Source organism: Coenobita brevimanus, chromosome 104 (genome assembly GCF_032717465.1).
Source record: "Coenobita brevimanus isolate Jiangsu-jjx chromosome 104, ASM3271746v2, whole genome shotgun sequence".
Lineage (NCBI taxonomy): Eukaryota > Metazoa > Arthropoda > Malacostraca > Decapoda > Coenobitidae > Coenobita > Coenobita brevimanus.
Window position 1 is genome coordinate 45,937,428 of NC_137057.1, and position 144,179 is coordinate 46,081,606.

The 144,179-nt window shown below is 42.2% G+C and overlaps 2 protein-coding genes across 2 annotated transcripts in view; both read left to right on the forward strand.

The window, feature by feature from the left end:
* The first annotated feature begins 6,098 nt into the window (after positions 1-6,098).
* Positions 6,099-113,543, forward strand: LOC145416099 (cholesterol transporter ABCA5-like). The gene is made up of 39 exons (XM_080285190.1): positions 6,099-6,145; positions 6,341-6,462; positions 7,380-7,523; positions 8,929-8,991; positions 17,414-17,551; positions 22,384-22,565; positions 25,763-25,930; positions 28,667-28,770; positions 31,546-31,650; positions 33,030-33,159; positions 38,427-38,656; positions 41,124-41,310; positions 45,323-45,469; positions 49,967-50,117; positions 53,139-53,215; positions 56,413-56,584; positions 59,642-59,783; positions 60,940-61,054; positions 63,331-63,427; positions 67,774-67,916; positions 71,176-71,315; positions 73,063-73,294; positions 73,650-73,852; positions 80,306-80,487; positions 83,178-83,361; positions 84,497-84,512; positions 88,303-88,388; positions 89,282-89,447; positions 91,176-91,784; positions 95,438-95,575; positions 96,626-96,835; positions 99,541-99,701; positions 101,258-101,370; positions 103,355-103,449; positions 107,413-107,504; positions 110,230-110,319; positions 112,540-112,694; positions 113,335-113,456; positions 113,512-113,543. The coding sequence occupies exons 1-39, from the start codon at positions 6,099-6,101 to the stop codon at positions 113,530-113,532; spliced, it is 5,679 nt and encodes a 1,892-aa protein (XP_080141316.1). The 3' UTR covers positions 113,533-113,543.
* A 19,354-nt stretch (positions 113,544-132,897) lies between these two features.
* Positions 132,898-144,179, forward strand: part of Ufd4 (ubiquitin fusion-degradation 4-like) — a 309,902-nt gene continuing 298,620 nt past the window's right edge. Inside the window, exon 1 of the mRNA XM_080285051.1 lies at positions 132,898-132,979. The gene's annotated coding sequence lies outside the window, so the exon portion shown is untranslated. The remainder of the gene's footprint in view (positions 132,980-144,179) is intronic.

Sequence of the window (144,179 nt, forward strand, 5' to 3'; positions counted from 1 at the left end):
AACATCCATATCAGCAGTTACTTCAACAAACAAGGGATGATGCTATGGCACACCTATTGTCTGACTTGGCACGTATCTCTGACTAGGGTAAAAATAATAGTGTTGTTTTTAATGCATCAAAAACTCAGTTTTTTTACACCTGTCAACCCGACACAGTCTTCCACAGGAGTACCCACTAATGTTCAATAATATTCACCTCAGTCCTGCATTATCCTTGAACTTGCGTGGGGTTTCATTCACTCGGGACTTATCTTGGAAATATCATAGTGCATCTCTTGCAAAATATGCTTCCAAGAGGTTAGCTGTGCTAAGCTGACTCTGTACCTTCTTTACCCTTGCACAATTATTGACTTTATACACGGGTTTTATTCGCCCCTGTTTAGAGTACAACTCTCATGTGTGGGGAGGCTCCCCACATACAGCACTTCTCAGTAGGGTGGAGTCAAAGGCTTTTCGTCTCATTAACTCTCCTCCTCTTACTGGCTCCCTTCAACCTCTGTCTCTTCGCCACACTGTTGCATCTTTATCTCTTTTCTATTGCCATTTCAATGGTCACTGCTCCTCTGAACTGTCTGTTTGCATCCCTCCACCCCTTCGATGGGTCCGTAGCACCCGTCTAACAACAAACTCTCATCCCTTTTCTGTCCAACTCTCTAATGCAAGAGTTAACTGTTACTCCCAGTCCTTCATTAATGCAACAGACCAACTCTGGAACTGTCTCCCTCTGTCTGTATTTCCTACTTCCTATGATCTCCAGTTTTTCAAACAGTGTGTCCAGGCATCTCAAAATGAATGAATCTTGAATATGGCTCTCTTTTGTATTGTTTTTGTTTTTTCTTGGAAGGAATGGTTTGCCAGCTCCTGGCCTTTGGTTCCTTCTTTCTTGCATAAAAAAAAAAAAATCATTTGGCCATACAGTCATACTACAACATACAGCTATAGTAGGTCTAAATGGCTTTTTTTCTTAATAAATGCACAATTTATGGCTCCTGATGATGCTGGTCACCCAGAGACTGATGTGGCATGTGGAGGAGCGCACGTGTATGTGTGTGTGTGTGTGTTTCTGAAGGGAAGCCATGCTGGTCAGTTTTTCCTATGCATCCATTCTCTTGCTGAACATAACGTTTGACCAACTCAGGATGGTCGCTAAAACCGAAATTCATTAAAAGAGGGTTTACTATATGGACAAACATAGGGTACACAGCGTTATGTGTTGTCTCAAGACTTCTCACATCAGTACCGTATACAGTAAACTACTTTTTCCTATACTATTTCTTCAGGAAATTAGTAATAATGGAGATATTCTAGTTAGACGATATGAGGTTTGGTTAGATGATGTTACATCAGCGATTTGAAAAGTAAAGCTTCCTAGTTGGGACAGATGTGGTTAGGTCTATCAGTCTTTTTATTGCCAGACAATTAAGTCGAGTAAGGGGTGGTCACAAACAAATTGCCTCTATGTCGCCCAGTCCAATGCCGTTGCACTGCCTTGCCTCTCTACTCCATCCCTCCTTTCATCCTAGGCCTCCCTCTCCCTCTCCCCTCTCTCCACCTCACTCGCATACACTCTCCTCGTTAGTCTCTCGCTCTCCATCCTCTCCATGTGGCCAGACCACCTCGGTGTATTTCTCCTAATGCTTTACATCACATCCACACCACAATGTTCCTTCACTTCCTCATATGTCAGTCTGTCTCTCCACATAGGCTAACTTCACGTCCCTCTCAGATAACTCATTTCCGCTACTCTCATGCTTGACTTGTGTCCTTCCAAGCTTCACTTCCATACGTTAAGGTTGGTATCACAATACTGTCATGCAGCGACTTTATTACTGCCATGCTCATTTCCTTGTTCCTTATCACTGCTTTCAAGGAAAAACAGCCTTTCTTTCCTGTTGTGCCCTTTCAAGCACTTCACGCTCTAAACTTCCATCCTTACTCATTACACTCCCGAGTACTTAAATGCACTCACATTTACCATTTCCTCCTCATCCAGCCTCACAGTACATTCAGTGACATCATTTCTCTCGAAGACCATAACTTTTCTCTTCCCTACATTTACCTTTAGATTCACTTTCTTACACACTCTCCGAAACTCATTCACCAAGCCTTGCAGTTCCCCTTTGACTTCTTCTAACAATACAGTACTGGTATCATCTGCAAACAACAGTACAGGGAGTTTCCAAACACTGCCCTCTCTCATTAAGGTCACTTCAACATCCACTGCCCCACCTTGTACCCCTTTTATAACCCCATCCACATACAGATTGAACAACCATGGGGACATGCCATATCTTTGTTTCAATCCAACCATCATCTTGAAAAATTCACTCAGTTCACTATCCACGTGCACTGCAGCCTTAGCCCGCTCATATATACGGTACTCTTCATGGCATTCAGCAACTTCCCATTTACTCCATATATTCTTCATACTTTCCACAATCCTTGTCTATCCGCCCTATCTTGTGCTTTCTCCAGATCCATGAAGGCTGCATACAACTTCTTTCCCTTCTCTAGAAACTTTTCCACCAAAGACCTAAGAATGAATATCTGATCTACACAACCTCTTCCCTTCTTGAAACTCCCTGTTCTTCTCCAATGAATTCCTCTGTTATTTCCCTAACTCTGTCAATAAGTATCCTGCCATATACTTTTCATGTTATGCTGCACTAAGAAGACAAATGCCCCTATGATTACCACCTTTCTGTTTCCTCCATTCCTTTGTACAGAGGAATAATTATTCTGACTTTCAATTCCCCTTCCTCCCAGGCAAACCTGCATCTATTCCACATCCATTCTGCTACCATCTCTCCCCTGTGCTTTTGCATTTCACCACACATTCCATCAATTCCTGGGACTTTCCTCATTTTGACTTTCATTATTACTTCCACTGCTTCCATCCAGCTGATTTCTTCCTCTCTTCTCACCTCCCTCCTTCTCCCAGCCATTTCCCAGCCACTTGTACAGACATTACTTCATTCTCTGTGTTCAACAATTCCCTAAACTGTTGTCTTCATCTGCTCACTTTTTCTCCCTTCTCCACTATCAGTCTACCATTTTTGTCTTTGACTTCCTTACCAACTACTCTATCACCCTGTCTAACTCTCGTTGTAAGAGCTGAACTGAAACTTAACAAATCAATCACTGGTCTGGCTGGGATTTGAACTCAGGCCCTCATGCTTCATATGCATGCACGTTACCACTGACCCAGAGAGAGGATCCTCGCTCTGCCACTATGCAGTTTGGGCTTTTATACACCCATTACATCACTCTTTTCTCCCCATGTGATTAATTTGGTCAGTCTCAAACACAGGTGGTAGCGTAGCATTGGAGGCCACCAGTGGGGCGCTGTGGACCACACCGGACAGCTCACCCCCGGGATGTAAGGCTGTCAACAACATCATTGCCCTCAAGGCCCTCGCCCCACATCGCACCGCTGCCAGCCAATGTAATGCCGAACTGAAACTTAACAAATTAATCACTGGTCTGGCCAGGATTTAAACTCAGGCCCTCATGCTTCATACGTGCGCACGTTACCACTGACCCAATGAGAGGATACCCACTTTGCCTCTAAGCAACGCGGGCTTTTATACACCCCATTACATCATTACAGTACCTCTTTCCAGAACATTTTCTTACATTCCCTTCACTTTACACTCAAATTCCCTCCAAATTCCTCATCCACTGTTTTCTTACTCTCTCTTACTTCTTTTCACCTCTGTCTTCCTCTCAACATAAAACTCTCTCTCCCTTCTCTCAGCTTCCTCCATGCCCCTGTTTCTCATCCACTCACTACAGTAATCTCTCAGTTATCTGGATGTCCATTAACCGGACCATCCATTATCCGGATGCTGTGATCTGGTGGTGCAAAACCATTATTTTTTTATTTTTTAATGCTAGGAAGAAGGAACCAAAGACCACGAGCCCACAATAACTGTTCCATCCAAGAGAAAAACAAACTATAAGAGAGAGCCAAATTCAAGATCCAAACATTTTAAGATACCTGCAGACACTGCATTTGAAAGACTGGAGATCATAGCTAGCAGGAAATACAGAGGCAGACAGTTCCAGAGCTGATGTGTTGCATTAGTGAAGGACTGGGAGTAATGGTTAACTCTTGCATTAGAGAGTTGGACAGAAAAGGGATGAGAGTTTGCTGCTAGACAGGTGCTACGTGCCTGTTGTAGAGGTAGAGGAATGCAAGCAGACAGTTCAGTGGAGCAGTGATCATTGAAGTAGCGATAGAAAAAGAGATAAAGATTCAACAGTGCAGCAAAGAGACAGAGGTTGAAGGGAGCCGGTAAGAGGAGGAGAGTTAATGAGACGAAAAGCCTTTAACTCCATTTTCCATTTTATCTGGACAAAAGGCATGCATCTGGGTGGAAATTATGACCGCGTAAACATTTTTGCCCAGTTTGGCCATTTTTCTTTTCACGTTTTGTTTAGAACGTGGTGATTGCTTGCATGTGGTTGATGGGTCTGATTCACCATAATTATTGCTTGGCTGTGGTTCATAAGTCCGCATAACCAGATAGAGTAGTGTAAAACACCAGGAATAAGTGTTTACGATATACTGTAGTGGCCTTTTACAGTGGCTTTCAAAGTTAGGGTATGTTCAAAGGGTGGGACAGGGGAGAAGTCCACTATCCTTACATGCCTTTTTCTCTATTATGTTGGATAATCGAGGGATTACTATATATGCTTTCTTCTTTCGTGCCACAGCTTGTCTCACCTCTCCATTCCACCATGCTATTCCTTGCACCCCTTTTCATCCTCTCTTCACCCCACACACCACCTCACATACTGCACAAATTTCTTCTGTGAATAACTTGCACACACCTTCCACATCTCCTTTCCACATCTCTCATGTGCTCCAGATCATATTTACCCAATCACTTCTCCATTTCTTTCTTATATTCTGCTTTTTTTCCATCCTCTTGCAACTTTTCTGCCCTCCTTGTATGGACTACTTCCTCCTGCCCTTCCCTTCTCTTACTCCTCCATTTCATTTGAGCCTTTCACCACCACCATGTGGTGGTCAGAAAGTCCACTTTACCTCTGTATGCTCTTGCATCCAGTACCGTACATGCCTTCTCATTCTATCATCCACACATAAATAATCAGTCATTGCCTTCCATTCATTCATCTCACCACCCAGCCATCCCATCACTCACCACATATACTTGTGGATCATTTTGTGTCCAAGGAGGGTATTGGCTACAGTATCACCAAACTTATCCCTGCACAAATTAAAATTTTTGTTCTTGTTTTTTAATGCATATCATATGAGCTTTTATTTTCCAGTGGAAATGCTTCTTTTCCCTGCATTTACCCCCAAAACTCTGCATTCCCAGAGTTTCCCATTGTTGACGGGAGGTTTTGTCATACTAAGAGACTCTGACCATAATTGAGTAGGGTTGTGCTGCCGGCCTGGCTTGGGATCGGAAGCAGCTCAGACTTCCGTCTTGACAGGCATGAGTTTTGCTGAGAAGGGACAAAGAGAGGTATGTCAGGGAAATTGGTGGGGAGATGGAAGGCCATTTTCTTACTAATGACCTCCAACCTGCTTACTGAGCCCTGAAGAAGCTCCTCTCCATACATGTCTCTCAGGCCTACTCACTTTGGAAGCAGACGGATGGCTCATGTCTGGGGCAGGTGAATACAGGGCTTGTTACTTTGGGCAGCTGTAAGCTATATGGCTGAGCCTCCAAGTGGAGAGCTTCCATTGGCTGGTGTACACCCTTTGACTGCTCCCTCACCAGTTGATGGTACCATGCCTTCTCTAGAGGAAATCAAGAAGACAGTGGATATGTTGAAAAGTGGTAGAGCAGTTGGTGTTTATGGCATCCCAGCAGAACAGATTGAAGCTGGGGGTGAAGCCATGATCAAGGCATTACATGCAGCCGGAGAAGCCACTTGGTGGAAATAGAGTGGTGGAAAACTGGAATAGTCTCCCGGAAAGTAATCAGAGTAGAAAACATTGAAAGTTTGAATGTGAGTTAGATAAAGTTTGGAAAAATAAAAAACGAAAGTAGCTACAATTTTAAAGAAGTAATTCATGTGAGCCTCAACCACCCAGTCAAGTATTAGTAGTACCGATTATGAACCGGGTACTACAGGCTGAAAAGCCCCATCCCGGTATTCTTCTGTGAGTGTTTGAGTCTGGTACCATATAGTATCATTACTCCTGACTGGACAAAGAGTTTAGTCACCCCTATCTGGAAAGGGAAAGGAGACCAGCGTGACTAGTAACTCCCATGGTAATACAGTGCTCACTGTACCAGGCAAGGTTCTTGCTCACATTCTCTTGATGTGTATCCGGAGTCACTGGCTAAAATCTCAGAGACCTGAGCAGTTCAGAGTCACTGGCTAAAATCTCAAAGACCTGTGCAGGTCAGAATGCTACAGTTGACCGTATCCTAGCTCTTCAAGTTCTCGTGGAATGCCGCCTCGAGTATCAACAAGGTCTGCCTACAGCCTTTGTGGATCTATAGGTGTTTAACTCAGTAAATTGAGAGGAAGCCTGTTTCTGTCATCGCAGTATGCAGTCCAACACAATATTCAGCTCTACTGGCTCAGCTCTATTAAAGCAATATCCACTGAAATATTGCAATATCCAACGCCAAAACAGGACGTAATCGGCGATTCTGTGCAATGTCCAATGTTGAGGTGTATCAGCTGGCTTGTAAACTGTACTGTAGCTAGTCAGCGCTGTATTACTAAACTGTATCGGTATTTTATTGTATTTTATGCATAATTTTCATCTTTTATTCATGGGAAAGCTTTTAGGATAGAGGGTTGAGATGGATAGTAATGCAGTATCCAGCTGAATGCTGCCTTTTTTTTGACATAGGGCTTGGCTGAATTATGCTGGACACTTGAGAGTTTATTGTGCTATGAGAATTCCTTTGACTCCGTAGGATCCCCGCAAGAATAATCTAACTGATTGCCAGCCTGTGTTCAAGCGCTGAGAGTGCTGTCAAGTGTGGGGAGATACATCCAACATTTTCCCAGTACAGTGAGTCCTCAAAATACGAAAGGGATAGGGACCCAAAAAAACTTTCGTAATCCGAAATTTCATATATCGGAACAATTTTCCCCTTTGAAATATACATATAAAGGGGGGATGCATTCCAGGACCCCATTGGACCCCCCTACTTAAACTTTACCCCTCCTATTTAGCAGTATGCAATACACGTATACAGTACTATACTATTGTACAGACATAAAAAAATAAAACATACAACTAATTACTGCAGTATTAGTACACTGTACAGTTAAATATAGACCTGTGCTGTGGCTGGAGATTTGTGTCATTGATATGGTGCTAAGTCACATGGTGGGACCCTATTGCTCCTCTGGTATTTCCCTGATTGGTGCAGGTGTTTCTGAAGCTGTTGATGGTCCAATTTCCTCTCCAGAGTCAGAGTATGGTGCTGTTTCTTCCTGGCAGCTGGTTCCCTGGATGCTGGAGATTATCCAGGGCACTTGGGAGGCATGGCGAAAATACAAAACAAAGAAGAACAGTGAAAAACTGCATAACATACAGCGAAGCTGAGAGGAGAGGAAGGACGTGACTCGACTGAGAAGCGCACAAAAATGTGTTTACCAGAGAGGGGTTAGTTCATTTTCTCGCTGCAAGCGAGCGCGGCGCTGTGCAGCGCACCCATTTTGAATTTTTTGTATTTCCTCGTTTCACTTTTCGTACCATCGAGACATTCTTTTGTATTGTGGATTTTGTCCTACATTCATTGCTTTCGTATCATCGGAAATTCGTACATCGAGTTTTCGTATTTTGAGGACTCACTGTACTGTACTGGAATAAGACAGGGATGTGTCCTTGCTTCAACGCTTTTTAACACATGCATGATTGGGTACTTTGCTGGGCTGTGAGTAGAAGTCATTGTGGAGTATCATTTGGCAATGTCAGGATTAACGGTACTGACTTTAACTTTGTTGATGTTGCAGTTATCCTTATGGAGTTGCTGGAGATACCATTGAGTGCCCTCTAGGAATTTCATGAGAATGCAGATCCGTTGGGATTAAAGGTCTCTTGGGGCCAAGACAAAGGTCCAGCCATTTGGTGGCTTGTTGGGTGAAGTAATTCAGTCTTTCCAAACATGTGGTGAGAATGTGGAAGGCTTGGAAAAATTCACTTATTTTGGCAGTGTGGTAAGTAACAACAGTAGGGCAGATTACAAGATTTTTTGTCACATTGGTCTGGCCAGTGGGATTATGCATTCACTCAGCCTGGGTATTTTGCATTGACATTATTTGTGTAGAACGATAACAGTAGCATCTTCGAGGCAGTGGTGCTCCTTGTCTTATTCTGTGAGACATGGACATTAAACAGTGACTTAAAGCAGTGAATTGACTCCTTTGGTACTAAGTGCCTTCCAAGGATCGTGGGATATAGCTGGTACTACTGGCTACCTAACCTGTGACTATTTCATGAGACCGAGTCAAGGTGGCCTGTTACCCACTTAATTCATCAGTGCCAATTCCAGTTATAAGGGCACATGGCCTTTTATGCTGAGGCTGACCCTGCCCCGAGGGTGATCTCTGAGAGAGTTAACCTGGTGTTGGGAAGACCAAAGGGAAGGTCACGGAACGCATGGCAGGAGTAGGTTGATCATTTATTTCGAGAGATACCCAGAGAGGGAAGTGATTGCCTGGAGGGTTGCACAAAGACACCTCTGGGGTTTGAGTCGTAGGGTGAGAGAGGCTGTGTGCCCCATGACGTTTATCCCCCCATGATGATGATGATGATAAGGAAAGAGAAGCAGGGAAATGAGGCATTTCCACAAGAAATGAAGGTCAAAATCAAAATTATAATGATAACAAGAAAAATCTTGCTTCATCCAGAAAACTCATGTTTCCCCAAAAGTAAAAATTTACCCATAGACCTGTGTAATTCATCCCTGTCCCCAGCTAAATCTCAAGAATACTCTTTGGGGGCAGCAGCATTGGGTGTGATGTCCATGGGCTGGCAATGTAAAGATACACCATTATGGGCAACATGTAAAAAATTACCTTCTTTTCCACAAGGGTGAAAAAAATGTGAAAATTTTACATTGGCTATGTCTTTCCTGGGAAAAAAAAAAAAAAAAAAAAATACAATGGGAGGCACTATAATGAGTTCAAGAAAATTAATTATCTTCAGTGTCACCTGACCCATAACACGCGTGATGACAGTAGGTGATAACAAGCAGATAAAAGATTGCCGAACATGGTACGGTGCTATTAAAGACATGATTGTCTCTCTATTCACTGAAATGATTGGTGCTGTCATCTGTGCATAAGCGTTTACATATAGCCTAGATGGCATATGTTAGAACAAAATGAAGGAGAGCTGCCAGTCACAGATTTTGAAAAGTGTGTAATAAGGATGAATTTTTCTTAAATTGTAATTCATTAATGACACAGATTCTGCGGAAATAAGTACTGTATGTACTATAATACCAAGAATAGAACCGATAAGTGTTGCTGATACCAGAATGAGGACCACTGACTTTTGTTTTTGTGTTAAAGTTAGGTCTTGTTTGGACTGATTTTGATTTGAATGAAAAACAATGAGATCTGAAATTAACATTATCTAAGCTGCCTACACATTTTGACAACTTTTTTAACCTATTACATTGATAATCGTGTTATTGTTTGCAGAGGAAAATATGTATTGTTTTTATAAGTGGTAGCTTTTCTTAGATTTTCACTATGGTAATCCATACAGCAGAAGATGTCACTTCTAGCTTAAGTCATGCTGTTTTCTGGTTATCAATTTAGGAGAGATTTTACAAACTGCAAGGATTCACATAACCATCATTAACCCCTTCACAGTGAAATCTAGGAGAGCATCCAGTTGGTTAATTGATTGTTCTTATACTGTATAAGGTTCCACTGTGCATGCATGCGGCCTCCCATTTCAGTCCCTTATCTCTGATATCATACTATGACCTCTTTCCTTTTTTTTTTTTTTTTTTTTTTTTTTTTTTTTTTTTTGTCACAACTCTGCCCAAAATTTTCACACCTTTACAGTTTTGTATTTTTTCCCGGTAAAAATACTGTACTAGGTTATAATAGCTGCAAAATGTGTAATGGGAAGTTGTTAATTATACAGCTTCCTCAGTTGTGCATGCACACCAATCCTGACCTAACAGAACCCTACAAGCAACATTCAGTCCTAACCATGGTATCATGTTATTTTTTCCGTAGAATTTTATCATCATCATCATCAGTCATCATTACCATCATCATCATCATTGCTTTGCTCCCTCCTGGGGTCGTGACAGAAACAGCTCCAGGCTACAGTATCACACATCTTACTCTCAAACACTCCTCGTCCTCTTCGTATCCTCTGCAGAATTTGGTTGTCATTAATGAAGTACTCTGTGTTGAAACAGTCTTGTCATTGCCTAAACCTAGTACTGCACATGTTACTGGGAGTTTTCTTCGTTTTTTTTTTTTTTTTTTTGGGGGGGGGGTGATTTTATTCAGGTTAGGAGACTTTTCCAAGTGGAGAGGTGTGATACAACCTTCATTAACCTCATTGGTACATTAACATCTCTTTACAGTGTATCTTACAATTTCCAGACAACTTTTGAATAACTTAAGACGGATCTCATGAATTGAACCCCTTAATGAAGGCCTTATTAGACCCCTCGAGTCCGGAAAGTCTCTCGTGAACTGTGTGAAATTGTCTGAAGGTAGCAAGAATAAAATAAGAAAATGTCATTGGATCGAACGTGCACTACTAGATATCCCCGCTAAGCTGAATAAAATCATGTGGATTGATTATAACGACAAATATACCAGTAATAAAAGATTATGTCATTAAGCTGTCTGTCAGTCTATTGCCAGACACCTTATTCCCATATGGGGTTGCCACAACAAAATTGCCTTCATGTTGCTTCATCTTTTGTCATATGTCTGCCCTCCTTTGAATCCACAGTCCCCCTACTCATGTATCTCTCCATTCCTTCCCTCTGTTTCATCAAACGGAAGGGATTAATAGGGAAAAGAATCATGCGTTTTGTGGTTATTGGTAGTGCTCTGGTGATAATGATGTGAACAGCAGTCACATGGTTTGCTGATAAGATATGATTGTGTTGGAGAGGAAGGCTTAATCAAAAGGGTGTAAACACGGCCACCCCTATCAAGTTTCATTATGGCACCGACGGGAACAGAGCTCGGTGAGTTGTGTCATCTATACAGTAGTAGTAGTACAGTATTAGTAGTAGTAGTACCATAATAGTAGTGGTGGTGGTGGTAATAGTAGGCTAGTATCAGTAGTTGCCATATGGTGGTGGTGGTAATATTAATGGTAGTAGTAGTAGTAGTTATTGGAGGCCCAAGATCATCAGAACGTGAACCCAGTAGACTTAAGAAATAAGCTGCCCTTCTGCAGTCCACTGTTCTCCTTTCAGGGGATAGGGAAGTACAGTACTGTAGTTGAGGGACATTTGTATATCCAAGCAGTTGAGCTGCCTGGTAATATCCTTGCCACCACATATAGGCATCCCTTACCAGCACCTTTCATCTACAGCATATTACATTGAGACATAATAGTTGTCCGTATTCTTGTTTACCTGGGAGACTTCATACTATGTCTTCCATATGAGGTTTGCAGTATTTTGCCTGTTAACAACACCATCACTATATGTCCTCCCTTATAGTATTTATCCCTTTCTAAAACTGACTTGGCATCAGTAACACCCTATAAAAGGAATGTTAAGGTGTAAATAATTTATTTTGAATATTACACCTTTACCTTATGTTCTCCTTTATGTTATGAATATACTGTACTGTAATTTTAAAATCTACAGAGTTAGAATCAGTAATATAAAAGAGAATATCAATGTGTTATGAGAAAAATAAATTGCTTAGAAAGAGGTGTTGCAAAAGCTGAAAAGGTAATTAGAATTCAACCCTGTATCTATGTTTGTTCCAAAATACCAAAACTAGTAAATCAGGTTTATAGGTAACAATGAAACTTTAATGGACACTTTTCCTCTGTAATTTTCTGTAGATGTAATAGCAGAGATAAAGGTGGGGTCAATAAATAATGAGAGCTGTGTGTATTAGCAAACATTTATTTCTTTTAGTATGAGAGAAATCTTGACACAGGAGACCATGTTATAAGTTTCTCTCTCTCTCTCTCTCTCTCTGAATTCCACAGAAATTTATACCAAATTGTCCATGAAAGTTGTGTTGTTATCCATAAAGCTGATGTACCAGTTTGCCATTAAGAGTGGCCTGTTGTGAAGGGTTATAAAATCATGGTATGGTTGTTGAAATCGTTGCCTGTTCTCGTATGTACGGTAATTGGTCGGCTTCTTTGCCCAGTCATACAAAGTTTCTTAACTTTCCCAGTCCCCCAGGAGGAAGTTGATGGATTACAGAAGGACAGCTTCAGCCTGCAGTTGACTGGGGTTCTTGGGTTACATTTCAGGTGAACTTGAAACTTCAACAAACAGTCATACAGAAAATTATGGAAACGCATCATTTCCTGTAGAATTATACACTTTTCTGGGTTTTGTTTCATAAAAGGTAAACTGGTTGTATTATCAAAGTAATGGCTTTAAGTAGTTGTGACAATGAATGATTGTGACATTAATTCTTATCTCATCACTTTACAGATTAAAAAAAAAAAATGTTTGATATTCAAAAGCAAACTCAGTGGTACGGTACTTACCCTTGTGAAAGCAACATGCCTTGGCCTTACCCTTGGTGTCATTCAGTCTTAACATTTGTACTGTACACTTTGACTTTAATTCCTTATTTTTTTTTAAAGTTATAAAAATGCATTTTAATGTAGAGAAGGCTCAAGGATTACTACAAAGTGTTCCATTTTTAAAAAGTTTTTTTTTTTATGGTGTTTTTATGTTGATTTGGTTATGTTGGAAAAGATCAGGAAAAGTACCTGGAGATGTTTGGGCATAGGGAGAAAATGGAGAATGGAAGATTGACCAGGAGAGTGGACGTTAGGGATATGGAAGTGGGCAGAGGAGATGGAGACTGAGGATGAGATGGAGAGATGGGGTGGAGAGGTATGAGGGAGGAGGATGTGAGCTGGAGAGAGGGGAGCTTGATTGTAGAAAGCAAGTTGACATGCAGGTGGTATGTTTATGGCCACCCCTTCCAGGATTTAAGCATCAGTCAATAGGTGTATAAATGAATTTTGTGTATTGTGCCCTTAACCTACGGAGGAGGCCTTACTGTTGTGCAGAAAGGTTATTTTATTTTAAAGTAGCATCAAGTCCAAAAAGTCTTTCGTAAGTTGAATGAAATCGTCTGAAGATAGCAAGCATAAAATAAAGGAGTCACTGCAATGAAGAAATTAATTGTGTAATGTGTTGTGCTAAGAGTTCCCTTGTATATTTCTGCCTTATTATTACTGTATAACTAAAAGCACTTAAACTGTGTATCATCTTTCTCAACAGTTTGGACCCAAGTGACATCCTTGTTAGCTTGTTGCTGCTGCCAAGTGATTTTTTTTCAACTTATGAAAGGCATCTTATACTAAAAGCGTTTGTCAATGCATTATATAACCTTTTCAGTCCAGAAAGTCTGTCCCAAGCTTAGTAGGCTATATTTTGGATACAGCAAAAATAAAATGGAAGAATCACCCCCAGATTTAAAGGGTTATGTCATGCACAGTCATAAAAACAACTGCTGGTATCTTCCCATTTCATTCTGAAGATAATTGATGTGAGAAATGCAATGAAAACTGGATCTTCAGAAGTGTGTGTTTCAGATGGTTCAGTTTTTCAGCAATGTATTCACCACACTTTAGGGAGATACTTGTGTGTTTGTGAGCACTGCATAACCCTGGGTGTCACATGTACTACAATCGTCAGCACAAATTCGCTGCAATGCTGCTTGTGTGAGTTGGGTCGATTTGTCTGGCAACAGTGTGTGGGAACTAGTTGCCACATAGGCTTTTATACGCTTTAAAGGCGTGTTTGTAGGAATTAGTACTATAAATCGCCCAAAATATAATATTCTTTAGATCTAATTTCCAGAAAAATGTGCAAAAGACTACAGAAGAATGTCGTGGAATTATGAAACGTCTGCTCTTTTCCCCGTATCCATCCCATGTCCCTCCCCACCCTTCCTATCACCTCACTTCCCTGCCCCTGCTGTCCTTCACTTCCATTCTCCTCTCTCCGTACCCTGTCTACCTTATTTTATTCACGGCGCTTACCTACGTAATGAACCGCACTCTTCTCTATTTCATTTCTATTCCTGTAACGTTTTTGCTCCACTACATATGTGAGATCCTTGCCATGCTACAGTCTTTTTCTTCCACACTCTACTCCAAACATGATGCAGCAATTGGAAACATTATTGGTTCTGATACTGCTTCATGATTCAGTGAACAACATGAAAAGAATGGGAACATTTTCCCTGAAAAGACAGAGAGACAAGGAGGACGAATGGGCACTAATGTTTGTTTAATTCCTCCTACTGAAATAATAGCCACCGACTGCCAAGCTCTCTCTCTCAAAAAAAAAAATTAATTTAAAAAAAAAAAAAAGTAAGCAATACATCACAAGAACGAGACCTCAAACGTTTCTGTATTTAGCGGCTGTTGGGAGTGACAGGGGTGGAGAAAAGAATGACATCTGGAATAAAAGGAGTGGGAAGGAGACGGGGAGGGTAAGAATGGGACTCGAACAGAAAGGAATATTGATAATCAGCCTTGGATACAGTTAGTTTTATTAAAGTATTGCGAGCAATTGAGAACAGGACGGGCTGGGTTTAGTAAACAGTCAGGAGAATTGTGATGCACCAGTCAGGTTAGTGCCGTGGATAAATGAATGAAGGTAGAGAGGGTGGGGAGAGGAGAAGGTGGAGAGACATGAACGTTGGTGGGGGGTAGGAGGGAGAGGGATTGAGGGGGGAGGACATCAGGAGGAGTAAGGGGGGGAGAGAGGAAGGGAGCTTAGATACTGTTATAAAGAGAAATGTCAGAATATTACGCTCATACGTCGTTCCATAACATTTTTCTGTCAGCTCTTGCACTTTTGTATACTAAATACGGTATACAGAATATTGTACTCTAGGCAGTCTCTAGTACCACTTCTTAAAAGCTCATCTTTAAAGTGTATAAAAGTCTATGTCGCAACTAGTCCCCTTACACTGTTGCCAGATAAAAGGACTCACATCACACGAGTAGACTTGCAGCGAATTTATGCTGACGACTGTACAGTACCTTGTGTCAGTGTTATCCTTGTTGACCTGTGAAAATTTGGTGAAATACAGTAATTTCAGTAAACCTTTGATCTATCTGTCTATCTATTGCCGGACGCCTTAATCCCATAAGAGGTGGCCACAAACAAATCGCCTCCATGTTGCTGTCCCCCGCCATTTCACTGCCCTGCTCCCAGCTCACACCTCCCTCTCATACACCTCATCCTTGGCCTCTCCCTCCCTTTCCTCCCCCTCCACCTCACTCATATACACTGTGGACAAATTGAAGGGAAACCTGTGTTAATCCTTTAAATCCAGCGTCATTCAGTAAACCTTTAACCCGTTAACTGCTCATGGCAGTGTTTTGGAGGTGTCCGTGGTGCGCAGACATAGGGGTAAAAATTAAATTTCCCAAAGGCCAAATTGTGTCTTAGGAATTGAGAGAACACATGCCAGAGTATATAGAAATGAAATATTAGCTCAATATTTACCTTGGTAAAGCCATGGATGAACATCGAAGTGTCTGATTCCCTATTGGAATGTATGGTTTTCATTTTCTTTTTCGGTTTCAGTCTCGGTTTTGGTTTTGAAGGCTCAAACATGCTTGCATGGGTCGGCCTTGGTCACCATGGCACTATATTCGAAATTCACCTGCGCAGCCAAGGCTGTATTGAGCAGTCACACTCGGAACAGCCCAAGCTGTATACTGTAGAGCAGTTAACGGGTTAATATAACGAGTAATTGACGGGAATTCTGTGTTAGTCTGTTAAATCCAGCGATGTAAGTCTTTGATATGGCAGACTAATTGAGGGGAAATCTCTGTTAACTCTTTAAATCTGATTACATAAGCCTTTGATATAGCAGACATATTGAAAGGAAGTCTCTGTATCCCTGTAATGGTACAGTAAACTTTTGATTTAGCAGACTAATTGAGGGGAAATTTCTGTTAACCTTTTAAGTCCTGTGACATATGGTAAACCTTTGATATAATGACTTAGAGTAAACTTTTGAGATACCAGACATATTGAAGGGAAATCTCTGTTAACTCTTTAAATCTGGTGACATACAGCAAACCTCTGGTATGGTGGACTAATTGAGGAAAAAAGCTGATGTTATATCCAATAATTTGCAGTATCCAGGGGGAAAAGGGGGGCTATAATGAACCCAGGTTACTTGGATTATCCAATAGTAGGACCAGTGTTAACATTACTATATTTCAATATGTTATTTTGAATACAGTAGTAAACCCTTCATAAGTCGAACTATATGGGGTTCTAGGGTACCGGTAGTTTGACTTACCAAATTTTTCAACTAACAGGAAATACTGTAATTGCAAGAAATATATACTGTATATATAAACTTGAGCACATGCTAAGCTGAAAGAGGTCAGGGATCTTTGTCAGGTTAGGATAAACAAACCATAGCATTACCAGTATGTATATGAATGGTATCTTAACCCAATGTAGCGTGTGTATGTGATGTGGTAATTGGTGCTGTAGGGTTTGAAGGGGATGATATTCACTTGTATCTCCCCCCCCTCCCCATACTTCACACAACTGTTATCTGTTAGTGAGTGGTCTTAGGTGTCACTTATATCTGTCTGTCTCATTAGTACCCAGTTGACCCTGGTGGGCTAGAGTGTACACTACTTTCACTGAACTTGGCCTAGTTTGTGATCACTGTACTGTAGTCTCTTTGTTTTCACCCGAGGGAACTGGGCCACACCCTCACAAGTTGGATACTGAGTGTAAGTTTTGGTTGCATGAAATTTTTAGAGCCTTAGTTATAATGTAAGAATGAGCCTCCTTGGTTGATAGAGTTGGTATATTTTTGCCTGACAGAATAGTACCAAGCACAAAACTTTGATGCTAACTCATAGTTGCTGGAAATCTGATGAGCCATAGTTATGAGGTAGAAACGAGTCTCCTGGGTGAATATAGCCTTTTTGTTTTCACATGATGGAACGGGACCACTCCAGCAACTTGAACACTAAGCTGTGGTTGCATGAACTTCGGTGTACCTTGGTTTTGAAGTAGGAATTAGTCTCCCTGGTAACTAGTGAAAGCATCCTTCCAGTCTGACTACATGTGGCCATCAACTGAGCTGAAAGTGGTTAGGGATGTTTTCCAGGTTAGAGTAAATGTGCTATAACACACACTCATGAAGTTCTTTTTGACATCTATGTGTAACTGGTAACATCCAGTACCTTATGAATGTGAACCAGGTGCCTTGTGTGATGAAGTTGCCATTCTTCTGGATATCACCATCCTCCTGCTGGGGGAAGTTAAGGGATGTTTGTTGTTATTGTTATTGTTGTTTAACCCTGGTCTGTCATGCCAAGGAGCAGACCTGTTGACCACAGGTAAGCAAGTGCTTCTGTGGGGCTGTCCTACAATTACAGTACAGTATGTACACCGTGTAGGAATCCAGCACCTCCTTGTGATACACACCACCTTGCCACGGGCAGACCTGGGTCCTTCCCATAGCAAGTTGGAGGGAAGTATGGGGAGGTTGGCTCCTGGCTGGACATTGTAGCTGTTCCACTCAGGTTGCTCATCACCACCATGTGTAGGCTATATGTTTTGTACCGTATAACCATGCTGTGGAAGAACCTGGCTGTATTGATGCCACCATGTGAAGGCTTCCCTCTCCATAACCAGCACCATTATGACATGTAGGAACCGGAGACAAGTCTATCATAGTTGAAAATATTTATTGCCCTAAATTATGGTGATGCATTTTTTAAGTCATTCCAATGCTGCCTATAAACCTGATTTGTCACTTTGCTCTAATTCATAGTACCAGTTGTGTGTAAAACATTGTTATACAGTAAGTCCTTGTTATATGTCACCCAGTTTATGTTCTTTTTTGCTGTTAATTCCCCAGTACATATTGGAATTGTTGTATTATCAAAGTTTCATTGATAGACCACCTGCAAAGCTGATTTCCAGTCCCCACTACCCAGTTTTAAGCACCAAATGTGTGGAGAATGTTGCAGTATTTTGGAACACAAACAATATCAGACAGTGTCTGTATTTTTAAACACATCCTTAATTAAATGATGAAGCCTGGCATTATTATTATTATTATTAGTTGTAGTAGTAGTAGTACTAATAGTAGTAGCAGTAATAATAGCAGTAATAGTAGCCCCATGTTCATCTGAAGCATGAGCCTGGTGGACTGCAGAATGAAGTTGCCCTTCTATAGAAAACCACCATCCTTTAGGGGAATAGGGGGGGATTGAGGGATGTTTGTATGGTCAGGCAGCAAATCCACCCAGTCGTATCAGTGCAACCATGTGAAAGGGTCCCTCAGTGGAGCATGTAAGTACAGTATCCCGATCAGTAGCAGAGAAAGTATGTTTGGTGAGTGTGAAAAGTCTTAAGTGATACCAGTGACATTGGATCACTTACAGATATTGTATATCCCTGTATGAGAACTATGGAGTACAGTATTGTATAGGATACGAAACAGTATTGTGCTGTTACGTAAGGCACCTTTACATGGAGTAGGAGATTAGCAAGTCATAAAGAGTGCTTAGATGGTGTGGATATTGCGGAGGGTGACTATGACGTCTAGTGAGAAAGCTTGTTGTTGTCGTTGTTGTTGGTGGTGGTGGTATAGGCTCATCTAATTGTAAACCCAATGGACTTAAGGATTCTGCCAGCTTCAACCAAGCACTCCTTCAGATCTCTTGTTGAGGCTATATTGAAGGATTGTTGTGCTGTGAGTTCTGTGAGGTGGTCAAGGGTGTTATGGTGTGAGGGACTACATTACACTGAGGGCAGAGTGTGATATTGTTAGTGAGGTACACGAGGTGAGTGTGTTGTGGTGTCTAATAACTCCTCCTTCATTTTCCAAAAAGTAGATTGTAGCCTTCAGGGAAAGGGTAACTTCAGCCTGCATTCTACTGGGTTATGTCCAGACAAGCCAGGGGTCACAACAGCATCAGCATGAAATCCTTTTGCCATTAGAAATCTTTTCTGGGCTGAATGAAATTGTCTGGAGGTAGCAGAAATAAAATTGAATTGATGGGGTTAATTCGTCTGTGAAATGGCTTGAATATTGCTGATGATTATGATTGGTCATAGAATTTGACCTCAGGGATAATGGACTGAACAGTAAGGCTGCTAGAGATCGAGCAGCATGGAGAGCTGCCATTAGGTGACCAGGGCTGAGGCATGCAGGCATGTTGTAGCCTTTAAAAATGAATGAACAAATGAAACATGAATGAGATAAAATGCAATATTGGGCTGAAGGGATCTTTGTATGCAACATGTGTTAGGAGTGTAATGCTATATGGTAGTGAGACCTGGGCAGTATGGTAAAGGAAGAGGATATTCGCAGGCTCAAATGTACAGAAATGACAATTACAGTATTAGGTGGATGTGTAGTGCATCCCTGAGTGCAAGGCCTGGGGCGCGTGTTAGGTTTACTATGGAAGAGTTGAGAGGTAGGATGGGACTGGAGTGTATTGGTGTTGTGATGAGGAGAGGTAGAGTGAGGTGGTTTGGGCATGTGGAGAGGATGGAGGATGATAACTGGGTGCAGAGTGAGAAGTGTTAACGTTAGGGGGAAGGTTGTGAGAGGTAGGCTGAAAAAGACCTGGGATGAGGTCAGTGAGTGTGACCTCAAGGATACAGGACTGAATAGGGAGGCTGCTAGAGATCGAGCAGCATGGAGAGGCACCATTAGGTGACCAAGGCCGACACATGCAAGCATTTTGGAGCCTTCAAAAACAAAACGAAACAAATAATAGCACTGTATAAAATAGATTGAGTGGTGACGATGATTAGGCTAGTATTAAGAATGAATTGAATTTAAAGGGTTAAAAATAGTTTGAAATACTCAAAATAAAGGATGATAATTATAAAAGTGATGATGACAGATCATAACAAGATGAATAGAATTAAAGTTTCCAACATTCCAAAGAGAATGCAGGATTATTTTAAAGAAAAAAAATACACACACTCAAGGCCCTCCTGAAAAGTTAATAATTCTACAGATTTATGTTGCCCATTTTCACATATTGAAAAGGGTAGACAGAACCACATAAAACCCTATAAAAGTCCTATATACAAAGTGTGAGAAATATCTTTTTTAGTTTTCCCAAGGAACAAGTGTATAAAGTTCAAAGTAAACTGATGAAGGAATTGCACTGTATTTGACAGGTGTTTTGACTCTGAAGGAAAGAAACTGAGCAGATACAATAGCTGTGGTCCCTATCACTTGGTGGAGACCATAGAAATACATCATTGGACTGAAAGGGTTAATAAAGTCTGCAGCAGATTAGGAATGATGATAAAAATAGTGATGATGGTGGTAGTAGTAGTAGTAGGTAGTAATAGTGGTGGTGGTGGTGATATGGTGGTAGTAATAGTAGTAGTTGTAGTAGCAGCAGCAGCAGTAGTAGTAATAGTATGGTAGTAGTAGTAGTTGGTATTGGTGGTGTCATTGTTGATCAACCTCAGGCAGTAGTAGTAAAGGACAGATCTATCTATCTATCTATCTGTAGCCCGACGCCCTAATCCCGCAAAGGGTGGCCACAGACAAAACGCCTCCAAGTCACTCTGTCACCCACCATTTGACTCCCCTCCCCCCAACTCACCCCCCCCTCCCTCATATACCTCTCAACTCCATCCCTCCACCTCATCCTCAGTCTACCTCTCCCTCTCCCTCCCTCCACCTCACCTACATACACCCTCTTAGTCAGTCTTTCATTCTCCATTCTCTCCACATGTCCAAACCACCTCAGTGTATTTCTCCTAATCTTTTCAACCACATCCACATCTACCCCACAACATTCCTTCACGTCTTCATTCGTCAACCTGTCCCTCCACGTCACTCCACATGCTCCTCTCAAGTAACTCATTTCCACTGCTCTCACTCTTGACTTGTTCCCCTTTTGCAAGGTCCACGCCTCGCTTCCATACGTCAGGGTAGGGATCACAATACCATCATGCAGTGACTTCTTAACTTCCATACTCAGGACAGATATTTTTGAATTATTTTCAGTATTGTGGTGCAAAAAATTATGATGATAATGATAATGGTGATGACATTAATAATGACTGGGTTGAGTGGCAATGTCAAAGCCCAGTACAGAATGGGAAGCCAAGCCCAAGGAGCTACAGAACAAGGATGAAAATGAGGAGGAGGAGGAGGATGTTGATGCTGGTGATGATGATGTTTGGTTTCCTTGGCAGTGATGGAGCATGGTAGAGAAGTACAGCATGGGACCCATAGAACAATGCTTATCTCAACACATCACTTGGCCATTGTAAATTAAGTACAAATTATGGATAGTGGTAATAAAAATGATAATGATGAAATTGATGATGGTCTCCACCAAGTGATAGGGACCACAGCTATTGTATCTGCTCAGTTTCTTTCCTCCAGAGTCAAAACACCTGTCAAATACAGTGCAATTCCTTCATTAGTATACTTTGAACTTTATACACTTGTTCCTTGGGAAAACTAAAAAAGATATTTCTCACATTCTGTATTTAGGACTTTTATAGGGTTTTATGTAGTCAAAGGTCTACCCCTATCAATAGGTGAAAATGGGCAACATAAATCTGTAGAATTTACTAACTTTTCGGGAGGTCCTTCAGTGTTTTGTTTTTTTTTCCCTTTAAAATAATCATGCATTCCCTTTGGAATGTTGGAAAACTTTAATTACATTGACTCAATTGGATACGTTTAGGTGAAGCTACAGAACGTGGTGAATGTTTTTGGCGTATCCGATAGAGCCAGGATTCCGGGGGCTTGAATGGTGAGTGAATGGAAGTGTGGCCCATTGGATTGGGCAAATTTGGGCTGTCTGGACATTGCTACTCCTCATCCTGCCCTTGGGTGGGAAAGGAGGTCCAGATGATGATGATGATGATAGAGGTGATAATGTTTGGTTTCAGTGGCAAAGTCAAAGCCTGGTACGAGAAGCCCAGTATAAGGGGCAGAGATGGGTGTCTTTCCTAACTCTTCACTTGGCTAGTGTGGATTGAGCATAGATTATATATGATGATAAAATTGACAACAGTGATGTTGATGATGTTTGGTTTCAGTGGCAGGGAAGGAGCTGCTATGAGCCATGCATGGGGGGCAGAATATGGTGCCTTCCCTAGTCCATTGTGTTAAGTATATATTATGCATAACGATGATAAAAAAGATGATGATAATATTGTCTGGTTTCAGTGGCAATGACGGAACCGGATACGAGGAGCCCAGCATGGGGGGCGGGGAATGGAGCCACCCCCAACTCAACCCTCGGACAGTACAAGGGCCACCAAGGAAAGGGCAGTGTGCTCGACCAGTATAAGGCACTTGTTATACGCAACCTAATTATGAAGAAGAGGGATAAACGCAGAACTGTGACTGTGAGTGTCTGTATTTGTATGTCTCTCTGTTTATCCATGTTTCAAGAGCGTATCTACAAATAGCTGTATGCAGGGTACATTTTTATCTGCTTGTCTCTCTGTGTGTCTGTCTGTCTGTTTATCTGTTTGTGTGTCTGTCTGTCTATATATCTGTCAGCATCTTTGATCAGTAGAAGGTTCTTGTCATCCACATCTTAATTATCAAGGAGAGGGACAAGCACAGGACTTGACAGCAAGAATATGTCTGTCTGTCATTTTATTGGTTTTTCTGTCTATCTGTCTGTCTGTTTATAGCCAGATGCCTTTGGTATGTACAGTACGGTATTCTTATTGACTGTAGGGATTTTGTAATGATATACTCAGCAGTTTATTTTGTTCATTACACCAGAATAAATCTCATGTTATTGATGTAAATGATATCAGTAGTAAAAAGATACTCTGTACAGTTAATTAACATTCAAGGGAATTTTGAGGGTTAAAATGCAAAATAAATTATTTAGAAAGAAGTGTTCTGAAGTCTTCTGTGTCCTATTTGGCCCATAATACCAGAGAGGGTGGCCTCAAACAAATTCCCTCCATGTTGCCATGTCCTTTGCCATCAGGCAATCCTACTTTCATCCCACACTGCCTTCACTCATACACCTTTCCACTCATCTATCACCCTGTCCCCCTCCATCTCATCTCTTCCTGTCCTGCTTCACCTCATGTCTTCCCCTGTTTACCACTTCTTCCTGTCCCCCTCCATGTCATCTTCCCCTGTTTACCACCTTTCCCTGTTCCGCTTCACTTCATCTCTCTCCCTGTCGCACTTCGTATACAGTACACTATCCTAGTCAGTCTCTCACTCTCCTTTGTCTCCACCTAGTCATGCTATGTCTTGGTGGTTTTAACACTTTCCACCACATCCTCATCAACACAACACTTCCAGAATTCTTCATTTGTCAGGCTGTCACTTCTAATCACCATTTGTTTGCTCCCATATACTGTAATTAATTTCTGCTCCTGTAGCAGTGCCTGTATGAGTCATTTAATATTGAAGGTATGAAGATACCAAAAGTACTTCTATCTTTGTGCAGCACTTATCACCCAGTTAACCATACACATTCCCTCAAGATGTCCACACCACCTCAACCTGTCCGTATGCTCTACTTTGTGTTTTTAGGTTTTTTGTGTATGGGTCCTACTCACCTCCATGTCTATTGTACGTTTTTTCATCCTACCATGGCCCAGATTTACATCCCTTCATGTTGTATCATTTATATAGGCTTCAACCTGCTTGCATCAACCCCGGCCACCCAATGGCGGCTGTCCACTTTGCTTGATCTCCGGAAGCCTTCCTGTTCAGTCCCTTATCTGTAAGGCCACACTCTGTAACCTTGTCCCAGGTCTTTTTCAGTCTGCCTCTTGCAATCCTGCCCCCCACATTCACACTTCTCACCTTCTGCACCCAATCGTCATCCTCCATCCTCTCAAGAGCCAAAACCATATCAGTCTACCCTTCCTCTTCACAACACCAGTACATTCCACTTCCATCCTTCCTCTCAACTGCTCATTTTCAATCCTATCCCCTCCAGGCTTCACATTCAAGGACACACTACACATCCACATAATCCTTGTCAATTCTGTACGTTTGAGCCCATGAACATCCTCTTCCTTTACTGCCTGGGTCTCACTGCCATATATCATTACACTTGTCCTAACACATGCTACATCCAGAGATCCGTTAGCATGGAAGGAGAGCCCTCTCAGTGTTAGGAGAGGCAATTTTTCCCTGAACTTCCTCCACCAAGTCCATACTCAAGCCACAGAGCAAGTTCCAGCCCCACCTCCTGCATATGACATGTCTCCTCCACACACACAAGAGACTCTCCAGCAAGATCAGTCTAATATGTCTGACACTTTCTACATGCTGTCTTCAACTCGCTGCACAAATGACATCAACATTATTTCGTGGTAAACCTCTGATACCACTGCATCTCTTATGCACCCACTTATCACAAACACTGCCCAAATTGGAACTACTTCCCACACCCTTGTAACAAACAGCACATGGCCGCTCTCCCTCATCTTTGACAATACTGCCCCCAGCCCTAGATATTATCACCTTTGTTTTATCCATGTTTACTCTCAAACCTTTGTGCCCCATTCTGTCTCTCCATTTCCTAAATCTTTCCCCCACATCCCCCTCATTCTCTGCAATGGGTGGTGGAAGCAGGTTATTTCATGTAGCTTATTGGCAGAAAGGACAATATGGCTCAACGTCATTTTAATAGCACTGCTTCGTGACTAGCATTGTATTCGAGTGTTAATCTACTGTTGCAGCTCAGCAGTCAAGATGGAGAGATGGCAGTGTTAGACCAAGTCAGAGTTAAATAAGTACTATATCAGTATAGTAGGAGTAGGCAAGATGATGATGATAGTAGTTTTATATTTTTACAATAATATTTGTATTTATTGATAATGACAGCACAGTATTTACTCTTTTACTAGCTCAAGACCATCCCATGTGCAGTTTGGGGCAGTAATTCACCTAATATTTCACTTCTACTTACTTTCCCCTGCCGGCTAATATTCCTAGACTGAGTGACGTTTGATATGTTTCTGTGCCCTTAGATGATTCTCTTTGGTATTCATCAGCGAGGACAGTAATGGACATGCCCAAAGTGTGCAGTGGGTGCCAATTTTTGTCCCAGACTGTACCATTGTAGACATGTGTAGGACTAAAATACTATTATTAATGATGAATTTTTTTTTGCAGTTTTTAGTAATGTCTACTTCATAAATTTTGGTAACATCCTGCAACCAACTTTTCATATTACTGTACTTTATTTATGGCAGTGTTTCAGGGAAAGGGATAGAGTGATGAAGATGCCTACGTCATGGAAACGTTTAAGCAATAGGGGTTGGGCACGGCTGTTAAAAATGATGATGATGATTATGTTTCAGCTACTGTATTGAGTTAGGACAATATTGAATAATAGTGGTAATGTTTCAGGAGTGTTGCAGATTTAGTGTTAGGACTAATGAATGATGGTGATGATGATGATGATGATGTTTCAGGAATAGGGTTAGGTTTATTGAGATAATGATGATAACGTTACAGTATTTCAGTATTATGGTGATGATGGTGATGATGCTGTGGCATTGTTTTAGTAATAGAGTTAGGATGAAGATGTTGATATGATGTTATTTTTCAGGAATTTGTAATGCCAGTGTACTTCATAGTGATCCTGGCTCTGATTCGTCTGGGAGTCAGGGACACAAAATATGATGCTGTGGTGGATCCACACGGGCAAGCACAACTCCTCCCAAGCCTCGTCCTTCTCAATGCCACAACACTACACGTTGCACCAGATTCACAGCAGGTACAGTCCTGACTCTCGTACAGTTGTATGTATAATAGGTGGCACGGGAGACTTCTTTTTTTTTAGTTTTTAATTTTGCTTACAGTATGACCTCTTTTTACTTTCTTGTCCGTTGAGAGGAAGGATGGGACTGGAGCGTATTGGTGTTGTGATGAGGAGGGGTAGACTGAGATGGCTTGGGCATGCTGGAAGGATGGAGGATGACAGTTAGGTGTGGAAGGTGAGAAGTGTGAACGTCAAGGGTAGGGTTGCGAGAGGCAGACCTAAAAAGACTCGGGGCCAGGTCATTGAGTGTGTCCTCAGGGATAAGGGACTGAATAGAGAGGCTGCCAGAGATTGAGCAGCATGGAGAGCCACCATTAAGTGACCAGGGTTGACATGTGTAAGCATGTTGGTGTCTTGATAAATGACATGATACGATACAATACCGAGGCGAACCATTCAAGCCCCCAGAATCCTTGCTTTATCAGTTACGCCAAAAACATTCACCATGTTCTGTAGCTTCACATAATCATATCCGATAGAGTCAATCTGGACGCTGCCATGTTAAATAGGAGTGCCAAACCCCTGATCATGTACTTCTCCTCACAACATTCATCCAGCCAGCTCGATCTCCTGTCATTGAGGCTAGGTAGTATTAAAACTCAATATTCAGTCTTTTTGTAATTTGATGTAGATGCCCATGTGTCTATAGCCAGATACCATAATCCTGTAAGGGGTGGCCATTTGTCTCTGAGTTAGTCGCTGTACGGGGAGGGGCACTAACCCTTCACCAACCCACTTGTTGACACGTTGAGAATGGATGTACAGTAATTGTAAAAACAGGCATAAAAAGAGGCAGGATGCATCGAATATTTACTAAATTGTATAAATAGGCATAATAATAGGCAACAAATAATGACAAATTATTGCACAGTAAGGAATGGAATTGGCAGAAAGATCTCCAGTCATTTCTGTCCATACTTAGTAGTACCTGTCTTTCCACAGCATGCCACCCTCCCTCATATACCCTCTCATCTTATCTTTCTAGCTTCTCCTCAGAGTTATAGGAGGCTGAGAGTGTTAATACTGTCGTCATTAATCCTACTGTGGTCAGGACAACTCTTTCATTCTGTTCCAACTAATACAGATTATGTTACTGAATCGTAGGTGCATGTGAATATTATTATAACTACCATTAACCCTCTCATGAACAGGACAACTCTTGTATTCCATTTAAGCTGAAGCCAGGTAATTTTTTTCAGATGAGAGTGAATCATAGAAGCCTGAGCATTAAGTTGCTTATGAAGAGTATAGTGTACTGTATGTAAGTCACAGGAGCCAGAATTTAGTTGCCTATAAATATTGCATACTGTATAGCTTTTTTTGTTAAAGTTGCTCATGATTCATTATAAAGTTGTTTAGAAGCCAGAAATAAATGTTTGTTGTGCTTTTCACTCTTCAGTAATCAACCAGAGGCAGATCTTATTTTAAAGTTGGTTCTCTTCAAGTAACATTTTGCCTGCACTCTTCCTAAACATCAAGTGAGGACTTACATACCAGCAGTAACCTCTTTTCATCTTTGTTGATAACCAAATGTAGTCAGACTGGTGGGTACATTTGACTAGTAACCAGGGAGACTTATTCCTGTGTCATAACCAAGGCCTATCAAATTTCATTTAGCCACAACTTGGTATTCAAATTCTGAGAGTAATCCAGTTCAGTCAGATGAAAGTCAGTTGACTATCCTGGAGTGGTGATGGGATAAATAAGCTGTGTATTTTACCCACCAGTTTGCAAAGTCCCTCAGAGGTGAATATAATTGTCTGTTTGCACTCATCCATCCATCATTCAAACTTTTATTGACCCTCCAAAAGTGTATGGACCCAGGACTAAGCTACACAGTCCAGACATTCAAGGAAAGAGTTATCAGTCAGCTACCCCTGAGTGTCATTATGTGAACAATAGACTCAGCATTCCCTTGGATTTAAACCCTTTGGGCTACAAGAATGCCTTACCCCAGTAGACTACCATGTGTATGTTAGTCAGTTTTATTCTTTACTCTGGCATGGCCTAAAATTAGTGTCTTTCCATCTTCAGTACCAAATTTTAATAGTAGAGTAACAATACAGTGTGGTGCTACTTACAAAGAAGTGCCGTGGAAAGGTTGTAGAGCCATAGCATTATCATTCCTGCCAGTAAGCTACATCAGGTTGAAATTCTGGTCCAATTTGAGGTAAAAGAATTATACAGTAAACTCTCAGTTATCCATCATCACAATGTTTGGCCCAATGCAATATCCGGTGCTGCTGGCTCAGCTCTATTAAAGCAATATCCAGTGAAATTATGTAGTATCTGGCGCCAAAATGGGATGTAACCGGTGGTTCTTTGCAATATCCGACGTTGGGGTGTATCAACCACTTGTAAACAGTAGCCAACCGGCACTATATTACTGTATTTTATCATTACTGTATTGTATCTTATGCTTAATTTTCATCTTTTACTCATGGGAAAGTTTTTAGGATAGAGGTTCGAGATGGATAGTAACTCAGTATCTGGTTTGATGCTGAATATTGAGCCATTGAGCCGATGGGTGATACTATACAATATCCATCAGTTTGCTTTAACCGGCATAGGGCTTGGCTGAATTATCCTGGATAAGTGAGAGTTTACTGTAATAGCAAGTATAAAATAAATTATCCTAGGATTGAAGACTTTTGCATTTGTTATAGGCCTAAGTCTCTGTGCTATTTACAGAGTAAGAAGATAATGGAATCTGTTCAGCAAATGGCAGACGTTGTTGACATTGAGCTTGACATGAACTACTACCCTACTGAAGAGAATATTACCAGTGCCTTCAAGTGAGTGTTGCAGTTATTTGTGGTCATCAGTAGGTCTGTCTGTCTGCTACTCCGTGTGCTGTCTCTCTCCATCTCTCTCTCTCTGTATCAGTCTATTTGTCTATCTCGATCAGACTGTCTGTCTATCTACTGTATGTATAAGCAGACATTTTAATTCCAGGGGGGTTGACCTTGTGCCTATCATCACATCACCCAGTCCTCTCTCATTAGGCTACCTTCTGGTGTTCCCTGCTACTCCATTCTCACCTATATACCTGTCCACCTCATCTTCGTTCTCCTTCCTTTCTTTACCTCTATATCGCTTATATTCACTCTCCTATTCAGTCTTTCTTTCTCAGTTCACCCCATATTTATTGTCATCATTGTGTTATAAATCATCATTAGCTCCTGTCATCATATATCACCATTTAATGCAGTGTCATTTAATATTGGACATTATCATCACGTACTGTTATCAGTAGGCCCCATCAAGTAATTATCTGTGTCCTTGATTTCTTTTTTCTTTTTATATGTACCCTAGATATTTATTCAGCTTCATAGACTCTGAACTGGTGAGGTTAGATATAGCCTTCCTTTACTCCTTCAGTACGAGAGGTCTACACAGTACTGACTCAAATTATCTGGAGGTGGCAAGCATTAGCCTAGTCAATAAAACTTTTCTGGACCAAAGAGGTTAATACCTTGAAAACCATCTCTGTGTTGCTAAGTGGGTCCGGTTCAAAGTGGATTTGAAAATTTTATAACACTCCTCACGTAGCTATTTATTCTCTGCATTACACATTAATATGTCCCTGTGTGTCATTAACTAAAACTGTTGGTATTAAATTGCCGTAAATAACTTGCAGGAGAATATGAAGGCTTAATATAAAATATGTATTATTATGGAAAAGAGGCCACAAAGCTTATCATATTTTTGCTGTGAACCCAGGCTCATCTGAAATGTGAACCCAGTGGATTGCATGTGTAAGTTACCCTTCTCTTGCACCCCACCCCCCTCCTTTTTAGGGGATAGAGAAGTGGTTCATTCAGTTTATCAGTGCTGTCACATGAAGGCAGTCCTCTCCAGCACCAAAGCGTAGTACTGTATACCACCCACAATATGGTCTACTACAGGAGGTTCTTGTTGTAACTCATGGGTCTGTTAGAAAATATCCCAGCTTTATATCCCAGGTACTGTAACTAAGGAAAACTGGCAAAACAGCTTTATGGGTAATAATGGAATTTTAATATTTAGCTTTACAGTAGCTAATGCGGACTAAATGGGCAGAAAAAAAAATTATCATGATTGTGTCAAGAAAATCACAAATTCTCCTTTACTGGCACTGTAACTGAGGAATACCAGCAAATATGGAACCTTGGTCAGTCATTTTCCTAGATAATGTGGAATTAATGACACACACACACACACACACACACACACACACACACACACACACACACACACACCTATGTATCTTGGAGTAAAGGGATTAATAGCAAAAAATAAAATAAATAGACATAGGGTGGTTATGGCCATGTATGTGGGGGCTCACACCCAGGTAAATGTTTATGGAGATTTGAGTGATGAGTTTTTTGTGAATGTTGGTGTGCATCAGGGGTTAGTCTTGAGCCCCTTGTTTATCATGGTACTTGAAGCCCCCTCACGTGACTTCAGAAATGGATTCCCATGGGAGATGTTGTATGCTGATGCTTTGTTGATGATTGCAGAGAATGAAAGGGAGGTGGAGGAAAGATTTAGGAAGTGGAGAGATGGTATGAGACACAAGGGCTTAAGAGTAAATGCAGATAAAACAAAGGTGATGGTATCTAGGGCTGGGGGGTGGTACTGAGAAAGAAGAGGGAGAGTGACCATGTGTAATTTGCCACAAGGGCGTGGGAAGCAATTCCATCTTGTGCAATGTTTGTGATAAGTTTGTGCAAAAGAGATGTAGTGGTACTAGAGGTAGACTGCAAGATAATGCTGTTTTCATGTGTCCAATGTGTCAGGAAGAGCATGTGGAGATTGTTAGGCATGAAACGATTGAACTTGCTGGTGAGTGTCTTGAGTGTGTGGAAGAGTTTTGTTATTTGGGAGACGTTATGTGGTTGAGGCGGGGCTGGAGGTAGCTCTGTGGCCAGAGTGAGGAGTGGTTGGAAGAAGTTCAGGGACCTGTTGCCTCTCTTGACATTGAGAGGGCTCTCCCTCTGTGCTAAGGGATCTTTGTATGCAGTATGTGTTAGGAGTGTAATGCTGTATGGTAGTGAGACATGGGCAGTGAAGGAAGAGGATAGTTGCAGGCTCAGATGTACAGAAATGACAGTAATTAGGTGGATCACGAGGCCTGGGGAGGCTAGGTTTATGATGGAAGAGTTGAGGTAGGATGGGACTGGAGTGTAATGGTGTTATGATGAGGAGAGGTAATGTGAGGTAGTTTGGGCACATGGAGAGGATGGGGGATGATAATTGGGTGCAGAAAGTGAGAAGTGTTTATGTTGGGGTTAGGGTTGTGAGAGGTAGACCGAAAAAGACCTGGGATGAGGTCATTGAGCTTGACCTCAGGGTTAAGGGACTGAATAGGGAGGCTGCTAGTGATTGAGCAGCATGGAGAGCCGCCATTAGGTGGCCAAAGTTGATGCATGCAAGCATGTTGGAGTCTTCAAAAATGGAACGAAGTGAATAAAAGGACTTTATATATTAGAATAACAGGGTAATGGCAAAAACTAAATAAATCAACAAATGGGTAGGTAAACATATAAATATGACCCATCATTTATCATTTCATGCTCTGCCAACAGCAACAGCATGAAGGTAGCAGTTGTGTTTGGGGACGCACCAGACGGCAAGACGTATACATTGAGATTCAACCCTCTCACCACACCACTGCCTCCACCTACAACATTGTGAGTTTTTCTTTTAACTGATGGATTTCCCCTGTCAGACAGGTGTATGTTGTTATAGATGAACAGGCAAACAACTGCCCCTGCAGGATTGTCCCATGCAGTAAACCAGTGTTCCCTTGTGGCTGACAGCTCTTCACCTTAGTGAGAAATAGGGAATTGTGTGGAGTTTTGGTTCCTGGATAGATGCCACACTTGTGTCTCTCCACCCAGGTAACAGGACACCATAACAGGCCTCACATTACCCCATAAATTAGTTACTGTATATAGTTACCACCAAGCAGTGTCAATGGTTTTGTGAGTTATAGAAAACCATTAGGCTTGTCACTCAGTGTAGAGTCACGTGAATTGGAAGAAAGGGTAATAAAAAGTGACAGGAAGGAAAGGGAGAAAAGGAAAAGAGGAGGGCAGACAAAGAAGTAGAATGGGAACAGGAGGGAAGAATTAGGCATCACTAAATCAGGTGAGTGGAAGATAGTCACCACCACCTACTACCAGGCAGGTATTAAAAAAAAAATACTGAGTAAGTGCCGAGCTCATAAAACCACCAAGCTTTGGGGGCTAAGTGAATGAACTGTAGAAGAGGATTATTGGGAAGTTTGTGCTTACCCTGTTTGTTGAGTAACCCTAATCTGTCTGATTGAATATACCTATCAACCACAGGCAAACAAGCACCCCTGCAGAGGCATCCCATGCAGTGAACCAATGTTCCCATGCAGTAGACAGCGCCTCACCATGGCGAGGCCCAGGAAAGAGTACAGAAGTCTGATTCCGTGATGAACACTGCATTTGTATCTCTTCACCCAGTTCACAGGGACATCATAGTAGGCTCCACACCACCCCATTGTAAATGGTTTCCTAGGTTACAGGAAGCCATTAAGCTTGTCAGTACAAAGCCGCCTGAAGTAGGAAAAGAATAATAAAAATTGACTGGAAAGACAGGTGAAGTAGGGAGAGGGGATGGCAGACACAGAAAAAAGTATGATGAAGGTGAAGAAAGAAGCAGGCAACACTACTGTACATCAAATGAGTGAATGATGATTGCCACATTTGTATGTATGGCACCCTGCCTTTTACAATGTAGGTGTGTGAGAAAAGAAATGGGTAAAGCAAGTGTTTTAAGTGTTTATTAATGCTAAACCTAACCTTACCTTATCATAAATTACCTTATTGTACCTGTGGTGTACTAACTCATCTTAACCTGAGTTGAACGGGACATTTGTGTATAATAGAGTACTTTATATTACTTGGTAATACTAACTCTAATCAAATCTGACATATCCTTTCATATCCTATCCTATCCTTATCTGATCAGACCTCACCTAACCCAGTGCAGCCCATAGTTCAACCTGACATTCATGTACTTTATTTTCCCTTACTAGAAAGAGCGGTGGTGCAGAATGTCGAGCACATGCTGGCAGTACACTACAAGGCGCCGGCTGCACCCCAAATGGCTACTATTTTTCTGGCTTCTCTGCACTCCAAACACTCATTGATACAGCTATTATAAAGGTGAGCTACTCCCCTAATTACAAGAGGAGCTACTCTTTTTTTCTCTCTCTCTTTAACTTGTTCTATAATTGCCATCTCTCCATCTTGAATGCTGAATTGTAACATTAGAGTAACACTAAAACATGTCGCAAATCATGAAGTGCTGTGGAATGTTCTCTTTTTCCTTTTAACTTGTTCCAAAGTTCCCATCTCTTCATCCTGAATACTGAGTTGTAACAGTAGATTAACACTAGAATATGTTGCTATGCATGAGGAAGTGGTGTTGAAAGGATGTAGACCCAGAGTATTATCTTTTCTTGAATGCTGAGTTGTAACAAAAGAGCAGCACTAGAATATGATACCAGTGACAGAGAAGTGCTATGGGATGGATGTAAACCCATTGTATTATCTTTTTCTTGCACTGAGGCACATCAAATAATCTGCAGAAGATGGTAGTATGAGCCAAGGTAAGGTGATAGAACTGTACAGCAAGTCTTCATTATGAGCAGCTTTGTTTAACCCCTTCAATCCAGTGGTGGGTGCTTGTGAGGGTTGCCTTCATGCAGTGGCACCAATATGACCGGGTGATGAAACTGCCTGGTTATACCAACTTTAAACTCTCGCCCTTTCTGCTGCAAGGTGGTGGACTGCCGGAAAAAGACACTGTTGCCCAGCAGTCTACAGGGTTTACATTCAGATAAGGCTGGAAGTACAACAACATCCAGTTAATATTTTTTCATTTTAATAAGGCTATCACTGGGAGATTTTATTGGACTATAAATGGGCCTCTTGTAATGTTGAGATTAACAAAGGTTGTATTTGATCCCTCCAGCACAGAAGGTCTGTCCAAGGCTTAATAAAGTTATATCACTTAATTTCATTTATGAAGGATCCAACATGATTGCATGTGTTGGCCTTGGTCATCTAATGGTGGCTGTACATGCTGCTTGGTCTCTGGCAGCCTTCCAATTCAGTCCTCCCCGAGGTCACACTCAGTGCCCTCGTCCCAAGTCTTTTTTGGTCTGCCTCTCACAACCCTACCCCTAACTTTAAAACTTCTCACGTTTTATACCTAATTTTTATCCCCCATCCTCTCCACATGCCCAAACCATCTCAATGTATGTCTCCTCATCACACCATGACAGTGCAGATGGCAATAATAAAATAAACAATATGTCACCGTTGTAGATGGGCTAATACTTTTATTTTGTAGTTTTATTTATTTATTTATTTTTTTTTTTAACAATGCATTCACAGTAAACTAAAAAAAAATATGTACTGTATATTGCCAATTAACCCCTTCAGTATGATAATATTTATTCTTGCCATCTGTTCTGGGAAGGGATGCCTTCATGCACTGGCACTGGTGTAGCCAAACGAGTGTGCTGGCCAGATATACAAATGTCCCTCAACTCTCCCAGACACCATAAGGAGGATGGTGGGCTGCAGGAGAGGTTCAGCTTCAGTCTGCAGTCCACCGAATTCACATTTCAAATGAGCCTGGGGTTGCAACCAATTCATACTTGCTGCCTCCAGATGACTCTGAGGATGCATTTCTTCATGTACCCCAGCTGAGCACAGGGAAGAACATGTTGCTCCTACCATCAGATTTGCTGTAGAAAATTTGATACTTGTACTTGGGAATAAAGAGTCATATATAGTAATTAAAAGCGAGTGCAAAAGTGTTGACGAACACTATGCTATTTACAATTTGGAGACGACCTTTGACAGAGTCCTTAGGGAGGTGGTGAGGTGGGCAATGAGAAAGCTTGAAAACGAGGAGTGTCTGGTTTGAGTGGTTATGGCTATGTATGTAGGTGCTCACACTCAGGTGAGAGTGAATGGAGATTTGAGTGACGAGTTTCCATGAATGTTGATGTGCATCAGGGGTCAATCTTGAGCCCTTTATCGTTTGTCATGGTGCCTGAAACTCTTTCATGTGACTTCAAAAATGGACTCCCATGGGAGATGTATGCTGATGACTTGGTGTTCATTGCAGAGAATAAAGTGAGGCAGAGGAAAAAATTAGGACGTGGTGAGATGCGTTGATGCACAAGGGTTTGAGAACAAATGAGTATAAAACAAAAGTGATTGTCTCTGAAGCTGGTGACAACAGTGTCAAAGTGGAGGGAGTGTGGCCAAATGCAGTTTGCCCCAAGGATGTGGGAATTAACTCCATCGTTTGCACTGTTTTAAGTGGATGCATAAGAGGCAGACTGCAAAATAATGCTGATTTTGTGTGTGCTGTGTCAGGAAGAGCATGTAAAGATTGTTAGATGTGAAAGCATTGATCCTTCTGGAGAGTCTCTTGAGTGTGTGGAGGAGTATTTTGTCTTGGGGGATGTGTTCTGTGCTGGAGGTGGAGCTAGCTCAGTGGCTAAGGTGAGGAGTGGTTGGAGGAAGTTTGAGGAGCTGTTGCCCCTCCTAACAATGGGAAGGCTCTCCCTCTGTGCAAAGGTATGTGGCTTTTTTTTTTTTTTTTTTTTTTTCCCCAAGAAAGAAGGAACCAAAGGCCAGGAGCCCACAAACCCAGATTCTGTTAGGAGTGTAATGCTGTATGGTCATGAGACCTGGGCAGTAAAGGAAGAGGATATTCATTGGCTGAAATGTACAAAAATGACAGTGATTAGATGGATGTGTGCTGCCTCCATGAATGTGAGGCCTGGGGGGGTTAGGATTATGATTGAAGGGTTGAGAGGGAGGCTGGGACTGGAATGTATTGGTGTTATGTTCCAAAAGGGGTAGATTGAGGTGGTTTAGGCATTTTGAAAGGATGGAGGAGGACAGTTGGGTGTGGATGGAGAGAAGTGTAAACATCAGGGGTAGGGTTGTGAGAGGCAGACCGAAAAAGGCGTGGGATGAGGTCATAGACTGAGCTCAGGGATAAGGAACTGAATAGGGAGGCTGTCAGAGATTGAGCAGCATGGAGAGTTGCCGTTGGGTGACTGAGACTGACATATGCAAGCATTTTGGAGCCTGTATAAATGATATGATGCCATATGAATGATACAAATTTTTGAAGCATGTAATGATAATAGAACATGTCTGACCATTCTGTATTGTGTAGGGAAAAGGGCCTAATTTTTAAAATTGGAAGTGCAAAAATGTGGACAAACACCAAAATATTAATGATAATTTTTGAAGCACATGGTGATGATGGAAAATGTTTGATTTCTGTGTATTGATGTGTAGGGAAAAGGGCTGTACTGTATTATTAAAACTGTCGGTATGAAAGTGTGAGCAAGCCTGAAAATTTATTTGGTAATATTTGAAGCATGTGTTGATGATACACTGTGTCCAGCCATTATCACTGCTGACTACACTCTTGTGATGTGGAATGCATTCTGATCACAGCCAACTGTAATTTGTGTTCCATAAGTGACTGTCAAAAAGTAGACTCTTAGTTACAAATTCTCTCTCTTCGTTTTAGTAATACAGATGAAAGCTTGGACTTATAATGGAAACAGGTGCTGGAGAGGGATGGCTTCATGTGGTGCTACCAGCATATATGGGTGGCTTCTGTGCCTAGTTATACATAGGCCCTTCAACTCCCTGCATCCCCTGAACGGTGAATGGTGAACTACTAGAGAAGGGCAGTTTCAACCAACATTCCACGTAGGTTATGTCCTGATGAGGCTTGGGCCAGAACAACAGTTCAGTGACATTTTTTTCATCGTGGTCAGCTTACTGTAATACCAGTTAATTTTATTAAATTTGGGTAGGACCTCTGGTAGTGAAGAAATTAAAGAAAAATATATACTATCCCTCCAGTGCAAAAGTCACTCCGAAGCTGAATCAGAAGTGAAATGTTTCTCCTGTCAGTGTAACTGCATAGGGAAAGATACAATGCTTCTGCCATTAGTCCTCGTGCAAAACATACCTAAAGATGATTTCCAGACTGATAAAGGATTGGTGCTGCATAATATTGTGCCGTTACACAGTCAGTCAAAAATGTATTTTGCAAGAGGGATCTGATGATATCGTACAGAATCATTATACAGTAGCTCATGATGTTTCAGAGTGATTAATTTATCATCATCACAATATGCTTATGATAACAGCACTTACTATTAAAAATCAAGCAAGCAAGATATTTATTGATTCATTAATCTTCATTCTTCATCTAATCCTTTGTTGCTCCATGAGGAGTGTAGGAGCTTGGGGCTAGGCAAGTTGGTCCTGACATTTAACCCATACCATGCTGGGGGTAAAAAAAAAAACTGTGCCAGCCAATTTTGGATTTTTTTTCTTTATAAATGGGCTTAATACATCAATGTAAGATCCCTGGCACTAATAAACATAGTCGCTAAAGCCAGAGAGTTTGTTGAATCGTGTCAGATTGATGCCACTCTACCTCTGAAATCTTCGAGGTTACTGAGAGAGCAGAGTGTTTGTGAGCTTGTGAACCGATTTTGAATTTTATTTGTAGACAAATGGGCTTAATACATCAACAAAAGATCCCTGACACTAATAAAAGTAATCACCAAAGCCAGAAAGTAGGTTGAATCGAGTCAGGTACTCCACCTATGAAATCTTCAAGGCTACAGACAGAGCAGAGTGGCTCTGAGCCTGTGAAGACTCACTTGCCTTCCACTCTCCTAAATCAGTGTTGTAAGCATAGCAGAGAAATGTCTGAAGTTAGGGAGATACGATATTACGTTCCATTTTACTCTGGTTGCTTGCAGTGACTTCCCAATGCAGCAGGATGTAGATCTACGTCACCGGCGTTTTTGAAAGGGACGTAGATCTATGTCGCTGGCATGGTATGGGTTAAGATGAGGGTGACCAGCCTCACCCATCCTTGAGTGGCATTACGTTAGCAATAAACCCCAACCACCTCTTGGATGTACAGTAAGCCTGCCCAGGCTCAATTGGATTGGAGTGCCATAATTACCCATTAAACCACCAGATGCCATAATTTGGTTAGATGGTTACCACCCAATATAGTAAATTGTTCCCTGGTGTACAGGAAACCATTTGGCATGTCACTCAGTGTAGTCACCCATAGACAGAAGGAAGAGGAAAGAATGAAGAAAAGACAGAAGAAGAAGGACGACAGGAAAGGACAGTCACTCAAGAGCAGCACTATATCAAGCGAGTGAATGGTGAGCACCCCCACCTACCACTTAAATCAAGTTTATTAACATGGGATAAATTCACATGAGATTTTGCATTAACCATCATCTGAGGCATCAGATTGTTTCATGCAAAGTTTGCACTAGTACTTCTTTTTATCATCTGTACACATAAGATATTATTTTTTTTACATCTTTCTTCCTTTATTGCAGCTAAGCACAGGGAAGGACACATTGCTTCCTCCTTCAGTCCTCTTACAAAACATGCCCAGAGATGAATTCCAGTCAGATGGAGGCATGGTCCTGCGTAACATTGTGCCGCTGTACATGGTGTTCGCGTGGGCACAGTTCATCGTGTATATGTTGATGCTGGTGGTGGAGGAGAAGGAGAAGAAGATCAAGGAGAGTATGAAGATGATGGGACTCAGAGACACTGTGTATTGGTAAGGAGCAGAGGGTTTATCATCATCAGCAGCAGCAGCAGCATTATTATTGTCTTTAAGATGTCCCTTTCTGTAAATATTATACTTTGTCCATCATCATCAGCAGCAGTAGCAGCATTATTATTGTCTTCAAGATGTCCCTTTCTGTAAATAATAGACTTTACCCATCATCATCATTCATCATCATCATCATCATCATCGTCATCATCATTGCTACCACCTGTTGCATATCCCTTGTGTTCGTTCATTTACATAAAAAGACTGCAACGTGCATGCGTTGGCCATGATTATCTAGTGACGGCTGTCCATGCTGCTCAGTTTCTGGCAGCTTCTTTGTTCAGTCCCTTGTCCTTGAGGTAACACTCTGTGACTTATTCCAAGTTCCCCATTCCCCCCCGCCCCACCCACCCACCCACCCACATCTCACATCTCTACCCTCAACATTCAAATTGTTCTTTGAAAAATATAGTTTATCATCATTGCCGTCATCATCATATTTCCCATAGTTTATCATAATTTTCCTTGTTCATGACAGTTCTTTCAAATTGTATTACATTATCCTGCAGTAGTGGTTAAGATGTCATAGAACAGTTACAGTTTCATAGAGTTTTTTCCTCCTCAACTCATTTTTGCATATTGCAGCATTTTATCCTTTTTCATATTCACAGCAAATTACACAGCAGTTGGTTATTAAAGTTTCATTGTTCTATAAAGCTGATCTGCCTGTCTCCCCCAGTTTAAAGTCACAGCTGTACATATGGAACAAGCTTCAATATTTTGGAACACTTCCCTGTCCTATAATTAGAACTGCCATAGCAAGTGATAATATTAAAAGATGTTTTAATATTAAGTTGCTGATAAATTAAGACTTATGTTTTGCTAAAAGTTGTTCAGTATATTGTAAAGTTGTTTTAAATTAGATTTTTTTTTGGGGGGGAAGGGGGCCTGTAACCCCTTGTTGATGAATTAACAACATGTTTCACTTCAGGTTGTTCCAGTTAAAGTAGCATTTTGTCTGTACACATCATAAAGATTTATTGAGAACAGCCGGTTTGTATATAGGTGATCCATAAATTTCTGGGTATCTATAGCCAGATACTATAATCTTCAGAGGGGTGGCCACAAACATATTGCCTCCATGTCACCCTGCCCCCTGCCATCAGGCTGCCCTCCCTCCAACTTGCACTCCCTCATACAACTCCACTCCATCCCTCAATCTTATTCTTGATCTACCACTTCCCCTCTTCCCCTTATCTCACATACACACTCCCAGTCAATATCTCTCTGTGCTGTCCACCATCTCGTTTTTTTTTTTTTCCGCCCCACTCTGGGCATAGGCTTCACAGCCTGTTATCAAGGCCCAGTAACCCTTCTACATGCCATTCACCTCTTCATGTCCCCACTTCGGCACTAACACCCACCGTCCATATTGAATACACGCTAGAGCTGTCTCATACAGGACTGGTGTAGTGGTGTTAGCGGGGGTATTTTTACATGTCGGCTGGTCTTCTGGTAGATCAGTAAAGTCTGATTTAGTGATATTCAAATCATTAAACTCTGCCCCAGTGGGGATTTGAACCTGGGTCCGGTAGGACTGCAGGCCACCTCTCTACTGATTGAGCCACTGCCTCCCCTGGTGCTTCCCAACCCTCCTGTTTTGTGTGTTGTAAGGACAGCCTAGTCTGCTGGTGGGAAGAGCACAGATTTTCAGCAGGTTCTTGAAATTACTAATCAGCCATGCAACCACTTGACATAAAGGACCAGAACAATAAAGAATGAAGAGGGTTATGAGAAGTAGAAAATGATGTAGGGTAGACACTGGTAATACTGACTGAGCTGGCCCTGCTATTAATGAGAGTTGAGATGTGTAATATATGGACTACCCTGTATTAATGCCAGCTTTTTATCTTTCTTGGTCCCCTGTCTTGGTTCACCTTGAATGGTACGTGTGTATCAGTACTGGAATTTTCACATAAAGTTGCACCTTGCCTTCACTTACCCTAGAGTTTTATTGAGAACAGTCCATCTGTATATATTTGTGGTAACTTTGTCTTCAGGCTGTCAAAGTTCCTTGTGCATGGCGTCTGTGTGTAAGTGTTGCTCTTAATCTGTATCATCTTGACCCTGCTTCCACACTAGAATTTAAATGAAAACAACCTGTTCTGTATATCAATGCCAGTATTATCTCCCTCGTCAGGTTGTCTTGGTGTACGGAGTGTGGTGCCTGTGTCAGTGTTGGCACTAATTTGTATTATCATATCCGTGCATTGCCCTTGAGTTTCAGTGGTAACTCTGTCTCAGTCTTCAGGATCTCATGGTGCACTCTGTTTGGTGCCTGTGGGAAGTAGAAAATGATGCAGGTTTGACACTAGTAATACTGCCTGAGCCATCCTCACAAAACACTAGAATTGAGATGCCTACTATTTGGACTATGCTCTGTTAATACCAACTTTTTCTCCATCTCCAGGCTGTCTTGGTTTACTGTGTATGGTGCTTATGTGTTGGTGTTGGCGCTGATCTGCATAATCCTGCTGCCCCTTGCGGGAGTCTTTCGCCAGGCCAACGTATTCCTTCTCTTCATCCTCTTCATCCTGTATGGCTGCTCGTCTATCATGTTTTCCTTCATGCTCACACCATTCTTCAATAAAGCAAAGGTAAGAGGATTGTTTATGATAAAAAGATGAGTTTTGGGTGAGAGTAGAAGCATGTATGGACAAGTTTGAGAGGAGCGAGAGAGTGCTGTTGATTGGAGACATGAATGGCAAAGTCGGGAATGTACGAGTGGATGGAGTGGTTGGTCAGTGGGGTGTGCCAGCGGAAGTAGATGGGAATGGTAGTGCTTTGGTGGACATCTGTGCTGGTAAGGGGTTGGCAATAGCCAACACCTACTTTCGTCATAAGATGATCCACCGGTATACATGGAGAGTAATGAGGAGGATGGATGGTGAACTTGTTGAACGAAAGGCAATGATAGACTATGTGTGTGTGGATGAGCGAATGAGAAGACAAGTGTTGGATGCAAGGGTGTGGAGAGGGTGGGGGGAATGGAGTCTCGGACCATCACTTAGTGATGGCCAAGGTGAGCTGCAAAGAAAGTGGTTGAGGAGGCGTAGGTGAAGACAGGAGGAAGCAGCTCCTGTGAGAAGAGTGGAGAAATTGCAAGATAGTGAGAAGAGGACAGAGTATAAGAGCATAGTGGAAGAAAGATTGGGAAGGTATGAGCTAGAGCAGATGGAAGGGGTGGAAGACGTATGTAAGATATTCACGGAAGAGATAAGCGCAGCGTGTGAGGCGGTTTTGTGGAGTGAGGAGGAGATGCAAGGGTGTGCAAGGGACAGCATGGTGGAATGATGAGGTGAAACGAGCTGTGGAACAAAAGAAGAAGGCATATGGTGAATGGTTGGCGAGTAGAGGTAGGGGAGAAGATGAGAGAGAGAGAAGAGAGAGGTATATGTGAGCAGGAGAAGGGAGGTTAAGAGACTGGTGAAGGAGAGTAAGAAGAAAGTGGATGAAGAGTTTGGGAGGAATCTGAGTGTGAAATGGAGGGAGAGTAAGAAATTGTTTTGGAAGGAGGTAAAGAAAGTAAGGCAGTGTGAAAGGGGAAATAGTAGGGGAGTGAAAGATAGGAATAACAGATTGTTGGTGGAGAAGAGAGAGAAATTGAGGAGATGGAAGGAGCACTTTGAGGATGTGTTGAATGTAGAGAGTGAGAGCAGTGTGAGTATAAGTGGTTGGGGAATGGCTGGGAGAAGAAGAGATGAGAGGAGGGAGGAAGAGATCAGTAGGTCGGAAGTAGTGGAAGCAATGAAGAAGATTAAGCTGGGAAAGGCCCCAGGAATTGATGGAGTGTGTGGTGAAATGCTTAGGTATGGGGGTGAGATTGTTGTGGAGTGGATATGGAAGTTGTGTAGATTGGCTTGGGAAGAGGGAAGGGTTCCAGAGGACTGGAAATCAGGTATAATTGTTCCTCTGTACAAAGGAAAAGGGGAGAGAGAAGTATGTGGTAACCATAGGGGTATTTGCCTTCTTAGTGTGACTGGTAAAATATATGGTAGAATACTCATTGATAGGGTTAGGCATATGACAGAGGAGCTAGTTGGAGAAGAACAAGGGGGATTTAGGAAGGGAAAAGGGTGTGTAGATCAGATATTTGTTCTAAGATGTTTAGTGGAGAAGTATCTAGAGAAGGGAAGGAAAGTGTACGCTGCCTTCATGGACTTGGAGAAAGCTTATGACAGAATAGATAGGAAAGGTATGTGGAAGGTACTAAGAATATATGGAGTGGAGGGGAAATTGTTGAGTGCTGTGAAGAGTATGTACGAAGGAGCTAGGGCTACGGTGCGAGTGGATGGTGAGCTGAGTGAGTTCTTTGATCTCAATGTGGGACTGAAACAGGGGTGTGTAATGTCTCCATGGCTGTTTAATATATATATGGATGGGGTCGTAAAGGAGGTACAAGAAAGGGCAGTGGATGTGGGGGTGGCCCTAATGAATGAGGGTGAGATTTGGAAGCTTCCGGTGTTGCTGTTTGCTGATGATACAGTATTGTTGAGTGAAGATGAATGGGAGTTGCAAGGTTTGGTGAATGAATTTGGGACAGTGTGTAGGAGGAGGAAGCTGAAAGTTAATGTAAACAAAAGTAAAGTTATGGTGTTTGAGAGGAATGAAGTCACAGAGTGTGCAGTGAGGTTGGATGGTGAGGATATGGAGAATGTGAGTGCATTCAAGTACTTGGGTAGTGTGATGAGTAAGGATGGAACTTTGGGGGATGAAGTACGTGAAAGGGTACAGCAGGGAAGGAAGGTTGTTGGCACACTGAAAGCAGTGATGAGAAATAGGGAGGTGAGTATGGAAGTTAAGAAGTCACTGCATGATGGTATTGTGATCCCTACCCTGACGTATGGAAGCGAGGCGTGGACCTTGCAAGAGGGGAACAAGTCAAGAGTGAGAGCAGTGGAAATGAGTTACTTGAGAGGAGCATGTGGAATGACATGGAGGGACAGGTTGACGAATGAAGAAGTGAAGGAACGTTGTGGGGTAGATGTGGATGTGGTTGAAAAGATTAGGAGAAATACACTGAGGTGGTTTGGACATGTGGAGAGGATGGAGAATGAAAGACTGACTAAGAGGGTGTATGTAGGTGAGGTGGAGGGAGGGAGAGGGAGGGGTAGACCGAGGATGAGGTGGAGGGATGGAGTTGAGAGGTATATGAGGGAGGGGGGGGTGAGTTGGGGGAAGGGGAGTCAAATGGTGGGTGACAGAGTGACTTGGAGGCGTTTTGTCTGCGGCCACCCTTTGCGGGATTAGGGCGTCGGGCTATAGATAGATAGATAGATTATTGTACTTAACTCATTATAAGTCTGTACATGTCTTCTTCATTAAATTCTTGCCATCTCCTGATAATTTTACTTTTGTAGTGGCCCTATGCTCATATGGATGTGAACTTGGTAGACTGCAGGCTGAAGCTGCCTTTATGCAAACCACCATCCTCCTTTTAGGGGATAGGGAGGCAGCTGAGGGACATTCATCTAACTGGACATTGGGGCTGCTTAGTTATATCAGTGCCACCAAGTGAAGGCATCCATCTCCAGCATCCATCATTTTATTGGGCTGAGGTTAGACTATGAACTGGAGGGATTAGATCTAGCAACTTTTATTATTAAAGCCATTCCAAAGCTGAATAAAATTGTTTGGAAGTAGCAAAAATAAGCAAAAATTAATGTTACTGTACTTGGATTCAAGGGGTTAAGAGTAAGAATGGTGAATAAGGAAGAGGAATGGCTGGCAGAGTGAGAGGTATATGAGCACAAGGGAGCCTGGAGGCAAACCTGTCTTGACCTTCCCCTCTTGAATGGGTTCATAGGAGAGAGCAAGGCATCAGAGACAGTGATAATATGATGATTATGTATTTGAAATAGTGGAAGGCTGAATTAGACTGATGAAGGTGATGATTGTCAGTGTTGTGGATATAAAAATGTTAGAAGGTAATATAGCAGACGTTGATGTTGTGTTTGAAATAGGTTTAAGCTGTATCAGAATGATGATGATAACTGTTTTCATTGATGCTGTCCCTTGCCAAATTACAAAAAGATTTGATCAAAGAGCATGAAATTTACTTGTTAAGATCCAGAAAAGCAGAATCAGTTATGATCAAAATATGGTGAAGAACATTGTTAATATCTCACAGATTCACTAATTTTTCATGTTTTATATTGAAATATTTCTGGGAATGCACCTTTTTTTTTTTTTTTTTTTTTTTTTTTTTTTTTATACCTCCCAAAATTTTACTGTGGAGAATGCCATTCACCTCATTATGGACTTCATGGTTGCAGTACTTGTATCAGGATGACATTGCTGTGCACATTTACAGCTTCACCACACAGCCAAGGCAGCTGGGACTCATTTTGGTACACTGGGGATTCAGATTTTTAGGATGCTACCACTCCCAGGAAATCATATTTTGCAAACCCTGCCAAAAACTTTGGGTGATGATGATGATGATGATGATGATGATGATGATGATGATCTTAATACCAGATAGGAAATATTAGAGAATGTTAAAATGACCACAGTAGTTATTTTTATGTGAAGAATTGGGAAACATGGTTAAGATGATGATGATGACAACCACCGTACCCTATACTTCTGTCACCCTTAATTGGACAGGTTGCAGGTGTGGCAGGTAATCTGATCCAGGTGGCGCTGAGTCTGCTGTTCTACCTTCAAGTGTACCTGGGCACAGACTTGGATGCTGGGGTGTTCTGGGCATTGGCACTGCTTTCACCGTGTGCCTTCTCCATGGCTATTGATAAGGTATGTTGATGAAAAACTGTAATAAGACAACAAAACTGGTAAGAACAGAAAAAAATAAAAAATGCTTGGAGAAGACACTAACACTGCATTCACACTTTAACCTTGACTCCTGTCCTTCACTCATAACTGATCCACACCAAAACTGAGTCACTTCTTCCCTGACCCAAACTCATTGTATGTGTGAAGCTTGATTCACATTGGATTATGTATTAGTAGATGATCCATGACAACGAGTGGAAATGCTGGGTGGGAGAGACACACAGGTTAGAGCATGAATTCATTATTTTCGCTAGTATTTGGGGTTTCACAATACTCATCCTCAGAGAGTCTGAACAAGAAGTGATACATCTGAGACATTTATACCCCTGGAAATTGCCTCCCCCTTTCTTGTGTCACAGCCTGTAGGAAAATTCTGTCATCCTACCCCATCCCTGATTGCGACATTAGTGCTGTCCTTGCTGTATACTGTACCTGCATAGGCTGAAAAGTCCCTCCCTATGGTTGGCTACATTTTTTACATGTGAGCTGCTTCCAAAATTTTTCTCATCTGTTTATTCAGATCTTTCTCAGTGACTGCAGCTTCTTCCCATTTGGACCAAAGATTATGCTGATCTGTGTGTAACACTAGGGAATTACTGTAGATGTTTGGTGACACTTTATGTCTGCTTTGTGTTGTGCTATCCTTGTATCCATTCCTCGTCCTGTTTCCCCCATGTTTGTTTTAGAATAGCCAGTGCATGATGTGCTGACTACAGCATTGTTCTCATTTTTACTTCCTTTTTCTTTTATGTTGACTATTTCTCCTACTTTACATTCTGAGGATGCTGTGATCATAAGGCCTGCAGCAGGTTAGCTCTGGAACTATCTCTTTGTGTTTGTCTTTCCTATTGCCAATGATCCCCGGTCTTGCAAATGCAGCGTGTCCAGGCATCTCGAAATGAATGGATCTTGAATTTGGCTTTGTGTTATCTTGTTTTTGTGTTTTTCTTGGAGGGAACAATCTGCAAGCTCGTGGCTTTTGGTTCCTTCTTCCATGCATTAAAAAATAAATAAAAAGTACATGTTTATAGCTGAAGCTTTGGTTGAGTTGGAGACAGATACATATCTTGTACTGTCATCATATGTTTGAACATTGGCTTTATCTCTTTTCCTTTTAATTATATCAGTTGCTTTTTCTTTTACTTTTATCAGATGCCTACCAAATAGCATAGCTTCATTAAGGCATCTGTAATATATCTGATCTCATCTTCTATAAACTCATTACTGCAAAAATCTTAGGAAAATTTCTATAACAACTCCAGACTTAGTCCTTTCGTTGTGTGCAGAGATAGTGGATAAAGCCATCTTTGTTAGTTCGTACCATACTTTACACAAAGTATTTAGCTCCCTCAACTGTTCTCCATATTATCGTTCAGTACAGTAAGATTCCACCAATAACATCTAATTGGTGCCAGAAAAATGCTGTTATTAGTGAAAACTTTATTTGTATGACATTAAAATACATGCATAAAAGGTTTATTGGTGCTGCCACCCCAGGACTTTACCCATTTTTCCCATTTGAAGCCCTCCTATCACTACTGTTTTAGCTGAAATAATAAGATTAGTTAATAAATCATCATGGGTAATATAAAAGCCACACTTCATGTGGCTTTGTGTTTTGTTTTTGAGTTCTTTTTTGGCAGTCACTTTAGAATTTCCCGGGCATTTTGGAGGTTGGTCATTCCTTCCACCCCCAGCCCCAGTCCCCACAGGTACAGTGGAGGCCATTATCGACCATCAGCCCTTGCAACCACTGGTTATAGAGGTGAAAATATCACATGCGGCACTGCTCAGTACGGCTGTACTCCACCAACCGCGTTAAATTTGTGATGCTCAATTGACTCTGTGTGAACGTTTGAGCAAGTTTGAGCGAGAAGGAGCAACTACATAATCAAGATGGCGGCCAACAAATGCTATCCAAAATACACCTAGACGTCTCCTGCGAAATACCCATTATTTGAGTGAATCCAAATGTTTTTATAGAAACTGAGTATCTGTTCTAACTTACTGCTATTGTTGAAGTCATCATTGGTGAGATCTTACTGTATCTAAAAGTGGGAGTTTTTTCTCCTTCTCTTCTGTTGTGAAGTCTGACCAGATCTACACTGCCTCTTCTCTTCCCAAATTCCTAGTTGATGTTGATAAAATAGACATTTTCATTTCATCATAGAAGAGTAAATACTCTAATTTATCATATCTTCATACCATCTTGTGGTGGGAAAAGAGGTCATGGTGGTGGTGGTGGCAGTGGCAGTGATATGAGGTGTCCCATGGAACAAGGGCATATTATGTGGATTTGGCCAAGACCCCACCCTCAGAAAATCAGTGCGCATGCACCCCTGCTCCTTCATCATCTTCCCTGTTAGCTGGGAGTTCTTGAGAAGTACACATTGTCATTCCTTTGGGGTTATTAACTTTTTTTTTTTATACTGCCATCATGGAGAACTGAAATACATTCTCCTTCTCCTCTGAGAAAGCCCTCACATGCAAGAAAATGCACTTGTCATCCATCAAAATGGAAGTGAAGTGTAGTGAAAGAGAAGAGAAATTGGGGTGATGAGTATGTTATTAGTGTAATGAAATGTGGTAGGTGGGGGCACTCACCATCCACTCACTCAATGTAGTGCTGCTCTTGGGTGTCTGTCCTGTCCTCTCCTCCATCCTTCTTTCCTTCCATCTTCTTCTATCTTTCTTTCCTTCCTTCATTCTTTCCTCGTCTTTCTGCTTATGGGTGACTTTAAACTCCCTCTTCTGTCTTTCATTCCTTCATTCTTTCCTCTTTCTTCTGCCTATGGGTGACTCTACACTGAGTGACAAGCCAAATGGTTTCCTGTACACCAGGAAACTATTTACTACGCTGGGTTGTAACCATATAACCAAATATTGGCGCCTGGTGGTTTAGTGGGTAATTATTGTGCTCCAATCGGATTGAGCTGGTGAAGGTTTATATCCAAGGGGTGGTTGGGGTTTATGGCTCACGTAATGCCTCTCAGGGATGAGTGAGGTTGGTCACTCTCATCTTAAATGTCAGGACCAACTGCCTAGCCCCGGGCACCTACGCTCCTCATGGGGCAACGTAGGATTGGATGATGGATGGATGGATAGTAAGGATGGAAGTTTGGAGGATGAAGTGCTTGAAAGGGTACAACAAGGAAGAAAGGGTGCTGGTTCCTTGAAGGCAGTGATAAGAAACAGGGAAGTGAGCATGGAAGTGAAAAAGTTATTACATAACAGTATTGTGATACCAACTCTAACGTACGGAAGTGAAGCTTGGACGTTGTTGGAGGGACACAATTCAAGAGTGAGAGCAGTGGAAATGAGTTATTTGAGATGAGCCTGTGGAGTCACATGGAGAGAAGACTGACAGATGAGGATGTGAAGGAGCTTTGTGGTGTGGATGTGGATGTGATAGGAAGCATTAGGAGAAATACATTGAGGTGGTTTGGCCATGGAGAGGATGGAGGGTGAGGGACTGATGAGGAGAGTGTATGTGAGTGAGGTGGAGGGGGAGAGAGGGAGGGGAAGGCCAGGGATGAGAGGGAGGGATGGAGTGGAGAGGTATATGAGAGAGGGGTGTGTGAATTGGGAGCTGGGCAGTGAAATGGCAGGGAACAGAGTGACGTGGAGGCGATTTGTTTGTGGCCACCCTGTATAAGGGATTAAGGTGTCTGGCAGTAGACAGATAGATAGATAGAGTATGTTAGTGTTCATGGCCTGTGATTATGACATCTCATCCTTTAAATTTGTTAAATTCATTCCCTTTATTCAATATAATAACAACGGTAGTGGTGCGTCATGTTTCGGTTTTGGGGAGGTGGAAGAAATATTGATATTTTCTATGAGTGCTGGGTATGTTGGATAGACAACCACTATTAATGACTGTTTTCAATATTTTGACATCCAAACCGATTAAATTTAAACAGGTATTTGCTTCATAGCACTTCCCATCATTTAACCCCAATATACAGTAATGTTATTCAGCATGATATGTTTTACATTAACCTTTAATAAATTGAAAGTCTACAAAATTGCTGAATTTTTTGTGGGTGTACAAATAAATTCACACAGTCATTGCAGAGTTATTAACGGTCACTTTATAAATGCATTTATATCAAAACTATGTTTTGATTTATACCCTCTTGCTCCATGGGATGCCTCATATGTTTTGCTGTTATCAGACAGTCATGTTTAATTATTCAGACATTGAGTTGACATATTCTTAACAGTAGTATGATACTGCTGCTGCCACAGCTTCTGACGCTGAAACCATATTTGCCTTCATATTTAAGGAATAAATATTGCTATATATTATCTGCTCTTCAACATGCAAGCACTTATGTTTGACTGTTCTGACATTGAGTTGACATACTTTCGAGTGATGATGATGATGATGCATTGGTATGTCTTCATATTAAAAGGAGAAATGTTTCAATATTTAATCTACTTTTCAACTTTCAGACCATCATGTTTGACTACTCGGACGTTGGCTTGTCCTACTCTCGGCTGTGGGATGGCCCGGGTCTGCCTTTTGCTGGGAGTCTGATCATGATCTCAATTGACATCGTTATTTACCTTTTCTTGGCCTACTACTTGGACAATGTTGTTCCAAGTAAGTGACGCACCCATATGTTGTGTTCTGCCTTGCCATTTATCTGTCTGTCTGGCTGAGTATCAATCTATCATCCTATCTTATCTCTGCTTGATGCTCTCTCTTGTGATTTCAGAACTTCGTTTCCATGGGAGTTGTTCTGTGCTGATGACTTGGTGTTGATTGCAGAGAATGAGAAGATGGCAGAGAAAAGATTTAGGAAGTGGAGAGATAGAATGGGGTACAAGGGGTTGAGCCTAAATATGAATAAAATAAGTGATATCTAAGGCTGGTGGTAGTACCGTCAAAGCAGAAGGAATGTGGCCATGTGCTGTTTGCCACAAGGGTATGGGAAATAACTCATCTTGTGCAGTGTTAGTGATAAGTGGGTGCATAATAGATGTAGTGGTATTAGAAGTAGGTTGTGCAAAAATGCTGATTTTTTTGTGTGTGGTGTGTTGGAGAGAGCATGTAGAGATTGACAGGCTTAAAAGAATTGATCTTGCTGAAGAGTCTTTTGAGTGTGGAGGAGTTTTTTCATTTGAGAGACTTGTTATGTGCTGGAGGTGGGACTGGAGCTAGCTCTGATTCTAGGGTTTGGAGTGGTTGGAAGAACCTCAGGGAGCTGTTGCCCATTCAGACATTAAAGGGGCACTGCTTCCATGCTAAGAGGCCCTTGTATACAGCATGTAATAGGAGTGTAATGCTGTTTGATAGTGAAGCTTGGACAATAAAGGAAGAGGATATTCATAGGCTGAAACATACAGAGGTGATGATGATTATATAGATGTGTAATGCACCCCTCAGAGAGAGGATTGAGGGAGCTAGGATTACAATTGATGAGAGGAAGGATGGGACTTGAATGTATTAAGTTTTGTGATGAGGAGGAGGGGGGGATTGAGATGGTTTGACCAGGTGGAAAAGATGGAGGATGACAAGTGGGTGTGAAGGGTGGGATGTGAATGTTGAGGGTAGGGTTGTGAGAGGCAGACCAAAAAAAAAAAAAAAAAAAAAAACTAGGACGAGGTCATTGAGTGTGACCTTGGGGATAAGGGACTGAATAGAGAGACTGCCAGAGATAGTGTGGAGAGCTGCTATTAGGTGACCAAGACCGATGCATGCAGGCATGTTAGAGCCTTTATAAACGAATGATGAATGACAAGACTTCTGTGTCAGCCTATTCCTGGTTTACTACCTGGCCACTGTTGTTCCAAGTAACTCGCCCACCTCTGTGTTGTGTTCTTACATCCTCTTGTTGTTGTTGTTGTTGTGGCCCCAGATTCATTTGAATGTGAACCAGGTTTATTGCAGGCTGAAATTGCCCTTACAGTCCAGCATCCTCCTTTCAGAGGATAAGGAGGGAGTTGAGGGATATTTGTATAACTGGGGGGCTGTAACACCTGGTTGTATCCGTACCACCTTGTGAAGGCGTCCCTCTGCGACACTGTTCTCTTACCTTGCTCAGTCTAACTAACTGTCATCTAATCCTTTGTTGTGTTATCAGGAACATAGGCACCTGGGGCTAGGCTACTCATTCCAGGCATTTAAGGCAAGAGTGATCAGTCACCTTTCCCTAAGCAGTACCAATATTACATGAACAGTAAACCTCACCCATCCCACTGATGTAAGCCCGTATGGACCACATTCAGTTGGAGTGCCATAACACACTAGATTGCCAGATGTTCATTTGGTTATGTGGTTACAACTTGATGTAGTAAATTGTGTCAGGACATGCAAGAAGCCTTTTATAATAATTAGGTGGATTTGTGGCCCATTTCACTAGGCTTAATTGACACTGGATTTTTTCATGCTTCCCTTTTTGCATTTCCTAACTTAATTCATTTATTAGTGAGACAGAGAGATCGGGTGATACATATAATTGTGATGATGATGATGGTGATGTGATTGGTTTGTTTTTACCTGATGGAACTGAACCCCACCCACCCCTTGAATGTTTTATGTGAAATTGGATGAGCCTTAGTTATGGGATAGGAATGAGTTGTCTTGGTTATTGTACCCTTTTTACCCTAACTTGGCCCAGCGTTTTGTCCTTTTGCAGAATCTTTCACATAACTGAGTGGCAGAAAAATTAATGGCGTGCATATGTATCCTTTTCATGTCAGTTTTTTCTGACTATCACCATATTTTATTGTTAGTCTGTTCTTACAAGTCAGCATAGGATGGAGAGATGATAATTTTTAACCCAAGTTAGCTTAACAATAGCATAGTCAAATCATCTTTTCAGTCTGACCACACTTGGCCATCAACAAAGTGAAATGAGTTAGGGATCTAGTGATACAAAATTATACATTATTTGAGTTCATTTAACTATGGAGAAATTGTCATCTTATTTGGGCTGTTAGTTTAGCATCCAGTCCTTATAAAACATCAGCTGTATCATGGCCAGTCTCCCTTAAGTATAAGCATGGGGTCATCTGATTTTATTTTGATTTATTTATGTATATATCTGTATCTTGCTAGTGCCATAATCCCATAAGGAATGACCACAAATAAATTGTCTTCATGTCACACTGTTCTTTGTCATTTAGTTACCCTCCCTCCTGCTCACATCCCTCTCTTGTATGTCTCTCCACTCCATCCCTCCAGCTCATCCTTGGTGTCCTCTTCTACCTCATTCACATACATGCTCCTATACTGTACTTTTGTTACTCTAACTTGGCCCAGATTTTCATCCTTTTGCACCTTATTTCATGTAGCTCAGTGGCAGAAAAAGACAATACTGTGGCCTCTGTATCCTTTCCTTAACACTTTTTCATGTCCAGCACTATATTTTCGTGTATTGTTACAGTTCAGAACTTAGGATGGAGAGATGGCAATTTTGTGCCAAGTTAGCGTAAAAACAGTGTAGTCAGTCTCATTCTCCATCCTCTGCACATGACCAGACCACCTTAACACTTTCAATCACATCCTTGTCAGTACCACAGTGCTCCTTTATGTCTTCATTTGTCTGTCTGTCTTTACCTGCATTTCCACATGTGCCTCTCAAGTAACTCCTTTTGATTTGTACTCTTCTCTTTTCAGGTGAATATGGTACAAAGCAAAAACCTTGGTTCTTATTCCAGAAATCGTTTTGGATGGGGAAAGATAGCAGTTTCCAGGTATAAGTCCTTTGGTTCTGTTAAGTCTTGTTCTTATCTTAGTTTTACGGTAAAACTTGTGTCATTGTTAATCCATTCAGTTTTGTGATGCATTTTTCTAATATACAATTTACCAACCAGGCAGTTCTTTTTAGATAAGTTTAGAACCAGGACATTGAAGGGGTTAATGTAAGCTATGTTTGATCTCACAGGTTTGAACAGTCTCTTCTGAGGTGAATAAAATCATGTGGGACTTTCAAGAACAACAGGGAAAAAATGCCCTTGGATTAACCCGCCCCATCCCAACGTTTTCTGGGCAGTGGTACGCCCCAGTCCCGTCATTTTGGACCTTTTTTTTTATTTTTTTTTTTTTTTTTTGCTCAAACATCCGCTTTTGGTGAGAAACATTGAAAATTCATAGAGAAATCGCTTGCCTGAGATTTAAAATACTCGATTCAGGTACGAGTACCTCCTTACCTGACTGGGTTTTCTAATAGGCTGGCACCAAAGAAAACGAGTTCTGTGGGAGGGTAACTATTTTATCCACTCATAAACATTATTTATTTATTTACTTGGTATGAATTTATATGTAATACAAGAGTATATTGGTTTTCAAACAGTAATATAGGCATTATAAGCATTGTTCCACTCACTAACTAATCACCATACCTGACCTCTTTTGCCACATTACCTGATCATTATTTCTGACTGTTTCTTCCTCTAATGCTATGTAAACTTTGTCCTCCACATTGTCATCGATTGGGGAATCACTCTGGCCCTGAATGTCTTTATTGGCCAGGTCACTGGTAACAGGTGAATTGCCGAGACAATGGCGTGCAGGGAGTGGGGGAGAGGTTATGCGGTGTAAGGCATTGTCCTTGCTTGGCATCTTGTAGAGGAATAGAGGAAGTTGTTCCGTGTATACGTGCCAAAAATCACGCGAAATCACTCGCGAAAATTGAAAATTGTGCAAATAAGGGACCTTGCAATGTTCCCGGGTTAATTTACGTCTCTGGGATATGAGTGTACATCATGTGAGGACGTGAATTCACGTCTCCGGGACGTGGCGGGTTAAAAAGGGTTACTATAAAACCACGTGGGGATTTCGAGAATGTTAGGAAAAAAGCACCCTTGGTTTGAAGAAATTAACTCCTTCAGTATAAGGACTAGTTGTAATGAAAACTACCTGTTGAAGATAGTGTTATGTGATATACCTTGGTTACCATATACAAACAGTCCATAATGTAAGTAAGGAAAGTGTCCTAAAATGTTTCTACTTATTTGTTGCCATAATGTGGGGTACACTGACAGATCAGCTTCATAGATAGCAATGAAACTTTCATTGAAAACCAGATATTATTTGTATAAGTAATGGATGCATTACTTATACTGTATAGGTTACTGTAACTCAGAAAAACTGGCTGTTAGCTTGAGAGGCAGCAGGGAAATGTTTTTTAACAATTTTTCTTTATTGTACTGACGTGTTATGGTGGTAGGAAGTGGCAAACATCATCCACTCAATTTGATGTAGTACTGCCTTCATTTCCCTTCTCCTTCATCAATCTTTATCTGTCCTTCTCTCTTCCTATTTCTCCCTTCCATTCTGTCACTTCTTAACACTATTACTCATCCTTCTCACTTCAGATGGCTCTTCACTGAGTGATAAGCCTAGTGGTTTCCTGTAACTCAGGAAACCATGTACAATGCTGGGTGGTAAGTTGGGAACCATAAAATCAAATAATGGGATGGTGTGGAGCCTACTGTGGTGCTCCTGTTAACTGGCTGGAGAGATACAAATGCAGCATCCATCCAGGAACCAGACCTCCACACCCTTCCCTTCATCTCGCTGTGGCAAGGCACTGTCAATAGTGAATTCATCAGTTCAGTTTAACTTTGCAGTTGAAGCCGACTTGAGTTGCCATTTTTGCAGCTGTTTGACTGTTAGTATGACAAGAACTCTGGTAATAAAAAGCTTGTCATGTTTCCTTTCCCACCTGTATACTCTGTAGCCGTAATTAAAAGGTGAGTATTAATCACAGTTGATGACGCAGGCTGGGTAAGTAGTATCCAGCATGTGAAACAGTAATAGAATGGATTAGAAAGGAACATGGGCAACATTTAAATTCAACCTTGACAATCCCACTCATCCACAGATTTCTGGTATTATGACATCATCATGATGACAAAGATGCCTGAGTTTCCACACTGTTTATCAGTAATGATGTTTGCCCGGTGTTTTTATGCCTAATACATTCTCCTGTTAGCAAGGGAACATTGGTCTTCTACATGGGATGGCCCTGCAGTGACAGTTGCTTGTTTTGGTTGATGAGTTTGCTTAGCTAGACAGGCCAAGATTACTCAACAATAACATCAAAGGCCGTAACAGGAAAAAAAAGAGTGCCATATGGGCAGCCTTTAACCCACAGAGCCCAGGGATGTCTTTTTCATTTTATGTTTGCCATCTCCTAATTTTATAGAGCATAGGAAAACCATTTTTATCTGGAGGTGTTAGATACAGTATAGCCATAATATGTCCCTTCAGTGTGAGAGGCTTCTCCTAAGATGAGTAAATTTGTTTGGAAGTAACAAAAAGAGACTAGAAAGAACTTTATCCAGATTCCAGAATACAGTAAAAGTCCAATTCTTCGGCATCCAATTCCCCGGCAAATCTGACATTTCGGCAGTTTTGAGAAATAGTCCCATTTACGAAAATCTCTGATCGTTCGGCAGATTTTCCGATTTTTTTCGTCAGTCTTGAAATTCTCCATGAGTCCTGAGAGCCTGTTGCAGGACCTTCTACTGCTGGGGACTTCTTCCAGCAGTAGCAGACTCCAATCAACCCCTTCTATTGTACATATGTAAATAAGGAACCTACTATAAGTTTAGGTAAGTGCTTGTGAACTTGTAGGCCTACTGTACCATTATATTTATATACAGTATGTTCACTAATTTCTTTATTTTTCATATTCATGTATAGTACTGTATTCATTACAGTATTGTACAGTATCAAACAGTATACAGTACTCTCTCCAAACACATTTGTAATGATATGAGTAGTGATGATAGTGTTCACCGAAACATGTAAGGTACTGAGTGGGCAGGGTTTTTGATAATTCGGCAATTTTGATTTTTCGGCATTTGCCTGGTCCCATAGATGCCGAAAAATAGGACTTCTACTGTATATGAAGACTTAGTGTATTCAATGCTCCCTTCCACAGTTTGTCAGCCTGAATTCCTCGGACAACCAGGCGTATGATGAAACAGACGTTCCAGACAATCCCGATGTGGAGCCAGTGCCGTCACACATGAAGAAAAAAGTTGCCGTACGGATCCGCAACCTAAGAAAGACTTACCACTCGAGGGGGAAGGACCCGGTGAATGCTGTTGATGGTGAGTATTGTAGACAGAATAAGATCTCCTTAAGTTGGACCAATTGAGGCATAAGTTTGTCCAACTTATCTGGATCACCCCATCCCTTAGGGAATTGTGGTTTTGCCATAAAGATAATCTTGTAAGAAATAAATAAATAAGCACGTAAACCCTTCATAGGCAGGTATTTTGGGAAGTTTTATTTTTCCCTGTGGATTGGTTACATATTATGTAGATTTTGAAAAATGACAAGAAAATACAGTACCAACAAGCCTGAATTGTGTCCGACTTGAGGGGTTTCATACATACAGATGTCCGACTTAAAGAGATCCTACTGTATTGAGAAAACTAGTGAGATAGATACAGTTATTGAGCCCACAACTTGAAAAAGAATTATCATTGGATGGGGTAGGGGACCAGTTAATGCCGTCAATGGTGGGTATTGTACAGATATTTGAGACAGTTAATGGGAAAGATATTGAGCTGTCCTAATCTGCAACCTGAGAAATACTTATTACGGTACTTGGAGGGGAAGGACCCTGATTGACTAACCACTTGAGGGAAATGGATTCAGTTAATGCTGTGGATGGTGGGTATTATAGACAGGTATTGAGTCAGCTAATGAAATAGATATTGAGCCATACAAATCTGTAGTCTAGGAGACTTACCATACACAGGGGTATTGAGATAGGAATTGAGAGAGATACAGGGTGTTCCAGAATATTGCAGCTTTTTTTCCTCTTAGTACATAGTATGGTAGTTGCAACCCCAGGCTTGTCTGAACATGAACCAGTGGACTGCAGGCTGGAGTTGCCCTCTTCCTGCAAGTCCACTGTCCTCCATTCAGGGGGATAGGGAAACAACTGAGGAATGTTTGTATACCAGGTACTGAAGTCACCCAGCTGTATCAGTGCCACCACGTGAAGGCTTCCTGCTCTGGCCCTTCATAGTGTAAACTGGTGGAAGGAGGTGACTCAGCCTAATAGATAACAGTGGAACTGTAATAGGCAATTTTTCTTTGATAACTATGTACTTAAAACCAATGAAGAATGTCCAGTAAGGTGAAAAACAATGAAGAATGTCCACTAAGGTGATACATAATGAAAACTTGGGTGTTGAAACTTAAAGAGATAGATATCAAGAGAGATTTTGAGAGAAGTGGCCATCTGGTTTCACAGACTGATAGAGGGCCATATTGAGAAAGGTTCCCATTTGGATTCGCAGACTGAGAAAGAAACATATTGAGAAAGATATTGTGAGAAGTTTTGAGAAAGATGGCCATTCAGATTCGCAAACTGAGGAAGATATACCACATCAGGAGCAAGGATCCGATTAATGTTGATGGAGGGCATTGTAGACAGGCACTTGGTGGTTAATGTTATTGACGGGTTATTGAGAAAGGTTCCTGGTCACTTAGTGTTAAGAATTTCAAGTCAGAGTTATAGCTAAGCTTATTCTAATTTTCCTTGGAAGTGATCATTTTTTGCAGACTTTGGTACAGACTCATTTATTTGTCTCGTGTGAAAAAAAAAATGTGCACATACGTAGTGTACATAGACATAAACCGTCTCACTACAGACTTTCTTTTTGGGTAATTATTGCTGTCCCAGACTTTATTCAGCTTAGGAGAGACTTTCTGAAATGGAGGGATTAAATGTAGCCTTCATTAGCCATCTTGGTAATTGGGTACTCATCAAAAGTTGAACATTATCCAGTCGTAGCAAGAATATTATTTAGTGTTGCTGATGTGGTTTATTCACCATAATTTGGTGGAGATTTTATTCTTTTTGCAGCTGATCTGTAGTATGACAGAATGAGACAATATTTTGACTCAGCCTTAAAGGTGGAATGATGGTAGTATTAGGCCAGATTGTATTGAAAAGAGTATAGGCAGTCCATGTGTTATGCACATAGTTTCACAGCTTTTTTTCATACATATGACACTGCAAACTAGGGGAAACTGGCCAGTTATCTGTCTCGGTAGCAAATGGAACTATAAACAACAACTTTTCTGTAATTTGTAATGGAGTTATGCCATTGATTGCTAGAATTTCTTTTGGGTGAAGAAAATCACATGATTTTCGTCTAAAGAAAATTCGTGCATGCACCAGTGTCATGGTTACTTAAGACTGTTTTTAAGTTTCTAACTTCAAGGATTTCTCTGTTAACCTATGTGTAGTACCGTACAAACTCTTAACCCATGGGCTGCGGCAAGGGGTTGTGCAAACATCCCCCATGATGTGGTGTTTTTTACCCACAACTGCCTTTCCTGGGGTGATAATTTTGCAGGAAATGCATTACATATTGCGTACTTTTGCGGATCATTTTTTGTGGTGAACTGGACTCGAGGTAGGGGTGGGAATGAGAGCTACCAGTTTCCCTTATACAGTACCCCATCAATTTTGTGTCACGCTGATCGTTTTAGAACTTTTGTGGTGCATTGTTGAAAATCTCACTCATACGAATTATGTCACAGCTTTCCTATACACCCCGAACATGAGGTATGTCATAGTCCATGGGTTAAATCTGACGTGCTTGGTTCCAAATGCTGTACAGAAAAGTTAATATTCTGGAAAGTGAAATAATTGTGATATTTTTTGGAAAAACATGTAATACCGGTAAATAGTGTAGAGCACTGAACAGTAAACACCAATAACCTTACATTAGTAATTCATCATTTGTTCTCACACTTGTCTACAAAAGAAATAAGACTTAACTATTCATTGAATGTGTAAAGACATATATCAACAACCCTAAAAAAAAAGGGGGGGGGGATGAGGAATTGGATTTTTGTAGGTGGGAGTTTGTACTGTAGTACTAGTAGTAATTTAAAACACACACACACACACACACACACACACACACACACACACACACACACACACACACACACCAGCAGAGACATTGCTATTTGAGGGAGAGTGATGTGAGTTGGAGGGAGGGCAGCTTGATGATGGAGGACAAGGTGACAGGGAGGTGATTTTTTTGTAGCCTCATTTGAGATTAAGGCATGTGGCTCTAGATAGGTAGATCCCAGAAATATAACAATGACTGCCAGTACAAAATATGGTGGTTTAGGTTTCAGTCTGGATATCTATGAGGGCCAGATCACCGCCATATTGGGCCACAATGGAGCCGGCAAAACTACCTTGTTCAACGTTCTGACCGGCATGACATCGCTGACTGAAGGCGCAGCATCAGTCTTTGGCATGGATATTAGGTGAGTGGTTTGGATGCCATTGGTGAATTATAGGATCTGAATTCCACAATATATCATAGAAAATTGCCTATTGATGGTACATTGATAGCAGTAATAGGAATAGGAAAGTGAGCCTGGAAGTAAAAAAGTTACAGCATGATAGTATTGCAGTCCTCACTTTTACTTATGGAACTGAAGCTTGGACCTCATTGGAAGGATGCAGATCAAGAGTGAAAGCAGTGGCAATGAGGTATTTATAGAGGCACATTTGGAGTTACATAGAGAGATAGGCCGACAAATGAGGAAGTAGTGTTGTGATGTGGATGTGGTTGTGATTGACAATGCTAAGAGAAAAGTCTTTGAAATGGTTTGGTTATGTGGAGAGTTTGGAGTATGAGAGACTAGCTAGAAGAGTATATGTGAGTGAGGAGGAGGGAGAAACCAAGGATGAGACAGAGGAATGGAGTGGAGAAATAAACTAGAGAAGAGGTGTGGGTTGGAGGGAGGGTAGCCGATGGGAGAGGACTAGGTGACTTGGAGGTAATTTGTTTGTGGCCACCCCTTATGGGATTAAAGCATTTAGCAGCCATGATGGAAGTTGCATCCCCAGGATCATCTGAATGTAAACCCAATGGGCTGCAAGTGAGAGTTGCTCTCCTTCTGCAGTCCATCATCCTCCTTTTGGCAGATAGGGAAGGAATGGAGGAATATTGTTAATCTGGGTAGTTCCACTGCCACCAAGTTAAGGTGTCGATCCAGCACTGGTTTGCCAATTTCCCATGATTTACAGTAGCAGGTGTATGAAAAAGTTGTGGTATGGAACCCAACTATGACAGAAGGACTTTCTGTATCAGACTATCTCTATATCTTTCTGTGTGTTGGCCAGATTCTGTTTATTTTATTCCTGTTCAATTCTCTTTTTGTATGTTTCTTTCCCCTTTCTCTCCAGTTCCATTCCAATTCCCTTCTGTTCCTATATCTTCCTTTCTGCCTTCTCCCCAATCCCATTCCTCTCTTCCTTTTTCCCCTCTCTCCTATTCACATTCATCTTTCTTAAATTTGTATGTCTCTTGTTTCCTCCCCTCTCTCCATCCATGTCACTCGGATACACTCTCCTATAGGATCAATCTCTCATTCTGTGTCTGTGTGTTTACTGATGTTTTTGCTACCTTGACAGTGACCCCAATGACCTGACGGAACTGCGGCGCATCACAGGCGTCTGTCCACAGCACGATGTTGTCTTCATGAAACTCACTCCACTGGAACACCTCCGCTACTTTGCTCAGATTAGGGTGAGTTTGAAACTGAATTTTTCTTTGCCTCGTAGCTGACGTGATAGGTGAGTGGTTAACGTTGATAGCTACTAAGTGGCCAGCCCAAAATACCACCTAGGGCAGGTAACTTTGATAACTTGGGTGATGCTCTGACCTTGTATCCTATGGTTGAGGGTGAATAACCCACTACAGGCTATAAGACCAAAGTTATGAATTTGACCACTTTGGTTTAGTGCGTCATGACATCCGCCTCCACCTCTACCTTTTATTCACACTAGTCCTTTCAGCCATAAGATATTTGTTATTGACTTGTTCCTGTTTTTATCACATAATCTTATTCAGCTTGAGAGAGACTTTCTGAACTGGAAGGGTTAGATCTTACCTTCATTAACCTCTTTTCTATGAGAGTGTTCTACTCAGGTGGTGAAAATTATCAAATAGCAGTAGGAATAAAATAAAAAAAAAGATGTATTTGTGGTGAAGAGGTTAACCCCTACAGACTGCATTTTTGTAAAGTTATGTTCCACCCGAGCCTCAATTCAAGGTCGAATTTTCAACTTTTACCAAGGAAAAAAAGATTTTCTTACAGATTTCAAGAGCATGAATTTGCACACGTGAAAATGCCAGTCTCAGTCCCCCAGGCCTGATGGTTACCACAAAATTGCCCGTCAATATAAAAGTGCCCCCTTGCATTAAGAGAGACAACAAAATATCAGCAGAAACCTAATTTTTTACTAGAGAACCGTACCAGAGTCAATGATATCAATGTAAAATATGTTTCTGTTGCTGAAACTAGGTGCAGGAGTTAGTATGAGAGTTAAAAAAAGAAAAAAAGGAAAAGAAAATGGTGAGCGTAGACACACAGACCAATCATGGCAGGGAAATTACCGCGTCATACTGGAGACAAAGGATAAGGAGGGAGGGAGGTGGAGGTGGGGTTGGGGATCTCTGGTGGGGGTGAGGGGGATGAGTCACACTCCCAATGTGGGGGAGGTGGTGTGAGGGGTATTATGGTGGGAGGAAACACGCACAAAGCAGTCATAGCAGGGAAATTGCCACATCATTTGATATAAAGGGAGGGTGGAAGGAGGTGGAGGGGGGGCTCAGGGGGGGGGAGTGGCATGAGACATCCCCCCATACAATGTAGATGTGATATTGGTGAGTAGTTTGGGTGGGAGGGGACAGAGTGGACCGTATCCAATCAGCCAGAGGTAGGTGGAGAGGTGGCTGGGGGAGGGGGGGGCCCCCTCAGAGACCAGGTGAGGGGGCAGGATCTTCCTCCCCACCACCTCTTCTAGTTCTGATTGGGTAGGAGCCATTTACATTATTAAAGGGGCTGGCTTAGTGCTCGGTAGTTTTTGACAGACCGTCAGTCATAGGACTTTACATGGCAAACCTGCAAGCTGATAATCGTCAGTCACAGTACTTTAAGGGCTAAAACGGTAATAGACAGTCCCATATCACCCCATGCAAGGTGTGGGGTCCTGGTGACAAACAGACTCATGACCAGTCCTTCTTATAACTCAGATTTTGAAGTGTAGAAAGAACAAGAGACCTGGAAATATTCTACACTCCTTTTCCTTCTCTATCCTACAAAAAAACAAAAAATCACATGTGACAGTTCTCTCTGTATTATTAACATTAGTGTTTGTAGAAAAGATAAGAGACAAGATTCTACACCTTCTTTGTCCTTCTTGCAAGTCAATCTGATTGCAGAAAGTATATTATGGTACACTAATCTAGAATATGTCAAGGTAAATTGTTGATGTGGTCCCAGGCTCGGTTCCCATGTGAACCCAGTGACTGCAGGGTTCAGTTGCCCTTCTCTTGCAGTAATTTCAGGGGACAGGGAAGTAACTGGAAATCATTTGTACAAGCAAGCAGTTGAGCTCCCAAGTTATACTGATGCAGTCACATGAAAGTGCCCCTCTGTAGCTCTGTAATGGTAAATGACAGACTTAATCACCAGGTGGAATAACATGACTGATTGCCTTCCCTGTAAAAAGAACACTTCCATGTCCACAACTACTTTTGTTGATGGGTGGGGCTAGCTTTCCTGCTTTTCTGTCCTTGCCTGTGACTCATAGGTTGTGGTAGTTACATTAGTTATAGCCTACCCTACAAAAAGCTGCCCCTAAAGGACTGATAGGTTTGCTACTGCTTGCTTTCCTTTACATTCTTTTGTGTCCGTTTACTGTATGTTTGGTGACTTAGTGATACTGGCAGTGAATGGTTTTGTGCATCATAGTGATGCTGGTGATAACACTGCCACTAATGATGATGATGTATAACAGGGAGTGCAGGCAGACAAACTGGATGAAGTGGTAGAACAAACCCTGAAGGAGGTGGATCTGTACAGTAAAAGAAACTCCCTTGCCATGGATCTGTCAGGTATGTCATATGCAACCTTAGTATCTATCTGTCTATCTATTGCCAGACGCCATAATCCAGTAAGGGGTGGCCATTTGACTTTGAGTTATTTGTTTTACGGGGAGGGGCACTAACCCTCCACCAACCCACATGTTGACACGTAGGGAGCACGTATGGTTTGGTTATATGGTTCCACCCAGCGTTGTAAATGGTTTCTTGGCTTACAGGAAACCATTTGGCTTATCACTCAATATAAAGCTTCCTGTAAAGGAAAGAAAATAAGAAGTGACAAGAAAGATGGAAGAAATAGGAAGAGAGGAGGGCATGCACAGAAAAAGAATGATAAAGGCTAAGGAAGAAGTAGGCAGCACTACATCAAGTGAGTGGATGATGGTTGCCACCACCTACCACTAACTACCAGTAAAACCTTGATAAGCCATAATTTTAGAAAATGTTTGTTAATGACTGAGCAAAAAAAAAAAAAAATAACAACAACTTCATAATAAGTGGTTAGAGAGATAACTTTTTGTCAGAAATGATGCAGGTTCAGCTCCAAGCTTGGACAGGGAACAGTTTGATGATCTGAAGTTAGTTAAGACAGACTTTACTGATCTGCACAGGACCCATTGACGTGTCACAAAAACGCTGCCATTAATGCCATCGCATCCCTTGTGAATGGCACAACCTTAGCATGTTTCGATTTTGATGGTTAATAATTGTGCCGAAGCAGTGGCATATAGGACTACAAAGTCTCAGGGAACAGGCTTGTATACTTTTCTATCTATCTATCTATCTATTGCCAGACGCCTCAATCCCGTTTGGGGTGGCCACAAACAAATCGCCTCCAAGTCGCCCTGTCCCCTGCCATTTCACTGCCCTGCTCCCAACTCACACCCCCCTCTCTCATATACCTCTCCACCCCATCCCTCCATCTCATCCTCGGCCTCCCCCTCCCTCTTCCCCCCTCCACCTCACTCACATACACTCTCTTCGTCAGTCTCTCACCCTCCATCCTCTCCACGTGGCCAAACCACCTCAGTGTGTTCCTCATAACGCTTCCTATCACATCCACATCCACACCACAACGCTCCTTTATATCCTCATTCGTCAGCCTGTCTCTCCACGTGACTCCACAGGCTCCTCTTAAATAACTCATTTCCACTGCTCTCACTCTTGACTTGTGTCCTTCCAACAATGTCCAAGCTTCACTCCCGTACGTTAGAGTTGGTATCACAATACTGTCATGTAGTAACTTTTTCACTTCCATGCTCACTTCCCTGTTTCTTATCACTGCTTTCAAGGAACCAGCAACCTTTCTTCCCTGCTGTACCCTTTCAAGCACTTCACCCTCCAAACCTCCATCCTTACTCATCACACTACCCAAATACTTAAACGTACTCACATTTTCCAATTCCTCACCATCTAACCTCGCTGTACATTCACTAACTTCACCTCTCTCAAAGACCATCACTTTACTCTTCCCTACATTCACCTTTAGGTTCCGTTTCTTACACACTCTCTCAAACTCATCCACCAAGCCTTGCAGCTCCCCTTCGTCTTCACTCAACAACACAGTATCATCTGCAAACAACAGTACAGGGAGTTTCCAAACACTATCCTCTCTCACCAGGGCCACTCCAACATCCACTACCCTACCTTGTACCTCTTTTATTACCCCATCCATGTACAGATTGAACAACCATGGAGACATGACACATCCCTGTTTCAAACCAACTTTCAAAGAGAAAAATTCACTTAGTTCACCATCCACACGCACTGCAGCCTTCGCACCATCGTACATACTCTTCACAGCATTCAACAACTTCCCATCTACTCCATATATTCTTAACACTTTCCACAATCCTTGTCTATCCACCCTGTCATATGCTTTCTCCAAATCCATGAAAGCCGCATACAACTTCTTTCCCTTCTCTAGAAACTTTTCCACTAAAGATCTAAGAATGAATATCTGATCTACACAACCTCTTCCCTTCCTAAAGCCTCCCTGTTCTTCTCCAACTAATTTCTCTGTTCTTTCTCTAACTCTGTCTATAAGTATCCTACCATACACTTTTCCTATTATACTAAGAAGACAAATGCCCCTATGATTACCACACACTTCTTTTTTCCCTTTTCCTTTGTACAAGGGAATAATTATACCTGACTTCCAATCCTCCGGGACTCTACCTTCCTCCCAGGCCAATCTGCACATCTTCCACATCCATTCTACTACTATCTCTCCCCCATGCTTCAGCATTTCACCACACACTCCATCAATTCCTGGGGCTTTCCCTGATTTAACTTTCTTCATTGCTTCCACAACTTCTATCCTACTGATTTCTTCCTGTCTTCTCACCTCCCTCCTTCTCCCAGCCATTCCCCAGCCACTTATACTCGCATTACTTCCATCCTCTACGTTCAACAATTCCTTAAAGTGTTCTCTCCATCTGCTCACTTTTTCTGCCTTCTCCACTAGTAATCTACCATTTTTATCTTTCACTCCCCTGCTAACTTCACTTCCACCCTGTCTTACTCTTTTCACTTCTCTCCAGAACATTTTCTTACAGTCCCTCCACTTTACACTCAAATTCCTTCCAAATTCCTCATCCACTCTCTTCTTACTCTCTCTTACTAATCTTTTTCACCTCTCTTCCTTTCCACATATAACTCTCTCTTCCGCCTCTCAACTTCTTCCACGCCCCTATTTCTCACCCATTCATTGTATGCTTTCTTCTTTTGTGCCACAGCCTTTTTCACCTCTTCAGTCCACCACGCTGTTCCTTGCACCCCCCTCCGCCTTCTCTTCCTTCCACACACCACATCACATGCTGCACATATTTCTTCTGTAAATATCTTACACACACCTTCCACGTCTCCCATCTGCTCCAACTCATATTTGCCCAATCGTTCCTCCACTTCTCTTTTATACTCTGCCTTTATCTCATCCTCTTGTAACCTTTCCACTCTCCTTGCAACTACTCCTTCCTCTCGTCTTTCCCTTCTTCTATTCCTCCATCTCACTTGCATCCTAATTCTGGCCACCACCAAGTAGTGGTCAGAAAGTCCACTCCCCCAACCTCTATACACTCTTGCATCCTTTACACATCTTCGCATCCTTTCATCCACACACACATAATCAATCATTGCCTTCCTTTCATTCAGTTCACCACCCACCCTTCTCATCACTCGCCATGTATACCTGTGTATCATTTTATGCCTGAAGAGGGTATTGGCTATCACCAACCCCCTCCCAGCACAAATGTCCACTAACGCACTCCCATTCTCATCTATCTCGGCAGGCACACCCCACTCACCAACTATTCCATCCACCTTCATATTACCAACTTTGCCATTCATATCACCAATCAAAAACACTCTCTCATTCCTTCCAAACTTTTCCATGCACACTTCCACATTTGTCCAGAACTCTTCTCTCACTCTTCTAGCACGATCTTGCGTTGGCGCATACACACACACAATCGCCCACATTTGTATTCCAACTTTCAACTTTACCCACACAATCCTTGACCCAACTGATCCATACTGTCTTATTCTCTTCTTCCATCTTTTACTCACAACTATACACACTCCTTCCTTTGCCCTCTCATTCTCATCTACTCCTGCACATATACCCCATAGTTATAGGGGGAAAAAAAGTTACCAGTAGTAGATCGGCAACTAATAATGGATCAAGTTTATATGAACCCTTTTGCTGCAGTTGGTACACTGGTATTTTACTGTAGGCTGAACACACACAGTTTTATTCAGGTACCGGTAACAGATATTTGAGCGATACAAAAATTAATGACGTCAGTTTTCAACTCCCCTTACTACTGGAATATCTCTCATCTGAACAAAATTGTGTTGTTGCAGCATGAGTATTAGGTATTGTAGCCCCAGCTTCATCTCTGTGTGAACCCATTGGACTACAGTCCCATCTGCAGTCTTCCATCCTCCTTTCAGGAGACAGGGAGAATGTTAGGAGTATTTGTATAACTGAACAGTGAAACTGCCTAGTTATATCAGTGCCAACATGTGAAGGCGTCCCTATCCAGCGCTCTGTAACCTGAGTAAAATAATTTTATCCATACCTTTCCATAGAAGTGGAAGGATTAAAGGCAGACTATATTGTTTTCCACTTAACTTGGTTTAAAATTGCCGTTTCTCCATTGTGAATGCTGCATTGTGGCAATAGATTAACATCAGAAGATGATGCTAGTCATGAAGAGGTGATATGGAAAGGATGTACAGTAGAGCAATAGTGCTGCATTTTACCACTATTGGGCAGTGTGAAATAGGCAGAAAAAGGACAAAAGTCAGGGCCAGGTTAAGTTAAAATTATTATAACTGTATTTCCCAAACTGCAGGTGGTCAGAAGAGGAAGCTGTCTATTGGTATCGCTATAATTGGTGATCCGAAGATAATTTTCCTGGACGAGCCAACAGCAGGTGTGGATGCTTATTCTCGCAGGAAGCTGTGGGGCCTATTGAAGAACCGGAAAGAAGGCAAGGTAAGCATCTGACAGATCTATTATTAATAACTAGAGAATGAGAGATGGACTAGGAGAGTGTATGTGAGTGAAATGAAGGGGAGAGAGGGAGGGAGAGGTTGGGGATAGAGTGGAGGGATGGGGTTGAGAGATATGTGAATGAGGCTGGTGTGAGTGTGAAACAGTAGGGACTTTCGCGGAACAGGAAGGAAGGCAAGCTGAGTAACTGACCCGGTATTATTAAAACTTTGAGAAAGAGAGATTGAATAGGAGAGAGTATGTGAGTGAGATGAGGATGGAAAGGGAAAGGGGAGACCAAGGGGAAGGTGGTGGGAGGGAGTGGAGAGGTATGTGAATGAGAAAGGAAGGCAAGGTGAGCAACTGATCATCATCATCATCATCATTGTCGTCATCATAGTCATTAATAATCAGTCATCATCATCATCATCGTCATCAGCATCTGGACCTCCTTTCCCACCTTAGGGCAAGGAGAGGAGTAGCACATCCAGACAGCCTAAGTCTGCCCAGTCCAATGGGCCATGCTTCCATTCACTCATCGTTCAAGCCCCTGGAATCCTGGTTCTATCTGATACGCCATAAACTTTCACCATATTCCATTGCTTCACTTAAATATATCCGATACAGTCAATCTGGACACTGTCACATTAAAACGGGGTGCCAAATCCCTGATCATGCACTTCTCCATGCAACATTCATCCAGGCAGCTCGATCTCTTGTCAGTCCCCTAGCCTAACCGACTTCCATACCTCTTTTCCTCACACACTCATCCACCATATCTCTCCACCTTCTCCTTGGCCTACCTCGTCTCCCCCCTCCTTCAAATTCACTCAGATATACCTTTTTCACCACTCTCTTGTTATCTATTCTCTCCACATGACCATACCATCTCAGTACACTCTCTTCGATTCTGGTGTCCACCGACTTCCTCATTCCGCATCTTTCACAAATCACATTACAGTATTTCATATCCTATCCACCCTCTGTACTCCACATACATTCCTCAGCAGTCCCATCTCCACTGCACTTACTCCTGACTTTTCATGCCACACCATATTCTCACATTCCTGGTTAAAGTTGGCACTAACACTCCTTCATGTAAGCCTCGTGCAGCTGCAACACGCAAGCCTCTGTTTCTTATCAAGGCCTTCATAGCATCAACTACTTTTCTTCCTTGTGTCACTGTACTTTCCACTTCTTCTGCACATTTCCTCTCTTCTCTATCACTGTACCAAAGTTTTTGAACTCTCTTACCAGTTCCAGTCTCTCTCCGTTCACTGTAACATCACACTGGGATTCACCTTCTCTCTCAATAACCATCACTTTACTCTTTTTTACATTTACTCTCAAGGCATGATGCCCACAGACATTAACAGAATTCTGCAATGGTCTACCAAGTTCTTGTCTGGTATTTGCAAGTAGTACTGCATCATCAGCATACAACAAATTTGAGATATTCCGTCCATCACCATTCATTACCAATACCATCCCTCTCTGTATTACTCGTGTTTCTACTTCTCTTATCACCCCATTCATATATATATATTGAACAACCATGGGGACATCACACAACCTTGCTGCACGCCCACACCGATCATGAACCATTCACTTAGATTCCCAATTACCCATACACATCCTTCATTGTCATTATAAAAACTCTTGACAGCACCTAGCAGCTTACCATCTACACCGTATATGCACAGTACCTTCCACAATCCTTCTCTGTCCACTTTGTCGTATGCTTTTTCCAGATTCATGAATGCTATAAACACCTTATGGTCCTTCTCACTAGCCTTCGTCACTATCTGTTATTCCACAAATATTTGATCCATTGAGACTGAGGATGTGTTCTTATTTACAGGTAATCCATATTATATGTAAAGGATTTGTTCCAGGATATCACAACTTTCCCCATGCAACTCATCTGGTTCTGTCATTTAGAAGAAACTGGCAGTTCAGCTTTGTAGATGCAGTAGCAGTGGATAAGCACTTCTTTAGTTTTTAACCCTGCCTTGCTCATCACCTCATATGAGGCGATATACAGGCCACCCCTGACTGCGCTGATCACCTCATATGAGGCAATGGGTCTCTGCGTCATAATTTCAAGCACGAGGAAATGCCAGTGGTTTCCATGGGAACGTTGAGTCTCCCTCTGTGCCATCAGAGCTGTTGCCAATCCCTACCACACCGTAGTTGCCAAATACTGCATATTTAGTAATTCATTTCTCATTTGTAGCCCAGCAATGGCGGACTCATGCCTGTCTCTATCCTGCGGTGTTGGCAACTTGTCGCCGCCCTCACACGATCCCAAGAGGTGCAAATTACAAAAGATGAGGTTGATGAAAAGTTCGAGCTCAGAAACACTTGATCTGATGACAAAAAATCACTTCCTTGAAAGCAGTGATAAGAAACAAGGAAGTGAACATGGAAGTGAAAAGCTAGTACATGACAGTATTGTGATACCAACTCAAACATATGGAACTGAAGCTTGGACCTTGTTGGAGGGCCAGAAGTTGAGTGAGAGCAATGGAAATGAGTTATTTGAGAGGAGCCTGTGGAGTCACATGGAGAGACAGACTGACAAATGAGGAAGTGAACGAGCATTTTGGTGTGGATGTGGATGTGGTAGGAAGCGTTAGGAGAAACACACTGAGGTGGTTTGGACATGTGGAGAGGATGGAGAATGAGAGACTGATGAGGAGAGTGTATGTGAGAGAGGTGGTGGGAGGGGAAGAGGATGGGGGAGGTCAAGGATGAGATGGAAGGATGGAGTGGAGAGGGGGATGTGAGCTGAGAGCAGGGCAATGAAATAGCGGGGGACAGGGCGACATGGAGCTGATTAGTTTGTGGCCACCCCTTACAGGATTAATGTGTCTGGCAATAGAGAGATAGATTTTTTAAAAAAGAAAAAAAGAATATCCAAAAAGAATAACTCGGAGAAGGTAACCAGGTTGGTAAGAATTAGCGTGGCGGGGGTTAATGGCAAAATAAGATAGGCTGTTTATAGTACCTCACCCCCATTGGTAGGTGAGAGAGAGAGAGAGAGAGAAAAAAAGTCAGGGTGATTGTGATGACCATGATGAATTATAATGTTGTGATGCTGGTGGTGCGGTTGATTAATTGATTGATTACACTAAAAAGATTGTGTCAGTGTAACAACAGAGGTCATTGTGGTGATGCTGGTAATGGTGGTGTGTAATGACATTGATGATGATGATGATGATGACAATGATGAATAAGAGTCCCCCCTTCCACCCCCAAGGTAATCTTGCTGACAACTCACTTCATGGATGAGGCGGACATCTTGGCAGATCGCAAGGCCATCATGTCTCAGGGCAGACTACGGTGCTGTGGCACCTCACTCTTCCTCAAGAACAAGTTTGGCCTCGGATACCACCTCACGTATGTTGTTTTTATGCATTTCTGGCCTGTGTTTTGAGTGGTATAGGAGGCTTCATATCACCTCCTAGTGATTTATTAAGCCTACTACATCTTGTTATCTTCTTGTATGTTATGTCTTTTGCATATCAGCATAGATTTAGATTCAGTCTCCTCAATAACAGGTATGACCCATGTTGTCACTTCACATGTGTTCATATTTTTGCTTTAACCCTTTTACTGGTGCTGGAGAGGGATGTCTTACATGGTAACACCAATATACCTGGGTAGTTCCACTGCCTGATTATACTGTACATGCCTCCCTCAACTCTGACCTTCTGCCCAAAAAGAGGCCGGTGGACTGCTGGAGAAGGGCAATTCCAGCTGGCAGTGTACTAGGCTCAGGTTTCAAGTGAACCTGGGGCTACAACAGTACTACTAAGGGCCATATTCTAAGTGACATAGAGGCTTTTATAGTACCCCTTAGCTATTTATATGGATTCATTTCAGTACTGGGTATTTTCTTTTATATCATTGTGGTATATTAAGGTGTAATGTTCAGAATAAATCACTAAGAAAGAGGTGTTACAGAATTTCCAAAGCCTTAATTCATTTGACTACAGGGAGTTTCTTTGAGGTGAATACCTTGATTTCATTTTGCATAAATTGGTGTAAGATAAGAATATCTTTGTGCACGGCCAAGCATTTACTAGCATATGAAGATTGTTTGTTGCTGAATCAAATCAAATGGTGCCTTGTTGCCTCATAAGTATCCCCATATTGAGGGTGGCCATGGTACACCTGATGCTATCTCTGAACTGGAAGCTAAACCAAGTGCCTAAACCAGCTGATTACTTATCATTTACTGGAATCTGTTGGGAGAAAAGACATTCAGGATATGTAATAAGATTTGTAATTGTGCGAGTTTCATTTTGGACTTTGGCTCTGTTTACATGTGAGTAAATTTCCCTCCTTAACGTAATAATTGTGGCTAGTTACCAAGTTTGTAGCCAAGTTTCTCACTCACAGTAGTACCTCCCAGGGCTAATGGCAGCTGAAATAAGTTGCAAAGTAGGTAATGGATAAGTGGAGGATTAACCCTGAGCCTGGGTATCATCTCACTTGTATGTTGCAGTCCTCAGTATTAACCCCTCCAGCCAGTGAACTTTTTTTTTAGCAGTATTAGTGCTTTCTTTTTCTTTATATTTTGGACCCCATCTCACCCCATCCTTAGGTGGAAAAAAGAAGTCTGGATGATGATGGTGATGACAGTGATGATGGTGACAAGTGACATTGGTGGTGATGATGATGTGATAATTCAGACAAATCAGCTGTGGAAGTAGCTTTACTGTTCATTCAGCCCCTCACTTAAACTCGAAGATTTATGAGGGCCAAATGCTACTTTAAGTGAAACAGCTTTAAGTGAGACATGCTTCTGGCTCATGATAGAGGTTACAAGCACAAAACCATTCATATCTGATACCACAGCAGCCTTATAATGAATCACAAAACTTTAAGTAAAAAAGAAAAAAAAAAATTGTAGTCGATCAGGAGTGCGAATGGTAAGTGAATTTCTGGCCAGTTTCACTGTCGTACTCTATACTGTTAATTTGTTCTCCCTTTTCTGTGTGTTTTTCTCTTTCTTTGCTTTATGAACCCTGCCTCACCCTAATCTTATGTGGGAAAAAGAGGGCTGGATGATGAGGATGGTGGTGGTGATGATGCTGAGGAGGAGGGAGGGAGGATAATGACGACGTACCCATATCATCAGGTTGGTTGTGTCTGAGAGTGTGGTGCCAGAAACAATCACAGGAGAGCTACAGAAAACTATCACGGATGTCCAGATGGTTCGCTTCTACGGCAAAGAGATGTCGTTCCTCCTTCCCAGTAACTCGGCCACGCAGTTCCCAACGCTTTTCTCTCTACTGGACAAATATATCAGCAATCCAGACATCAACATTGGGATTGAAGGCTATGGGATTTCCATGACGACGCTTGAGGAGGTGGGTGTGGGTGAATGTTTTGCTCTTGTGTCACTTGGATATTTTCTTCTCTGTACTGCCTAGCTAGGGAAGGTTGTACTGTTGTTTGGTTAGTACTGTGTTTCAAAGTTTCGTTCCATTGTGAAGTGTGGTAGTTTGAGTTTTTTTTTGTGTGTGTGTATATGTGTGTGTGTGTGTGTGTGTGTGTGTGTGTGTATGTGTGCATATCATTGCACACACACACACACACACACACACAAACGTGCATACAAGATATAGCACTCTTTTACAACACACTGACTTTTCAAAAACTCTATATCTCTTTGTCATCATCACCACCACCATATCCATCTCACTCCATATAATCTTCCACAAGGTATTCCTGACCCTGAACGATGAGAATGAAGGCGGGGACCTGAAATCCATTGACAACCTTGGCCAGCAGATGATACAAGAACGATCCCCCTCGGCCTCTCCCATCCACCAGGCCTCCAGCGTCCAGCCAGCCATGGAGCAGAATGGGGTCGATACAAAGACTGCAGATGTGGCTGGGTTCGCTATTGATGCTGTGGAAGTAAAGTAAGGAAAAGATATAAAGTGGAGTAGAGTATGGATTAGATACAAATTGAAGTAAAGCTTGGAATAAATAAAAATTGAAGTAAAGTTAGGGATAGATTATAAATGAAATAATGTTGGGGAGAGAATGTAGATGAAGTGATGCTGGGGAGAGGTTTTAAATGAAATACTTGGGAGATTTGAAATGAAGTGATGTTGGGGAGAGATTTGAAATGAAGTGATGTTGGGGAGAGATATTAATTGATGTTGGGGAAAGATTTTAAATAAAATGATGTTGGGGAGAGATTTTGTATGAAGTGATGTTGGGGAGAGATTTAAAATTAAGTGATGTTGGGAGAGATTTTAAGTGAAGTGATGTTGGGGAGAGATTTTAAATGAAATGATGTTAGGGAGAGATTTTAAGTGAAGTGATCTTGGGGAGAGATTTAAAATTAAGTGATATTGGGGAAAGATTTTAAATGAAATAATGTTTGGGAGAGATTTTAAATGAAGTGATGTTAGGGAGAGATTATAAATGAAGTAATGTTGAGGAGAAATTTTAAGTGAAGTGATGTTAGGGAGAGATTTTAAATGATTAAATGTTGGGGAGAGATTTTAAATGAAGTAAGGTTGTGGAGAGATTTTAAATGAAGTAAGGTTGGGTGAGATTATAAATGAAGTGATGTTGGGAAAAGAGTTTAACCCTTTAAACGCGGCCGTGTACGGCCGATCCCCCCCCTTGTGGCGGGGTTGTAGCGGGGTCTGAGTACCTGTGGGAAAATATTTGCCAAAAATCAGAGATTAACCCTAGAACATTAAAATTTTTATGGCATATAGTACTTACATTCAGCTTTCTCCTGAGACAGGTGTTGAGCCTTCGTGGACTACCAAAGGACTTGTGGAGACTTGCAAAGTTGGGTAACAAAGTCTTCACTTTCACACCTCCAGCAACCCGGTTTCCCCTCTACCACAGCCTCAATCTGTCACAGTACACTTTATACAACAACGTACAGATAGTTTGGAATCCGTATTTGTACAATAAACACTGAAAATAAGGCTACAATCAACGGAGCCTACGACCGACATGCAGCACGTCGGCGATCTTCCCGTCACTGAACACACATTTCCCTTTTCACAGCTAAAAACACGTATACTACATTATTTTCCTTCATAGTACTTCCCAAAGGCTTGCTTGGCACTATTACGGCCCTAAAAATCGCTGTCACTGCCAGTATTGTGAAGCGGGAATGAGAAAGACCACCGCGGCGCGATTTTATTCTGCCTTACGGCAGGCACTTTATTCTCGCTCCTGTCGGCCACTCGCACTTCATTTCTATCGCTCGCTTTCACTCTAGCTGTCAGTTTAGTGCCTTATTCATCAGTGTCACTGTCATTAGTTATAAAAATAATATTTTCTACACAACAAATTGTCACTGTCAGAACATAGAATAGGAACATATGCTTTCAACTTCTTACACTGGATTGACTGTCACTCGCAATACTTATATTATTACTATGTACAATTATTTACACCAAAAAACACTGTCACTGTCAGTGCTTTTACAAGTACATACACTAATTTACACTCATCAGACTGTCACTGTCAGTACGTAAAAGAAAACTAAACACTAGTATCACTGTCACTCTCAGTATTATTTCCAAGAATCTTACCCTTATTTTCAATATCTAGTCAGGCTGTGGTAGTCAAAGAAACACGGGTAAGCACAGAGGGGAACTTTGCACTCTTTGCACTGCAAGGAGGTGCGCCTAAATGTTCTGTCTTGCCTGGTAGTGTGGCTGCACACATGACACCTCCTGAGTGCTTTTCCCCTCTTGGCAGTGGCAGGCAATGGCTCCAGGCGGTGTCGCTGAAGGTAGTCCTGGCACTGTAGGCAGTCTGGAGGTGTGTGTGAGTGGCGTCTGGGACCTGATGGCAGTACCTGCCCAAAACGCTGAAGCAGCCGGTACACACAAGTCTTAGAAAAATGCCGGAGAGAGTAGTTTGCTGGCTTCCTGTTCTTTTTCTTATACAGGATGAAGGCGTTCAGCATGCACATATCAAACAAGTGCAAGAACACCTTCCTGTACCAACGACGGTTCCTCCTCAGGCAGTCTATCTCTCCGATCATCATATCAGACTTGTCCACCAGCCGCATATTGACGTTGTAGTCAATCACAGCATCAGGCTTCATCACAGGATCGCCAGTCCTTCTGTTGACCTTCCCTGTGGCTTGCATTTCCCCCTTCTGAACTGTGGTGAGCACATTGACGATTCTCTTATCGTGCCACCTGATCGCCAGCATTTTGTCCGATTTTTTCAGGTGCACGTCTCCCCGCTTTGATCCTTCAGCCTCGGGGAAGGCAGGGTAGTGTGCCGTATTGCTCCGGACAGTGCCACAGGATCTGACGCCGTGTTCTGAAGGGTACTTGGTGAGTTTGGGAGCTGTATAATAATTGTCCGTATACAGGACATGATTCCCTCCAAAGTACTTTTCCAAAAGCACTTTCACCACAGAACCAGAGAATCCAAGGGGGTCAGTCTTGTCCAAGTCCACATTGCTGGCGGTGTAGATAACGAAGTCTAGGATTAACCCCGTCTTGCAGTCGCACAGCACGAAAAACTTTATTCCAAAGCGGTGGCGTTTGCTAGGAATATACTGCACGAACCGAAGACGGCCCCTGAACAAAACCAAGGACTCGTCAATCACAACTTTCTTGAAGGGCCGAAGGAACGTCATAAACTTGTCCTTGATCAGGTTCAGGATTCCCCTCACTTTCCATAATGGGTCAGTTTGGGAAGGCTCATCGTTGTTGACAAAGTGAAGGTAAGTCATGAGTTGCCTGAAACAATCACGACTCATGTATTTGTTGAAGATGGGTGTGGGGCAAAGATCATCAGCACTCCAGTATTCCACGAGCTTGTGCTTCCAGTTATGTGGCATGAGAAGCATCAAGCCGATGAATACAAATAGTTCCCGGATCGTCACAGGAACCCATGCTGCCATCCGCGACGTGGATGGCGTTGCAGCGTCACCTTCACCTTCACGAACTGCAGCAGATTGCCCTTTGTACCTGTTCGTCTCAGTACAAATCTGCTCCATGACTTCGTTATCCAGGAAGGCCAACAGTTAGTCCAGACATTCACCATCCTCTGGGACAGGGAAGTCAGCCTGTATCCCACACCCACTGGCATCAAAGGGCAGATCTTCTGGCACAAAATCTGAGCCCTCAGACCACACGAAGGCATCCAGAGTGCCCTGCCTAGGCTGGGAGGTGGTGGGGGCGGCGGGGGGTGAGGCAGGCCGTGTGACAGTGGGTGAGGCAGTGGTTGAGGCAGGCCGTGTGGCAGAGGCTGTGCTAGGTCGTGTCTGTGTGGTGGTGGTGGTGGTGGGGAGATAAGGAGAAGGTTCAAGGTCACTCGCAGTGGCCTGAGTGGTGAGTTGCCTCGTGCGAGTAACCTTACCACTAACTCTAACACTAGGCAACACTTTCCTACTCCTACCAGCATGGACACGGGGCCTACGGAAACCTCTACGTAAACCAGACTGCTTACTTCCCTTCCGAGGTGGTGAAGGAGACTCAGAACTCTGGAGAAAGCACAGCAGACGAAGATGACGAGAGAATGGGGCTGGGAGTGCGAGGCGTTATGGCGGCGGCGTGACCTGGTGTAGGGGACAATGGCCGGTCTGAGGAAGACAATGGCTGGGAAGCGGGGTTACCACTTTGTCTCCTCTTGGCCTCCTTTCCATACACTAGTCCCCTTTTCACTGGAGCCTTGCCTGTTGAGGTGCTGGGCACAGGAATTGTCACTTCAGGCACCTCAGACTCAGCACTCGATAGAGTGTCTGACTCGGCAAGGCTCGATAACACTCCGACGTCACTACCATAATCCATTGACGCTTTCAACAATTCAATGCCTATAGCCGAGTCACTAAGGCCCTTAGCAGTTCCTAGTAAGGGTTTGGACAGGGTGGAGGTCACAAAGCCCTTTTTCGGAGGGCTGGAAGGCACAGACTCGGAAGAGCTTGAGTGAGACATGGTGTCACCTTCAAAGATTGTGATAAACTGACGCTAAACAGGGGCAAACCGCGGGAAAAAATGCTAGTGTGACAACTGGGGAAACAAGCGTTTCCAATTAGCAAAAAGTGCTTGCGAGAGGAAGGTGCAGATTGATACGTCTGAGCTGTCCGCGCGCTGCCATATCGCACGACGAGGGAGGGCCGGGCAGCGGTGCGTGGGTGGGTAAAAAAAATGATACTTGGCAACAACCGAGGTCAGTGGTACAAAGGTCAAGTGTGCTAAAAGTAGCTAAAGGGTGGTGGTACTGATAGACAATACCAGCTGGAGCCTGCTTGCCCGCGGTTATTCAAAATTTACTAGAATCGCAAACGCGACGATCCACCGTTATGTCCTTTTCGCCGAGCGTCGCAAACACGACGATCCGCGTTTAAGGGGTTAAATGAAGTAAAGTTGAGGGTAGATTTGAAGTATAATTAGAACAAGCCTTTAGCAAAGACGTATCTCCACCATGTGGTAAAGAATTTATAGATATGCAGTACTGTAATAAGTATGGGAATTTCATATAGTGAGGCATAAACTAGGACTCACACATTATCTTTCTTTAAGAAGTAAAGTTGATCCAGCAAGTACTGTTGTGTCCAAGCTACAGCTACAGGTATACCTTGATATACGATAGCCCTTGATCCGATACCCCGGCTTAACGATGGGGGTAGAAATACCACCATACCCCGCCTAATGATGGCCAAACCCCAGTTTAACGATGGGTTTTGATGTTTTTTTTTTTATCTATTTGATGATATTTTAGACTAAAATTGTGTGTTTAGGTTGCTTTATAAACAGTTTTTGGACTTAATGTGTTTCAGCCATAGGTGGGGTGAACATTGTCATTTTGGGGTATAGTTTACTAAACTTGATTTTTTTTCCAGACTTATATTTGACAATTTTCAGATTTAATTTGTTGGTTTTAGTGGGTTATTTACAGGTGTTAGGCTTAGGTTAGCTTCTTTTAAAGCTGTTAGGCCATTTAGATTGGCTTTAAATTTGTTTTTGGGCTTATTTGGGTGAGTTTAGGATTTGGTTGGGAGGGAAACCGAAGGCTTAATATAATGCATCCCATTACTTTACATGTTAAATCTATCCTGATATACAATACCCTGTCTAACAATGGGTTTTTACCAAACCAATTGCATCGTTAAACTGGGTTATGCCTGTATTTATAGATTAGTTTCCTTATACAGTATGGAAATAGCTCGTAAAATACTTATAGTGTGGCTGTTTCATATATAAGGACATAAACTAGGACTCATACTCTGTCTTTCTGTAATACTGTATATGAAGAGCAAGAAGATTCCAAGATATAGCACAAGACAGATTTTTCCTTATATGGTCGTAGCTCATAAAGTACAGACAGTATGGCAGTTTTACTTATACAGGCATTGACTACGACACATACTGTATTTTTCTGTGTGATAAGATGCCAGTCCACCTGGTAGTTTCTGAAATATAGGCCTGGGTGGAAAGAGGGACAGGCAGGGGTGATTCCTGTATCCCCACCATATCTGTATTATAATGATCCGATTTCTGTATGGTTGTTGGTTTGTTTGTTACCCTGACACAACAAAAATGACGCAACTTAATGCAATTTTTGTTAGAGCAGGGTACTTTTAAAATGCTCGAACTTGAAGAAAAAAGCAATTTCCAGTCCAATCGGGCCACTGGTTCCCAAGTTGTGACTCATTTCTGGCCTTTTGAATTTAAGTGAAGGCCACTGAAGGCAGCTTTTAAGGAAATGGGGTAGTGGTGGGGATAATTTGATATAAAATTTATTACAGTAAGAAATAGATTTAAAATTAAGTAGGAAACAGTCAAAGTAAAGTGAAGTAAAGTAAAGAGTGACTGCTGATGTTGCCAACTTCGTTGTCAGGACTGGTGAAGTACTGTAAAGTAAGGAATAGGTTTAACTATACCCTTTTACACTAACCTGGTCAAAAATTACTGTTTCCCCACCTGGAATGCTGAGTTGGGTCACTAGATCAACTCTAGAATATGATGCTGGTCACATAGAAGTGCTATGGAAAGGATGTACAGTCATAGCATCATCTTTTTCCACCTCTTGGCTACATGAAAGTCAGCAAAAGGAGAAAAATCTAGATCAAGTTAGTGTGTAACAAATATACTGTATACTTCTTTCATTTTAACCCGTTTCACCTGAAAACTTAATAATTATTTTATTCTTTCTGCTGGCAGAAGGTTTTGTATGGTTTAAAGGAGATTTCTGGTAGTGAAGGTGTTAATGAAGGCCAAATTTGACCAGCTATATGAACCAACTATAATAAAGTCAAAATCTCTCCTAAGGCAGCCAAATTAAAGTGGACGAACTATAATAAAGTCAATTTCTGTCTTTAAGGTACCGAAGTTAGGTGGACCAATAATAATAAAGTCAATTTCTGTCCTAAGACGTGATGAGTGGCGAGCATTCAAGTCTCTTTTGTGGGTTCGTACTATTGGAACACTGAGGGAACCAGCCGCTGTTGTCTTCCTCATCCTCTTCCCGCTGGGCTTCACTATTGGATCCATCGCACTTGCTGACTCCCAGAGCATTCCCATTGCTACTGATAGACACCTGGTTTTGAATACTGGTGGGTGGAGTGGAGGAAGGAGGAGTGCAGTTCTGTAGTGCTTCTCCATAGATGCTTTCATACTACTTCCTCACACACTGATTTACCATATCCATCCACCTTCTTAGCTTACCTCATCTCCTTCCATCTTCAGGCTTACTTGTTTATGCAGGTGGGTGGAATGTAGTAGTGCAGTTCTGTTATGCTTCTCCATACATGCCTTATCCCACCCTGTCAGTTTCCCAGCTTCCTGAAATTTGTTACCTTGCTTTCTCACACAGTCATTTACCATACTTATCCTCCTCCTTAACATATCACACCACATCTCCTACCACCCTCAAGTTCAGTCATATATTGTTGTCATCATCATCTCCACATTCATTCCTTGTATATAACTGCATCATCTAGGCACAGTATAACACCATTCAGTACTTATGCATTATGTTCTCATTATATATTTTACTGGTATGTTGCAAAATTCAGTATCACAACTTTTTCCTTACAACAGATACTTTAAATTGAGGAAAACACTCAAATCAAGTTTATACGTAGCAGTGGACCTTTAGTATTGTTCTTCCACTTGAACTTGTCCCAAATTTTTGTCCTTTTGTGCCATAACTTGTCCCATATTTTTGTCCTTTTGTGCCATAATGTGTCCCAAATTTTTGTCCTTTTACGCCATAACTTGTCCCAGATTTTTGTCCTTTTGCGCCATAACTTGCCCCAAATTTTTGTCCATTTGTGCTGTAACTTGCTTCAGATTTTTGTCCTTTTGTGCCATAACTTGCCCCAAATTTTTGTCCATTTGTGCTGTAATTTGCCCTAGATTTTTGTCCTTTTGCTTCTTGGCCCAAATTTTTGTCATTTGCACCTCTTTTCACGGAGATGAGTGGCCAGGAAAGATGATACTATGTCTCAGCATCCTCTCCATGCCACTTTCAACTAACAATTTTCTAGTGTTAATTTATTTTTACTACTTTGCATTCAGTATGGAGAGATAACAAATTTACACCTACTTAAAGTGAACAGAGTATTGGTAATTTTTCTATAAATTATTATTGACTTTGTAGCAAAAACAATGAATATACAGTGCTCGTCAGAAGTATGGGGCGCCCTGCGTCCCTCCTGAGAAACAAACCTTTCAACATTGAAAAAACATATAAATAATGCATTTTATTTACCTTTAGTGCTTCGTAGGGTAGCCTTTACGTTTCTTCACGGACCTGAGACGTCTTGGAAGTGAAAGGGCGAGGCTCCTGAGGTGCTGGAGGGGTATTTTGTCCCAGGAGTCACGAATGGCGGCTTCCAGCTTAGGCAGAGAGCTCACGTCCTTCCCTTGGAGACTCTTCTTTACGAGGTACCGGAGGTTTTCAATCAGGTTGAGGTCTGGGCTATTTCCTGGCCAGTCTGTCATGAATGATACCTCGCAGTCACGAAGCCAATTGGTGACCGATTTGGCCTTGTGAGCAGGTGCACCGTCCTGCTGAAACACTCGTGCACCTGTTAGCTCGAAGGAGTCTGGTAAATGATCACACAGAAGCTCCAGGTAAACATCCTGATTCACTCTGAGGTTCTTGGGAAGTACAACAAGCTTCCCCAAACCCTTCCCTGAAAAACAACCCCATACCATGAGTGAATCAGGATGTTTAACTGTGCTTTCTACATACCGTGGGTCAAGTGGGTCACTACCTTTGCATGCTCCTCTGTTACAGGTAACACTAAACGTTGCCTCATCAGACCACAACACTGACAACCATTGCTCCTCACCCCAATTTAGATATTTATTAGCAAAGGCAAGCCTACGAATTCTCTGGCTGCTAGAGAGAAGAGGCTTTTTCACAGGCCTGTGACTTGTGTAACCAAGCTCATGCACCCTACGAGACACTGTTCTCACTGACACCTCACCAAACACTTCCGGGTTGCTCTCCTTAATTTTCCTTGCACTCACACAAGGATTAAACTCCACTGCACGTTTTAAAACATTAACAGACCTTGGGGAAGTTTTCCTAGGCCTACCAGACCTCGGTTTCTTTGTGGGAACTTCACCACTGTTTTCCTCCCGAAACCGCGCACACCAACGACGCACTGTCGATCGTGCCACACCAACCAATTCACTAATTTCCTTTGTCTGGTGGCCTGCCTCCTTTAGAGCAATGATCTGGGATATGATTTCACTCGATAGTTCATGGGTAGGTGCCATAACAAAGTTTTGAAGGCCAAAACACTGCGGGACACTCGGTAAAAAATGGCGCAATTTGAGAGGGACACTCGGCGGAGTTCCTCTCTCTCAGGCAGCCCGTGGGCGACTGAGGCGGGAACCAACCAGCGTGTCAGAAGGCCTCAGGCTACCGTGATGTCATGCTCGGAGCTCAAACTTGTGGCTCAATTCTTACCTCCAGAAATGGGTGATTCTTTTTGGGCCATAAGTATTGCGCGCCCGGCGGACAACGCTGAATACTTCTGACGAGCACTGTATAGAAAGATAAATAAGTAAATAAATAAATGAAAAATATTAAGAGAGGGGGGTGTAAGTTGGGGGAGGACAGCAATGTGGCAGGGGACAGGGCGATATGGAGGCGATTTGTTTGTGGCCTTCCCTTCCAGGATTAAGGCGTCTGGCTGTAGATAGAAACATTAGTAAAAACACGACCGGTAATGAGGACTTTCTGAAATGAAGGCTGACTTGAATCTCTAATCAATCCATTTTTCAGACATGTACAGCAACATACCTGGTGCCCTGCTACACAACTCCACCACTCACCTGCTACAAGACCTCGAAGCATCTTTTACTGCCTCCAACATGGCTCTCTCGGCATATTCCGGCAACTACTCAGACCTCTCGGAAGACTGGAACCACTTCACTGCATTCGATGTTGCCTCGTTTTATCAGAGCGGGTAAGATAAAGCAAATGAGGTGGTTCTGGTGAGTGGCGGCATTATGGGGAGTTAGTGACATGATCATTCATTCATTCATTGCCAGATGCCATGCATCCCAAATGGGGTGGCCAAGGGCTTAGAGTTAATTGTTTTACAGGGAGGGGCACTAATCCTCCACCAACCCCACTTGACACGTAGGGATGCCAACAGCATCTGGTGTTCCCAGGCGGTCACCCATCCAAGTATTAACCAGACCCAACGATGATCATCATTGTTGTTATTGTCATCATCATCGTCATCATCATCATCATCATTGTATCACCCTCATCTTCATCATCATCATCATCATTGTATCACCCTCATCTTCATCATCATCATCATCATTGTATCACCCTCATCTTCATCATCATCATCATCATTGTATCACCCTCATCTTCATCATCATCATCATCATTGTATCACCCTCATCTTCATCATCATCATCATCATTGTATCACCCTCATCTTCATCATCATCATCATCATTGTATCACCCTCATCTTCATCATCATCATCATCATTGTATCACCCTCATCTTCATCATCATCATCATCATCATCTTTGTCATCCTGTATTCATATTCTGATGGGTTTACGATGCTTTATGGCACATCTTTGTTACTGATTTATTCTGCATGGTGCACATTATTATCATCAGTAGGTTTTGGCAACAGGACATCAGAAGTGCAGACGTTCCTCATTTAAACTTCTCTCAGTATTAAGTTGCTGATGAATTAACAGTTACTTTTACAACCCATTGAGTCTGATGTTATCTTTTGTTGTTTTTCTTTCATTATCTCCGTTCAATGTAATTCAGGTTAGGAGAGCCACATAATAGTGCAGAGGGTAATGAAGACAATATTTAACCCATCCAGTTGCAGAAGTGCCCTTAAGGTGAATAAAATTGTCTGGAGATAATAAGACTATACTGTACGAAAAAAAAAAAATGCATAAAAAAAAAGGTACAAAGTTGCTCATGATTCACTATTCATTTGTTACTTTTAATAATTTTATTCAGCTTAGTAATATGCTTTAGTAGTGAAGGGATTATTGAAGGTTATACTGAACCCCACAGTTTCAAGGAGTCTGTCATAAATTGAATAAAATCATATGGAGTAGTCATTTTGATGATGTTTATTGACCAAATTTTTGCATCTTCCAGATAATTGTATTCAGCCAGTGGAAAACATCTTGTAATGATGGGTAAATGAAGACTACACTAAACCCCCATAGCTCCAAAAAAGTATCCAAAGATGAACATAGTTACTGGGGGAAAAAAATAAAAGGGATTAATGTGAAAAGGATATCCAAAGGTTCTGGGATTTAACATAGTATTTTGCCCTCACGTATCTGGACAGGCTCCTGATGATGAAGTAATGTGTTTATATATATATATGTATATATGTGTGTGTGTGTGTGTGTATACACACACACAGTAAAACCTCACCAGAACGGACTTTAATAGACCAGAATTTACTTTTATCGGAGTTGAGGAGCCAACCAGACTAAATTCCTGTATATCGGGAAAACTCCGATATAGCTAGAAAGTGGAAACAGTCCGCGCTGTCTGACCTCATTCAAGAGCGGCCGTATTGTCCGCCCTGTTTGTGTGTTCGTGTGTCGGTTGGAGGTGGGCTGGCAGTGTCACTATTGTTCCCCCCGTGCTCTGCCTCAGTCTGGCCCACATCATTTGCCCAGAAATTCCTGATATACAGCTCAAGGATGACGAGTGATAAGTGAAATATACAAAGTGAACATCTTTAGTTTGTAAGATCATAAATGATAAGGTGTATGAAGTGTACAGAACAGTATTTGAAAAGTGTTTAAAATCAAGTTGTAACAATAAAGTATTTTCTAAATGCTACACCGGGAAACCATTTACTCTGCTGGGTGGTAACCATATAACCAAATTATTGTGCCTGGTGGTTTAGTGGGTAATTAAGGTGTTCCAATTGGATTGAGCCTGTGTAGGCTTAGATCCAAGGGGTGGTTGGGGTTTATTTCTCACATAATGCCAGTCAGGGATGAGTGAGGCTGGTGACTCTCATCATAAATGTTAGGACCAACTTGCCTAACCCTGGACTCCTATGCTTCTCATGGCGCAACACAGGATTAGATGATGATGCTGATGACGACGAAAACCAACAAGATTACTTTTATTGCAATCAGAGATATGAGCCAAGTCAGATATCAGGTGTGCCATAGCATCATCCCTTGTTTGTTGAAGTAACTGTTGAGATGGACGATGCGGGAAGTGAATGGAAAGGTGAAGGGTGGAGTCATCAGCGTATGAGTGGATAAGGTTAGATGTACAGCTTAGATCATTGATGAATAAAAGGAAGAAAGTTGGTGATAGGACAGAGCCCTGAGGAACACCACTGTTGATAGATCTAGGAGAAGAGCAGTGACCATCTACATCAACAGCTATAGAACAACTAGAAAAGAGACTAGAGATGAAGGCACAGATGGAAGGATAGAAATCATAAGAGGGCAGTTTGGAAATGCCCCATTTGAATTGACAGCCTTGCATAGATTCAATTCCAAGAAGTGACAGAAGGTTTTTCACTCATGTAATGCCACCAAGGGAAGCAGGTTCATCATCTACCCGTAACCATACAGGACTATAGTTGCCTAGCTTTGGACCACTACACCTTAGAGGGGGAAGTATGGGATTGGAAGTTGTGATTATTATAACATTTAGCACATCCAAGACAGAATGGTGAAAGATAAGAGTAGCAAGGGTGTTTAATAACTATAATAAGTTATATATTTTGTATACAGTGAACTCTAAATTGTCTGTCATCGCAGTGTCCGGCCCAGTGCAATGTCTGGCAAAATTATGCAATATCTGGTGCTGAAATGGGACGTAGCCAGTAGCTCTGCAATATCCAGTGACAAGGTGCATCATCCGGCTCAAATGTGGTAGCCATCTGGCGCCCAGGAAAACCCCACAATGTGTCAGCCAATCAGAATGCCCCCAACGCACCAGTCAATCAGAATGTGCTGTGGGAGTGGCCCAACCGGTGCGCCAAGCCTACGATCGCTCTCTCATTCTCGCCTGTGGATCTTGTATAGTAAAGAAGTGTCTGTGCACTCTGCTTTTGTGACCATGCAGTGGCAAAATCTAAATGCTGTGACATACTCTGTGGCCTCCCATACCTCTCTCATTGTTGTTGGAAATCGTGTGGCCTCTCACTTCTTCATGTTCTAGTGCTGTATTGTGATTCTGAAATTACTGTACATGTAATTGCTGTCGCTAGACCACACGGGATTAAATGTACTGTTCTGTTCTGCATGGTGTACAGCTCTGCTGTCCATTGATGCCAACATTAGGTGAGTCCATAGCACACCAGGTACAGAATTTCTGTACTGTATCAATACTGTATTGTATTTTATGCTTAATATTAATCTTTTACTCATGGGAAAGTTTTTAGAATACAGGGTTGAGACAGATAGTAACACATTATCCGGCTCGATGTCGAATGTTGAGCCAGCTGGGAGTACTATGCAATATCCGTCATAGGGGTCTGCTGAATTTCACCGAATAATTGAGAGTTCACTGTATTACACTGTATTCTTTTATGTTTTTCATTCATCATCCAATCCTACATTTCCCCATGAGGAGCGTAGGAGCCCGGGGCTAGGCAAGTTGGTCCTGACGTTTAAGGTGAGAGTGACCAGCCTCACTCATCCCTGAGTGGCATTACTTTTATGTTAATTAACATTATTATTCTCCCTGACATCTTTTTCCCTCCTAAAGATGGGGTGAGGTATGATCCAGAAAACAAGGAATGAGAAAGCATGATTGAAGGGAAACTGTCAACAGCATGCCCAGTGAAATTAGCCAGATACTCATTCACACTCCATTCAAGCCCCTGGAATCATGGCTTCACCTCACAGGCTTAACTAGTTGCATCCCCCCCCTCCTTGGTGTGTTTTATGTTACCTGCCAGAGTTAGTCTGTTGACTGTCCTGTCTAAAACAGAGTATGATACCATGCCCTTGTCGTATTCTTCCAGTTAAGTCAGTCTAGCGTCGGTTCCCTAACCTCAGCAACATTTACGTCTTCCATATGTGAACACACATTTACCGTATCCAACTGCCAGCTTGGCCTATCTTGCATCCTTACACTTGCACACTCATTCGCATTTATCCTTTTCACCATCCTATTCTCAGTCATTCCATACCATCTGTGGACACTCTCTATAATTCTTTTTTCACTAGAAGCTATTGTGTCCATGGATGGTTTGGTTATTTAAAGAAAATGGAGATGAAGAGTGTGGTAAAAGGGAATATGAGAGTGACTTACAAAGAGGGGGAGGATCATACATTCTTCATTGAAATACTGTACATGTAGTTTAGTGAGAAGCTGAATATATGATGGTTAATACTAAAATTGATGTTGCTTATAATGGTGATGATGATGATGATGATGGCAGTGGTTAATAATGCTAATAACAGTGATAATGGTACTGTATAACTGTAATAATACATGTTGTATCTATTTATCTATGTATCCAGATGCCATAATCCTGTAAGGGGTGGCCATTAGACTTTGAGGTAGTTAGTTGTTTTATGGGGAGGGGCACTAATCCTCTGCCAACCTACTGTACATCTTGACATGTAGAGAACACACATGGATTGGTTATATGGTTACCACCCAGCACTGTAAATTGTTTCCTGGCTTGCAAGAAACCATTTGACTTGTCACACAATGTAAAGCCACCTGAAAGGGAGAGAAGAGTAATAAAAAGTGACAGGAAGGATGGGAGAAATAGGAATAGAGAAGGGGAGAAACATAAAAAAGAATGATAAAGGTGAAGTGTGAAGTAGGCAGCACCACATTAAGTGAGTGGATGATGGTCGCCACCGCCTGCCTAATAATACATGTTACTGGTATATATTTCAGGGATCCGATGGAGTCTGCAAACTTGACCCTTCTCTTCAATGACACTTTCATGCACTCCATCCCGATCCTTGTCAACATTCTCAACAATGCAGTCTTAAGGTGAGTTGCTCTTTAAACTGTTCAATGCAGTTATAGTTGATGTGTTTTCACCTGACAGAAGTGGGCCACTCCAACAGCTTGAATACTAAGACATAGTGGACAAGCCTTTGTTATGCAATAGAAATGGATCTACTTGATAACTATAGTCACGGCACACAACTCTGGGGTTGGCATTATTGTGCCCTGGCAACGTACCCCTCAACAGTGCATCCGATTTCATGTAAGATACTATGGGCCTGTGATTTGCGTATAATATACAGTATACGTGTATAATGATATTCATGTATAATATATTCCTGTACAATAATGTGATTCTTGTATAATATGATACTAACTCGGACACACTGTTGACAGGTTGCCAGGGTTTGATAATGACAACCTCAGAGTCGTGCGCCACGACTATAGTTTAATTGATCCACCAGTACTGATCTGAAAGGGGCTAGAGATATTTGTGTAGTCAAAGTAATGCAGTACAGTGCACTTTGGTGTTTTATTCAGGCTGACAATAAGATTTTGTTACTTCCCACAGATAACTGGATAGAGTAACATAACCTGAGGCCTGTATGGTCCTGATGGGGTAATAAGATCTGATGATAGATAGATGTAGATTTCACTTTTTTCATTTCATCTCATTTAATTATGGGTCTGGATAGGGATGCCTTCACATGTGACACCAGTGTCTACTGATGTCCTTCAGCTCCCACCCTATGCTGTGGAAGAAAGATAGTGAACTATGGGGGAACAATAACTTTACCTTGCAGTTCACCTAAGAACATTTGCACGAGTCTGGTGCCACAGTTACAACAACAGTCAGAACATATATAGTTTTTGTCCATCTCATTCACACTTTCTTATTTAATTTTGTCTCATTCATTTAATCATTTTTTTACCAGCGCAATGGGTGGCAATGGCAACATCAGTGTATCTTCCCAGTTCCTGCCTGCATTCAAGAGCGAAATAACCTTCGACGCTTCCTCTTTCTTTGCCCCCATGATGATTGGTTTTACATTCACCCTCGTCCCTGCAGGACTCACCATGGACCTTGTGATGGATAGAGAGGTGAGTAGGGAGCCATCATCAACTATAGCTTGTTCCACCTTAATTTAATCCACATATTTTTGGTGGATAGAGAATTGAGTAGGGAGCCATCATCAGCTATATTCCTTTCACCTTGATTCATATTTTTAGGATGGATAGGAGAGTGAGTAGTGATCCATTGTCAGCTATAGTTCTTTCACCTTAACTTGGTTAAGATTTTTGTCTTTTTGCAGCTTATTTCACATAGCTTAGTGGCAGAAATAGACAATATTATGGCCTTGGATGTAGTTAGAACCTTATTGTACTGTTAATCTGTTGTTACAACTCAGAATTCAAGAGTGAGAGGTGGCAATTTTAGGCCAAGTTAAAGTGGAGGGAATGTAGTCTTCATTATACATGAGCCTGGTGGTGTAGTGGTTAGAAAGCCCTTGTCATAGTGTTGGCCATACTTTAGATTCAAGCTCCAAGAGGTGACTGGAGGTTTTTTGATCACATAATTCCACTAGGGGGAGTAGGCTGGACTTATAGCCTAGTGTTGGGCTTCTACACCTTGAAAGGGATAATATGAGGTTGGCTGTCTCCAATCATTGCTCCCATAAGTGTGATTTGCTTTTGCAGGAAAGACAGGGAGAGTGTAGAACCATCCTGAACCTTCCTGAGGTATTTAAAATGAAAGAAAGGGTGGATTGTGTGTGACTTGGCACTGAGAATTTTGAAGGAAGAGTTATTGTTGCTGAGCAACCCTGGTCTTTCTGATCCACCAAACCCATAAACTGCAGGCAAGCAGTTGCTCATACAGAACTGTCCCTTGCAGTGAACTGATGTTCCTTTATGTGGGGAAGAGTGTGGGGGTTTGGTTCCCAGATGTATGCCACATTTGCTTCTCCCCACTGAGTTAACAGGGGCACCGTAGTAGGCTCCACAACACCCTGTTATTTGGTTACATAGTTACCACCGTGCATTGTAAATTATTTCCCTGGTTACAGAAAACCATTGGGTTTGTCACTCATTGTAGAGCCATCTGAAGTGGAAAGAAGAATAATTAAAAGATGACAGACAGGTAAGGTGTTAAACAAACAGAAGATAATGAATATTCATCATCATCATTGTCTGGACCTCCTTTCCCATCCTAGAGCAGGGTGAGGAGTAGCAACGTTCAGACAGCTCAAATTTGTCCAGTCTGGTAAAAAGCATCATAAACATTGTTGTATCACTTCAGAAGTACCTGAAAGTGATGGTGGAAGTGTGTGTGGTTTATTACAGTGTTCCCTTTTGACAGTTCAAGTAAGGATTATTGATGTTGGACATGTGTGTATTTTATCATTATTTTAAGTTTTGACTTCATTCTTTTCTCTTCCTTCTGTCTGTGGGTGACTCTGCACTGAATGACAAGTCAAATGGTTTCCCGTACACCAGGAAACCATTTACTATGCTGGGTGGTAACCATATAACCAACTTCTGGCACCTGGTGGTTTATTGGTCAGTTAAGGTGCTCCAGTTGAATTGAACCTGTGCAGGTTTCTATGCAAAGGGTGTTTGGGGTTTGTTGCTCACTTAATGCTACACAGGGAAGAGAGAGGCTGGTCACTCTCATCTTAAATGTCAGGACCAACTTGCCTCGCCCCAGGCTCCTATGCTCCTTATGGGGCAACACAGGATGAGATGATGAATGAATGAATGAATGACATTAAGGAAGGGAGTCTGCCTGATAATTATGATGAAATTGTTTGTTTTTTTATCTTTTAACAGATCAAAATAAGGAGCATGCTTCGTCTAAATGGCGTGGGATTCAACCTGTACTTCGCCTCTTACCTCGTGGTGATGATCATTCTCTACATGATAGCCTATATTGGATTGCTTATTATCATCCAGGCATTTGCTGTTGCTTCACTGATAATTGGACCAGCTTATGCAGCCATTGCAATACTCTACTTCCTGTACATGCCCTGTGCCATGCTCTCCAATGCCGCAGCCAGCTATGCCTTTGACAAGTCCGAAACTGCACGCCAGTTCTATCCCAGCATAGTCACCACCCTTGGCTTCGTGGCGTATACAGTAGTCTCCATGGTGGACCTTTTTGTCACTCCTTCCAGCGTGGCCGTAATACTCCATGTCGTCTTCACCGTCTTGTGCCCTGTCTACATACCCTTTGGTCTCCTCTACTACATCAACAAAATCTACATTGACTGCTCCATCCTAGGCAGCTGCGATGACCTTACCGCCAATGACTATATGACACCTGAAATCATCGTGCTGTTTGTGATGCTGATCTTGGACATCCCTCTCTACTACGTCATCCTGCGAGTGGCTGATACAGTGAAGCTCGGAGGGAGTTGGAGGGAAGCTCTCTGGTTGGCGGTCAGTATCAGTTTTTATTTTAAGCTCTGCTGCTACTATTACTACTACTACTATTTCTACAACTACTAATGCTGTTACTAGTACTACCACTACCATCAGTACCATTACTACCACAACCATTACTACTACTATTACCAAAACTGCTGCTATATTCTTTTCACCTTAACTTGGCCCATATTTTTGTACGACTGTAGTTTATTCCATGTAGCTGAATCAGTGAATATGACAATACTGTTGGTCTGCATCCATTTTATAACACTTAATGATAACACTTGATGGTGACTGTCATCATTTCCTAGTGTTAATCTCTAGCACAGTTCAGCATTCAACATAGAGATGGCAGTATTAGGCCAAGTTAGAGTAAAAAGACTACATTTTTTTTTTTTTTTTTTTTTTTTTTTCCCTCTCACTGGAAGTAAATCATAGGATGATGATGATGATGGTGATGACAGTAATGCAGACAGTGATGACAGTAACAGTGTGGACAAGGCTGATAATTTTTCAACTCTATCATTGTCACTGTGTGAGGCCTCATATTATCCAAGTTTAAATGTGTTCAGTCTATAGCAAGCATGATATAAACTTGCTGTCATAATGGAGGTGCTACTGGAGATTGCATGTGATTGCTATGATGTCTCCCATGGTCTTGAATAAAAGTATAAATAAACATATATACATTAGTTAAGGAGAAAAGAAGGCTTTTCCAAGAATGGAAGAAGGGTGGTAACAAGGAGGAATACTTGGCTGAAAAGTGTAGGGCTAAAAGAGAGGTTTATAAGACTTTTACCTGATGACTTGAATTGTGTGGAAAGGAAGAATATGATATTTAAGGTGGTAAATCAGGTGAAGAGGGAGAATTGGGCTATCATAGGTGAGTAGAGTGTGAAGAATGATGAAGGAAAGGTAGTGGTGAACAGTGGGGATATTAAAGACGCATAGTGAGAGCATTACGCTGGTTGTTGAATAAGGAGTTTGACTGGGACAGGAAGGTTTGGAGCCAGCAGATCCAGTGTTTGGCCCTTGGGCTTTGTTTGATGTTGCTACTGTGAGTGGGGCAATAGGCGGGATGAAGGTGGGGAAGGCAGCAGGTGTGTCTGGGTTGATTACTGAAATGTTGAAAACGTCAGGAGATATTGGATTGAGGTTAGTAACTGACCTGATAAATATGATTATATATGAGTATGTTGCCCCAGATGATTGGCTGAAGAGTGTAATTGTAAATGTGTACAAGGGGAAGGGTAGTGCTGTGGAAAAAGGATATTGTAGAGGTATAAAGCTTTTAGACAAGATAATGAATGGAATGGAGAGAGTTCTAGAAGGGATGATTAGAGAAAGAGTGAATATTGATGAGATGCAGTTTGGGTTTATGCCAGGCAGGGGAACCGCTGATGCCATATTCATTGTTCGACAGCTTCAGGAAAAGTATACTGTATAGGAAAGAAAAGGGAACTGTACTTTGTTTTTGTTGATTTGGAGAAGGCCTTTGGCAAAGTCCCTATAGAGGTGGTGAAGGGGGCAATGAGAAAGCATGGGATGAAGGAGTGCTGGTTAGGGTGATTATGGCCATGTACAGTATGTGGGTGCTTGCACCCCGGTAAGGGTGAATGGAGATTTGAGTGATGAGTTTTCCATGAATGTTGGTGTGCACAAGGGGTCAGTTTTGAGTCCCTTGTTTATCATGGTACTTGAAGCCTTGTCACGTGACTTCATAAATGGACTCCCATGAGAGATGTATGCTGATGATTTGGTGTTGATTGCAGAAAATGGAAGAGAGGTGGAGTAAAGATTTAGGAAGTGGAGAAATGGTATGCAGCACAAGGGCTTATGAGTAAATGCAGTTAAAACAAAAGTGATGATATCTAGGGCTGGTGGCAGTAATGTTAAAGAAGAGGGAGAGTGGCCACGTGCAGTTTGCCACAAGGGCACGGAAAGCAGTACCATCTTGTGCAGTGTATGTGATAAGTCGGTGCATAAGAGATGTAGTGGTATTAGAGGTAGACTGCAAGATAATGCTGCTTTCATGTGTGTGATGTGTCGGGGAGAGGATGTGGAGATTGTCATGCGTAAAAGAATTGAACTTACTGGTGACTCCCTTGAGTGTGTGGAAGAGTTTTGTTATTTGGGAGACGTGTTATGTGCTGGAGGTGGGGTTGGAGCTAGCTCTGTGGCTAGAGTGAGGAGTGGTTAGAAGTTCAGGGAGCTGTTGCCTCTCCAGTCATTGAGAGGGCTCTCCCTCTGTGCTAAGGGATCTTTGTATGCAGCATGTGTTAAGAGTGTAATGGTATATGGTAGTGAGACTTGGGCAGTAACGGAAGAGGATATTCGCAGGCTTAAACATACAGAAATGACAATGACTAGGTGGATATGCAGTGCGTCCCTGGATGCAAGGCCTGGGGGAGCTAGGTTAACGATGGAAGAGTTGAGAGGTTGGATGAGACTGGAGTGTATTGGTGTTGTGATGAGGAGAGGTAGATTGAGATGGTTTGGGCATGTGAAGAGGATGAGGGATAATAATTGGGTGCCGAAAGTGTGAAGTGTTTATCTTAGAGGTAGGGCGCAAGAAGTAGACCCCAAAAGACCTGGGATGAGGTCATTGAGTGTGACCGGAGGGATAAGGGACTGAATAGGGAAGCTGCCAGAGATTGAGCAGCATGGAGAGCCGCCAATAGCTGACCAAGGCCAACGCATGCAAGCATGTTGGAGCCTTCAAAAACGAATGAACAAATGAACAGTAGACCCTCACTATAATGAACCCCAGCATAGCGGATATTGGATTTAAAGTACGCCATGAAGCCTGCCAAACTTTCATCGGCTGTAACAAACAATGCCCATTAAATAGGGTGCAGTGGATTGCAATACACGTATTTCCTACCCTTTTTACTCTACCCTGGCCTGAAGTTACCCTCTTCCCATCATGATTGCTGAGCTGTAATAACTGGCTATTGTGCTACCATACTAGTCATGAAGAAGTGGCATGACAGGGATGGGAAACAAACTTCAGATGTGTGAAATTATGGGCCAAGTTAGTGTACCATGGGCATAGTTTACATTTTTAGTACCAGAACATGCTGTTGTGCTCATTTATTTTCAGTTATATGCTTGAAATCCCACCTTAGGAGGGAACCCTTTGTTATGACGGATTATCAGCTTTAACAGACCTGGCTTTCCCCAATTAGTCCGTTGCAGTGAGGGTCTAATGTATTCTACTGAAGGGATTGATGGCCATTTTATGTACCCCATGTACTATTAAAAGTCTCTCCTAAGGTAAAATATATGTAAATGCCAAATGGTAGCAAGAATAAAATAAAAAGCTCAATACGTTTACGTTTTCAGGCCTTCTTTGTTCATCCATGCTCTGTTAGTTTGTGTGTTCATCCAAGCTCAGTGTGTTCATCAGTGCACTGGTAATTTCTGCAATCATTAAAGTTTTGTGAAAGTCTGTGTTCATCTGATTTTTATTAATGTATGTACTCATCGAAGCTCTTGTTAAATTTTGTGTCCATCATAGCACATTTAATATCAGTTTTTCCAAACTCTGTTTATTTGTGTTCATCCAGGTTCTATTAATTTGTGTTCATCCAAGCTTTTAATTTTTTTCATCCAGGATCATAGTTTGTTTTCATCTAAGTTGTTTAAATTTTGATGACTTGCAGAAACCCAAAGTTGGGGACTGGGATATGGAAGGAGGTGTTGACGCGCCACTGGGTGAAGACGATGATGTGGTGAGGGAGAGAGAGAATGTGGCTGCAGCGTTACAAGACCCATCGTGCACCTCACCAGTCCTTATTTATGTTAGTACGCTGGAACACTGATATGTAATGCTGCCCTTCCTACCACAATATTTACATATATAAATTGTTATGTATATGACCCATCCTCAACCTCACCAGCCATTACAATACGTATGTCTGTACGTAATACCACTCAGCAGTGCCACCCCTCATGCTACAGCACACAAAAAGACATGTACAGGACCATAAAAGAACCTCATCAGTCCATATCAACATTAGTCTGGTACATCACTCTTGATCTGTAATGCTTTCCCTTATAGCACAACACACTAACACTTACATTATAACTCTCACTATAATGCCACCCCTTACGCAACAGTACACCGACAGTCTCATTGTAATTTATAAACAATACTTTCTCTCCACTTTCACAGTTATTCCACCCCTCATACCATAACACAAACACATGAACCATTACTCATTAGCAGCTCATATCTCCATCCTGTAATTGCAGCACACAGAGACTTACACACAAACAGTACATATGCTTTTCCTCACTATAATGACATCCCATACACAACACTGCACTAACACGTACAGTATAATTCACCCTAATACTGTAACTTGCTGCACTAAGGAATTGACAAGGAATTTAAATAGATGCATGGAGAACCTTTTGTTAAGGATTTCTACCCTCTTTTTTTAAGTATTTAGTTGAGCAAAGAATTATTGTACAGGTGTCTGTAAAATGTGTGTAAAAATAAATAAGTAAATAAAATAAATAGAGTCAAGGAAGATATATGTAGATACTGTAATTTTGCATGTGATGTGGAGGCAGGATTTTGAAGGTTTGAAGGTTAGTGTTGATGAATACATTTGTAGCCTTTTTTACCTGCATTATGTGTGATGGTTCTTATATTTTAGTGTTTTATCATGTTTTTATCAATTTTTTAAATTCAGACTCTGTTTTAGGTGGGATTTAGGAGTGGGATGGTGATGATGTTGGTGATAATAGTGATACTGTACGTATAATAATAACAATAATAATAATAGTGAGAGCTGCAACATCACTAACATCCATCATAAACTTGCCCACACACAAATGTGCAGGACCTGGGAAAATCATACAAGCAGACGGTGGACGAGGGTGAGAGACGCAACCCATGCAAGCGTGGGGAGGAGAACACATTCGTAGCTCTGAAGAGCGTGTCGCTGGAGGTGAAATCGGGTCAGGTTTTCGGTCTCCTGGGGCCTAATGGTGCGGGAAAAACCACCAGCCTTCGTATCATGACAGCTGAGGAACGACCATCTAAAGGCAGGGTAGGTGGCTGGGTCCTATATTTTCTGTTGGACATGCTGGTTATAGTTCTGTCTCTGAAATTGCTCTCTCTTTCCATCTTTTCTGCCTGGTTATATTTCTGCCTCTGCTTTGCTTTATCTTTCCACCTTTTCTGCCTTTGTATTATACTTGATGACAGATGACCAGGTGGGGGTGCTCACCATCCACTCACTCGATGTAGTGCTGCTGTTGGGTGTCTGCCCTTTCCTCTCCATCCTTCTTTCCTTCCATCCTCTTCTCTCTTTCTTTCACTTCATTCTTTCCTTATCCATCTGCCTACAGGTGACTTTACACTCCCTCTTCTGTCTTTCTTTCTTTCATTCTTTCCTCTTCCTTCTGCCTTTGGGTGACTCTAGACTGAGTGACATGCTAAATGGCTTCCTGTACACCAGGAAACCATTAACTGCTGGGTGGTAACCATATAACCAAATTTGGGCGCCTGGTGATTTAGTGGGTAATTATTGTGCTCCAATCGGATTGAGCCGATGAAGGTTTAATATTCAAGGAGTGGTTGGGGTTTATTGCTCATGTAATGCCACTCAGGGATGAGTGAGGCTGGTCACTCTCATCTTAAATGTCAGGACCAACTGCCTAGCCCCGGGCTCGTATGCTCCTCATGGGGCCATGTAGGATTGGATGATGGATGGACAAATGACCACCAATAGGCTGGCTATGTTGGTGTTTGTGATGATGTGTATTTTTTTAATGCTGTTGCTAGTTCTCCTTCTTTTGTACTTTTTATTTTTTGGTCCCAGTAAGGTGGAAAAAATCATCAGCGTTTGTATTATGACTGCCGAAGAACAAAAGAAAGTACTGTATACAATATTTGGGAAGGGGTGGGGGTCTTATATTCTTCACTGGGCATGCTGTTCATAATTCCCCCTCTCTTGCTTTCTCTTTTTTTGTTTTCTGGACCCTGCCTCACTTCAATCTTTGGAACACAGTAAGGGTGTGTTTGTGTGTGTGGTTCATATTATATTCTAACAATGTAAGGTCTAAACATATGATAATGATGTACTCTGTCTACATTTGTCAGACTTTTGTATGTCCGCATGTTTCTCTCTCTCTTTCTCTGTCTATCTAGTGTCTGTCTGTTTGTCAGTTTTTTTTTTGTCCACGTGTTTCTCTCTCTCTCTCTTGCTCTCTCTCTCTATCTACTGCCTCTCTGTTTGTCAAGCTTTTGTGTGTCCACGTATTTCTGTCTCTTGCTGTCTCTGCCTGTCTATATTCACAAATACACTCCAACTATCAGTGTCTGTCTTAACTATCCAGTTTACTACCCTTGATTCCAGTATCAGCCCACTTCCGAACAAGAAGATAACATGGCAGTGTCCAGTGGCTTTTGAAATCAGTGATGCAATTTTCACGACCCAACAAAGTTCTCAAAATACTGTATAAAAGTTTCATAATTAACCAAAAAAGCAGATCAGTATTACTGTTCACAATTTACAGTTATACAGTAACATGTAATATAAATACATAACCTCTGTTTTTACCCTCATAAGTTGTAAATGTGAGGGTATATTATCAAACCTGGGGTCATAACAGCGACAATATCACTCAACTTACATCTGATATAAATCCCTGACCCTTCTGTTGTTCCCAAAAGGTACTTATGTGGTGAGGACGTTTTATTTATTTATTTATTATTTTTTTATTTTTTTTTTTTATGCGAGGAAGAAGGAACCAAAGGCCATGAGCCTGCAATAACAGTTCCCTCCAAGAGGAAAACAAAATACAAGAGAGAGCCAAATTCAAGATCCGTTCATTTTGAGATGCCTGGACACACTGCGTTTGAAAGACTGGAGATCATAGGCAGCAGGAAATACAGACAGAGGGAGACAGTTCCAGAGTTGACCTGTTGCATAATTGAAGGACTGGGAGTAACGGTTAACTCTTGCATTAGAGAGTTGAACAGAAAAGGGATGAGAGTTTGCTGCTAGACGGGTGCTACGTGCCCGTCGTAGAGGTGGAGGAATGCATGCAGACAGTTCAGAGGAGCAGTGACCATTAAAGTAGCGATAGAAAAGAGATAAAGATGCAACAGTCCGGCGAAGAGACAGAGGTTGAAAGGAGTCAGTAAGAGGAGGAGAGTTAATGAGACGGAAAGCCTTTGACTCCACCCTATTGAGAAGAGCTGTATGTGGGGAGCCTCCCCACACATGAGAGTTGTACTCCACACAGGGGCTGATAAAACCCCTGTATAGAGTCAACAATTGTGCAGGGGTAAAGAAAGAACGGAGTCGGCTTAGCACACTCAATCTCTTGGAAGCAGATTTTACAAGAGATGTAATATGATCTTTCCAAGATAAGTCCCGAGTAAATGAAATCCCAAGCATGTTCAAGGATGATGCAGGATTAAGATGAATATTATTAAACATTAGTGGGTATAGCTGTGGATGATTTTGTCGGGTTGATAGGTGTAAGAACTGAGTCTTAGATGCATTAAAAACAACAAGATTATTTTTACCCCAGTCAGAGATACGAGCCAAGTCAGACATTAGTGTGGGGTCAGTAAGTTACTTCTAATATGATTATACAGTATACGTAATGTATGCCATTGCCCCCATTAAGTACTAACATGCATTGAGGACATTATAGGAACCAGGGGTCACAGTAACAATAATAATCTACCATATCACATACTGTAATATGAATATGTAACATCTGCTTTTACTCCCATAAGGTACAAATGTGTGGCAAGGATGTACTGTCAAGCCTGTCCAAGGTGTTTGAGACAATGGGGTACTGTCCTCAACATGACTCACTGTGGCGGAACATCACCGTGGCAGAACACATCCAGTGTTATGCTGACATAAGAGGCGTCAGGGAGGACCAAGTTAAGCAGTATGTGTTTATCCTTCATTGTTGGATTATTAACCTCTTCAGTTATACATTTTAAATTTTATTCTTGTCATCTCCAGATGCTGTTATTCATTGTAGAAGAGACCTTTTCATTTAGAGGGATTATACAGTATAGCCTTCATTAGTCCCTTCACTACCAAAGCCTTTTCCTTTGTTGAATAAATCATCTTTAAAAAAAAAAAAAAAAAAAAAAAAAAAAGTCATCTGACTGAAGGGGTTAAGTATTGTAAGGCCATGTTCTTGTCAGTGTCAGGGCTCTCCAGCACTTCTTACCAGTATCATTGTGACTGAACACTTCCAGTACATTTCAGCACAAGATATGGTACTTTAGAGAGATGCCTTCACATTGTGGCACCAATTCTGCCAGATCATACAAACAGTCCTCAGCTCCTTCCCTATTCCCCTTGAAAGAAGAATGTCAATCGTAAGAGAAAACCAGCTTCAACTTGCAGACCACAAGGTTCACATCCAGATGATCTTGTGGCTGCAGCTGTAGTACTGATATGACCTCTGTGTTTACATCTATTTTCCCCACATCTTTAAAATGACTACAGTTTTTTGTCTCCATGAAAGTGTTCGATAAGAATCATTATTTCTGTTGTCTGGAAATGCTGGCAGTATAGTTATTACAATGCTATAATCAGACTGATGGTCCTGACTTGCGCATCATGTTAATTGGTAAGAAGTGACCAGAAATTTTTTCAGTCATGCAAGTAGGTGGGTCATTTACCATGTCCTGGAGTTTAGTAACTTAGCATCAAGCCCCTACACATGGAAGGGAGTCATATTTTTTTTTTCACACATGATGCTTTCAGTGATGTGTTCCAAAGTATCAAAAAATTTTCCATATAGTTGTTATTGTAAATTGGGGAAAACTCGCATATCGGCATATCAGATAAAATAGTGAAACTTTATTTGAGAGGTTTTTTGTAAATTGCGGTGAACATGATAATAAAAAGTCCTTATATGGTATTGTTTTTTCTGGGGAAAGTGTTAACAGATGCTTGCTGGTTTGGAGTTGAGTTGCTCCAGACACATGTGACCAGTAAGAAGTTATATTTGAGGGATGGTTGGGGCTTATTGCTCACATAATGCCATTCAGAGGAGACTAGTTTATCACACTAACTTGAAATGTCTAACCACAGACCCCTTTCCTCCCAGTGAGTCAAAAAAGGACAGAATGTTAGATAAGGCCTAACACCTCTTCCTTAGTACCGGTAATTTATTTTGCTATTACACCCCAGTAGCCAGTATTGATTCGCTGTTGATATTAAGGTGATAAAGTAGCATAGAAGAGAATGTAATGATGCTAAGGGAGGGATGCAAAGAAGCTTCATCTGCTGCCAAAAATACAGCAAATAGATAGATACACAGAGAGATGCAGACAGCTAGACAGATAAAAATAGATAGACTTACACAGACAGATGGATAGATACAGACCGATAGATAGATGGGCAGGTGGAGAGACAGGTAGATACCATAGATAGACACAGGTATATAGAAGAGTGTAACTATACTATTTGTTAATGTTATTGCAGCCTTGTGAATGCATACTTGAAGGGGCTGGAGGTGGAGGAACACCGGGACAAAAAGAGTAAGGATTGTTCCGGTGGCACCAAGCGCAAGTTGAGTTACATCATGAGTATGCTAGGTGAGTGGCACATTTTGATCTACACGGACGTTTTTCAGATGGCTGGATGGTTGTGTATTTTAACTTTATGCATTACAGTGATCTCTTGGTTATCATGCATAATTGGCACCAAGTCTAGTTCGTGATCATGAAATTGATCACGAAAGCACAGAACTTATGGGATTTATCTTAATTGGTACTGGGCACCCCACTTGTAAACCCAAATTTTCCCTTGTACAACAGTTTATACGAACTAAATACATACATACTGTTACGGTAAGTATCAGAGGCACATATAGGCATGGTGAAGTTAATAGTACAGTAATGAAATGGGTACAATAAGAAAGAAACACATACCACAGAGAGACCTGAGATGGGCTTGAGGCTAGGGGGTGGAGAGTTAGTGGTCTCCTCCACCTTGGATTAACTGCACAAGTATGGCCTCATCTTTGGACCTCTCAAAGCCATCAGAAAACACAGATTTTGCACAATCATTGTTGGCTTAAATCAGCTCAGATGCATGTTAACAATGTTTTTTTAGCCAAAAAATGCACGATAAAGGCAGGAGTGCAGATTTTCATCTTGCAGTGATAATGAAAACTGTGATAACCAAGGGACCACTGTGTAGAGAATTATATAAGGTCATGTAACCCCACTCCAATGACCTCCTTTATTTTATATTACTTATACCACTACCAGATGATTTTATTCAGCTTTGGTATGGCCTTTAGTAATGGTGGGGTTAATAAAGGCTGTATCCAGCCCCACAGTCCAAAACTCTATCCAAAATTGAATGAAAATCATGTAAGTAGCTAGAATAAAATTGAAAAAACACATCGTTGGACTAAAGGGATTAAGAGCTTCATTTTTGTTGATTCCCTTCATTTTAAAAGACCTTGTACTGTACCTGCTTATGTATATCAGCCTTTTTCACCCAGTGGCAGCTCACATGCTGTAGGATCTCTGACAGTATCTCATTCAATCCATATACCCAGAGTCATTTTTTATCCCAAGTCTTAGGTCTGTCCCATGGTGGTCTGCCCATTGTATTCACAGCCATTCCCCTTTTTTTTTTTTTTTACCCAGTTTTCATCCTCCATTGTCTCCACTTGCCAGAGCCACCTTTGTGTTCCCCTGTGCATCACATCACCAGTGCCATTAATTATCAGCCAGTCTCACACATTTGTCTTCCATCCATTTGCAGTTCTGTACACTCAGACCTCGACACATCCTCCTTATTTACTGCCCAAGTTTCAGCACCACATAACAGTGTTCCATTCCCTCAGTGTCAGGAGAGGTAACAATTCCCTAAACTTTCTCCATCCACTTCTAACCTTAGTAGTGCTACAATCTTCAACTCCTCTTCCCCCAATACAGATCATATCACCCACATAAATTTTCTCTACACTCCAAGAACTCATCTCCCAAGTCCGTCATGCCCAGCCCTCTGTCTTCGCTCATCCTTCATGCAGTACAGTGCATTCAGAGCCAGTCATATCCTGCAGCCTTCCTCTGATACCACTGCACCTTCTCTATACCCATACTTAATGACATAGCACCCGGCCACATGTGTTCCTGACCATTTTTTCCATCTAAGAATTGGGTGAGGTGGGGTTCGGAAAACAAGGAAGGAGAAAGTACCAAAGAGGGAGATAAAGCAGCAGCATGGCCTGTAAAATGGGTGCTGTTGATAGCTTACATACTTCTGTGGGTTTCCTTTAATTTGTTAGTGCATATTACACACCCTGTTTAATGATGGAGAATAAGTTGATGTTGATGATGATGATGATATGATGATGATGACAGTGATTGATGATGGTGATGATATTGATTATGGTAATGGTTTTGGTGATGATGGCAGTTCTTGAAAATAATGAAGGATGATGATAACAGTGTTGACAGTAATGATAGCAGAACATAACATCAGCTCAGTGTTTTTATTTGTTTACTTATTTTTTATGTTCTCTTATTTATTTTAATTATTATTATTTTTATTATTTTTCAGGTCGTCCTCAGGTGGTTTTGCTAGACGAGCCTTCGACTGGGATGGACCCCAAGTCTAAGCGATTCTTGTGGAACTCGATCCTGGCTTCCTTCAGGGTTTGTTAAAAAATATTAGTCAACCACGTCAGTCCAATGATTTATTTCTCGTAGATTCTTGAGTACTTGACGATTTATGCAGTTGTGGAGAGAATACCGTAGTAGTGAAGGGGTTAATGAAGGTTCCAGTTAGCCCCTCCAGTTGAAAAAATATATAGTTGGGAAAATAAAGTAAAAAATACATTGGAATGAAGGGGTTACCCACTTCACTGATGGCGTACTTTCTCATAGATTCTTGTTATTCACTTGAGGCAAGACTTTTTGAATGGGATGGGTTAAGTAAGGTGAAATATAAGAATGCATTATATAATTGGAGGGATTATGTGTTTTTTTATGCTAATCTGGCCACAAATTGCCTTCCCTGTATCTTGAATGGTGAGTTATAAGAATATTTTAATACAAGAATATGATGGTAGTGCTGGTCCAGGACAATTTGTCACCTGGAAAACATATTAACAAGATAGTTAGAGAGATGTATAAACTCCTGACTAATATAAGAGTAGCATTTCATTATATGGATGAGGAAATGATGAAAAAATTGATAGTGGCCATGATCTGCCCCAGGTTAGAATATGCAGCAGTAGTGTGGTCCCCACACAAAAAGAAAGATATAAACAAGATTGAGAGAATACAAAGAACAGCAACCAAATTGGTCCCCAGTCTGGCAGATCTGTGATAGAGAGGCCGGAAAAGCTGGATTTGCCTTCCTTAGGAGAAAGGAGAAAGAGAGGTGACATGATTGCAGTGTTCAGGACCATGATGGGAGTAGATAAAATTGACAAAGAAGATCTGTTAGTATGGGATAAGAGAGTAACAAAAGGACATGGAACGAAATTGAAGAAGCCATTCTGCGTGAAGGATATCAAGAAATATAGTTTTCCTTATAGATGTATAGACCTGTGGAATAGCCTGGACAAAGAGATCGTCCAGTCTAAAAACTTAAACGAGTTTAGAGCAAAATCTGACTTACTGAGAAATAGAGACGGGACCCCACAAGTGTAGTTCATTTCCTGTATATCACAATTAGGTAAATACAAAGAAATGCTAGTGCAAAGTTGATCAGCTGTAGCTTTGTCTTTTTCTGCAATCGAGCTACTTGAAATAAGCAGCTGAAGTAAAAAAAACCTGGGCCAAGTTAGGGTAAAGGGAGTATAGTATCTTTGCAGCTGTATACCATGCAGGTGATCATTGAGGATAGGGGTGGAAGAGGCAGACCGAAAAAGACCTGGGACAGGGTCATAGAGTGTGACTTCAGGGAAAAGGGACTGAATAAGGAGGCTGCCTGAGATAAAGTAGCAAGGAGAGTCACCATTGGGTGACCAAGGCCAGCACATCAAGCATATTGGAGCCTTTATAAACAATACGAATTCGGAGGGCGTCCCATTTAGTTTATTCTTGGTGCCGCCAGACAGTTTTATTCAAATTAAAAAGACCTTTTGTATTGAACAGGTTTATTAGTACTGTATTTAACCACTTCAGTTTGAAAAGTTTATCCTTAGCTGAATGAAATTTTCAGATGACAAGAATACTTAAAAAAAAAAAAAAAAAAAAATGGTTTGAGTGTTACAGTAATATTTTTTCAGCAGTGTTATGAGACTTGGATGTTTGCCAAGATATTGCTTTTTTTTTTTTGATTTTTTTTTTTTTTTTTTTTTAAGTAGAATATGGATGATTATGGGTCATTCCATGTCAGTGGACTAATGGTCCCTACCTCACCTTCTTCGATTTTGCTCAGATTTTGAACAGCAGTTCCCTCATACCTAAAATGAAGATCTGTGAAGTTTGAGCTCCATATCTATCGTGGTTGTGGCAACAGGGCTGCAGCAAAAATGGGTCCTTTGTCAGTGACCGAGCACCGAATTATTTTTTCCATTTTGAAGTGCTTGCCATTCCACACTGGTAGCCCTGACTGTCCTCAAAATTTGGTTCCTGGGACAGCTTTTTGTGTGTATTCAGAAAATTGGGTCACCAGATCTCTAGAATGCATGGATTTTTCACTAAAAGTTTACCAGTGTGGCAAAAAATATCATTTTGTATATGGTATTCCATTTTTAGACACTCAGGGATTTGTATGTGGTTAACCTGGCAAGCTCATATTATAAAGCAAGAAACTACCACTAATGTAGTACTGAATGCTTCAAACCTGACCTCTCTATCTCCTCTAGTTCCTGAGATATGAGGCCTTAAAAACGGGTGAAATGTACAGTAAGATGCATGAAAGACGTACTATCTTTAGAGCCCAAAATGGCCATGTTGCCAAAGCTGCACCAATTTTTTACCAAAATCAGTGAAAAGAGCATGTCCTGAAATACACAGGACTGAATTTTGGTACTGGTGTCTTGCTTGGCTTTCAGTTTTCAACATTCATTCATCATCTAATCCTGTGTTGCCCAATGAGAAGAGTAGGAGTCTGAGGCTAGGCAGGTTGGTCCTGATATTTAAGATGAGACTGACTGGTTGGTGGGTGTGGGTGGGCCAGTGGTTGGACCTGCATGGCTATCAGGTGTGGCCCCTTGACACTGGGGTCACCAATTTCCCGACTTTGTGTGACAAAAATGTAATTTATTAACTGATCTATAAAAACAATCATTTTGAGAAACTGGTAGTGGCTTAGCCACCATGGACCAACACAGGACAGCGATTATTAAAATTATTAAAATACAATTTCAAACAAATTTTGAAATTTGTTGACAACGGTGGGTGGTAACCATATAACTAAATTACGGTGCCTAGTGGTTTAGTGGGTAATTAAGGCGTGCCAACTGGATTGAGCCGGTGTAGGTTTATATCCAGGGGGTGGCTGGGGCTTACTGCTCACATAATGCCACTCAGGGATGAGTGAGGCTAGTTAGTCTCATCTTAAATATCAGGACCAACCTGCCTAGCCTCAGACTCCTACTCTTCTCATTGGGCAACACAGGATTAGATGATGAATGAATGTTGAAAACTGAAAGCCAAGCAAGACACCAGTACCAAAATTCAGTCCTGTGTATTTCAGGACATGCTCTTTTCACTGATTTTGGTAAAAAATTGGTGCAGCTTTGGCAACATGGCCATTTTGGGCTCTAAAGATAGTACGTCTTTCATGCATTTTACTGTACATTTCACCCGTTTTTAAGGCCTCATATCTCAGGAACTAGAGGAGATAGAGAGGTCAGGTTTGAAGCATTCAGTACTACATTAGTGGTAGTTTCTTGCTTTATAATATGAGCTTGCCAGGTTAACCACATACAAATCCCTGAGTGTCTAAAAATGGAATACCATATACAAAATGATATTTTTTGCCACACTGGTAAACTTTTAGTGAAAAATCCATGCATTCTAGAGATCTGGTGACCCAATTTTCTGAATACACACAAAAAACTGTCCCAGGAACCAAATTTTGAGGACAGTCAGGGCTACCAGTGTGGAATGGCAAGCACTTCAAAATGGAAAAAATAATTCGGTGCTCGGTCACTGACAAAGGACCCATTTTTGCTGCAGCCCTGTTGCCACAACCACGATAGATATGGAGCTCAAACTTCACAGATCTTCATTTTAGGTATGAGGGAACTGCTGTTCAAAATCTGAGCAAAATCGAAGAAGGTGAGGTGGGAAACTTTTTCAAAATTGGTTCACTTGAAGTGGAATGACCCTTATGGTGATGATGTTGATGATGATGACAGAGATGATGAGGATGATGACAGATGATGAATAATGCTGCTAATAATGATGGAAGTGATGATTGTTGGTGATGATAATGATGAATAATGGTGATAATATTGGGTGAAAGTGAATGATGATGATGACAGGTAATGAATGATGCTGCTGATAATGATGGAGGTGATGATTGTTGGTGGTGATGATGATGGTGATGAATATTGATGTTATAATATATGGTGAAAGTGAATGATGATGATGATGAATGTTTATGCTAATAATGAATGATGATGCTAATGGTAATGATGGAATGCTTCTTGCCAGGGTGAGCGTAGTGCCATTCTAACAACACACTCAATGGAAGAAGCTGATGCCCTCTGCTCCACCATCGGCATTCTGGTTCGTGGGGGAATGAGGTGAGGATTTATTTTATTATTATTATTCATTCATTCATTCATCACCTAATCCAGTGTTTCCCCATGAGGAGCATAGGGGCCCGGGGCTAGGCAAGTTGGTCCTGACATTTTAAATGAGAGTGACCAACCTCACTCATCCCTGAGTGGCATTACGTGAGCAGTAAACCCCAACCACCCCTTGGATATAAACCTGCATCGGTTCATTCCGATTGGAGTGCCTTGATTACCCATGAAACCACCAGGTGCCATAATTTGGTTAAGTGGTTACCATCCAGTGTAGTAAATGGTTTCTTGGTGTACAGGAAACCATTTGGCTTGTCACTCAGTGTAGTCAGCCACTGACAGAAGAAAGAGGAAAGAATGAAGGAAATAGAGACAGAAAAGGAAGGATGGAAAGAAGGAAGAGAGGAAAGGGCAGGCACCTGAGAGCAGCACTACATTGAGTGAGTAGATGGTGAGTGCCCCCACCAACCAATTATTATTGTTATTATTATTACTATTATTATTATTATTATTATTATTATTGTCATTATTGTTTTATTTATTTTATGTATCCTCTCCACATGGCACCTGGCATGGGTTACCTGTCTTGCTGCACACTGTTACCTCTTCTCATATCTCCAAATGCAAGAGTTATACACCAAGTCATTTCCGAACCTGTTTTCCCCAGTCTGTGTTTTCATTTGTCCCTGACCTCATTTTTTTTTATGATGATGATGATGACATTGGTGATGATGAGGGTGCCTGTATGTAAAGCCCCAACATACAATATGGATGTGGTATCAAGGTTTAATGATTTGTTGTTAAATAGTGCCATAGAATTATCCTGACAGTATCTTTTTAAATCTGCATCTCCCAGATATTATACTGAATTATGTGTCTCTGGGTTGACTGCTGAAATGCTGAAGACCTTAGGAGATGTAGGAGTGAGTTTAGTCACTGACCTGATAAATACAATTATATATGAGTATGTTGTCCCAGATGATTGGCTGAAGAGTGTAATTGTAAATGTGCACAAGGGGAAGGGTGAAGTCCTGGAAAGAGGAAATTTTAGAGGCATAAAACTTTTAGACCAGATAGTGAAGGCAATAAAGTTCTAGAAGGTATGGTTAGAGAAAGAGTGAATATTGATGAAATGCAGTTTGGGTTTATGCCAGGCAAAGTGACCACTGATGCCATATTCATTGTTTGACAGCTTCAGGAAAAATATATAGGAAAGAAAAAGGAACTGTACTTTGTTTTTGTTGATTTGGAGAAGGCCTTTGACAGAGTCCCTATAGAGGTGGTGAAGTGGGCAATGAGAAAGCTTGGGATCAAGGAGTGGCTGGTTGGGGTTGTTATGGCCATGTATGTGGGTGCTCGCACCAAAGTGAGAGTGAGTGGAGGTTTGAGTGATGAGTTTTCCGTGAATGTTGGTGTGCACCATGGGTCAGTTTTGAGCCCCTTGTTGTTTATCATGGTACTTGAAACCCTCTCATGTGACTTCAGAAATGGACTCTCTTGGGAAATGTTGTATGCTGATGATCTGGTGTTGATTGCAGTGAATGAAAGGGAGGCGGAGGAAAGATTTAGGAAGTGGAGTGATGGTATGGGGCACAAGGGCTGAAATATAGAAAAAACAAAATTGATGGCATCTAGGGTTGGTGGCAGTACTGTCAGAGAGGAAGGAGAGTGACCATGTGTGATTTGCCACAAGGGTTTGGGAAGTAACTCCATCTTGTGCAGTGTTTGTGATAAGTTGGTGCATAAGAGATGTAGCGGTATAGGTAAACTGCGAGATAATGCTGATTTCATGTGTGCAGTATGTCAGGGAGAGTAGGTGGAGATTGTCAGGCATGGAAGGATTGAACTTGCTGGTGAGTGTCTTGAGTGTGTGGAAGAGTTCTCGTATTTGGGAGAGTTCTCTTATTGGAGGCAGGGCTGGAGGTAGCTCTGTGGTTAGAATGAGAAGTGGTTGGAAGAAATTCAGGGAGCTGTTGCCTCTCCTGACATTGAGAAGGCTCTCCTTTAGTGCTAAGGGGTCTTTGTATGCAGCATGTGTTAGGAGTGTAATGCTGTATGGTAGTGAGACTTGGGCAGTAAAGGAAGAGGATATCTGCTGGCTCCAATGTACCGAAATGACAAATATTAGGTGGATGTGTAGTGCATCCCTGAGTGTGAGGCCTGGGGGGGGCTAGGTTTATGATGAAAGAGTTGAGAGGTAGGATGGGGCTGGAGTGTATTGGTGTTCTGATGAGTAGAGGTAGCTTGAGATGGTTTTGGCATGTGGAGAGGATGGGGGATGATTATTGGGTGCAGAAAGTGAGAAGTGTTAATGTTGGGTAGGGTGCAAGAGGTTGACCGAAAAAGATCTTGGACGAGGTCATTGAATGTGACCACAGGGATAAGGGACTGAATAGGGAAGCTGCCAGAGATCGAGCAGCATGGAGAGCTGCCATTAGATGACCAAGGCTGACACATGGAAGCATGTTTGAGCCTGCACAAACGAATGAACGATATCCAACTGATGCATTGGTCTGATCCAGCACTTGATGAGATTAGTGATGATAATGGTGGTGGTGATGGTGATGATGATGATGAAAATAATGATTATGATGATAATACCCAACAGATCCATTGGTCTAATTGAGCACCTGATGATAATGAGATTAATGATGATAATGATGGTGGTGGTGATGGTGAAAATGATGATGATGATGATGATGATGATTATAATACCCAACAGATGTATTGGTCCCATCCAGCACCTGAAGAATAAGTATGGTGGTGGATACAGCCTGGAGGTTAAACTAAATCAGCAACACCGGCCTTCGGTGTCCGTCACCGACGTGCAGTCCTCCAGTCACGCCTCACCAGCCAGGGAGTAAGTTAGAGGGAGAGCCAGGGAGTAAGTCAGAGGGAGAGAGACAGCCAGGGAGTAAGTTAGAGGGAGAGAGAGAGAGAGAGTAAGTTAAAGAGGGAGAGAGAGATTAACTTCTTCAGCCTGAGGATTTTTCTGTAGACGATTGCATGCAGCTTAGGAGAGGTTGTTTGAACTGGAGAGGTCAGATATAGCCTTTAAAATTCCTTTAAGTACAAGAGGCATTTCCCAAGTAATCGTATGAAAGTAACAAGAAGTATATAAAAATATTCATTGGATTAAAGTGGTTATTGGTCAGTGGGTTAGAGCGCTCCACTCTGACCGAAGGGTCGGAGGATCGAATCCACCCAAGGGTCATTGGTAGACATCAGGAAGGGCATCCGGTCATAAAATGTTGCACGCTTCAGTCCAAAAGTCCTCTACCCAGGGGCAACGCCTTAGCCCTTCGGGGATACCTAGCGTAAAACCAAATTATTTTTTTTTATTTTAATATAAATGGTTAGAGGTTCTTTTGACACGGCCACTCAGACAGGTTTAATATTTTATTTCTCTTGTTTTGTCCTTAATTGTTTCATCAGGAGTGTAGGGCAAAGGGCTAGACTACACAGTTCACAAATTTAAAACAGGAATGACTAGTAGTTGTTGTTGAGTACCTGTGATCTGTCTGGCAGGGCAAACCCATCAAACCACAGGCAAGCAATTACCTATGCAGGGCTATTCCATGCAGACAGCACCTCGCCACAGCAAGGTGCAGGGAAGAGTGTGGAGCTTTGGTTCCCAGTTGGATACCACATTTGCATTTCTCCACCCACATCACTGGAGTACCATAGTGAGCTCCACTTCACCCTGTAGTTTGATTAGATGGTTACTACCCAGCACCGTAAATGGTTTCGTATGTTACAGGAAACCATTAGGCTTGTCACTCAGTGTAGATTGAAGTGGAAAATTGTGAAAAAAGTGACAGAAAATTTGGGAGAAATAGGAGTAGAGGGGGACAGACACAGGTCAGGATAGGTAATAGTTGCTTCATAACTGTATTCCACACAGTGGCAAGTGTGAGAAGCATTCATTTATGGCAACAGACAGTAGAGAGATGGCCAGCATCCGATTTTATTTCCCTGACCTGCTTGATATTCCTTTGTTTACATAGATTGCCAGTGATCTGAGCCTGTGACCCTGGGTTGATAATAGATTTGTTATCAGTACATCATAAGGTTAAGTAGTCTGGTCAGCTACTGTAATTTTTCAGTTCTTTGATATCAGACTGCATTGCAGAGAGTCACTGAAAGACTCAAGTGGCTTATCAAGTCCTCATTGACAGCTTAACCCGTGGATTGTGCATTTATATTTTTTCATCTGACCCCGTGGTGTGCAAAAAATGAAGAAAAAACAGGTTTTTTTTTAGCTTTTGTTTATGATAAACTTGAAGATAAACATCCAAGGCATCATCTGGTGGAAAAAAGTATATATATCTCTCCCTCTTTGCATAGGGCCATGCATAAGTTTACATAGGGGAGTAGTGAAAAAAAAAAAAAAAAAAAATGGAGGGGGGGATTTTGTTATTATACACTTGAAGATAAACATCCAAGACATCATCTGGTGGGAAAAAAAACTCTCTCTCCGTCTTTGTGTAGTGCCATGTGTAAGTTTGTTCAGGGGTGAAGTAGTAGTAGTTGTTCCCTAGGCAGTACGGCCGAACAGCCCCGGGGGTGGAGTAGTTAGCAGTGATGCATGGCCAGCACAGCCTGAGCTGTGGATCGCAACGCAACGCTACCCAGCCTGGGGTGTGGCCTGCAATCCACGGGTTAAATTACAGTATGCATGTTTAGGTTATTACTGTAGTAGCCAACCCTTCAGCCCCTTCACCTCACAGGGGGATAGTGCAAGGACTGGATGATGATGATGATTTTTTTTTTTAGTAAGTACTGCTTGTTATTGCTCTCCAACTTGTAAATGACTAGACCCTGCTCACCCTGTTTATCATTTTGAACTTGGCTTGTGACAGTGGTGATCATAATGGTGACAGTGATGAGAGAGATGATAATGGTGATGTTGGCAGTGATGGTGATGAGGATGCTCTTCATACTGAGTTTTTTACAGTGGGAAATATAGTGTTGATGACAAAAAAGATGACACTGATGATGGTGATGAAGTCAACCTTATTTCTCCCCATAGGTTGTCCAGTAATAATAAGAACCAGGTGAAGGAGATGATCACAGGCACCTTCCCCAACGCTGTGCTGGACGAGGAGTTTGAGGAGCGGATGGTGTACAAAGTGCCGCAGGATGATGTCAAGAGCCTGGCAAATTGCTTTGATATCCTGGAGAAAGGCAAGTGTTAGCAGCCTTGTTGAGGTTGGCAGAGAGAGAGAGAGGGAGAAGGTTGGCAGAGAGAGAGAGAGAGAGAGGGAGAAGGTTGGCAGAGAGAGAGAGAGGGAGAAGGTTGGCAGAGAAAGAGAGAGAGAGAGGTTGGGTTGATTTAGGTTGCATTTAATAGGGTTGATGGTATGTTAGGTTAGATTTGGGTGGATAGGGTTAGGGTTGGATAAGATAGGGTACAGTACAGTAGGTAAGTGTTAGGATAGAGTAGGGTAGGGTAAGTTAGGGTAGGCTAGGTAGGGTTTATGTTGGGTAGGGGTTGAGTTAGCTTGGTTTATGGCAGTTTAACTAGGGTAGGTTAGGGTAAGTTAGATATGGTTGGGTTGTGTAAGGGTAGGTAAGGTAAGGTAGGGTGCAGTATGGTATGGCAGGGTAGAGTATGATTGAGTTGGTTAGGTTAGGTAGAGAAGGATAGAATAGGTTAGGTTAGGTTCAGGTAGGTTTGATTTGGTTAAGTTAGGTACATTAGATTAAGTTAGAGTAGATTAGATTAGATACAAAGTTCTGCAGAGCTATTTGGGGTTTTGCTTCACATTGGTATAACTGTATAAAGATAATTGTGATGATAAATATCCATATCTTTCTCCCACAGCCAAGACAGATGGACTGGTGGAGGAATATGCCTTGAGTCAAACCACACTGGAGCAAGTGTTCCTTCAGTTTGCCAGGCAACAGGAGGAGGAGGACATTGACGAGGAGGAGAAGGAGGACGAGGTTTAGGAGGAAGACAAGGAGGAGAAGGAAGACTGGGGTCAAAAAGAATGACGAGGAGGAGGAGAAGGAAGACTGAGATCAAGAAGGAGAGAGGAGGACCAAGATTAGGAGAAAGAGGAAGAGGAAAACTTAGATTAGGAGGAAGAGGAGGAGAAGGAAGACTGGGATCAAGAAGAGAGGAGGCCTGAGCTTAGGAGAAGGAAAAACAGGAAAACGGACGAAGAGGAGAGAAGACCTGATAACGAAAGTCAGCAACAAAGAAGGAAGGCTTAAATGAGGAGAAGAAGGAGGAGGATTAGAAAGACGAGGAGGAGGATTGAGGTTAAGAGAACAAGTGGAAGATTGGAAATAAGAGGGAGGGAGGCTGGAACCAGGAGGAAAAAAGCACACAAGAGGGGGAAAGCAGTCAAGATAAGGGAAACACATTCAAGAGGAGGAAGAGGAAGAGGAAGCACTCAGGAGGAGGAGAAGGAGGAAGAAGATGCACTCAAGAGGAGGAAGAGGAAGATGATACAAGTAGGAGGAAGAGGAAGCACTCAGGAGGAAGAAGAATCACTCGAGAGGAGGAAGAGGAAGCACTCAAGAGGAAGAGGAGGAGGCACTCAAGAGGATATGGAAGAGGCAGCACTCAACAGGAGGAAGAGGAAGAAATGCTGAAGAGAAAAAGAAAACAAGAGAAGGAAGAGGAAAACTTACAAGGAGAGGGAGAAAGAAGAAGAAACACAGGAGGAGGAAAAGGAAAGACACTTAAGGGGAGTAGGAAGACTGATTGAAGAGGGAGAGGAGAAGGACAGTGATAATGAGGGGGAGAGGAATAAGAAGACTGACAAATTGGATGAATACTCAGAACATCCAAGAGAAAGTGAAGGTTGGTGACTGTGGTGAGGAATCCCAGTAAGGTGTTCCCTATTTTTTTTACTTGGTTTAGGGACACTCACATCTGCCTTATCATTGTTAAGGAGAGAGACAGAGAGAGTCATGGATTGTAGGGGCTTGAGGCTAGATACTTGAATTTTATGGAAAGTCCTTATAATGCATCGTCTTTTTTTGACAGTGTGCTATTAAGCATGCTGTTTAGGGGTGGGAAAAAAAGAAGGCCAATGAAGTCTCCAGTGCTACCTTTTTTGAAAATTTAGATTATCATTCAGTACAAGCCCCAGCCTGGGTATGTTGTCACTGAAAGCCAAGCAGGAAGGATACAATTGCTGCTCGTAAAGCTTATTTGTCAGTTCCGTCCCATATATGGTACAGGACAGGCATACCCCGAAATCAGCGCCCCAATAACCAAACACTTGCTACACTGAACCAAAGAAATTAGGGAACATTCCCACAATCCAAATGGCTGTCAGTTTGCTAGTCTGAACACTCTGCCGCCCCCTAGGTTTGAAATGAGTGTGTCCGAATGCAGATGTGGTGGTGCTAACAGCTCTCCCCATCCTCCCTCCATCCCTCCATCCTCTGCCATGCTCAGCAGTGGCAGGCATGTCTCTCTCCCCATCCCCCTGCCCTCCTCCACCCCTGCTGGTCTCCCTCCCCATCCCTGCTCTCCCCCACCCCTGCTAAGCGCACTGCCTGCCTGGTCTGCGCTTGTCCATTTTCCTATTCTCACTGTCTGTTGCCCTGAATGCATCTCAGCACTGCACCTCGCACCACATTACCTTCCTGCATGTGATGTCTCATTTTTTAGCAGTAGTATTGTGTATGAGGATAGTAATGGTACCTTTGGTGTTTTTGTGTCAGCCTCTGACAATTGAGTAAGGTACTGTATATAAGAGTTTGGGTTTGGGCCTGGAATACATCTGTGTCTTTTCTTCAATATCTTATGGGGAAAACTGCTTCAATATCTGGCAACTTGCCATCCGAACACTCCCACCGGTACACAACACTGCCGGATATAGGGGTAGGCCTGCGCCGGTTGTATGGAGAAAGCTGTGATATATTGGAACACCAACATATGAGGAGGTCCCTTCTGCAATAATGAATGTCAATTACACATTTTTGGAAAATGGCCTTTAAAGTTTAGCCAATTTTGTCTGAAAATTATTCAAAGGTCTCATTTTGGTTCATTTAAAGACTTAAACGTGCTTGCATGAATCAGCATTGATCCCCCAGTGGTGGCGCTCCACACTGCTTGATCTGTAACAGCCTCTCTATTCTATAGTTGGAAAAAATAAAAGTTGGAGGTGGACTATTTGCCACACCCACACAGCCCCAAACCCAAATGGGAAGATGCTGACGAAGTCCGTCTCACGCCTTCCTTCATGTTTGCCACCAGATAGCCTGGGCAAAGTTAACCAGTTGCATGCTGTTGCTGGTGTCAACCGCTATGTCGTAGTAGGGTACCATGTGTGGTGTGTAAAGTGCATGTAGTGTAGTGTACAGTGGACAGCTTGAGATATGTGCTTGGGAGAGTATCCTGGCCTACTCTCTGTTTTAGTGACTCCTTGAGGAAGGTCAGCTAAGGGGGATGGTAAGGTGTTAGTCCTTTGGGCTAGTGAAGTGGGAGCTCCGACTCTATCACCAGCTTTCCCATCCTCCTTGGGAATACAACCCTGATCAGCTGGAGCTACAGCCTACCCCATAATATTCAAAGGATTATGATAGTTTATACAGTACTGTATATATAAAACTGAAAGAAAATTAATGTATTTTACATGATAAAAGCTTTGTTAATGGGAGCTTTGCACAGGTTTATTAGGGTTGGCAGGATTGGTTGAAATATATCATGGTAGGGAGCTTGTCATAATTTTTATTGGTGAGGTACGGAGCTCACTAAAGATGCCATGGTAGCTGTTGTACTAATGCCTATGTTAGTGGTTCATGTACAAGCAAACATGGTAAACTTCATTAGAGAAGTATGAAGCTTACTTAAGATTCCATGGTAACTGTTCTAATAATGCTCATGTTAGTGATTCATACGCTTACCAACATGATAACTTTTACTGGGAAAGGATGGAGTTCACTAATAAGAATCTATCTCCGCATATGCTAATGTCTCATGCTTGCCAGCATCACCACCAAAGGTGACTGGAAGTGAGAGAGAGGAAAAAAAGTGAGTAACCAAAGAAAACACTTGAGTGACTTATTCCTTTGGCTTTGGGGAGTTGATGGGGTGAATAAGGATTGTATTTTAAGTGGCCTTTGGAGATTTTATATCCTGTTCCTTAGCAATTGGTGATGGAGAGGGATGTGTACATGTGGTGGCACTGATATAACTGGCTTGCTGGGCTGCCTGGTTGTGCAGATGTCCCTTACCTCTCTCCCTGTTCCTTTGAAAGGAGGATGACTGTTGGAGGAGGTCAGTTTAAGTCTGCAGTCCACCTTGTTAACATTTTAGATGAGCTTGGGGATGTACCTACTACTGTACAAGATTATAATAATTCTCAACAGTTCATTCTTCATATCACACATCAATAAGCCCTTGTATGTTATTGATGTAAAGCGTGTCATTTGAAAACTATAAATAATATTTGGAAATTAAATAAAAGATGGAGAGATGTGTTATGAGATATTTTTTGAAAATAGCGAGATTTACATACATGGAAGGGCTGTACAGGTACAGTTGAAATTAGTGTTTGAAAGTAAGTAATTAACAATTCAGTGTTAAGCTGTAGCTAACATGCAAAATATATCACTAAGGAAGCAGGTGCTGTGAAGCCTCCAATGCCTCTTAGAATATGGCCATAAAACTGATCTTCTTGAGCTGGAATGAAATGCGGAGTTCTTCATTCTCAGCCAGAGTTAATTGTGACACTTTTTTGTACTTTTTTTACTCCAGGTTTCATTTAAGCTCTGTAATATTGACTGAAATTATCCAGAATGAAATGCAAAGTAGGTATATAGTTTGCAAACAAAAAATTAATTGTTTCCACATATTGACAGCATAGTACTTATCTAGTTTCTAAATGCTTTGTGATACATAGGTTATATATATTTAAAAATACTGTAGGGTGAGTCACTACTCAGAGGCCCCAGAATAACGCCAGTATATCTGTTGTGAATGAACGAATATAAATAAAATTCCATTCTTACAAACTTTGGAGTACAGCATTTCAGTCTTATACTGTCCTGAACTTGAGAAACTACCCAACATTTGAACTTGGATGCTGGAAATGAAGTGCCGTCCTCTCACCGGGATTGTGCTGAGCGATTATCAGTTGGTCCACTGCATTGATCTACTTGTTGTTGTTGATGCTCAACCCCAGTTCATCTGATTGAGCAGACCCATTGACCTCCAGTAAGGAACTGCCCTTATAGGATCGTCCCATAGGTTCCCTACACTGTTGTCTGCATCTTAGTGTGGCATGTGCTGTGCAGTGCTCCATTATGTGTGTTATGTTGTGTGGACCTGTTCTACAAGCTGGGCACGTGTCATCTGTGATTCCATGCAACCCAAATGTAAACTGGTAACGTAGAACGGTTGGGTGATGCCCCACCCTAAACCTAGCTAGTTGTACTTGATCATCTCTAAGGACACCTCTGATGGATGGGTGTCAGTAAGGGGGGCTGGTAGTATGGTGTTTTGATCGAGATGTTGTACTGTATTGCCTTCCACGTGAAATGAGTATGTATGTGTTTTTTTCATTGCTAGTGTTGGAATATCTGGAGGTGGAACATTGCTGTAGATGGTTTGATAATATTTATGTGGTAATTGTTGTCTGGACATTGCTACTCCTCACCCTGCCCTATGATGATGATGATGATAATGATGAATTGTTTTGTGTGTCTTGGTTGTGTGTCTGTCATGTAATGACAGAGCTGTTGTATATTGGCACAGCCTGCGGCATAGAACTATGTGCCCCTCATTTCAAGGTAGTCTCTGACAAAGAGGACATTAGTTTCAGAATGTAAGTGAGCTATGGGAGTGGTTTTGTTGCAACCAGTGGTGATGCATAGCACATTATTCATAATGATTTGTAAGGTATATGTAGTGGCTATTAAATAGGAGGGGAGTCTATGCCAAGGAGGTATTGTTTGTAGAGTAAGGAGAGTGTTTCCTTTTGTTGCTCTGACTCTAGCCTTATAGTTGCCCTAAGTGCAGTATCTCTTGATGTCTTCCACATGGTTCTTGATATCATGTGTCACTCCAGGGATCTTAGTAGAGGTGGGTATGGCATACAGTGGATCACCTGTCCAAAGTATGCCATGCTCAATAACTGACCATGTTTTTATTATTATTTTCATTTAACTAAAGATTTTTTCTTGATTATGGGGACCTCTTGAGGGAAAAGAATTTGAAAAACATACGATGCACATTTGATTAACTTTAAAGAAAACATTTTGAGGGAGAAAGCAGCCATTCTGGAGGATAGATTGCACCAAAAAATTTGCCATTTTGGAACACCAGATTTAATCATGTTCAAATGCTGAATGAGACAGCTTTCAAACTTGGTGCAACTGTAGATAAATTGTAGCAGAAAGGAATTACCAAATTTAATTGAACTCAGTTCTTTAGTATTGGAAATATTAAAAATATTCTGGGGCCTCAATGTACTGAATCACCCTGTAGAATTGCTGTCTATATTTATATTGTCTATATTTATATTGATTTAGTGATGCCAGAGTTATATATATTTGTATTGTACTTATATTTGTGATATGCAGAGTATATTGTGATATGCATAATGTATTTTTGAGTATTCATGACTTAATAAACCATCTTAAAATACACTAATTTAAGATGTATTTTGGGATGAGTTACCATAATAACCTGTGTTCTTGAGTCATCTGGGACTACACTTTAAACGAGTAGACTAAACCAGATTATACTGTATTATGAGCATTATATATTGTAGGATTTTTAGGCAGTCGCATTGTATAAATTATGGCTGCAGGTGCCTTTCTGGAGGGTGTTAAATAAGCCGTTATTTGTGAGGGTTTATTATGGCTCCCGGTGCCATTTTAGAGGGATTTAAATACTCTGTGATGTGCGGGGGTTCGTGTTCCCTGACCCACTTGAATTGTAAGGGATAAACTGTAATGTGAACTAAATGGCCTTTGTATATTAGCATCCATAACCAGTTCTCTGTGATGCCGTCATTTTTATTTTGTTCTCGCTATCCAGCTCTTTCATTCAGCACAGAAGAGACTTTCTGAAGTGGAGAGGTTAGATAAAGCTTGTGTCAGTGCATTCCTACAAGAGGCTTGCCTGAAGTGGATAAAATTCCTTTGGCAGTTGTAAGAATAAAATAGAAAAGGCACCATAGCATTTAACATGCATACTTTGATGATGTGATTCACTGATTTATTCATGATTATTCTGATGACAAACTTTACTGCTTTATTCATATGTTAATCTGATGATGGGATTTGCTTTACTCTTGCTGCCTCAAGATGATTTTATTAACCCCTACCATGCTCATTGCCTCATATTAGGTGATATGCACACCACCCCTGGCCAAGCCCGTCGCCTCACATAGGCAATAGGTCTCCACACCATAATTTCAAGCACGAGCAAGCGTCATTGATTTCCACTACTCTGATCCATCAGAGCAGTTGCCAATCCCTGCCATACCACAGTTGCCAAATGCTGCATACAATATTTAGTAATTCAGTTCTCGTTTGTAGTCCAGCAATGGCGCATTCACACCCATCTACCTCCTATGATGCTGGCGACTTACTGTCGTCCTCACACCCACCCATGAGATGTAAATTATAAAAAGATGAGGGTGATCAGGAGTTTGAGCTCAGAAACATGATCTGACGAAAAAAATCAACCTAATAGTAAAATGGAAACTCCAAAAAATTGACTCAGGGAAGGTAATTGAGTTAATAAGAATTAGCGCGGCAGGGGTTAACACTTTGCCATTCCACTCATCACCCAGTCCTTCGCTTGTCTAACTGTCAGAGCTTTTAATGCAGACTCTCAAGAGCTTTTTGGATTCAGATTGGTAACCTACATGGCAGAGTCAACACACCCAGGGGTATCCAAAGAACAGTTGTTCATTGAAATCTTTGCTGCCCCAGGGTGTCCAGAGAATGGGAAAGTGTTAAATATTGGGCAGATCCCTAGCAGTAAGTGAAGGCTGTACCTAACCTTCTTGTTCAAAAAGACTCTCCAAAGCTAAATTAAATTGTTAGGAGATAGCAAGAAATACAGTGAAAAGTATGTCATCAGAGTGAAGAGCACAAAGATCCAGGTTCAAAGTGCACATTCCAAGTGGAAGTATTTAGGATCACATCTACAGTGTTAAGTGATGAAGTACTGTGTTGTAGGGTTTACTCCCTTTTTATATTTTATTTAATTATTTATTTTAATTATGATTTTTTTATCAGTCTGAATGAGTTTCAGTGTTTATATTTGTATACCTGACCCTCACCTCGCGTAACTGTGACACATCATTTAGTGTACTCTCTAAAAAATGATCTCTGGTATGTGAAAGTCATTGTTATATGTGGCCTTTTTTACCTTTTTTTTTTTTTTTTTTTTTTTACAGTACTTATACTTTGCAGATATGTAGCCTTTTTATTTTCTTTTTCACAGTACTTGTTTTTGGCAAAAACACTTCTTATTGAAGTAGTTCCATCAGTACCTATAAAGCTGATTTCCCAGTTTTCCCAGTTTACAATACCAGTGGTGCAGTTGACAGGTCTGCCTAGCCAGGCAGACCAAGGTTAAGTAGCAACAAAACAACAGCAGCAACAGTACCAGTGGTGCTAGAGAGGAATGCTGTCATTTGATATTGCTAATTTATCAGGAAGCTGTACTGCCTAGATGTGCTATATAAACATCCATGAGCTTCTTCCCTGTTCCCCAAAAGGAGGATTGTGGCTTGCAGAAGCTTCAGCCTGCAATCCAGTAGGGTCATGTTCAGATGAGCCTGGGTCCATATAAACAACAACAATACTGGTTGTATGGAAAAAGTTGTGATATTATGGAACACATAACTAACATATAATGAGGACTTACTCTGTACCATACTACTGTACTTTAACACATTTCCTGCTAGGATTTCTGCCAGCTGAACAAAATCCTGGGTGTACCAGTAACAGACAGAAGGTTACTTGAATAAGTTTTGAAGCTTATGTGTGCTTGGCTTTGTCTCAGGTAAAATACGTCTCTGTTAGCCAGATTATTATACAAATGCACGAACCACAACGACAGAATTAATGTTGTCAGTACTTAAGAAATAATATATATCAATTTAGTATTATAGACTTCATCACTATACTTTTTTTTACTTTTCCAGTTTGTACTTTTTTTTACTTTTCCAGTTTGTACTTTCTCAGCTCAAGCGATTACTCCAAACTTATTTCCAAAAAATGGACTGTAGTGTTGCATTTTTTAGGTGTTATATGTTTTATATGGAAAGTGTCAGTCTGTGAACTTTGGCTGCTGTCATTAGAGATCTGAATTCCCCACAAAAAATGATGTTCCAAGCCTCATTGCTATTATATTTTTAGGCTGATTGTGTGCTGTATAACTAAGTTCGATAATTACACCATTTAGATGTGATTAAAATATAAATGAAGTATTGTGCGACATAATACAAGTTAGTACAGTATTTGAAATTCTTTGTGGAAAATCAGAGAAAAAATGTTTCTGTAGCCAAAGTTTAAGTATTAGAGAACACTCACTTTGAAACACAACTTAGGAACACAGTTACTCCTAATTACATATATGGCACAGTCCACTGCACAATTATTCTTTTCTTCCAGATTTCATAAAAGTAAAGAGCATGTCATAGTGCATATAAACTCATAAGCATAAGAGCTCTCCAAATAAATGTGATAATCATGGACTTTCTTTTTGTCTCAAACATAATTATGAAATTTGCAATTAATACAGTAAAAATAACTAGGCACTTTACAAAGGCTGTGTATGTGGATAAAAAGGTGAACCACCCATTAAATAAAGCCTACTGATCAGTCCTGTAAATGGCATTAAATATGTGATTCGCACTTTATTATTCATCTGTAGGACTCCATTAAGGCTAGGTACAGGTATATCCCTACTCTAATTTCAATATAAATTAGTCACAGTGGGCTCCAATTTTATTTGCATCATGAAATGACAGTAGTGGTCGGTGGTGGCAACTATCATCCACTCACTTGATATAGTGCTGCCTACTTTTTCCTTCACGTTCATCATTATTTGTCTGTCTGCCCTCCTCTCTTCCTATTTCTCCTATCCATCCTGTCACTTTTTACTGTTTTTTCTCTTTCAGGTGGCTTTACATTGAGTTAAAAGCTAATGGTTTCCAGTAACCCAGGAAACCATTTACAACACTGGGTGGTAATGATATAATCAACCCACACATATTCCTTATCTGTCAATAGATGGGTTGGCATAGGGTTAGTGCCCCTCCCTGTAAAACAACTAACTCAAAGACAAATGGCCACCCCTTCCAGGATTATGGTATTTGTCTGTAATTAGATAGATGGATGAAATGACAGGTACAGAATACAAGTGGTGTTTGGTTACTTTCTTTTTGTTGTACTTGGAAAATGTTTTGAAATAAACCACCACCACATGCATACTGGATAACTTATAGTACTCATATTTCCCTTTTCACCACCCATCACCATCACTACCATTGCTGCCCACCTATCCCTATCCACCCACCCACTTGCAACCCTGTCTCCCTCCACACTGAACTTGTAAGTGGTGTACTTCCACCCCAACACTGCTCCTCATACAGTGCTTATAGTCTTCCCTCCCTCCCCCACTAATCACCACCATCATACCCATACTACAAACTTCACTCCTTCACAAACCCCACCCATTTTTTCTTGCTCATCGGCATCCTACCCCCCTACCTACAACACCCATGTACACAGCATATACTTCTCTGGGCATATTCTACCTATCAACATCCCTGCCCATCCCTTCCACATCTGTTCATCCACTCTACCCTTTTATGCTCTGTGGTATATATCATAATAATTACCTTGACTACCAGCCAAACTATACTGCCCATATTCACAAGGTGTAGCCAAATTCCCCATTGATAGGGCACCAAAGAGTCAAAGTGAGAGTTAGGGTACTGTAAGAAGAGGCAGATCTTGAGATGTGTACTTTTATGGAAAAAAATAGAGAAGAAGCATACCAGTAAATGAAGAGAGGAAGAGGAATGTCTGAGAGCAAGAGAGAAGTACATATGCAAGTGTAAATTAGTAGGAGATGGAGGATGGTGATGATACCCCATTGCACCCAAATGACAGTTATCAATCCAGTCCATCTTGTCATGTGTCTCAGTCTATCCCACTCAGTCAACCCAGTCCAACTTGCCACTTATCTGTCCACCCCGCTCAATCAACCCAGTCTATCTTGCCACTTGTCTCTGTCCACCCCTCTCAATCAACTCAGTCCTGAAAGACATGTGATCAAATTTAAAAAAAACATACTACCAAAAGGGCTAAATTTTGGTACACACTTCCCAAGGCATGGCATGAATCAAACTTTATTAGCTCATTATGTGAACCTGAAGTGACCTGGTAATAGTACCTATATAGCTTTACTTCAATCAGAACACAGCCAAAATGAGCTAAAATGACTGTACTGTTATTTTACTCTAACTTGGCCCAGATTTTTGTCCTCTTCCAACTTAGTTCTCATAGCTCAATGGTAGAAAAAGTCTGACAGTAGCAAGGTTGTGTAAAATACGTAATAGACAGTGACATGGTCTGAATTGGATATAACGGCCACAGTCCCCTTGAGCAGACTTTCGTGAGACCAAATGGATTTCTGATGTGACTGAAATTTTGATTGCAGTGACTGGGTATGAAAATCATATCATGGCAGAGAAGGGATTATTCTTTCGAGCTACACCTAAATAGGTCATATAGTCCTTCTCGGGTTACAGGAGAGTGCTACCTCTTCCAACAAAGGCAGCTACCTGGGCGGGGCGCGAACTCTCGACCTCACAATCTCCAAGTCCAGAGCTCTACCACTGAGCCACCCCGCTCCCTTAACCCGTCACGTCCCGAGGTTTTCTGCACCTCCGACATCCCCCAATCCCGAGGTATTTTGATTTATTTTTTTTTTATTTTTTTTTTTTTTAATTTATTTTTTTTTTTGGCTAAAACCTCTGCTTTTGGTGAGAAACATCAAAAATTCATAGAGAAATCGCTCACCTGAGGTTTAAAACACTCGATACATGTAGCAGTACCTCCTTACCTGACTGGGTTTTCTATCAGGCTGGCTGCAAAGAAAACGAGTTCTATGGGAGGGTAGCTATTTCACACCACTCATAAACGGTATTTATTTATTTACCTGGTACGAATTTATATGTAGTATGAGAGTATATTAGTTTTCAAGCAGTAATATAGGCATTATAAGCATTGTTTCACTCACTAACTCATCACCATACCTGACCTTCTTTTGCCACATTACCTGATCATTATTTCTGACTGTTTCTTCTTCTAATGCTATGTAAACTTTGTCCTCCACATTGTCATCGATTGGGGAATCACTCTGGCCCTGAATATCTTTACTGGCCAGGTCACTGGTAACAGGTGAATTGCCGAGACAATGGCATGAGGGGAGGAGGGAGGAGGTTATGCGGTGTAAGGCATTGTCCCTCCTTGGCATCTTGTAGAGGAACAGAGGAAGGTGTCCCGTGTATATGTACGAAAAATCATGCATGAAAATTGAAAATTGTGCAAATTAGGGACCTTGCAATTGCACGATGTACCAGTATGTTGCCGGGACTGGCAAATGCAAAATGTTGCAACGTACCCATACGTAGACGGGACAGGGCGGGTTAATGGCAAAGAAACTGTAGTTCTTCTCTCGAGAAGGAAATAATCATAATTATTATTTATTAAAGGAAGAGAACAGAAATATCTCGTGTAGCTCCTATGGCAAAAAACATTCATAATCGTAAATCCAGAACCTGTTGAGTGATACTTTCCCATATGTTTTGGTGAGTCTGTTTTACTTAAATGAGCTTCGTAACAATACAGATTACTGAATGTAGAACCTGTTGTGCTAGGTGCTTTAAGGGCGACTTCTCGTCCTAGAAACACCAGAGATAGGACCCTGGCCCAGAGATAGAACCAGGGTCCTTTTTTGAGACTGGAGCAAGAACACACGAGAAGAGCAGGACATAAAAACTCTGGACAACAACCTTACACGTTTATTCCAAATTACAACCTTCGCACAATATGGATGGGAGTTGTACTTGACACACTATTTACTATCAACTGTGCTGGACAGACTAGAAGGTCCCGACTGGTTTGTGGGTATCACGCAAGATACTAAAGCCCGTGTCACACATGCGCAACTCAAGACCCGACCGCAGCGGGACTCAGGGTCATGTCCTAGTTGGCTCCCACGCCTCCCGACTGGCCCCGAATCCAATCTGCTCATGACTCCCTCACGACTGGTCGTGACGTCCTCAACAACGTGACTAGATCACAAGGCAACCGCAAGACAACCATGGGGCGAAGGAGCAACGAGTCTTCAAGTTTGAAATTTTAACGGATTTTTGTCAGCTATGACCGGCCAAGAATGCAACACGACTGCGTGACGCATTTGGGGAATGCACAACGACCCTCCCCCGACCCCCTGCTGACCCCCCCACGATGGCAAGCGCCGGCCTCTCACGCTTTATACGCCGCTTGCTCGCCGGCATACAGTTGCCATGTGTGACCGGTGTTGCCAGATCGCCAACCGTGCCCGGTTTCCCACCAAGACCCTTTGCGCGGTCTGGGATCAGTCCTAGCTCAGTTGTCGTGTGGTCTGCTTGTGGTCTGCTTGCAGTTGTCACATGGTCATGAGCCATGATTCCAAATCACTGACTGGACTATCAAAATGCGTTGCATGGTTGGCTCGGCGTCTGATCGTGGTCTGGTCGTGGTTGGTGACTCATTACACAATCGTAACTTTTTTTTGTCGGCGACCACGCTGACACACAATGAATGCATCATGACGCATCCAATTGAGCCAAGACTGCTTCAGGACTGACCTATGACACTCCCGACTACAATGCAATTGTGACCCGACTTTTGGCAAGTCGTGAGACAGCCACGATTTTTTAACGCGCGCGATAAAAGTTTGTGGGGCTCGAGGAGTTGTCCCAGCAGCTCATGACTGCCCTCCAGAATCCGGGCTTTGTCGGAGAATCAAGGGACAACCAATGACAAAAGCTGTTACGACCTTGAGTTGCGCCGCGGTCGGGCCTTGAGTCAGTCACGTATGTGTGATAGGGGCTTAACCAGTCAGAAGGATGCTGGACAGACACTGCACAGTGAAGGGTAGTAGATCTCACACAGTTTGTTGCTTGGGCTCTGACATCAATCGGAATATACCGTCTCTCACCATATATCACAAAATGGTAAAAGCACTTGTACAACACAGTATACACACATAGACATGTATAGGCATACTATGTAGTCACTAGGGCACTAGTTCGACACTGTATATTTTTGTATACATATATATATATATATATATATATATATATATATATATATATACTGTGCATATATATCACGAACACTACAGTCACTATAGGTCTGGGTAGTCACTATTACACTGGGCAGGCCGAGGGACTCCAGCTAGGCTGCAGGGGCAGGGTGGTCTCCAGGTGTTGGAGGGATCCTGTCTGGTGTCCCTTCTCTCGAGGGCCACGGGATAACCCTCATGACGTCGTCTGCTGGGAGCTGTGGTCGGGCGTGGTGGGAGTCCCTCTACTTGTGAGGCCTGGCCAAATAGCACGAGCAGGCGCACTTGTCTGCGGCTACCCTGGGGAGGAGGTCGCCGTTGCCTGGGGCTGGAGAGGTTGCGCCCTGTAGTTGCAGGGGCACCTCGGGGAGTCCGGTGACTGTGGTCTCCGTTCCATCGGGCCGCCATCAGGGTCGGACTGCAGCGTCGCCTCTGGCAGGAGTCTGTCAGGTGGTTGTCTCTCACGGGTGCCGGCTGGATGGCACACGCTCCTGAGGACAGCACAGGACCTCACCACACTTCCTCCAGGTAGGAGTGTTCCTCCTGGGGCCTGCCTCAGTGGAGAGGGGCAGAGGAACGTCCCGCTCGGCTACAGGAGGGGTGAGCAGAGCGAGGGTCATCCTTCGCTGGGGCAGTCACGAGGGGTGAGAGGCTTTGGTGGTGATGCCTCTCCCTGGCGCGATTGGAGGCCGTTGCCGAGGTCCCGTAGGCAACAGGGAGGGCGGCTAGAGGCCGCCTCTTCCCTGTCGGTGCGGCTGGAGCCCATCACTGAGGCCCGACTTCCTGGCAGGACCATGGGTGAGGTGCGGGCGGAGGCCGTCACCTGACCACAGGTGCGGCTGGAGGCCGTCACTTGTGTCCTGCAGGGGGAGTGACGTGCAGTCAAGGTGCAGGCGGAGGCCGTCACCGGTGTTGTTCTCCCACAGGTAGCTGCAGGAGAGGGAGCATATCTACCTCTCCCCAGGTGTGGCTAGAGGCCGTCGCTGATTTCTGCAGGAGAGGGGAGGGGTCGAGCAGCACCTGAGCGGCTGGAGGCCTTCACGTTTGGTGTGTGGCTAAGGCCGTCACTATTTTGGAGCAGCTAGAGGCCGCCTTCTTGTTTGTGCAGCTAGAGGTCATCACAGGGGTACTGCTCAGAACTGTCTTTTCAGCCCCTCCCCAAACCTGTCGAGGGCTAGTCCGGTCGGAGAGTAATGTGCGCGGACTGCGGCACTCCCGCTGGGTCTGTTCCAGGGAATAGGGGCGCAAGGTAGTTGGGGACATACATCCATACTGCCTTAACATTGCGCGCGCCCTCGGAGCCCCTCTGTGGTCACTTCCTCGGGGGGATGTCACTCTGCCCCGGTGGTGCTCAGTTGCCACCGTCGATATTTCAGAACCTAAATTCCAAAAGTCTTCGCCATGTGTCAGTATTCAAATTACAGTAAGTTTTGATAATTTCTTTGTTGATTGTTCAGTTGCAATTGTTTCTTTGTTGATTGTTCAGTGCACCACATTTGAGAGCTGTGGTTTACCACTGAGCTCTGTAATATGGAAGGGCTATCCACAACAAGCATGTGCCTTTGGCCGCTATATTGAAACACCGCAGCTGCCGCCTCCATCGTGGTAAAACAGTTGGAACATTGTTGATTGTTCAGTGCACCACATTTGAGAGCTGTGGTTTACCACTGAGCTCTGTAATATGGAAGGGCTGTCCACAACAAGCGTGTGCCTTTGACCACTATATTGAAACACCGCACCTGCCGCCTCCATCATGGTAAAGCAGTTTGAATATTGTTCTTGGCAAGGTCTGGTGAGGTTCTCACTAGACCTTGGTTCTTAGCTTGCTGCCTGTGTTTTGCTGTCGCTTCAGTAAGCTGCGTAGTGGACCATGGCACTATAATTTCCAGTTCATCTGCTTATTTCAAAAGGTGCGGGCGTCAGGCATGGTGCACAAACAGCTGCCACAACATCAGCACCGCCCTGGGCCTGGGACCCTGGCAGCAGACACACTAACTACGCTGCGCGGCGGTACCCATGAGAAAGTCCCACCATATTATAGAGCTCAGTGGGTTTAACTCGTCACGGAGAGAGAGAGAGAGAGAGGGAGGGAGATAGACAGAGAGAGAGGGAGATAGACAGACTACTAATATCCTCTTTTAGTTTAATTTATCTGAACGATAATTCTCAAACTGCAAAGGTTACAGCCTTCATTTATATCTTTACTACAATAAAGTGGTTTCCCAAACTCATTTAAAATCCCTTGACTCCTAAAAAGAAATGAAACACAACACTACCGGCCTGAAAGGATTACTTTCCCTCCAACTCAAGTTTTAATCACGTTCATGTAACAAAATTTCCCCAAGTCATTCCAGGAAAGTAAAATACGAGATGTACCAAGGGGAGACCACAGGGAGGCGCGACAAGGGACCGAGCAAGACAGGCATGTGTCCCCAACCACCACGCGCCACTCTTCCCCTCAACGCAATCCACGGGAGGTACGTTACCCTGATGCATTACCCTCTACCTGGATCAGCGCTCACCAAGATCGGGGCAGGATCTGTGTGCTAACAGACTCCCCAAGTAGGACCGCGACGACGCCCACCGTGCTTGACAGGGAAAGGACACCCACTGTGCTCCTTTCACCTACAGCCACCAACAGGACCACGATGACACCCACTGTGCTTGTCAGGGAGGGAACACCCACTGTGCTTCCCTCATCTGCAGCCTCCACCGGGAGCAGGACCACGGCGACACCCACCATGCTCGCCAGGGAGAGGACGCCCACCGTGCTTCCCTCATCTGCAGCCCCCACTGGGAACAGGACCACAGCGACACCCACCATGCTTGCCAGGGAGAGGACGCCCACCGTGCTTCCCTCATCTGCAGCCCCCACTGGGAACAGGACCACGGCGACTCCCACCATGCTCGTCAGGGAGAGGACGCCCACTGTGGTCCTCTCGCCTGCAGTCCCAGGGTCTAGCAGGACCACAGCGGGGCCCACCGTTCCTGCTGGGGAGGGAATGCCCTTCGTGCTTCCCTCATCTGCTGACCCTTCAGCACCCACCAAGGGTCACACCCCTTGCTCACCTCACTCCTCCAGAGGCCGAGTGGGATGCCCTTCCTGCTCTCCCCTCACCACAGGGGGCAGAGCCGGCTCCCCAGCGGAGTCGCTGCTGGAAGGGGTTTGGAATGGCCCTATAGCGAGTCTGGGGATACACTCACTACAACCAGCACCCCTACATCACCAGTCACTGTTGGACTCTCGGAGAAAGAGAAGCCGCAAGCAGCCCCTGCCAGACTCCCGATGAAGGCGAGACCCGACAATCCAGAGTACGATAGTGGACCCGCGCCCATTCAGAGAGCGCACACCTGATGAGACCGCTCCCACACCTGGGCGCCACCTGCAGTTACCTTATTAGCCCTAGTCTCAGACTTCAATCCCTGTATCTCCCATAATGTGTGTAATCTGTCACATTGTATTGTGTCAAGTCATTGTACTCTTTATGTGTAATATATGTGTAAGACTGGTTAGCCTGTGTTTTTTAGCCCTGTTCCTCTGCTTGCATGCTGCTGACCCGGGATTGGAAAGAACCCAATATCAGACCCACGTACTATGAGAGCAAGGAGTTGATCTCTGAGCACGTGGCATAACAGAAAGGTTTCGGCTCTACTGGGAAAACATTGATCAGAGAAAAAGAGAGAGAAAAAAAAGTAGGCTACTGTAATTCTGCAGGTAAGAGAGAGAAAGGGTAACTATCTTGTTATGCTATGTGTTTTTTTGGTGACTTCTCGTCCTTAGAACAGCTACTGAGCTGAGGTTCTCTTTCGAGACCGGAACTAGAATACACAACAAGAGGAACAGGTTATACTCGGCTGGCCAACCTTACACGTATATTACCTTAGTTACAGTCAGAATAAGTACAATATTAATAATACAAATCAGGTTAAGGGAACTCAGTTTGATTAGTTGACTCTGGTCCTGGTGCTGTGGGTTTGGGCTGCCTTACAGGTGACGCCCAGGTGTGGGAAGTAGCTCGTCGGGGGTGCATTCCTGCAGGAGGCACGGGACTACTGCTGGGGGCTGGATCATCCAGGATGGGCTGCTGGTCGGCGTGGAGAGAGGCCCTTCCCTATGGGGCATAATGGGGAAGGCAGTCCTCTGGGCTGGGACCAAACAGGGCAAGCAGGCATGCTTGCCTCTGCCTGCTCCTGGTGGAGGACTGTCTGCTGGCGGGGCTGGAGAGGTCATGCCCTGGAGTCCTACGGGAGCCCCTGGGTGTCTGGGGGCTGTGGTCTCTGCTGGGTCAAGCTGCCGTCAGGAGCTGCCTGCAGCATCCCTTCCTTGTAGAGTCTGTCAGTTGAGGGCATCGCCTGGACACTGGTCGCAGGGCACTGATCCCCAGACTCGTGATGGGCCCTTGCCAAAGATCCTCCAGCTGCAACTCCTCGGGGGAACTGCACCTGCGGGGAGAGCGGGAAAGGCATCCCGCTCGGCCTCTGGATGGGTGGTGGGCCAAGCCAGGGACTTCCTCCAGAGGGGTAGCCACCAGGGCAGTGGACAAAGGGCGTACTGTGGCTGTCCCTTCCTCCCCGGTACAGGTGGTGGCCGTCACCACGGTTCTGCCTTTCTCTGGGTTGTCAGCCGAAGAGCAGACGGTGGCCGTCCCTTCCTCCCCGGTGTGGCTGGCGGCCGTCACCATGGTGCTGCTCCCAGGAACGGCTGCAACTAAGCGGCTGGTGGTCCTCTCTTTCTTCCTGGTGCAGCTGGTGGCCGTCACCGTGGTCCTGCTTGGGACTGTAGTGAGACAAGTCCCACCCCGATCCTGGCGAGGGCTGGCCCGGCTGCAGTGTAGTCTGCCGGGGTGGCTTTCCTGCTGGTGGCTGCGTTGCGGGGAAGAGGGGCGCAGGATACATAGGCCCGTCTCGTCCGAGTCTTACTCGCTCCCTATGCGCCTCCCCGTGGTCTCCTTGTAGGGTTGGTGTTGGGCCGTGGGTCCTCCCTCGGGTGGATGTTGCGACACCCCTCCCTGGGCTTCCCGTGGGAGTGGGCACTTCATATCTCAAGTGTGAGAGAGGAGGGAGGGGTAATTCTGTCTAGTTGAATTTCCTTCTGCCTGTGACCTCCAGTCCAGCCACCTCCAAATCAACGGATCTTGATTTTGAGTCTATTATCTTTTTATTTTTTTATTGGAGGGAACAATCTTGCTGACCTCTAGCCCTTGGTTCCTTCTTCCTTGCATAAATAAAAATATGAGACAGAGAATAATTCTGTCTCAAGCAAAGTAAAATAGGCATATTATGCATCTTTATCAGAGAAATTACCAATATGCCGGGAATCGAACCCAGAACTCTCAGGTGAGAGCCAGGCATATTGGTAATTTCTCTGATGATTTTTCCTGTGTAAAAATACAGGTTCTCTCTTCATATGCAACTTTGTTACGTTTCTTTTTGAAAAATTTAGTTTTATATCCATAGACTTATAAAATTGGTCACCTCGTTGGGTAAACACAAAGGAACGCATCAAATCATTCTGTCAAAATTTAGGTCACGAAATTCTTTGGTTGTATTCAAGACTACAAATATAATTTTCAGTGAACTAACCTTTCGTCACTGAATACTGAGAAGATGCTGTTTCCTCGAATAGTATAAGCACTCAGATCCCGACATTGTCATTAATATCGATACATTCTAAGATCGTATTTCTTTATAATGTAATTCATCAATACTGGTGAACAGCAGTAAATTGAGGAAAATATTAATTGATTATTTTGCACAACTGACAAGATTCATTGATTAACAACATGTTTTTAGGAGATGTAAGTTTTCAGAGCAGAGCAAGAGTCGCATTTTAGATAATCTTAGACCTAGGTATTAATAACAAGGTTATATATGAAATAATTTTCTCCAAGACTCTTAACAGCGATCTTGAAATGAAATGTTTGCTTCAGTCATACTTTCAATTTCCAAACACATAACTAAATATTTGATGTACATATTTCAGTCCCTAGGCAAAGACGGTGTGGCGGGGGATGCAGTCGTCAGTCATCTGTTGTCTTGTGTGTGGTTGTGGTGCGTTACTTTACTCCGGTGAATTATGCATATTTCCTCCTAACTGAGCTCGCCTGGTTCACTAGGGGATGATGATGAGAAGGTGAGTAATGCGGAGTATGTTTTGAGGCATAGTGGATATATGGTTGATGTGTGTGATAAAAATATAGGTCCGATTTAGAGTACTGATCGGCAGATGAATAGGTTACGGTAGGAGTGACAAACTTGTTCAATTGTTTTTATTTAATGGTTGTCTAAGAAATTCAGAGTATAAGTAATACAGGGGAGAATTTCTCCGTGATAACTAGGAATGGTAGATGTTTATGTTAATCGTGACTATGAAACTCGAATGTCATTGGAGCGTGTTGGTGTTTGCAAATGACCCACATAGAGATATTTCACCCTTTGGCCGTTAGGGATGTACATACTTGGGGTGTCTCGTTCTGTCAAACATCAGAGATTTTTTCCAGCTGAATGAATTCGTAACAGTTGGGATATAAAATTCAAGCATCAGCCTTTCATTGCATGGCGTAAGGTAGGACTTGGCCTGTGTTTACCTTAGTGTTTGTTTAGTGGCAGTAACACTTCCTGGGACAAGTCGGTAAACCAAGAGTCATATTTCCATACTGTTCTCATGATAGTTCTGAAGTAAAGTTCTTCATTACAGGGATAAGTAACAAAACTGACCAAACCATGGCACAACCTAAGTTTCATTCATTCATTCATTGCCAGACGCCATGTATCCCAAACGGGGTGACCAAGGGCTTAGAGTTAATTGTTTTACAGGGAGGGGCACTAATCCTCCACCAACCCCACTTGACACGTAGGGAGAACGTTATGCCAACAGCATCTGGTGTTCCCAGGCGGTCACCCATCCAAGTACTAACCAGACCCAACGTTGCTTAAGTACGGTAAACTAAATCAGAGCCAACCGAACCTAGAGGAGACTCCCTCCCAATGCTGTCAGTGTCAGGGGGACGCTTAAAAAAAGGGCCATGACTGTGAAACAGCAGTAAGGAAGGCAGTTCGTGTGGAAAGATATTATTAATGCTGTATCTAACCTTTTCAGTTTGAAGTTTCACTTAAAAATAGTGTAAGTTGAAAAGGAGTTGAATTATACAAAGATGACCAGAATTTGTTGTAATTGGCATCATTTTATCAAAGGCAGGGGTTATATGGCCCTGCAGGCTCTCCAAAAGATTGTCAGGTAACATGTCTGTGGCTGGTGGGAGTTTATTTGTCAGGTTTACTCACCTGACAGCACTGTCAGTGCAGAGGCAGTTTGGCCATGTGCAGTTTGCCACAAAGGTGTGGGAAGTAACTCCATCTTATATATAGATTGTTTGTTGTAAGTGGGTGCATAAGAGATGTACCGTAGTGGCATTAGAGGAAGACTGCAAAGTAATGCTGATTTCATGGGTCGTGTGTTGGGGAGAGCATGTAGAGATTGTCAGGCATGAAGGGATTGATCTTGCCAGTGAGTTTGAAGTGTGTAGAGGAATGTTGTTATTTTGAGGACATGGTATGTGCTGGAGGTGGGGATATGGGTAAAGTAAAAGTGGTTGTAAGAAGCTCAGGGAGCTGTTGCCTCTCCTGACATTGAGAGGGCTCTTCCTCCATGCTGAGGGATCTGTGTATGGAGCTTGTGTTAGGAGTGTATTGCTGTATGGTAGTGAGACCTGGGCAGTAAAGGAAGAGCATATTTGTAGCCTTAGATGTACAGAAATGACAGTGATTAGATGGATTGGTAGTGCATCAGTGAATGTGAGGTCTGGGGGATGCTAGGATTAGAATTGGAAGAGTTGAGCAGATGGATGGGATTGAAATGTATTGTTGTGATGAAAAGGGATAGATTTGGTTTCAGCATGTTGAGAGGATGGAACACGACGGTTGGGTGTGGAAGGTGAGAAATGTGATTGTTAAGGGTAGGGTTGTGAGAGGCAGACCAAAAGCAACCCGGAACGAGGTCATAGAGTGTGATCTCAGGGATAAGAAACCGAATAAGGAGGCTGCCAGAGATTGAACAGCATGCAGAGTCGCCATTAGGTGACCAAGGCTGGTGCATGCAAGCACGCTGGAGCCTGTATAAATGATATTAATGATGTCTCTTACAGTATTCATAAGCCACCCACTCAGTTATTACCAGTATGGTACATAACCCTTTCAGTATGGTACTATCCAGTGGTTTGGTTCCTGGACTGCTGTAGACGCTAGTTGATGTAGTGGTTGGAGTCTGTACATTGTTTGATAAACAATGTTCAGCAGACTCAGCCATCCTCAGATCAGCGGATTATATGGTGCTACAGTCATTTTCCATAGTTGCTGTACTGCTGTATTCAGTTATTGCACTGAATAGTGATGATTACATTTTGTAAATTGAACTCCATGGTTGTTCAATCTGTACATGGATGGAGGTAATAAAAGAGGTACAAGGTAGGGTAGTGGATGTTGGAGTGGCCCTGGTGAGAGAGGATAGTGTTTGGAAACTCCCTGTACTGTTGTTTGCAGATGATACCATGTTGTTGAGTGAAGACGAAGCGGAGCTGCAAGGCTTGGTAGATGAGTTTGGGAGAGTGTGTAAGAAACAGAATCTAAAGGTGAATGTAGGGAAGAGTAAAGTGATGGTCTTTGAGAGAGGTGAAGTTAGTGAATGTACAGCGAGGTTGGATGGTGAGGAATTGGAAAATGTGAGTACGTTTAAGTACTTGGGTAGTGTGATGAGTAAGGATGGAGGTTTGGAGGGAGAAGTGCTTGAAAGGGTACAGCAGGGAAGAAAGGTTGCTGGTTCTTTGAAAGCAGTGATAAGAAACAGGGAAGTGAGCATGGAAGTGAAAAAGTTACTACATGACGGTATTGTGATACCAACTCTAACGTACGGAAGTGAAGCTTGGACGTTGTTGGAAGGACACAAGTCAAGAGTGAGAGCAGTGGAAATGAGTTATTTAAGAGGAGCCTGTGGAGTCACATGGAGAGACAGGCTGACAAATGAGGATATAAAGGAGCGTTGTGGTGTGGATGTGGATGTGATAGGAAGCGTTATGAGGAACACACTGAGGTGGTTTGGCCATGTGGAGAGAATGGAAGGTGAAAGACTGACGAAGAGAGTGTATGTGAGTGAGGTGGAGGGGGGAAGAGGGAGGGGGAGGCCGAGGATGAGATGGAGGGATGGGGTGGAGAGGTGTATGAGAGAGGGGAGGGAGAGTTGGGAGCAGGGCAGTGAAATGGCGGGGGACAGGGCGACTTGGAGGCGATTTGTTTGTGCCCACCCCAAATGGGATTGAGGCGTCTGGCAATAGATAGATAGAGTTATATCTTTTTATAATTCAGGCCTACCCAGTAACAGTCTCCTTTAAATGCCCCTAACTGTTAACAGGTTGCAGATCTCTGATCTAAAGGGAGATAAAAATGAGCTTGGCTATTCTTTTATTTCTTTGGGATGCTGTGTAGAGTTGTCTCACTCCTTGGTCTTTTCAGTTTATCTATTTCTGGATTGTACCCTTTTTCATCCTTAGGTAATAAGAAGGGTCATGATGATGATGGCAGTGGTGGTGATGATGACAATAGTGGTGGTGATGATGATGATGAGGGGGAGGTGATGGTGAGGAGAAAGTGGTGGTGGTGATGGTGAGGATGAGGCAGTGGTGATGATGAGGATGAGGCAGTGGTGATGGTGAGGAGGAGGCAGTGGTGATGGTGAGGATGAGGCAGTGGTGATGGTGAGGAGGACGTAATGATGGTGGGGTGATGGTGAGGAGGAGGTGGTGGGGTGGTGGTGAGAACAGTCTTGTGGGCAACTGGCCTCGGGTTTTTTCTTCCATGCACTGGCATTAAAAAAAAAAAGTCTAGGCTTCATCTCCATATGTTGGAGTGGTGATCACAACACTGTCATGTAAAAAAGTTGTTACATGACAGTATTGTGATACCAACCCTAACTCATGGAGGTGAAGCTTGGACCTTGTTGGAAGGACACAAGTCTAGAGTGAGAGCAGTGGAAATGAGTTATTTGAGAGGAGCATTGCCATGTGGAGTTACCTGGAGAGACAGACTGACAAATGAGGAAGTGAAGGAGCGTTGTGGTGTAGATGTGGATGTGATAGAAAATGTTTTGAGAAATTCATTGAGGTGGTTTGGCCACATGCAGAGGATAGGAGACTGAGAGACTGACTAGGAGAGTGTATGTGAGTGAGGTGGAGGGGGATACTGAGGATAAGATGGAGGGATGGAATGGAGAGGTTTATGAGAGAGTGGGGTGTGAGTTGGGGGAGAACAGTGAAAAGGCAGGGGACAGGGTAACATGGAGGCAATTTGTTTGTGGCCACGCCTTATGGGAATAAGGTTTCTAGCTATAGATTGGTAGCTAGATAAATGCAGGCTTAGAGAGGATTGCAATTGCAGGTAAAATGTCCAACAGTTGCTGGCCTGAAGCATCTTTTAGCTAACCCCTGAATCTATGTAACATCCTCCATACCATATTTTATTCTTGCTACTGCAAGATTTATTCAAGTCAAAAAATATCAGTCATACTGAAAAAGTTAGTGAAGGCTGGTCTCTAACCCCTCCAGTTTAAGAAGTCTCTCCTAAGGTGATTGAGTTTGGAGTTACAGTACCAGTACTGGTACTCACAACTGACCTTCTGGATGCGGCCTATTTAGGCCTGTGGGTCCAGCTTCATTACATTAGCTTCATATGTGGTGGTTGTTGAATTAATTTTATTAATTTTTATTTTAGCTTTATAATCATAAAGTATATCCTGGGTACTCCAAATTTTAGCTATTTAAATTTCTCTCAAAATGCAAAACTGGCATTGAATCCACTACATATATAGGCCTGTAGGGTTAATACATTCCAATTATTTGCAGTTCTATTGCAAACTGAGTACGGTATTTCCATTTACCTAATCTGGTTCTTTCCTTATAAATCTTCTTATTGTGGCCTCTTGTTGATTGGTCCTCTCACAAATCAAAAATATCGTTGCACACTTCAGGGTAGTACATTTCCCATAGTATCTTGTAGATCTCAATCATGTCTCCTCTCGCCTTCCTGTATGTTAATGTTGGTAATCTTTGCATCCTTAACCTTTCTTCGTAGCTCAAACTCTTCAGTGATGGAACTAATTTGGTTGCTTTCCTCTGTACATTTTCTACTGCCTCCACATCCTTCACCAAGTAAGGACACAAGACCTGATTTGCTTATTCTAAATGGGGCCATACCAGGGTTACATTTAACAGTTTAGAGATTTCTTCATCTGAAGCCACAAATATTTGCCGAGTAAGCCTGACTATACGGTTTGCCTTATTTATCTTCTCCACAAGATGATCCGAGAAAATGAGCTTATTATCAATTACGGTATGATCCCAATATCCTTCTCAGTCTGATCCCCCGTTCCTCATAAAGTTGCATTTCTTAGGGTGAAGCAACAGAGCCACCTCTTTTACCACATCTTGATTGCATGTAAGTCTTTCTGTAAATTGGTACCATCAGTTGTTCCTGATCTGCCTCTACACCTTCATGTCATCAGCATATAAATATATTTCACTACCATTTTAAACTACTTCCAGCAGATGAATTATGTAAAGAACAAACAATAATGGCCCAAGAACTGACCCCTGTGGAACACCACTCATGACTTCATACCGTTCTGATTTCTAACCATTTACAATGACACATTGTTGTCTGTTTCTTAAGAAAGCTTCAGTCCAATTTATACATGCTCCACTAGTGTTATAACTCTTGATCTTCTCCAAAAGTATTCTATGTGGCACTTTGTCAAAGGCCTTCATAAAGCCATGATAGATTATTTCCACTGCTTGGCATTCCTCTAGTATATTAGTCCACTGATCGGTCACTTCAAATTAGCTGGTGTTGTCAGCTGTCGTACCAGAAAACCAAACTGCCATTTACTAAAAAGATTATTATTCCTTAAATGCCCCATTAATGTATCTCTGACCAATGACCCCATTAACTTATACACCACACTAGTTAAACTTACTGGTTTGTAGTTCCCGGGATCAGAATGGTCTCTCTGCTTGAATATAGCTGTTATATTTGCCATCTTCTAGCCATATAGGAATTGTCTTCTATTAAATGAATCCTCAGATAAAATTTTCAGAGGCATGGCTAATACCTGTAGCTCATATCTCTCCTTAATAATTCTAGGGTGTAGCCCATCAGGACCTAGTGATTTATTTCTTTTATGGCTTGTTTTATTTGAGTCAAATAAAACTCCATGTGAAACAATGCTGGTATGGTACATCTTTTTAGGGAGGTGAGGAATTTCTCATACTGGTTCCTCAGTAAATACCCTGCTAAAATGTTTTGCCAATATATATCTCTGCTTTATCCTTGTCTGATTTTGTCTTCTCTTTACTTAATGCATTTACAAATACCGGTAACTCATGAATTCCTGTTGTTGTTAACATTTCTTGAACATTTTTTCCCAAAAACTTTTGGAATCTCATACATTTCTTGCAGTGATGCATTCGTAATTTTTTTATTTCTTTCCTAGCTTCTCTCCTCACTTGATTATTAATCTGTCAGTAGGCTATTCCCTTTCTACTTTTCCCTGTTCTCTGTTGTGAACATCTTCTTCACCCAGCTGTCATTGAATGGTCCTCATACTCTTCTTTCAACACCAGAGCCTCCTTTTTTTCTTTGAGCCTTTGTCTATAGTTTTCTGCTCATTGACAATTCTTTATCCATTTCCTGAAATTTATTTCATTCTTGAAATCCCTTACTGGAATGCTGTCCCTAACTGTGTCTTTAATTTTCTAAACTTATTCCACATATCTTCAACACTACCATTGCCCAAAACTTCTAACCAGTTTATATTCGACTTTTGCCTCATTAGGTCAAAATCTGCTTCCTCATACATACAGTACTGTGTATATACTAGTCTTTTACATATCCTTTCTTCCACCTCAGACTCACATATAGGCCTAAAAGTTCAGTATGCATTATCACTCCTTCCTATTGGACTTCCTGTTTCTATATTCTCCACAATTTCCTCCTCACAGCTAAATAGCAAGTCTAAAACACTTCCCTGATTATCACCTCTTATTCTTGTCACTTCTGATGAATACACCACTGGATTGGAAGGTTTAAGCACAGTAGAGGAACAATAAAATAATGTAAAGTACCAGTACCTATTTATTTGATAGTGTAAAGTCTGTTGAACGCTCACACCATTCATCGCAAGCCAGTATCAATCACCCCCTTTCATCACTGTTGTCTGTCCGTCACATCTGTCTATCTGTAGCCAAATCCCTTAATCCTGTAAGTGGTGGCCACAGACATATCACTTTCATGGTGCCCTCTTGTAATGCCTTTTAATATCAGGCTTGACATCGGCATCACAGACTACCGTAGGAGACTTTGGCTATGCAGAAGAGGCAGCTGAATTTACCCCATGCTTCTTGTCAAATAATTTCAGTGTTCACAGTAATTGATGATACAGTTACCGGTATCCTTAAAGACTTTCAGAAACATAATATAGGATGTAGGTATACAGTATGACAGGGACAAGTACTGTAATGCTGTGTCAGGCCAATGATTATGCAAGTCAGTTAGCACAACCAGTTTGAACAGGAAGGCAGGAGGCAATGCACTGCACAGTGTCCATGGTTGCAGGTGTGCCTAATTGTGTGGATGGCCAGTATAGGGGTGTAAAAATCTGGTTTGCTTGTAGTAAGGTGACCATTTTGGTTAGACTAGTGAACTTGTATATACCAGGTAAATATTTTAATTTCTTGTATTATTTACCATATTTATTCATTTAATGAGGTATGGTTGTAACTCCAGATAATCAGGGGGATACTCTAAAGGAGAATAGGAAAGCTGGTGGTGGGGAGAGCTGGAGCTTCCCTTTCACTACCACTCAGTTCAGGCTCCTGACTATCCCCCTTTGCTGACCAGTTTCAGGGTGTCACTAACATGGAGAGTAGGCCAGCATACTCTCCCAAATACATTTCTCTAACTGTTTACTGTACTGCACATTGGACTACTCCACATGCATTTTACACACCACACATCATACCCTACAAAGATACAGGCTGGTGCCAGAAAATTTTCCCCTGCTACCTCGTGTTGGACATGAAGGGAGACTTGGTGTGGGATCCATCAGTATCCTCCCCTCTTTGGGTTTGGGGCTGTCTGGACGAGGACTGTTGTCTGTCTCCACATTTTGTTTTTTTTCCAACTCTGGAGTATGGTAGAGAGGCTGCTTGAAATTAAGCAGCCTAGAGTCATACCATTAGGTGACAAAGGCCAATGCATGCAAGCATGTTGGAGCCTTTAACCCCAGCATGCTGGGTATTGGTCGGGACCGACACAAAAATGGTGGACAAAGTCCGCCGGGTGTTGGTAGGAACCGCAACTGTTTTCACGCCACAGTTTGAAGTGGCTGCCATTTGATTTCGTCACCAAAGGGTGGGGAGAGACTGCCGCCACCTCTTGCAAGCATACCTCAGTCTCTCTTTGACTTAGCCAGGTGCTGAACAATGTTTTCTGAAACTTCTCATCCGATTTCATTTGTGTCTCACGCAGACCTCATGCCTCATCCACCCCCTGCCAAGCCTCTGCCCAAGGATACTAGGAAAGGGCTCAGTGACAGTGCCATAGGGCATGCCTTTGATGCTAATGTGTTTAGTTTATCTAGTGGGCTTGCGGAAAAGTTATTACGTTGAGAGTGAAGCCAGAGTCGGGGCTGTGTGGACACATGAAGGCATCCTGCTTCATTGTAATCAGTAAAATTTCAGAAAATTATGATAATCCAGTGAAGCTTGTATCTTCGATGATAATTTACCTACGCCAAAAAGTGTGTTAGAATATTGTCACTAAATCATATTAACTGAGAAACAGGTACTGTTTTGCGAAATGAGTGATCCCACAACTAAGAGATTGTGTGATGTATTTATTTAATGTTGTGCATGTGCATTGTTTGTATGGTAGCTACCAGACACAGTAATTGTCAGTGCTCATTTGATGTTTATTAGCTAACTTCCATTGCTGGTATATGCTAGATACTTATGGTACCGCAAAATTGATAGCTACCACTAGAAGGTTAAATGAGCTATAAATTCTTTTTATTATCAGGGTAGAAGAATAGTATGGTTTGTGGTCATCTAGCGTTGCTAATATTATTGATCATCACATACTGTATGCCAGTATAACCTTGCTGCAATTTATATATCATTCTATAATAAAATAATATATTTGCATTTCAAACTACTTTACTACCATAAGGAAGGACAGCATGATATACAATATAGTTATGATATGTGCTATAATCTTTTTACCTTAACTTGGGCCAGATACTTTATCTTTTAAAGCTTGTTTCATATACCTGTAGCTCAGTGACAGAGCATGACATTACTTGGCTCAGTTTCCATAGTACTGTTTTATGGCTAACGTCAACTCAACATTCAAGTTGGACGGATGGCAATTTTAGGCCAAAAGTTAGGTTTAAAAGAAGTATAGGTACCAGATGTGGCAATCAGATTGGATGTGTATGTTACAAGTATCAGTAGGCTATGCTTAGATTACTCAATAATTTTGCTGTAGAATCATGATTTAAAAGTTCATACGTGGCATTCGGACAAGTTGTGTGCACCTTAGTTACTTTGTAGTAAACCTGTTAGGTTTATGTATGTGTGTGTGAAAGAGAGAGTAGTAGTATGTATGTGGGTGTGCAAGAGGGAGTAGTAGTATGTATGTGGGTGTGAAAGAGAGAGTAGTAGTAGTAGTAGTAGTACAGTAGTAGTAATGGTAGTATGGTAGTAGTATCACAGCTAACATGTGGTTTCTCTTGTACAGTGCAGTACAGGGACTGGATCCACAAACAAAATTTATACGATACCCTAATCAGCTGTCCATCATAATTCAGATTTTGAAGTGAAGGAAGAACAGTTAAGAGAAGTGCAGAGATTCTGCATGCCCCATGTTCTATATGGAAAAAAAAAAAAATGATTTTGAAAGAAAGTTTATACTGTAACTAGGATGAGCTTTTGCAGGAAGCACAAGAAAAGAGAGCAACACAGTACTGTTCAGTAATTCCTGCCTAATCACTGTAGATTTTATTTTATATTATTATTGCTAGGAAGAAGGAACCAAAGGCCAGAAGCCCACAACATTGTCCCTCCAAGAAAAAACAAAAACTAGATAACAGGGAGCCAAATTCAAAATCCATTCATTTTGAGATGCCTGGACTCACTGCGTTTGAAAGACTGAAGTGTTTCTAAAAGCTGCCATGTTAAGTGAGAGTGTTCTAGCGGGAAATATTGTATTCTTTGTTAGTAATTAAAATAAATTACCGGTTGAAGAAAACATTGAAGGCAGCAAACAATTGTGGAAGTGGATTTTATTTTGTGGCAGGGTGTATGAGGGTGTATTAAATATTAAAATTCATAAGCAAGGTAAAGAAATGGTGATATATTGAGATCTGTGGTAGTATAAGTTGTATCATCACTGGCTCATCACTGCACATTCTGACTGCTTATTAGAGTTAATAATAGCTTACAGAGTGAAGAGTGTTCCTTTGTTACTGAACAGCTTTATGGTGAAAAACATCCTGACTGAAAGTGTGTTATTTTTTTATTCATTTGTTTTTCCTTCCTCCATTCTGTTATTAAAAAAAAAAGAGAGAGAGAGAGAAATTACTGTATTCCTGTCCCATATTCTTCTTTCAAAAACAACTGAGCTGTGAAATGAAAATGGTTGTGATTGATTCATGGTCCAGGTAATGAGATTGGTTTCAGTAGCCAGTACAATTTGTTTGTAAACCAAAACAACAAGAAACCACAGAATTTTCAAAGAAAATACCAGGCGACAATTATACCGTGTACATTTTTAGGAAGCTGAAAGTTAATGTAAACAAAAGTAAAGTTATGGTGTTTGAGAGGAATGAAGTCACAGAGTGTGCAGTGAGGTTGGATGGTGAGGATATGGAGAATGTGAGTGCATTCAAGTACTTGGGTAGTGTGATGAGTAAGGATGGAACTTTGGAGGATGAAGTACGTGAAAGGGTACAGCAGGGAAGGAAGGTTGTTGGCACACTGAAAGCAGTGATGAGAAATAGGGAGGTGAGTATGGAAGTTAAGAAGTCACTGCATGATGGTATTGTGATCCCTACCCTGACGTATGGAAGCGAGGCATGGACCTTGCAAGAGGGGAACAAGTCAAGAGTGAGAGCAGTGGAAATGAGTTACTTGAGAGGAGCATGTGGAGTGACATGGAGGGACAGGTTGACGAATGAAGAAGTGAAGGAACGTTGTGGGATAGATGTGGATGTGGTTGAGAAGATTAGGAGA

Coding starts and splice junctions, on each gene's coding strand:
- LOC145416099 (XM_080285190.1), top strand. CDS start 6,099: ATGAACCGGGTACTACAGGCTGAAAAGCCCCATCCCGGTATTCTTCT. Junction 53,216..56,412: donor GGAAAGATAGCAGTTTCCAG/GTATAAGTCCTT, acceptor TCCCTTCCACAG/TTTGTCAGCCTGAATTCCTC. Junction 63,428..67,773: donor CCTTGCCATGGATCTGTCAG/GTATGTCATATG, acceptor CCCAAACTGCAG/GTGGTCAGAAGAGGAAGCTG.